The 103,601-nt window shown below is 46.7% G+C and overlaps 1 protein-coding gene across 4 annotated transcripts; it reads right to left on the minus strand.

Annotated features, from left to right (window-relative positions):
* Nucleotides 1-7,865: 7,865 nt before the first annotated feature.
* On the minus strand, nucleotides 7,866-103,391 carry GPN1 (GPN-loop GTPase 1). 4 transcript variants are annotated; one of them, XM_075916264.2, is made up of 14 exons: nucleotides 103,140-103,380; nucleotides 102,916-103,009; nucleotides 95,783-95,822; nucleotides 89,636-89,702; nucleotides 78,325-78,362; nucleotides 77,248-77,326; nucleotides 77,053-77,147; nucleotides 64,958-65,003; nucleotides 57,767-57,913; nucleotides 55,607-55,689; nucleotides 43,553-43,592; nucleotides 27,793-27,883; nucleotides 23,589-23,699; nucleotides 7,866-8,418 (listed from the first exon to the last, which is right to left on the minus strand). In XM_075916264.2, exons 1-14 carry the CDS (start codon nucleotides 103,224-103,226, stop codon nucleotides 8,333-8,335), a joined length of 1,104 nt encoding a protein of 367 aa, XP_075772379.1. In that variant the 5' UTR covers nucleotides 103,227-103,380; the 3' UTR covers nucleotides 7,866-8,332. The 4 variants fall into 4 exon arrangements, 3 of the variants coding, with proteins under 3 accessions (XP_075772379.1, XP_075772380.1, XP_075772381.1); XR_012899290.2 differs by lacking the exon at nucleotides 43,553-43,592 and having other exon boundaries at nucleotides 103,140-103,386; XM_075916265.2 differs by lacking the exon at nucleotides 23,589-23,699 and having other exon boundaries at nucleotides 103,140-103,388.
* Nucleotides 103,392-103,601: the final 210 nt, after the last annotated feature.

A 103,601-nucleotide genomic window follows, 5' to 3' on the forward strand; every position in this document is an offset into this window, starting at 1 on the left:
GGGCCAGCAGGCATGCCAGGAACGAGGAGGAGTACCAGCAGCGGCACCTCCGGTTCATGGAGCAGCTGCTCCGCAACCAGGAGCACTGGGTCCGGGAGGACCTTCGGCTGTGCCAGCGGAGTGTGGATGCGCTGGAGGAGCAGGGCCGTGGCCTCAGAGGCCACCTCCAGACCCTGGTGGACCGGTTCCTGCCTCCTCCTGCTCCGGCTCCTGCGGCTGCCGCAGCTCTCGCTCCTCCTCCCACCCCTGCTGCCCCTGCTCCCTCTCCCGCTTCCTCCGCACCCCCCATCCTTCCTGCCCCACCCTCCACACCCACTCCCCCCCGAGGTTCCCACACCCGCAGTGTTGCAAGACGGGAGAGCCAGCCGGACCGCCAAGCCTGAGCTTTCCCTTCCCTTCCTCCCTTTCCACCCAGTTCCAGCTCTCTCCTCCCAGGTTTCCCCCTCCCCTCTCCCTCCCTCACTCCTCCCTCCCCCCACCCCAGTTATGTAAAATAGAGGTTTTTTTTTCCCAAAACAGGTGTATTTATTTGACATTAAGAAGGGAGGGGAAAGGGAAAGGGGGGGGAGGGTGGAAGAAGGCCCCAGTGGGGCATGCAGGGAGAGTTCAGTCCTCCTCCTCCACCTGGAAGCTCTCCCGCAGGGCTTCCTGGATCTGGACGCCCCCCCGCTGGGCTTCCTGGACGGCGGCGGTGTGGGGCTGAGCGTACTGGCCAGCCATGCGGTCAGCCTCAGCCATCCAGGCTGGCAGGAAAGCCTCCCCCTTCCTCTCACACAAATGGTGCAGCACAGAACATGCTGCCACCACGGGAGGGATGTTGTGCTCGGCCAGGTCGAGGCAGGTGAGGAGGCACCTAAATCGGGCTTTCAGTCACCCGAAGGCCCCCTCAATGATGATGCGGGCCCTGGTCAGCCTCGCATTGAAGGCCTGGCGGGAGGGGTTGAGGTGCCCATTTCCTCCTCCCCCTCTTGCTCCCCCTGCTCCCCCCGCTCCCGCTCCTGCTTCCACTCCTGCTTCCTCCACACCCCCTGTCCCTCCTGCCCCCCCTCCACAACCATTTCCCACCGACACCCCCGGACCCGCAGTGTGGCGAGACAGGAGAGGCAGCCGGACTCCCACCGAGGGAAGCTTTCCTTTCCCTTCCTCCCTTCCCTCCCCTTCCAGCTCCCTCGTCCCAGGTTTCCCCCTCCCCTCTCCCACCCTCATTCCTCCCTTCCCGCACCCAGTTATGTTCAATAAACAGACGTTTTTGTTTCAAAAACAGGTGTCTTTATTGTACAGTAGGTAGGGAGGGGAAAGGGAAGGGGGGTAGGGTGGAAGAAGGCCCCAGTGGGGCATGCAGGGAGAGGTCAGTCCTCCTCCTCCTCCACCAGGAAGCTCTCCCGCAGGGCTTCCCGGATCCGGACAGCCCCCCGCTGGGCTTCCCGGATGGCGGTGGTGCGGGGCTGACCGTAGTGTCCAGCCATGCGGTCAGCCTCAGCCATCCAGGCTGGCAGGAAAGCCTCCCCCTTCCGCTCACACAAATTGTGGAGCACACAACATGCCGCCACCACGGGATGGATGTTGTGCTCGGCCAGGTCTAGACGGGTGAGGAGGCATCGAAAGCGGGCTTTCAGTCGCCCGAAGGCCCCCTCCACCACGATGCAGGCCCTGGTCAGCCTGGCATTGAAGGCCTGGCGGGAGGGATTGAGGTGCCCCGTGCAGGGCTTCATGAGCCAGGGCTGCAGTGGGTAGGCGGCATCCCCCACCAGGCACACGGGCATGTCCATGTCCCCAACCCTGATGTGGCGGTCGGGGAAGAAGGCCCCGTCCTGCAGCCGCTGGCACACAGAGGAGTTGCGGTACACCCGGGCGTCGTGTGCTTTGCCGGACCAGCCCACATTAATGTCCGTGAACTGTCCCCGGTGGTCACACATGGCCTGCAGGATCACGGAGAAGTACCCCTTTCTGTTGACATACCAGGACGCCTGGTGCGTCCCGTCGATGGCCCCCCGCAGTTGGGGAAGCCGAGGGTGCCGAATCCCCGGATGACGGCGTCCGGGTCGGCGAGGCGGACCACCCTGCGGAGCAGCACCCGGTTGATGGCCTTGACCACCTGCGGAGAGAGACACAGCAAAGCGCCAATCAGTGGGGCGCCCGGGTGGCTGGGAGCGTGCGTGCCCTGGCAGTGCCCCGCACCCCACTCCCAGAAGCAACCCCCCTGGCAGCGTGTAGTACGGCCGGGACAGCCCGACCCCTCCGGTGCGGGGTGCTTTCGCCTCCTCCCGCCCCCCCCCTTTGTCCCTGGGGCGGCCCATCCCCTCCTCGCAGCCCCCCTCCCCCCCGGCTCGGTGGCCGACAAGTGCCATACCTGCATGAGCACCGCGCCGACGGTGGATCTCCCCACGCTGAACTGGTTCCCGACGGATCGGTAGCTGTCCGGCGTGGAGAGCTTCCAGAGGGCGTTGGCCACCCGCTTCTGGAGGGGGATGGCGGGTCTCATGCGAGTGTCCCTTCTTTGCAGGGCAGGGGCGAGCCACTCGCAGAGCTCCAGGAAGGTGTCCCTCCTCATCCTGAAGTTCTGGGTCCACTGTCGGTCTCCCCAGCGCTCCAGGACGATGCGGTCCCACCAGTCGCTGCTGGTGTCCAGACGCCAGATGCGGCGGGGCATGGCGGGGCATGCCGGCGCCCGGGCGCTGCCGCAACTGCTCCATGGCCCCCAGGGTGGCCAGGCGGAGAGGCAGCCTCCAGCCATTGCTGGCAGGCTTGCAGCAGCAAGTCCATAAACTGCACCAGAAAGTGCAGGGTGAGCTCTGGCTCCATGTTGCCACCTGCGGCGGCGTCCCCGAAGGGAAGCACCAACACAGACGGGTGCAGAGAAAAACGCTTTGCTGTCCCTTGGCGAGGTAGGCAAGCAAGCGGAAAAACTGAGTACCGGTTGTCCAGGGGGGTCCCTTTAAGCACGAGCCTCAGATAGCCTCAGACAGCAGCCACACAAAGCAACTACTGACCTGATGCCCTGCCAGAACCGGTTTCAGCTGCCCTTAAATGCCCCCCCCGCGTCCAATCAGTGTGGACGCGCTAGTTCGAATTAGCAAAATGCTAATTCGAACTAGTTTTTAGTTCTAGATGTGCTAGTTCAAATTAGCTTAGTTCGAATTAACTAATTCGAAGTAAGTTAGTTCGAATTAGCGCTGTAGTGTAGACATACCCTCAGAAGCCCAGAGGTCCTCTCCCTCTTCCGCACCACGGCTCCAACAGGAGGAACCTGGTAGACCCCTGGGGCACCACTTTGTGTGCAAACAGCAGGTGGGGCAAGTACTTGTTCCAGTCCTACGTGTGCTGGTGCATAAAGGTCTTCAGCATCTGCTTTAGTGTCCCATGGAACCTCCCCAGTGGCCCCATGGATTGGGAGTGATATGCCAAGGCCTAGGAGAGCCAGACCCCGTACTTCTCCCACAAGCACCGGAGCAGGGCGGATATGAATCCCTGGTCCACGAGGGACCTCCTTGGGGAACCCCACCCTGCTGAAAATGGCAAGCACTGCATCTGCCACCGTGTCTGCCTCATGAGAGGGTAGAGCCACAGCCTCGGGGTAGCAAGTAGTGAAATACACCACTACCAGGATGTATTTCTCCTCTGTCTGGGTTGCCCTGCTGAGGGGCCCCACTAGATCCATCGCCACCCTCTGGAAAGGTTCCTCTATGATGGGCTGGGACCCCAAGGCAGCTTTCTTCCTCTCTAGGGCTTTCCCAGCCTCTGGCTGGAGTTACAAGACCAGCAGGACCGCTGCACACCTGCAAAGATCCCTGGCCAGTAAAAATTCTGCAGCGGCCTCAGCGGGGTGCACTAGATCCCGAGAATGGGACATCATGAGCCAGGTACAGCAGCCTATGGCGATACCTTTGGGGAGCCAGCAGCTGCTGGGGCCCCCATGACTCAGCCTTCCCTGGGGATCCCCTCTCCCACATGAACCTTTCCTGTCAGTCTCCCCCCAGGGACTGAGCTGCACCGAGGCCAGATCGGTCGCTCAGCTTCTGCAAGGAGGGATCTGCCTACATCTCGGCCTAGAATTCAGCAGCTGGGGCAGGGATAGGGACCTCTTCCCCAGGCCCCCTCCCCCACTGCCTGCGTCCAGGGTTCCACCTCTGTTGAGCCTGGCCCCCTGGGTCCCCCTGTCTGCTAGGATGGGACCTTGTGTCCCCTGCATGGTGCCCTCAAAGTGTGCTTGTCTGAAGTCCAGGGTCTGTATTTTGCTGCTCTCCTTTCATCCTTTGGACAGGATCCTGAACTCAAGCATCTCATAATCACTGCTGTCCAGGTTTCCACCAGTATTACTTCCTCTACTAATTCCTCCCTTGTTTGTGAGTAGTAGGACAAGTTGAGCATAGCCCCTCATATTTGTACCAATAAGTTGTTCCCAACATTCTCCAAAACTTCCTGGATTGTCTGTCTACCGTTGTATTGATCTTCCAATAGATATCAAGGTGATTTAAGTCCCTTGTGAGAACCAGGGCCTGTGATCTGGAAGCTTCTCTTAGCTGTCTGAAGAAAGCCTCATCTACCTCATCTGGAAGTCTATAGAATGGGCTACCTATGGAGGTGGTGGAATTTCCATCCCTAGAGGTTTTTAAGTCCTGGCTTGACAAAGCGCGGGCTGGGATGATTTAGTTAGGGTTGGTCCTGCTTTGGGCAGGGGGCTAAACTCGATGACCTCCTGAGGTCTCTTCCAGCCATAGGATTTTCTGATTCTATGACATGGCTTTTGACAATAACCTGTAACCTACTAACCTCTTTTTTGTCCTATGACTGCAGAGGTGCAAATTAGTCATGTCACATTGAATTGTTTCCCAGACCTGAAGAATCCTAGAACTGGAAGGGACCTCAAAAGGTCATCGAGCCCAGTCTCCTGCCCTCACAACAGGACCAAGCACTGTCTAGATCATCCCTGACATGTGTCTGTCTAACCTGCTCTTAAATATCTCCAGTGAGGGAGATTCCACAACTTCCCTAGGCAATTTATTCCAGTGTTTAACCATCCTGACAGGTAGAAAGTTTTTCCTAATGTTCAACTAAACCACCCTAGCTGCAGTGTAAGCCCATTGCTTCTTGTCCTATCAGCAGAGGCCAAGGAGAACAATTTTTCCTCCCTCCTCCCTTTTAGCTACTTGAAAACCACTATCATATTCTCTCTGTCATCTCTTTTCTAAACTAAACAAGCCCAATTCTTTCAGTCTTCTCTCAGAGGTCATATTTTCTAGACCTTTCACCATTTTTGTCGCTCTTCTCTGGACGTTCTCTGATTTCTCCATTTTTCTTGAAATGTGGCACCCAGAACTTGACACAATACTCCAGTTGAGACCTAATCAGCACAGGGTAGAGCAGAAGAATAACTTGTGTCTTGCTCACAACACACCTGTTAATGCATCCTAAAATCACGTTTGCGTTTTCCCAACTGTGTCACACTGCTGATTTATGTTTAACTATGACCCCTAGATCCCTTTCTACAGTACTCTTTCCTAGACAGTCACTTCCCATTCTGTATGTGTGAAACTGATTGTTCCTTCCTAAGTGGAGCACTTTGCATGTTTCCTTATTAAAGTTCATCCTGTTTACCTCAGACCATTTCTCTAGTTGTTCTAGATCATTTTGAATTTTGACCCTATCCTCCAAAGCACTTGCAATCTCTCCCAGCTTGGTATCCTCTGCAAACATAACAAGTGTAGTCTCTATGCTGTCATCTGTATCGTTGATGAAAATATTGAACAGAACCGGTCCCAAAACAGACCCTTGTGTAACCCCACTTGTTGTGCCCTGCCAGCATGATTGTGAACCGATAATAACTACTCTGAGACTGGCTGCCCAGCCTGTTATGCACCCATCTTATAGTAGCCCCATCTAGGTTGCATTTCCCTAGTTTATTGATAAGAAGGTCATGCAAGACCATGTCAAATACCTTACTAACATCTAGTTATACTACATCCTCCGCTTCTCCCTTATCCACAAGGCTTGATATCCTATCAAAGAAAGCTATCAGATTAGTCTGACGATTTGTTCTTTACAAATCCATGCTGGCTGTTACCTATCACCTTATTATCTTCCAGATGTTTGCAGATGGATTCCTTAATTATTTGCTCCATTATTTTCCCTGGCACAGAAGAGGCTGTGTAACTCAAAACCTTATCTCTTGTGACAACAGGAGTTGGTCAATAAAAGATATTATTTCAACCACTTTGGCTCTCTAATACCCTGGGACTAGCACAACTGCAATACTTAGAAACGAGGATGACCATTTCAGATGGTGTTTGGTTCTGCCATGAGGGCAGGGGACTGGACTTGATCATCTTTCAAGGTCCCTTCCAGTTCTAGTAAGTGTTCTAGGATTCTAGTAGTCATAACTAATCAATGGAACAACATAACTACGAGCACAGTGGATTCTCTCACTTGAAGTTTTTAAATAAATAAAGACTGGATATCTTTCTAAAATATATGCTATAGATTAACCAGAAGTTACAGGACTGATCTAGTAATTACTAAGTGCAATTCTATGATCTGTGTACATAGGTGGTTGAACTACCTGATATTAATGATCCCTTCTGGCTTTAAAAGCTAAAAAAAAACAAAAAACCGTAAGGGATAACGTATATAGAAAGTAAATATCACAGTAGGTCAGTGGTCTCCAACCTTTTTATACCCAAGATCACTTTTTAAATCTCAGAACAGGTGAAGATCTACCGCCCCACCCCTTCCTTGAAGCCCCACCCTCTCTATTCTCCTCCTGTCCATCACTTGCTATCCCCAGCCCTTATTTACACACTCTGATAAACAGTTTATTTTTAAATTATGCGATATATAAAATTAAAATCACGTGTTTATAGTTATGAAATAAATGGTCTGGTTTTTATTCATCCTCCTCCGGGCCTGACGCCTCTCCTCCCCCCCCCCCCCCCCGCAGCACAGGGAAACCCTGTGCATGCCTGCCCCGGGGCCAAACCCCTGTGGCAACCTGCCCCGGGGGCAATCCCCCCCCCCCCCCACGGCAGGGCCAAACCCCCTCTCCCACAGCACAGCCATCCCCCTCCCTTCCCCTCCTGCAGCACAGCCAACCCCTGTGGGTGCCTACCCCCCCTCCTGCAGCACAGCCAAACCCCGTGGCTGACCCCCGCTCCCGTGGTGCAGGGAAACCCCAGTGCTTGACTCACCCCTCCAGCACCGGCAGCACAGGGAAGCTGCTGCACTCCTCCTCCAGGGCCAACGCCCCCTCCCCCAGCATGCAACAGAACTGTGGGAGGGGAGCAGCCCGCGCACTTCTGGAAGCCCTGGAAGTGACGCGGGCTTCAGACAGGACTTCTGTCCACCCCGCGGGAAGCTGGCACTACACTAGAGGTAGGTAGTGGGGCTTCTCGGAGCTGGGGGGAAAATGGGGGGTAGGAGTGCCCGAATGCCTCGCGATCGACTGGTCGAGGACTCGCGATCGACTCAATGGGTTGGTGACCACGGCAGTAGGTAATGGGAAGACTTCCCTCTCTCCAATTTGGACAGCACCTTCCATTTTTTGCTTGTCTTGAGGATGAAAAGTTTTAGAACTATTTGGAATAAGAATGAAACCTATGCAGTGTATTTGGTTCATTTCTGACTCAGAGAGAAGGAACACCATCTATTGAATCACTAACATCACTTCCTACAGCACCTGCATTTTCAGTGTCTCTGGTCCTAGCCATGTTGAGAATGCATTTAGCTTTACAGCTCAAGATACATAGCTTCAGGAATACAACTCACTTCCAGTGTGTGTGTGTCAGTGCGCCACAAGCATCCAGAGCAAGCTTATTCAATGAACCTCCCACAGAAAAAGAGTCCAACTGTCATTTCCAATCACCATTAAGTCATTTGTCAGTAGCAAAAAATATTTTATAATAAATTACAGAACAAAATAAAATGTCAAACATGGGACTGCAGTGACATTTCAGTTATCTTGTTTGTCATTCAGAGAAAACTTCATTTAGAAAAAAGTTCCTGAAAAAGACCTTTCTAATCTCTAATAAAACTTCAGGAAACAATGCTGTGACACTGGGAATTCAAGTTCACAACCATTTGGAGAAAATGGGAAAGTGCAATCCTTATTTTGCTTTAAAAGTCACAATGGCAAAAGGTTAAACACCTAAAGTCAGAACTCCAGCTCACTGTAACCAACTAATTTTGCAAGCATAGACATTTAAGATAAAGTACTTCTCAGAAGTTAGAATGCATACAGGGCTGCACTGGTGTCTTCATAGCACAGGAGGTGGTGGACTTTTTTCTCTTGTTGTTCTCTCTAGTCAAAGGGGTTGTAGCCTTCTGCATCTAAAAGTCCCTCTTAGTGGCTGCTTCTATTTTGGTACTTCATCCTTGTCTCCTGCATGAAGTTTCTGAAGGCTGGTTCTTCATGGCTTTCCTCAGTGACTAGAGAAAAAAAATCATAAATCAATTCTGCATAAGATTCTGAGTTAAGGCAGGAGTAATGCTACTGGGAACATAGAATAACATGGAACATGTCGGGGGGGGGGGGGTGGAACCAATGGCCCACAGGCTAGATCCAGTCCCTGGCCTACTTAGATTTGGTCCCTGGCAAGGCTCGGAGCTTCCCTCTGCAGTGGGCCAAACCAGCACTCACTTCCAGTCCCACGACATGAGCAGAGCCCTGGAGCAAAATGTGAGTATCTTTATTTATTGCTCCGCACTTGTGTGTTCCCCAATTGATTTCTCCGTGGGTCAATGGCCACTGACCAAAAAAGGTTTTCTACCCCAATCTAGGTCTTCATCTCCTTGGCTCACTCAAGTCCTAGGAACTCACAGGAAAGGAATATGAGAAGCTAGAAAGTCAGAAAGGAAAATAGAAACGGTGCAAGTTGATATGGTCACTCATGCCCTAAGCTGAAGGGAAAAGGTGACAGCTGCCAAAAGCAGAACTTTGTGGGACTGCCAAAGAGGAAAAGACACTGAGCAATTTGACATAGCAGTGAAAGGTATAGCCAGTGACAGCATCGTAATTTCTCTTCTAAAATGTTAACTTTCTAAAATCTTAGCCTCTCCCTCTGACATCTTTTCATGAATATGTAACCATTAGCTCAAGCACTATGCAGTTAAAAACAAAACTTCTCATCTCCCCCTTCCCCCAGCTCAATCCACCACCTCTCAACATCACTATCCTGCCTGGCACTCATCCTTCATCAGATTCGCTCTAGGTTCTCAAATCCAGACATTTGTCTAAATCTTGCTGATTTTTTTCTGTCTCTAAGGCCTTGTCTACACGGCAAAATTTTATTCTCAAAAGGCAGATTTTGACAACAAAACAGGGGAGGTGTACACACTGCAATGACACTTTTTGGTGAAAAAACTCTTCAGTTTCAGTGACAAACACACCTCAATGAGTGTCAGTGTAGAAACTACCATTTACTAGATCACAGAACTGGCCTTCCCTGGTGTCCCACAATCTGCCATGATCATTTTGCTCATTGTTTTGAACTCTGCTGTCCTGCAAGCATGCATGTGTGTGAGAGAGAGAGAGAAACTACTGTGCTGAGCAGAATCAAGGCAGAAGGAAGATGTCAGGCATGTGTCTCTGTCTGGCTGCTGTCTGAACTTAAGGAGACAGCATGCTGACACATTCACTCTTGCCCAGCATACATAGATGAATGTAGGAGATAGCTGTGTAGAGAGTCTCTGGGTTAAGCTAAAAGGGGTAAAAAATGAGGGTGATATCATGCTAGGAGTCTACTACAGGCCACCTAGCCAGGTGGAAGAGGTGGATGAGGCCTTTTTTAAACAATTAACAAAACTATCCAAAGCCCAAAATTTGGTGGTGATGGGGGACTTCAACTATCCAGACATATGTTGGGAAACTAATACAGCGAGGCACAGGCTATCCAATAAGTTTCTGGACTGCATTGGAGACAACTTTCTGTTTCAGAAGGTTGAAAAAGCTACCAGAGGAGAAGCTGTTCTGGATTTGGTTTTAACAAATAGGGAGGAACTAGTTGAGAACTTGAAAGTGGAAGACAGTATAGGGGACAGTGATCACGAAATAATAGAGTTCATGATCTTAAGGAAAGGTAGAAGGGAGACCAGCACAATTGAGGTAATGGATTTCAGGAAGGCAGATTTTGATAAGCTCAGAGAACTTGTAGGTAAGGTCCCATGGGAAGCAAGACTGAAGGGAAAAACAACTGAGGAGAGTTGGAAGTATTTCAAAGGGACGTTGTTAAGGGCCCAAAAGCAAACAATTCCGCTGTGTAGGAAAGATAGAAAATATGGCAAAAGACCAGCTTGGCTTAACAAGGAGATCTTGCACGATCTCAAAATAAAAAAGGAGTCATATAAAAAATGGAAACTAGGACAACTAACAAAGGAGGAATATAGGCAAGCAACACGGGAATGCAGGGGCAAGATTAGAAAGGCAAAGGCACAAAATGAGATCAAACTAGCTACAGGCATAAAGGGAAACAAGAAGACCTTTTATAAATACATTAAAAGCAAGAGGAAGACCAAGGACAGGGTAGGCCCATTGCTTAGTGAGGAGGGAGAAGCAGTAACAGGGAACTTGGAAATGGCGGAGATGCTCAATGACTTCTTTGTTTCGGTCTTCACCGAGAAGTCTGGAGGTGTGCCTAACGTAGTGAATACAAGCAGAGAGAGGGTAAGTTTAGAAGATAGGATACACAAAGAACAAGTTAAAAATCATGTAGGAAAGTTAGATGTCAGCAAGTCACCAGGTCCTGATGAAATGCATCCCAGGATACTCAAGGAGCTGATAGAGGAGGTATCTGAGCCTTTAGCTATGATCTTTGAAAAATCATGGCAGACGGGAGATTCCAGAAGACTGGAAAAGGGCAAATATTGTGCCCATCTATAAAAAGGGGAAGAAGAACAACCCAGGAAACTACAGACCGGTCAGTTTAACGTCTGTCCCAGGGAAGATAATGGAGCAGGTAATTAAGGAAATCATATGCAAACACTTGGAAGGTAATAAAGTGATAGGGAATAGCCAGCATGGGTTTGTGAAGAACAAGTCATGCCAAACTAATCTGATAGCTTTCTTTGATAAGATAACGAGCCTTGTGGATAAGGGAGAAGCGGTGGATGTCATATACCTAGACTTTAGTAAGGCATTTGATACGGTCTCGCATGATATTCTTATTGATAAACTAGGCAAATATAACTTAGATAGGGCCACGATAAGGTGGGTGCATAATTGGCTGAATAACCGTAGTCAGAGAGTTGTTGTTAATGGTTCTAAATCCTGCTGGAAAGGGATAACAAGTGGAGTTCCTCAAGGGTCTGTTTTGGGACCCGTACTGTTCAATATCTTCATCAATGATGTAGATATTGGGATAGAGAGTACGCTTATTAAGTTTGCAGATGATACCAAACTGGGTGGGGTTGCAACTTCTTTGGAGGATAGGGACATAATTCAAAATGACCTTAGCAAGTTAGAGAAATGGTCAGAGGTAAACAGGATGAGGTTTAATAAAGAGAAATGCAAAGTGCTCCACTTAGGAAGGAACAATCAGTTCCATACACACAAGATGGGAAGCGACTGTCTAGGAAGGAGCATGGTGGAAAGGGATCTAGGGGTCATAGTGGACCACAAGTTGAATATGAGCCAACAGTGTGATGCTGTTGCAAAAAAAGCAAATATGATTCTAGGTTGTATCAACAGGTGTGTTGTAAGCAAAACTCGTGAAGTCATTCTGCCGCTCTACTCTGCACTAGTTAGGCCTCAGCTGGAGTACTGTGTCCAGTTCTGGGCGCCACATTTCAAGAAAGATGTGGAGAAATTGGAAAGGGTACAGAGAAGAGCGACAAGAATGATTAAAGGTTTAGAGAACATGACCTATGAAGCCAGGCTTCATGAACTGGGCTTGTTTAGTTTGGAAAAAAGAAGATTAAGGGGGGACATGAGAGCGGTTTTCAAATATCTAAAAGGGTGTCACAAGGAGGAAGGAGAAAATTTGTTCCTCTTGGTTTCTGAGGACAGGACAAGGAGTAATGGGCTGAAAGTGCAGCAGGGGAGGTTTAGATTGGACATTAGGAAAAAATTCCTAACTGTCAGGGTGGTCAAATATTGGAATAAATTGCCAAGGGAGGTGGTGGAATCTCCCTCTCTGGAGATATTTAAGAACAGGTTAGATAGACATCTGTCAGGGATGGTGTAGATGGAGCTTGATCCTGCCTTGAGGGCGGGGGGCTGGACTCGATGACCTCTCGAGGTCCCTTCCAGTCCTATTATTCTATGATTCTATAAATACTCCCCCCAATACACACTGCCATTCTCTTGCTCCCAAACTCCCTGTCACACGTTCCCCCATTCTCCCCCATTGCAGTTTTAAAGTGGCAGGCAATCTAGTAGGATGCCCTTGAAACAAAGGGATTGAGAAACCTGCATCATTTGATGCTGTAGCTAGCCCATGAGGCATTGCAAACCCTCCCCAAAGCACTCTGGGGCCAGTTGCACAATGGGCTAGCTACCCACAGTGTCAATGCTTGTATGTATGCACTCTGCTGGCACAAAGAACATAGCATGGACATGCAAAAGTGGTTTAATTAAAGTGCTTTAATTAAAAAGGCAAAACTTTGTGACAAAACTCCACAGTGTAGACATAGGCTAAGATATAGCCTTTCTTTTCCATCCACGTAGTTTAAACAGCCATCCAAGTCTTACATCTCAATTATTGCAGCATTGTTCTCTCTAGCCTTGAAAAATGCAATCTTGCCCTGCTTATATCCATTCAGAATGCTGGTTGAAAGAATTTTCCAAGCTTCTTTGACCAGGTCATTTGTCTCTTAGAATCATAGAATACTAGGACTGGAAGGGACCTCGAGAGGTCATTGAGTCCAGTCACCTGCCCTCATGGCAGGACCCAGTACTGTCTAGACCATCCCTGATAGACATTTATCTAATCTACTCTTAAGTATCTCCACAGATGGAGATTCCACAACCTCCCTAAGCAATTTATTCCAGTGTTTAGCCTGAGAGTCAGGAACTTTTTCCTAATGTCCAACCTAAACCTCCCTTGTTGAAGTTTAAGCCCATTGCTTCTTGTTCTATCCTCAGAGGCGAGGAAGAACAATTTTTTTCACTCCTCCTTGTGACACCCTTTTAGATACCTGAAAACCGCTATCATGTCCCCTCGCAATCTTCTCTTTTCCATACAGGAAGTCCCCGGGTTACATCAATCCGACTTACGTCGGATCCCTAGTTACAAATGGGGGGGAGGGGGACGCAGCTAGTGTGGGATGCCTCCCCCACTGTCGCCACCTCCGGCGGCACGGGGGGCGCTTCCCCCCAGCAGATCAGGGAGATGCGGAGCTGGCGCCCCCCCACCCCCAGCAGACCAGGGAGACGCAGAGCGGCTTTTCTCTCTGCGGAGGACACGGGCGGCAGGACCACCGAGACGCGCCGTGGTCCCGTCGCCCATGTCCTCTGAGGCGAGAAAAGCCGCTCCGTGTCTCCCTGGTCTGCTGGGGGGAAGCGCCCCCTGCGCTGCCAGAGGCGGCGACAGTGGGGGAGGCACCCCGCACTAGCTGCACCCCGGCGGTGGCATTTCCATTCAGGCGGCGCTGAGGGAGCCCGGCGTGCCCAGTGCATTGTGGGACTGGGCTGGGAGTTCCGTTCACGGGAGGAGGCGGAGAGAGGGCGAGGAGCGAGCTGGTAAGAGGGAGACCGGGGGGGGAGGGGGGCAGGCGGGGAGATTTAAAGGGGAATCTGCCTCCGCCGTTAAACACCCTGCCCTGCACCGGGCTGCAGCCTCCGGGCACTGCAGCGGCCGGTGGGGGTGCACGCTTGGCCCCAGCCCCAGAGCCTGGCCGCGGGAGGGGCGGGGGAAGGGGATGAGAAGCGCTGCCGGGGCCGCTTTAAAAAACTCCCCGCGCTGAGGCCGGCAGACGACAGGTTACATTTTTCACCCGCCGACATTTTTGTTGCTGCTGGGGCCCCACGCCGTAGAGTCCCCTGGTCGGGGAGCCTGGCGCGTGCCGCTCGTGGGGAACTTTCCACCCTCTCCCCGCCCTCCCCAGGGCTGCGGCGGCGGCAATGGGGGGAGGCTGCGGCACTTCGCCTCCAAAGGCTGCCCCGGCACCTCTGCTTGCAGTGAAGGGTTAACTCTGCTCCTGCTGACATTTTACCTGTTCCCCCCTTCCTCCGCGCTTTTCCTGGTAATAATTTCGTGTGTAAGGGAGATCGTCCGTGCCCCCCACCCCCGCTTCTGCACAGCTCTGTGGAGGAGCCTCCAGGGGTGGGGTGGGGTGTTGGAAGGGGACTGCTGTGTGCGCGGCTCTTTCCTGTGCACCGCCAGCCGGGCTCCCACACGGCTGCACAAAGAGCAGCAGTAGAGGCCCTTGCTTGCCTTTAAAGGCAGCAGCTTGAAATTTAAGGTGTCCCAGAGCCATGTCTATCTGGAGCCCTCAGCGCTACACTCAATGGAGAAATGCTCGTTTGCAGTTTTTCACCCTGTAGATATCCCTCACTTGTGTTGCTATTCCCTGTCCTTGGGTTTATTTTGTGTAGGTACCTGGTCCTGTTCCGAGACGCGCCGCCTGACAGGCGGTTCAGCCGCCGCTGCCCCGAGCGCCGCAGGGGAAGCGCCCCCCACGCCGCGGGAGGCGGCGACAGTGGGGGAGGCACCCCGCCCCGCCAGCTTTGGGTCCATTGGCCCTGTGGACGCCCCTGGGCAGCTCCAACACTCCCCGCTGTCGGCTCGAAGGAGGGTCTTGAGAATAAAGCTTGAGAATAAAGGACTGAGAGAAGTGAGGTGTGGGAGAATAAAACTGAGCTCTGGAGAAATGTTTGGCTAGAGTTTCCCCTACAATATGTACCAGTTCCGACTTACATACAAATTCAACTTAAGAACAAACCTACAGTCCCTATCTTGTACGTAACCCGGGGACTGCCTGTACTAAACAAATCCAGCTTTTTCAGTCTTCCTTCATAGGTCATGTTCTCTAGACCTTTAATCATTCTTGCTGCTCTTCTCTGGACCTTCTCCAATTTCTCCACATCTTTCTTGAAATGTGGTGTCCAGAACTGGACACAGTACTCCAACTGAGGCCTAATCAGCACAGAGAAGAGCGGAAGAATGACTTCTCTTGTCTTGCTCATAACACACCTGTTAATGCATCCTAGAATCATGTTTGCTTTTTTTGCAACTGTGTCACACTGTCTCATATTTAGCTTATGGTCCACTATATCCCCTAGAGCCCTTTCTGCCATGCTCCTTTCTAGACAGTTGCTTCCCATTCTGTATGTGTGAAACTGATTGTTCCTTCCTAAATAGAGCACTTTGCATTTGTCCTTATTAAACTTCTTCCTGTTTACCTCACACCATTTCTCCACTTTGTCCAGATCATTTTGAATTATGACCCTATTCTCCAAAGAAGTTGCAACCCCTCCCAGCTTGGTATCATCTGCAAACTTCGTAAATGTACTCTCTATGCCGATATCTAAATCGTTGATGAAGATATTGAACAGAACTGGTCCCAAAACAGACCCCTGCAGAAACCCACTTGTTATACCTTTTCAGCAGGATTATGAATCGTTAATAACTACTCTGAGAATAGTTATCCAGCCAGTTATGCACCCACTTTATAGTAGCCCCATCTAAGTTGTATTTGCCTGGTTTATTTATAAGAATATCATCATGCAAGACCGTTTCAAATGCCTTACTAAAGTCTAGGTATACCACATCCACCGCTTCTCCCTTAACCACAAGACTCGTTATCCTATCAAAGAAAGCTATCAGATTGGTTTGACATGATTTGTTCTTTACAAATCCATCCTGGCTGTTCCCTATCATTTTATTATCTTCCAAGTGTCTGCAGATGGTTTCCTTAATTACTTGCTCCATCATCTTTCCTGGCACAGAAGTTAAACTGACTGGTCTGTAGTTTTCTGGGTTATTTCCCTTTTTTCCTCTTGCATCCTTCTTCTGGCTCTCCCTTATCACATCAAACAAACCTACTTGCATTCCTCTTCCAGAATATTCAACATCAATCCCTACTACATCAATCATCTCATTTGCTATTGAGCTGCTGATACTTGTCTCTGATCCATCCACAAGGGCAGCCTCCACAGCATACCTGTTAGTCCTTGTTTGAAAGTGTTTCTCCATTGCTGCTCTTAACTCATGGGTGGTGCCCCCACAAACTTCCACAAAGGTGTCTCATTTTCACCTTCAAATTCCTTCTCAAAACTCTTTGCCATGATGCCAACAAAAAAGTTGACGATATTTTGACTATCGCTGAGCAAAGACCATTGGCTACATGGCTGACTCCTTGTATTCCTCTGTCCATTTATCTCTTTTGTCCTATATTTAGATTGTAAACTCTGAGGCAGGTAGTGTTTTTCTGCTCTGTTTGTACATCACCTAGGACAACTGAGTGCTGCTCCACGAAAACCAGTTACAAACCCTATGTACCTGTTGTTCTTTGAGATGGAATGAACATGAGCAACACATTCTATCTGTGCACAAATCAAATGCACAGTTGCTGGAAATTTAATGGTATCCACAGGGCCACCCCTAGTGCCCCTTGGAATCCCACACTTACGCACCTGTGAGATCAGCTGTTGTGACACTCTAGATGCAGCTACTATAAAGTGGGTGCATAACTGTCTGGATAACTGTTCTCGGAGAGTAGTTATTAGTGGTTCTATGGAAACAAAAGGTTTCTACAAGCATGTTAGCAATAAGGGTGATCAGAGAGGGTGTGGGGCCCTTACTGGATGAGGGAGGTAACCTAGTGTCAGATGATGTGGGAAAAGCTGAAGTACTCAATGCTTTCTTTGCCTCTGTCTTCACGGACAAGGTCAGCTCCCAGACTACTGCACTAGGCAACACAGTATGGGAAGGAGGTGGACAGCCCTTGGTGGGGAAAGAACAGGTTAGGAATTATTTAGAAAAGCTAAACATACACAAATCCATGGGTCCAGGTTTAATGCAACTGAGGGTTCTGAGGGAGTTGGCAAATGTCACTGCAGAGCCTTTGGCCATGATCTTTGAAAACTCGTGGAGATAGGGAGAGATCCCGAATGATTGGAAGAAGGCAAAGTCAGCCTGACCAATTTGATTAGCTTCTATGATGAGGTACGATTAGCAGGCTCTGTGGATACGGGGAAGTCAGTGGATGTGATGTACCTTGATTTTAGCAAAGCTTTTGATACAGTCTCCCACAATATTCTTGCCAGAAAGTTAAGGGAATATGGATTGGATAAATGAACTGTAAGATGGATAGAAAACTGGCTAGACTGTCGGGCCCAATAGGTAGTGATCAATGGCTTGATGTCAGGTTGGCGGTCGGTTTCTAGTGGAGTGCCCCAGGGATCTGTTCTAGGACTGGTTTTGTTCAACATCTTTATTAATGACCTGGATGAGGGGATGGATTGCACCCTCAGGAAGTTCACAGAGGACACTAAGCTAGGGTGAGAGGTAGATACACTGGAGGGCAGGGATAGGGTCCAGAGTGACCTGGACAGATTAGAGGATTGGGTCAAAAGAAATCTGATGAGGTTCAACAATGACAAGTGAAGAGTCCTGCACTTGGGATGGAAGGATCCCAAACATTGTTACAGGCTGGGGACCAACTGGCCAAGCAGTAGTTCTGCAGAAAAGGACCTAGGGATTACAGTCGATGAGAAGCTGGATATGAGTCAACAGTGTGCCCTTGTAACCAAGAGAGCCAATGGTGTATTAGAGTGCATTAGGAGGAGCATTGCCAGGATATCCAGGGAAGTGATTATTCCCCTTTATTTGGCTCTGGTGAGGCTACATCTGGAGTATTGTGTCCAGTTCTGGGCCCTCCACTATAGAAAGGATGTGGACACATTGGAGAGGGTCTGGCAGATTGGCAACCAAAATGATTAGGGGGCTAGAACGCATGACCTATGAGGAGAGACTGAGAGATTTGGGTTTGTTTAGTCTGCAGAAAAGAAGAGCGAGGGGGGATTTGATAGCAGCCTTCAACTTCCTGAAGTGAGGTTCCAAAGAGGATAGAAAGAGGCTGTTCTCAGTAGTGATGGATGGCAGAAAAAGGAGCAATGGTCTCAAGTTATAGTGGGAGAGGTCTGTGTTGGGTATTAGGAAAAACTTTCACGAGGAGGGTGGTGAAGCACTGGGATGGGTTACCTAGAGAGGTGGTGGAATCTCTATCCCTGGAGGTTTTTAAGTCTCAGCTTGACAAAGCCCTGGCTGGGTTGATTTAGTTGGGATTGGTCCTGATTTGGGCAGGGGCTGGACTTGATGACCTCCTGAGGTCTCTTCCAACTCTATGATTCTATGAGTTTCAGGGTGAGATGACACAGAAGAGTCCTCATCATTCGAGGTTGGGTCATCATCCTCCTGGTAGGCTGACCTATTCAGGGATGGCAAGGAGTGGCTCTTGATGGTGCTGATGGAGTTGGCTAAGGCTGTATCTACTGTGCTCAACATGATGCCTAGAGGTCTAAGTAAGGCCAATTGGCTGGAAGTGGCATACGAGGGGGCAGCCATTGAGGTGGTTGCCATTGCAGTACTGGTTGTTGCTGCTACTCTGCGTGCTTTGGGGTGTGGGTACCGACCAAGGGCTTGTCATCCTCATCACTCAAAAACAGTGGTGCTGACCTTGCAGAAGTGGAAAGCACAAACTTGCTGGATGTGGGTGTGCAGTCGGTGCTCAGTAACGTGGTTTTGGGCACCGAAGTGATCCTGAAGTCCTCCACAGTAGTAAAAGGGAGCGATCCAAGGATCACAAGAGCTGGTGACAGTGTGGAGGGTGTTACCGCTGTAATCTGTGGTGCCACTGGTGCCAGATGAGAGGCCATTGGTGCTGCATGTTTGTGCCCTCTTCTGCACCAGAGATGGTATTGGTGCCAACGATGACAAAGTGAGGCTTGGCTTCCTTCAGTGCTAATGGTGCCTCAGCCAGTTTGGTCTTTGCTTTTGTTAGTGCCAAAGCGGTCTCAGACTGCCAGTGGTGCTGATTTAGACTTTGGCTTTACTGGAGCCTTGGTGCCTGTCTTGGTAAGGTCCTTGGACGCTCGGGAACTGTTGGTACCAGACAGTCCCGGTACTTCCCTGTCCAGTGCCCTGATAGATATGGTGCAGGGGGTATCCTAGGTGCTTGCCCCCATTTCTTTGAGTAAGATCTCTTCCTGGAATGCTTAGATTAGAGGAAGTCTCTGGTGCTCAAGTCCGACAGAGCCACCTTCTTGGACCTGGCTAGCGCACACCACCGGAAAAAGCAGAGTGGCAGCGGGGGATGCGGGAGAGGGATCTTGGGTTGATCGGGCAGAAGCGGGACAAGCAGCTGTTGCTGCTGCTAGGTCCCTTGGTAAAGGCAGCATGTGTGTGTGTGTGGGGGGGGGAAGAGTACTATCAGTGAGTGGAACACCGGAACTCCTACTAACTGTGAGGATCAGAACAAATCCCCATACACACTGTGAGGACACGTGGCTCCTGTGTGTGACTAAGTTTAAGAATTCAATCTAATATCAAAATTCCCCATGGATTGTTGGTTAAAAGAAGGAACTTTAAAGAGAAAAGTGAGTACTTCAAACTCCAGTATTTTTACTGAAACCAGCAAGGAAAATACTGAGGCAGCTCATGTTAATTATGAAAAATTTCAGCTGACTAATAAGAAACGCAGGTATTGTGAGGACTATTTGGCATTTGGATTCACAAGCAATGGAAATGAAGATGCTCCAGGTGCCCAGTGTGTAGTGTGCAACAAAATATTATCTAATAGTTGTTTAGTACCTGCTAAATTGCGAAGACATTTTGAAACAAATCATCCAGAATACAAAGATAAAGACATTCATTTTTTTAAGCAAAAGCTTGAATTGCTTGAAAAAAGTAAACTCTTCATGTCAAAAATTGCCAAATCTGATAATGAAAATGCAACAGAGGCATCTTACAAAGTAAGCTATCGTATATCGCTCGCCGAAGAAACACACACTATTGGGGAATCACTCATAAAACCATGTGCAAAAGATATTGTGATGTGTATGTTGGATCAGGAGTCTAGTAAAAAAGTTGAGGCTGTGCCACTATCAAACAATACTGTCACATGTCGTATTCACGATCTTGCTGCTGACATCGAGAAGGAGCTTATTTTTCAGCTGCATTTATGTGATGCATATGCATTACAATTAGACGAGTCCACTGACGTTGCAGGTCTTGCAGTTCTGCTTGTATTTGTCCGTTATGATTTTAATAGTTCTATTGAAGAAAACTTACTTTTATTTTTATGTGAATTTTTGCAAACCAATACAACTGGTGAGAATATATTCAATTGTATCAATAACTTTATGAAAACACATCAAATAAGCTGGGAAAAATGTGTTGATGTGTGCAGTGATGGTGCCAAAGCAATGGTAGGAACAGTGGCTGGCGCTGTAACACGAATAAAAAATGTAGCACCAAACTGCACCAGCAGTCACTGCATTCTCCACAGACACGCTCTGGTAGTTAAGAATATTTCTCCCTCTCTTAAAAATGTGTTGGACGAAGCAGTACAGATTATTAATTACAGGCAGTCCCCGACTTACGCGGATCCGACTTATGTCGGATCCGCACTTACGAACGGGGCTTTCTCGCCCCAGAGCTCACAGGCAGCGGTCAGCCACCTCGAGCTCCAGGGTGAGAAAAGCTGCTCCCGGTGCCCCTGGTCTGCTGGGGATCGTCTCCAGCAGACCAGGGGCATCAGGAGCAAACCCGCAGCAGCAGCGGGTTCCCGCGCTTCTGAGGCTTTGCCAGAGCAAAGCCCTTCTGGAGACCTTCTCCAGCAGACCAGGGACAGTCTCCAGCAGACCAGGGGCACCGGGAGCAAAGCGGTCCGGCGCCAGAGCAAAGCCTCAGAGGCGAGGCACCCCCCCCCGCCGCCGCTTTGCTCCCTGTGTCCCTGGTCTGCTGGGGGGGGCGCAGCTAGTGTGCCCCCCCCCCCAGCAGACCAGGCTTTTGTTGTGGACCCTGGGGCAGAGCAGCTGGGGCGCTGCCGGTTGGTCCCGCAGCACCGCTCTGGGCACTACTGGAGCAACCCAGCAGCACCCCAGCTGCTCTGCCCCAGACGTCCCCAAGTCAGCCGTTGCTGAAACTGACCAGCGCTGACTACAGGAAGCCCGAGGCACAGTTGCTCTGCCCCGGGCTTCCTGGAATCAGCTGCTGATCAGTTTCAGCAGCAGCTGACTTGGGGTTCTTAAGTTGAATCTGTATGTAAGTCAGAACTGGCGGTCAGTTTCAGCAGTGGCTGAATCTGGACGCCAGTTCCGCCTTACATACAGATTCAACTTAAGAACAAACCTACAGTCCCTATCTTGTACGTAACCCGGGGACTGCCTGTATATAAAAACTCGACCATTACAATCAAGACTGTTCAAAATTATGTGTGAAGATATGGGTAGTCAGCACACAGCCCTGCTTCTACATACAGAAGTCAGGTGGCTATCACGAGGAAAAGTGCTGGTTAGATTATTTGAATTGTGTCATGAGCTCTCCGCAAATCTGATGGATCACAAATTCCAACTGTCTGATCGTTTAACAGACTTTTTGTGGTTATCTAGAGTTGCGTATCTTGCAGACATCTTTACAAAACTAAATGAAGTAAATCTGTCGCTGCAAGGAAAGAATGTAAATATTTGTAATGCGAAAGACAAAATTTTGTCATTGTCACGGAAGCTACAGTTTTGGATCTCATCTGTAGGACGAAATGATTTGGATTGTTTACCAACTCTGAATGATTTCCTTGAAGAAAATGGATACAAACTTGATGAAGATATTCGCAGCGACATTGCAGATCATCTCTGCGATTTATACATGAACATCATTAAGTATTTTCCAAACATCAATGACAACAATAACTGGATTCGAAATCCATTAAGTTTAACAGAAAAGCCAGTCAGTTTTTCTACACAAGATTATGAAAACCTAATTGAAATCGCTTCAGATGGCCAATTAATACAAAAATTTAAAGAAGTTTCTCTGATTACATTTTGGAGTGACTTATGTCAAAGTCAAGAATATTCATCTTTATCAAGACGCGCAATTAGTCAGCTGTTACCCTTTGCCAGTACATACTTGTGCGAAACTGGGTTCTCGAACTATGCAGCAATGAAAACGAAATACAGAAATCGACTGAATGCTGCGCCAGATATGCGAATCCAACTTTCTAGTATTAAACCAAATATAAAAAGAATTTGCCAAGAAAAGAAGAAAAACCATTCTTCGCATTGAAAACTATGAATATAATTAATATTATTTGATAGTTTTATTTTGTTGTACATATTTAATATGATTTTTGTTGAATATAAATGAATGGTGATTTTATGACCGTATTTAGCATCTTATTACTACCAATTGTGGTGTACTGGCAGTCTGTGTGTGTTTGGGTGTGGTTTCTTTTTGCTCGACAAACTTAATCCCTGGCTAGGGGGTTCCTTGAAATTTTTCTGAGTTTGAAAAATTGGTCAAAAAAATTGGGAAACACTGCCTTAGAACATAAGAACAGCCATATTGGGTCAGACCAAAGATCCATGTAGCCCAGTATCCTAGCTTCCAACAGTGGCCAATGCCAGATGCCCCAGAGGGAATGAACAGAAACAGATAAGCATCAAGTTAAGGAAATTAATAAAATCTCATACATTCTAATCAACATATTCATATGAAGTACAAATGTGAATGTTTTGCATGAAACTGACATAAATGGCATCAAAATTTTTTGCAAATTTTTGTAGATTTCATCAAATTGCTTAGGTAAAAAAAACATTAAATGCCAAAACTCTTAAGCCTTTCATTTCAATATTTTCGAAAAGAAATGTTTTGATATTCTGGTGTGATATGACTTTTTATTAACAAACACATTTGAAAATGGCTCCCCTCTGACTCATCAGCCAGTTACTTGCTAACTAACTCGCTCACTCCCTCTGCATATCTCCAGCAACTAATTGTCTCATCTCCCTTTTTACGGGCTCCAGAGCCCCTAAGTTCAAGCAAGCAGCTAGTTCAGTTTAACTGCTTGCTCAGTGAGATGGCCCTCCCCACTGCTAATCAGCTGAGATCTCTGCCTGCACAGGAGCTTTGAACTTCTGAGCAGAGCTCAGAAAATTGCTGCAAGAGTGTGCAGCTTACAGGGAACCTTGCTGGAGAGCTGGAAGCCTGAGAATTACAGGTCTTTGCAGGACCACTGAAGGGAAACAAAGGTGCAGTCGCCCTGAGCAGTCACACATGTTGGGCACAAGTTCTGCTTCTGCACTTGTCCTTTTCAACCTCTCCTTCACCCCATTCTTTTAAAGACAGACTCCATCTCACTCCCCCTTCCTGTTCCAAACTACATTTACCTGCCTCTCCCTGACACTAACCCATTCACCTTCCTTTCCAATTTTGGATTCATAACTCTCACTCTTCCTCGCTTCACAATTTCCCAAACTCACCCTCAGTGTCTTCAATGACTATACTGATGACCTGTCTGATACTTGGCCTACCACCTCATTTGCCTTTCAACCCTGAATCAGCTCTCACTCACCATATTAGCCATGCAATTAACCTCTGATCTCCCTTCTCCAGGGGTGTATTGTGTAATTCCAAGCCACAGGCAGTCTTGTTTTCCCTTACCTTGATGGTCAATATCATCAGTATCACTCTCTCTCTCTTCATCTTCCTCATCTACAGTTCCTCGTGTCATGATCAAGTCAGAGGGGCCCAATGCAGAAGTCTCAGAAGCACCTAATCAGAAATAGAAGCTTCTAAGGACAAAAAGTCTCATACTGACAAGAACCTAATTCACTGATATTTCCCAATGTAAGCACCTGCCACACAGCAACCACAGCTATTGGTACCTACCCTACAAGTACACACCCATGACTCCCATAGATACAAATAGATGCTCTAGAACGTGTGATGCTATAAAGCAACAGGTTCCCTGTAAAAAAGACATTTACCTGTTCTCATAACTGGTGTTCTTCGAGATGTGTTGTTCATATCCATTCCAATCAGGTGTGTATGCATGTCATGTGCACAAGCATCAGAAATTTTTCCCCTAGTAGCTCCCATAGGGTCAGCTATGGAGACCCCAGTGGCACCGCTATATTAGCGCATATATATTACAGCTGACCCTACCCTCCCTTGGATCCTTCTTGCCAGCTCCTCTGACATTGGGGAAGGAGGGTGAGTATTGGAATGGATGTGAACACCCCATCTCGAACAACACCAGTTACAAGAACAGGTAATTGTCTTTTCTTTTTCAAGTGCTTGTTCATGTTGATTCTAATCATAAGAACAATCAAAAGCAATCAGGTGACTCCCAAGCTGCTACCCCATGGAGGTGGAGTCAGAGTTAGGAAACACTGACTGGAGCACTGCCCTACCAACAGCTGCATCCTTCCTGGAAAATGTACTGATAGCATAGTGGGCTGTGAACGTATAAACAGAGAACCATGTAACCGCCCTACAAATGTCCTGTAGCGGAACTTGTGCCACAAAGACAGTCGATGAGGTGTAGTTGAGAGCCTGTGACCGGTGGAGGTGGGGCTCCTGCTAGGTCATAACAGGTGCGTATGCACTGTACTATCCATGACTATGCACTGTCCAGAGAGGTTCACCCTCATTTGCTCCGCTATCACCACAAATAGCTGCATGGACTTTCAGAATGGCTTAGTACCATTCTCTGGAGATATTTAAGAGCAGGTTAGACAGATATCTATCAGGGATGGGTCCTGCCATAAGGGCAGGTGACTGGACTCGATGACCTCTCAAGGTCCCTTCCAGTTCTAGTGTTCTATGAGTCTATGATTTATGTAGAAAGCCAGGGCTCTCCATACATCTAGCATATGCAATGCTCTTTTCTTAGCACTAGAGTGCTGTTTGGGATAAAAGACTGGGAGAAAGATCTCCTGGCCTAGATGGAATTGGGAGACCACCTTTGGTAGGAAGGACAGATGTGGCCTGAGCTGCACTTTATCCCTGTGGGAGATCGCGTATAAGGGTTCTGAGGAGAGAGCTCTCAACTCACTCCCTGCCGCGGTGATGGCCACCAGGAAGGCCACTTTTATGGAAAGATGAAGCAGTGAACACTCAGCCACTGGTTCAAGGGGTGGCCCCATAAGTTTATTAAGCACCAAGTTTATATCCCGAGTAGGTACAGGTGAATGATAAGATGGATAGAATTAACTGTCCACCCCTTCCTAAAGCAAGTCACTATGGAGTGCCTGAACACTAGGAGCAAGTAGGTGAAAGGCAGGCAGATAGCAGGTGTATCTTCACCAAAGAGGGAGCTAGGCCCTGGGTCCATAAGTGGAACGGATAATTAACACCACAGGAACAGGCACCCACCTAGGGGAAACGTTTCACTTCGCACACCAGGTTGAAAACCTATTCCAGCTGGCCAAATATGCCACCCTGGTAGAGAGGTTTCTATTGCCCATGGAACCCTGATAGTGATTCTGGAATGAACAAAAGTCCCTGCACTTTTTGTTCTCTGGAGTGGCAAACAGGTCTAGGTGGGGAGTCCCCCACCTGTGGAAAACTGATCACATCTTCCCTGACAGACCACTCGGGAACCATGAAGATCCTGCTGAGGGCATCCCTCAATATATTCTGTGGCCCCGGCAGGTCCTGGCTTGTTGATTAGCAATCTTCAACTGTAGGCCCCCTGCAGAGTAGACCTTCCTGCTGAACAGGTCGGTCTTCTTGGCCTCCTTGGCTTTGGGGTCTGGGGCCTGCTGACCTTGCCTCTCCTCCTCATTGAGAGCCGAATCCATGAGGTCCTCGGGCTCGCATATCTCTTCTATAGGGAGATTCATGTTCTGGGCAACCCAGTATAATAGTTCCTGATAAGCCTTATAGTTGAACAGAGGGGGACATGGATGTGCGCCCACCACTCCTTCATCTGGGGACGAGGCGGAATATGTGTGAGCAGGCAAAGTATCCCCCAAAGGCTCCAGGGGTTGTTGGGCCCAGGGTCCCTTGTCTGGTCACGTCTGATGCCCTGACCTGGGAGGCTGATCATGGGGTTCAGGCAGTGGGCTGTCACATCTCTGTGGATGGGATTCCATTGCTGATGCTGCCTTCGAATGTTGCCTAACCTGAGGGGATCTGGACCTGAGACTCATCAATGCCATCAACTGAGGCGCACCCTGGAACAGATGTTATGCTCAGGCTGCCCAAAAAGGCCAGTGCTGACAGAGGTGGAGGCCTCTGTTGCTGCCACGGTGCTGGGGGGGGGGGGGTCCCCCATCTACCACAACCAGTGCAGCTCCATCGGGAATGGGTCAACACAACATCAGATTCGGACTCAGACTGCGATGACCACGGAGGTGCCGATGAAGTTGGTGTTGGTGCCACATGTTGAGACCTCCTTGGGGATCTTGAGTGGTACCTGGATAGTCTGGACCCAGAATGATGCCAAGTGCTTCTGGGCCTCGACCTACATCAGATTGATCTCAGCGCCGTTCTCCTTGTGCTAACCTGGAGCTTGGTGCCATGCCCTCAGTCAGCACCAGTGGTGATGGGTGCTGTGCCAGCAGAAGTGATCCCTCAGAGGATGACCTGTTCTGGTGCCATTCTACAGACTGTGGTCAACGCAGCATCGCTCGCTTCCCCCGCGAGCAGTGCAGTATCTCAGCCTCTGGATGGCTCAGCCTCTAAAATTTCAATGAGGTCTTGGGCTGCCTCATAGACATCAGACTTATGTCTCTCAGTAACAGGCCACATGCTGGACTCAAAAGCGTCAGTCCCGGAATCGACAGCACATCTTGGACCTCTTGTGCTGGAAACTCCCAACACATTTGATCCTTTCTCGGCTGGGACTCATGAAGAAATCTACCTGTCTTCCCTCCTGCTGGTGAGGAGGATTTATGCCTCGACACCGCAGTCTTTGGCGCCAGGGGCCAAGCTCAATGTTGGTGCTCTACTGCGCATGGAGGCCAGAGCACTGAGCACCGAGCTGGCTTCAGGTGCCAACTTCTCAGTCTGAGGGGGTTTTAGTGCCGCTTCCTTAAGGAGCTGCTGTACTCCTGGTCCTTTCTGGGGCTTAAAACTCCTGCAGATCTTGTACTTTTCAGTGCGGTATTCATCATCCAAGCAGCAAAGGCACACGTTGCATGGATCGCTGTTGGGCATGTAATGCTTACACGCTGCACACTATTTAAAGTCATGCCCCGGTGCCCTGAGGGCTACAGTTCTTGGGCACTTGCTCGCTGCTGCTAACACTGAAAACCTGTTAGTCGAAGAGATGACAAAGAGAGCTATAGGCTAGGGACTAGACACTTGCCACAGCTACGAAGTTCCAATGCTGTCACAGATGGTAAGAAGAAACTGAGGGAGGGCAGGGAAGGCAGTGGTATATATGCGCTAATATAGCGGCGCCGCTCTAGGGGGTCTCCGTGGCCGACCCTATGGGAGCTGGTAGGGGAAAAGTTTCCAATGCTCATGTACGAGGTGTGCATACACCTGATTGGAATCAAAGTGAAAAAGGACTCTAAGAACCACCCCAGATTACAGCCTCCCTCATATTGCTTAATTCATCCACAATTACCTGCTATGTCACCCTCCCTAGAAAGTTTTATCATCAGCTGAATCTATTTCTAGCATGCCCACTCCCCTATGTTAGGCACCAGAGTTTCATCTTTTCCTCACTATGGCTTAATCATAAAAGATGAGACTCTTGCCCATCCCCACAGGACAATGGTCAGGGCCCTTCTCTGGGACTAAGTTGCTTTTATATTTGTATGGCAGAGAAAAAAAGCTCAAGAGACTTTAAGGCAAACTCTATGAAGACTCTAAGTTTAAATCACTCCAGCATTCAAAGCCCTTTCATTACCTGTAAGCGAGCTGCTCTCCATAGCCACAGAGTCCATGTCTTTCCGCAGACGTTCCAGCTGCTCTTCTTGCTTCTTACTCTGAGCTCTCTCCTGCAAAAGGAAACATTTTAGTGTGGTTAACATAACTCCCACCACAGGATCTAGGGACATAGTTAAAGTAATACAAGATAAACAATTTTCCTTCTCTAGAAGAGGACTACCCAAGCTTTGGGTAAAGGCATGAATCAATAAATGGACTTTATAGCAGAATTTACTGGACCAGAGGACAGAAGTGAATTTCGGAGCTGCAGAACCTCCATTACTGCACTGAGAACAGTGTTTCTTGAACAGCCAGGACTCAAAGCATATAGAGGTACACTGACTTCAGTGAAGAAGAGTACCCAGACATGAACTACTTCTAAGACAGGCCAAGAAGAGAAAACAACAGAATTCCACTTGTCATCACCTACAGCCTACAACTTAAACCCCTCCAACATTTTATCAACAATCTACAACCTATCCAGGAAAATGACCCCTCACCATCACAGGTCTTTGGGGAAAGGCCAATCCTTGCTTACAGACAACCCCCTAACCTCACAGCAAAACTCCATCATAATCATTCAGGAACCCACCCCTGCAATCAGCCCCAGTGCCAACTCTATCCACACATCTATACAAGCAATTTCATCACTGGACCCAACCACATCAGTCACAACAACAGAGACTCGTTTAACTGCACATCCACTAATGTGATCTATGCCATCAAATAGTCACCAGGTCCTGATGAAATGCATCCCAGGATACTCAAGGAGCTGATAGAGGAGGTATCTGAGCCTTTAGCTATGATCTTTGAAAAATCATGGCAGACAGGGGAGATTCCAGAAGACTGGAAAAGGGCAAATATTGTGCCCATCTATAAAAAGGGGAAGAAGAACAACCCAGGAAACTATAGACCGGTCAGTTTAACGACTGTCCCAGGGAAGATAATGGAGCAGGTAATTAAGGAAATCATATGCAAACACTTGGAAGGTAATAAAGTGATAGGGAATAGCCAGCATGGGTTTGTGAAGAACAAGTCATGCCAAACTAATCTGATAGCTTTCTTTGATAAGATAACGAGCCTTGTGGATAAGGGAGAAGTGGTGGATGTCATATACCTAGACTTGAGTAAGGCATTTGATACGGTCTCGCATGATATTCTTATTGATAAACTAGGCAAATATAACTTAGATAGGGCCACGATAAGGTGGGTGCATAATTGGCTGGATAACCGTAGTCAGAGAGTTGTTGTTAACGGTTCTAAATCCTGCTGGAAAGGGATAACAAGTGGAGTTCCTCAAGGGTCTGTTTTGGGACCCGTACTGTTCAATATCTTCATCAATGATGTAGATATTGGGATAGAGAGTACGTTTATTAAGTTTGCAGATGATACCAAACTGGGTGGGGTTGCGACTTCTTTGGAGGATAGGGACATAATTCAAAATGACCTTAGCAAGTTAGAGAAATGGTCAGAGGTAAACAGGATGAGGTTTAATAAAGAGAAATGCAAAGTGCTCCACTTAGGAAGGAACAATCAGTTCCATACATACAAGATGGGAAGCGACTGTCTAGGAAGGAGCATGGCGGAAAGGGATCTAGGGGTCATAGTGGACCACAAGTTGAATGAGTCAACAGTGTGATGCTGTTGCAAAAAAAGCAAATATGATACTAGGTTGTATCAACAGGTGTGTTGTAAACAAAACTCGTGAAGTCGTTCTGCCGCTCTACTCTGCACTAGTTAGGCCTCAGCTGGAGTACTGTGTCCAGTTCTGGGCGCCACATTTCAAGAAAGATGTGGAGAAATTGGAAAGGGTACAGAGAAGAGCGACAAGAATGATTAAAGGTTTAGAGAACATGACCTATGAAGCCAGGCTTCATGAACTGGGCTTGTTTAGTTTGGAAAAAAGAAGATTAAGGGGGGACATGATAGCGGTTTTCAAATATCTAAAAGGGTGTCACAAGGAGGAAGGAGAAAATTTGTTCCTCTTGATTTCTGAGGACAGGACAAGGAGTAATGGGCTGAAAGTGCAGCAGGGGAGGTTTAGATTGGACATCAGGAAAAAATTCCTAACTGTCAGGGAGGTCAAATATTAGAATAAATTGCCAAGGGAGGTGGTGGAATCTCCCTCTCTGGAGATATTTAAGAACAGGTTAGATAGACATCTGTCAGGGATGGTGTAGATGGAGCTTGGTCCTGCCTTGAGGGCGGGGGGCTGGACTCGATGACCTCTCGAGGTCCCTTCCAGTCCTATTATTCTATGATTCTATGAAATGCCAGCAATGCCCCCTGCCATGTATATAGGCCAAACAGCACAGTCTCTACGGGAAAGAATTAATGGACACAAATCAGATATCTGAAAAGGCAACACACAAAAATCTGTTGGAGAACACTTTAACCTGCCTGGGCACTCATTAATGGATCTCAAAGTCACCATGTTGTTTCAGGCCAATTCCACAAGCCAAATACACAGGGAAGCTTTAGACCTTAACTTCATTTACAGGCTAGGGACCCATCACAAAGGTATGAATAAAGACATGTCTAGCACACTTCCTTCCACATCCTATTGACTTTAAAAAAAACAAACAATGGGTACTAAGAACAATTTGCACTTTCTCTACCCGCTTCTTGTAGCACGAACACTCGGAGGGTATGTCTACACTACCCCACTAGTTCGAACTAGCGGGGGTAATGTAGTCATCCGCAGTTGCAAATGAAGCCCGGGATTTGAATTTCCCGGGCTTCATTTGCATGAAGCCGGCCGGCGCCATTTTTAAATGCTGGCTAGTTCGGACCCCGTGCCGCGTGGCTACATGCGGCACGGACTAGCTAGTTCGGAAGCCTAATCTGAACTAGCTAGTCCATGCCGCGTGTAGCCGCGCGGCACGGGGTCTGAACTAGCCGGCATTTAAAAATGGCGCCGGCCGGCTTCAGGCAAATGAAGCCCAGGAAATTCAAATCCCGGGCTTCATTTGCAACTGCGGATGACTACATTACCCCCGCTAGTTCGAACTAGTGGGGTAGTGTAGACATACCCTAATTGACTTCCTCCTCCCCCATCTCCTATTTATTTTGGAACTGGACATTTAATATTCCATTCATCTGAAGAAGTGGGTTATGCCCATGAAAGCTCATACCATCTACATGTTTTGTTGTCTTTAAGGTGCTGCTAAACTGTTCACTGTTTAAGTTTTTCCAATTACAGACTAACATGCCCATCTCTCTGAAGCTTTTGACATCAATGAATTACTCTTGAGCCACTGCAAACAAAATGTGGGCAAGAGGCCTTCAAACACTATTAACACCTAAACATGCATAAGAACAGCCATACTGGGTCAGACCAAAGGACTATCCAGCCCAGTATCCAATGCCATATGCCCCAGAGGGCGCGAACAGAACAGGGAATCATCAAGCAATCACTCTCCTGTCACCTATTCCCAGCCTCTGGCAGAAGCTAGGGACACCATTTCTACCCACCCTGGCCAATAGCCATTGTTGGACCTAACCTCCATGAATTTATCTAGTTCTTTCTTAAACCCTGTTAAAGTCCTGGTCTTAACATCCTCCTCTGGCAAGGAGTTCCACAGGCTGACCATGTGCTGTATGAAGAAAAACTTCCTTTTGTTTGTTTTAAACCTGCTGCCTATTAATTTCATTTGGTGACTCCTAGTTCTTATATTGTGGGAATAAGTAAATAACTTTTCCTTATTCACTTTTTTCCACACCATTCATGATATTATAGACTTCTACCATGTCTCCTCTCCCCCTCCCCCCGGTCTCCTCTTTTCTAAGCCAAAAAGTCCAAGTTGTTTTACTCTCTCTTCATATGGGACCCATTCCAAACCGCTAATCATTTTTGTTGCCCTTTTCCAAAACTTTTCCAATGCCAATATAATCTTTTTTGAGATGAGGTGACCACATCTGCATGCAGTATTCAAGATGGGGGCATACCAGGGTTTTATATAGAGGCAATAAGATGTTTTCTGTCTTATTCTCTATCCCTTTTTTAATGATTCCTAACATTCTATTTGCTTTTTTGACTGCCACTGCGCACTGAGTGGATGTTTTCAGAGAACTATCCACGATGACTCCAAGATCTCTTTCCTGATTTGTCGTAGCCAAATTAGCCCCCACCATAGAATCCTAGAATACTAGAACTGGAAGGGATCTTGAGAGGCCATTGAGTCCAGTCACCTGTCCTCACGGCAGGACTTGGTACTATCTAGACCAATGTTTCTCAACCAATGGTACAAGTTGTCACGTTACTGGATTTTGAGGGGAGCAGCCAGATCACTGATGCACCCATAGGTGGGGGTGTGGGCCCCAAAAATGGTATAAAAGGGGGCCATGTGGGGCATTGAATAGAAGCTTACTGTCTGCTAATCCTATGTACGCTAGTCACGTGATTGTATAATGTCTGTGTGTGTAGTTAGGAGTCTAATCTGTGTAGATACTGAATATTTCTCTGCATGTGGTTGAGCAGTGGGCAGAGCCCGGCCTATGGACATGCTAATCAGTGAGGCCCTGTGGGACAATGGCACTCAATGGGCCAAGGACACACCTAAAGAATGAGTGGTGACTCATACCTAAGGGCTACCAGCAGGAAACACAGAGGAATAAGCCGTGGGCCAGGTAACCTGCTGTAGCCAAGAGGAGACGAGGAAGGAGGGATAAATAGGCCATGTGGTGGACTCCATCTTGGTCTTCAGCTCAGCACTTCATCCCAGAGGCAGCAATGCAGGGATCGAAGAGCCAGAAAGACCCGTGGACCCATCCTGATCCTCGGATGTGCAACAAGGACTTTTAAAACAGCAGCTGTAACATCTCAGCTAGAGCCTGCATCGAGAACTGGGAAATTCGATGCATGTAATGTACTATTCCTTTAACAACCTTACTCTCACGCTTTTCTCTCTCGTGGTAATAAACCTTTAGTTGTTAGATGCTAAAGGATTGGCTCAGTGTGATTTGTGGGTAAGGTCCAGAGGGTAAATTGACCGGGGATCTGTGGCTGGTTTCTTGGAACCGTACAGAACTTGTTCGGGGTAGGTGGGATTGGGTGCTGGGACCCTGTGTAGGAGGCCCGGGGCCATCTGGGGCACGGATATTGCTGGGGTGTCGGAGGGGTTTTGCTTCTGAGGCTTCAGGCAGGCAGCTGAAGTGCTCTGTGCGACTGGTTTGTGGCCTGTTGGAGAGGTCACCAGTCTGGGGGCTGTAAGGAGCCCCAAATTTGAGCAATTCGCCCTGAGCAGACGCCCTCAGCTGTGCCCAGACACGGCCCAGTCCGTCACACAAGTACCCTTAGGGGTACACAAGATAAGTCTGGGGGGTACATCAACAGAACTGAAACTTGGAGAAAACTGAATTGTTTTAAGTTTTACAGTGTTATTATTTTTGTACTTTACACACCCAAAAATTTCGTCGCCTGCTCAGCTACAATTAAGTTGTTGAAACAAATGTATTGCAATGGTAGAAAAAAATGTTGTGTGTCTGAAAACTGTAGGTACCGGGGGTTCTTTTTTTTTTTTTTATAAAAGGAGTACTTTATTAAAAAAAAATAAAAAAAATTGAGAAACACTGGTCTATCTAACCTGCTCTTAAATATCTCCAGAAATGGCAATTCTACAACCTCCCTAGGCAACTTATTCCAGTGTTTAGCCACCCTGACAGTTAGGAAGTTTTTCCTAATGTCCAACCAAAACCTCTTTTGCTGCCATTTAAGCCCACTGCTTCTTGTCCTATCCTCAGAGGCCAAGGAAAACAATTTCCCCCCTCCTCCCTGTGACACTCTTTATTGTATGTATAGTTGGGATTATTTTTTTCCAATATGCATTACCTTATCGACATTAAATTTCATTTGCTATTTTGTTTCCCTATCACTTAGGGTGTGTCTAGACTACAGAGTTTTGTCGACAAAAGTGGACTTTTGTCGACAAAACTATACCTGCGTCTACACTACCGCTGAGTTCTGTCGACATAACGTCGACAGAACTCGGCAGTTTTGTCGACGCTGGTAAACCTCATTTTACGAGGCATAATGCCTTCTGTCCACAGAGTTTCTGTCGACAGAAGGTGTTATTGCATGTAAACTGTCCTTTGCGTCTACACTACCATGTCGACAAAGCAGCTTGTTTTGTCGACAGAACTGAATGTAGTGTAGACGCTCTTTGTTGACAGAAGTTTTGTCGATAGTATCTGTCGACAAAACTTCTGTCGACAAAAGCCTGTAGTCTAGACGTACCCTCAGTGTGGTGAGATCTTTTTGAAGCTTTTCATCATCTGCTTTGGTCTTAACTCTCTTGAGCAGTTTGGTATCATCTGAAAAATTTGACACCTCACTGCTTATCCTTTTCTCTAATTCATTTATAAACTAGCTGGAGTTACCCAGCGTTGCTCAGAAAACCGGAGGAACTAATTGTAGAAAAACACTAGTCCATTATCTTTTTTTGAATGGTAGAAAAGTTGCACTGAGTTCTATAGGGATTAAAATATAAGTCTGCATCATCCCCGGGTGCAGGGGAGGTTACATGCAGGAGGGGTGCCCTAGCTCATGCCCGGGGCTGCAGGTGCCACGGGGGGCAGGGTTGTTGTGTGCGTGGGGGTCGTGGCACTGCGTGCCAGCGCAAGGTAGGGGGGAGAGGAGAGAAGAGGGTCACTTATGTAACCTTGCGGGTGGGAGGGGGCGAATCCCGGATGGCACTGGAGGCTGCAGACAGTGGACACAGGACCTAGGGTGGGCGGGGCAGCCCCTGCAGCGCAGCAGGTTACTTTTTTATCTTTACAGCTTGAGCTTGGGCCTGATAGGGTCCAAAAGTACTGTAAAACCTTCGCCTGGATGAAAAGTTACCCATGCAAAGTTTGGTTGTGGTAGCTCTTATGGTGTCCAAGCTATTAGCACACAAAATCAAAAACATTCTCCTTTATATAGTAGACTAGCCAATTAGCCCATCATAAGACAGGATTTTCAGGTCTTCTCTCCTGAGCTCTTCCCCTCTCTCCCCCACCCCCTCCCTCTCTCTCCTCCTACTGCCTACCCAGCTCTCAGAGCTCTCTTCCGCCTCCCGCCTCTCTCTCCCTCTCTTTCTCTCCCTCCCCCTCCTGCCTCTCGCTCTCCCTTTCTCTTCTCCTCCTCCTCCTGCCTCTCTCCCTGCCTCCCGCCCCCCTTCCCTCCCACCGTGGCGCTTGGCTGAGTGCTGCCGCAAGGGAGGGGGGCAGGGCGGTGATGTACAAGGCCAGGGGGCGGGGCTGTGTACGTCACCGCCCTCCCTTCCGCTCCCACCGCAGGGGAGCCCTAACAGCCCCTTGTGCTGCTGGCTCCCCCAGCGACCCGGTTGAGGGGCGCAGCACTCAGCTGAGTGCCACAGCAGGAGGGGAAGGGGGGCGGTGACGTACACGGCCCCCCCCGCCTCCCCCTTCCCGTCCCACCGGGGCTCAGCTGAGCAGTGCAGCGCCAGTGCCACTCAGTTGGGCCGCAGCAGGGGAGCAAGCGGCCGTTTGAGGTCCACGCTCACCATGCATGGGGAGTGCGGACCCCAAATGGCCGCTTGCTGCCCAGGGCCCAGCTGAGCGGCGCTCCCGCCGGGGTAAGGGATGCCAGGTATCCGGTTTTCTACCAGACAGTCCGGTATTTGCACCATCTGCCCAGTAGAAAAATTCAGAAAATACCAGACATGTGCAATGTCTGGTATTTTGTGAATTTCCGGCTGGAGGCGCCAGAGGGAAGCCTGGCGGGGGCGCGGGAGCGACTGAGAAGCGGAGCATGATTGGTTTTGGGAGCCCTGTGGTCGTGCGCAAAAGCCAGGTGGGCCGGGGGCTCCCCGCCACATACCACCCCCCCCCCATACATACATAACATAAGAACATAAGAACGGCCGTACTGGGTCAGACCAAAGGTCCATCTAGCCCAGTATCCTGTCTGCCGACAGTGGCCAGCACCAGGTGCCCCAGAGAGGGTGGACCGAAGACAATGATCAAGCGATTTGTCTCCTGCCATCCCTCTCCAGCCTCTGACAAACAGAGGCCAAGGACACCATTTTATCCCCTGGCTAATAGCCTTTTATGGACCTAACCTCCATGAATTTATCCAGCTTCTCTTTAAACTCTATTATAGTCCTAGCTTTCACAGCCTCCTCTGGCAAGGAGTTCCACAGGTTGACTACACGCTGTGTGAAGAACTTTATTAGTTTTAAACCTGCTACCCATTAATTTCATTTGGTGTCCTCTAGTTCTTCTATTATGGAAACTAATAAATAACTTTTCTTTATCAGCCCTCTCCACACCACTCATGATTTTATAGACCTCTATCATATCCCCCCTCAGTCTCCTCTTTTCTAAACTGAAAAGTCCCAGTCGCTTTAACCTCTCCTCATATGGGACCCGTTCCAAACCCCTAATCATTTTAGTTGCCCTTTTCTGAACCCTTTCCAAGGCCAAAATATCTTTTTTGAGGTGAGGAGACCACATCTGTACACAGTTTTCAAGATGTGGGTGTACCATAGTTTTATACAGGGGCAGTAAGATGTTCTGGGTCTTATTTTCTATCCCTTTCCTAATAATTCCTCGCATCCTATTTGCCTTTTTGACAGCTGGTGCACACTGTGTGGAAGTTTTCAGAGAACTATCCACGATAACTCCAAGATCTCTTTCCTGATTTGTTGTAGCCAAATTAGCCTCCATCATACTGTATGTATAGTTGGGGTTATTTTTTCCAATGTGCATAACTTTTGCACTTATCCACATTAAATTTCATTTGCCATTTTGTTGCCCAATCACTCAGTTTGGTGAGATCTTCTTGGAGTCCCTCACAGTCTGCTTCTGTCTTGACTATCCTAAACAGTTTTGTATCATCTGCAAACTTTACCACCTCACTGCTTACCCCTTTCTCCAGATCATTTATGAATACGTTGAAAAGGATTGGTCCCAGGACTGACCCTTGAGGTACACCACTAGTTACCCCTCTCCAATCTGAAAATTTACCATTTATTCCTACCCTTTGTTTCCTGTCTTTTAACCAGTTCTCAATCCAAGAAAGGACCTTCCCTCTTATCCCATGGTCATGTAATTTACACAAGAGCCTTTGGTGAGGGACCTTGTCAAAGGCTTTCTGAAAATCCAAGTATACTATGTCTACTGGATCCCCCTTGTCTGCATGTTTGTTAACCCCTTCAAAGAACTCTAACAGATTGGTAAGACAGGATTTCCCTTTACAGAAACCATGTTGACTTTTGTCCAATAAATTATGCTCTTCTACATGCTTCACAATTTTATTCTTTACTATTGTTTCGACTAATTTGCCCGGTACTGAAGTTACACTTACCAGTCTGTAATTGCCAGGATCGCCTCTAGAGCCCTTTTTAAATATTGGTGTCACGTTGGCTACCTTCCAGTCATTAGGTACAGAAGACGATTTAAAGGATAGGTTACAAACTACAGATAATAGCTCAGCAATTTCCCATTTGAGTTCTTTTAGAACCCTTGGATGAATGCCATCCGGTCCCGGAGATTTGTTAACATTAAGTTTTTCTATTTGTTCCAAAACCTCCTCTAATGACACTTCAATCCGGGACAATTCCTCAGATTCATCACCCACAAAGGATGGTGCAGATTGAGGAATCTCCCCAACGTCCTCAGCCGTGAAGACTGAAGCAAAGAAATCATTTAGTTTCTCCGCAATAGCTTTATCGTCCTTGATTGCTCCTTTTATAGCTTGATCATCTAGGGGACCCACAGGTTTTTTAGCAGGCTTCCTGCTTCTAATGTACTTAAAAAACATGTTGTTATTTCTTTTTGAGTTTTTGACTAGCTGTTCCTCAAAATCTTTTTTTGCTTTTCTTATTACATTTTTACACTTGATTTGACAGTGTTTATGTTCCTTTCTATTTATCTCACTAGGACTGGACTTCCACTTCTTAAAAGATACCTTTTTGTCCCTCACTGCTTCTTTTACATGGTGGTTAAGCCACGGTGACTCTTTTTTAGGTCTCTTGCTATGTTTTTTAATTTGGGGTATACATTTAAGTTGGGCCTCTATTATGGTGTCTTTAAAAAGTTTCCATGCAGCTTTCAGGGACTTTGCTCTAGTCACTGTGCCTTTTAGTTTCTGTTTAACTAACCTCCTCATTTTTGTGTAATTCCCCTTTTTGAAATTAAATGCCAGGGTGCTGGACTGCTGAGGTGTTCTTCCCACCAGAGGAATGTTGAATGTTATTAAATTATGGTCACTATTCCCAAGCGGTCCTGTAACAGTTATATCCTGGACCTGATCCTGCACTCCACTCAGGACTAAATCGAGAATTGCCTCTCCCCTTGTGGGTTCCTGCACCAGCTGCTCCAAGAAGCAGTCTTTTAAGCCATTGAGAAATTTTATCTCTGCTTCTCTTCCTGAGGTGACATGTATCCAGTCAATATGGGGGTAATTAAAATCCCCCATTATTATAGAGTTCTTTATTTTGGTAGCCTCTTTAATCTCCCTCAGCATTTCAATGTCAGTATCGCTGTCCTGGTCAGGTGGTCGGTAATATATCCCTACTGCTAATTTCTTATTATTGGAGCATGGAATTATTATCCATAGCGATTCTATGGAACATGTTGATTCACTTAATATTTTTATTTCATTTGATTCTACATTATCTTTCACATACCGTGCCACTCCGCCACCCACCCGGCCTGCTCTATCCTTTCTATACATTTTATATCCCGGTATGATTGTGTCCCACAGATTTTCCTCATTCCACCAGGTTTCAGTGATGCCTATTATGTCAATCTCCTCATTTAATACGAGGTACTCTAGTTCACCCATCTTATTAGTCAGACTCCTAGCATTTGTGTACAAGCACTTTAGAGATTTGCCACTGGTTATTTGTCTGCCCTTCCCTGATGCATTGGATTACTTTGTATGCGGTTGTTTGTATGCTCGGGCCTATGGTTTGCCCTCTCCCCTCCTCTCTTTCTGACTATAGCTTAGAGATTCTCTATCAATGGATTTTCCTCTAAGAGAAGTCTCCCTCCGATTTACGTGCATCTCCGCACCAATCGGCTTTCCCCCATCTCTTAGTTTAAAAACTGCTCTACGGCCTTATTAATGTTTAGTGCCAGCAGTCTCGTTCCACCCTGGTTTAGGTGGAGCCCATCCTTCCTGTATAGGCTCCCCCTCTCCCAAAAGTGTCCCCAGTTCCTAATAAAGCCAAACCCCTCTTCCCTACACCATCGTCTCATACACGCATTGAGACTCTGAAGCTCTGCCTGCCTACCTGGCCCTGCGCGTGGAACTGGAAGCATTTCCGAGAATGCCACCATAGAGGTCCTGGATTTCAGTCTCTTTCCTAGCAGCCTAAATTTGGCCTCCAGGACATCTCTCCTACCCTTCCCTACGTCATTGGTACCTACATGTACCACGGCCACCGGCTCCTCCCCAGCACTACACATAAGTCTATCTAGATGCCTCGAGAGATCCGCAACCTTCGCACCAGGCAGGCAAGTGACCATACGGTTCTCCCGGTCATCACAAACCCAGCTATCTATGTTTCTAACGATCGAATAGGAGCCTCTGGTTGTGAGCAGAAGCCGGGCGGGGGGAGTGGCTCCCAGCCCCACCCCCACCAGGCTTCTGCTGGCAAGTAAAGGGAGTGCCTGCCAGGGGCGTGACTGGAAGGACTCCTGCTGCGGCCAGTGGCTGCACCCTCCCCCCCTCCGGCCAGGTCCGCTTCCCGCCCTCCTTCCTCCGGTACAGCCCCATGGCCCCCAGACATCCCCCCCGAGCGCTGCTTCCCACCTCCTTGCCTCCGGGTCCCCCCTTCCGGCCAGCCCTGCCCCCCTTCCCCTCCCTCCGTGGCACACTCAGCTAGGAGTGCTCAGCTAGGCCCCGGCGAGGGAGCAAGCGGCAGCAAGCAACCGTGCGAGGAGCACAGACCCCAAACGGCCGCTTGCCGCTGCTTGCTCCCCCGCCGGGAGCCAGCTGAGCGGTGCAGCGCGCCACGGAGGGAGGGGAGGGGGGCAGGGCGCTGACGTACACGGCCAGGGGGACGTGGCTGTGTACGGCATTGTTACAGACGCACAGACAATAGGCTACTATATATATGATAAGTTGAATAGGATTGGTCCCAGGACAGACCTTTGGGGGACCTCACTAGTTACCTCTCTCCATTTGGAAAACTTACCATTTATTCCTACCCTTTGTTTCCTGTCTTTTAACCAGTTATTAATCCATTGAAAAGCCTTTCCCTCTTATCCCATGACAACTTACTTTAAGAGCATTTGGGGAGGGACCTTATCAAAGGCTTTCTGGAAATCTAAGTATACTATATCCACTGGATTCCCCTTGTCCACGTTTGTTGTTCCCCTTAAAGAACTCTAAGAGATTAGTTAGGCATGATTTCCCTTTACAGAAACCATGTTGACTTTCCCCCAACAAATTACGTTCATATACAAGTCTAACAATTTTATTCTTTACTATAGTTTCAACTAAATTTGCCTGGTACTGACGTTAGACTTACCGGTCTATAATTGCCAGGATCACCTCTAGTGCCCTTTTTAAATACTTGTGTTACATTAGCTATCTTCCAGTCACTAGGTACGGAAGCTAATTTAAAGGATAGGTTGCAAACTAAAGTCAATAGTTCCGCTATTTCACATTTGAGTTTTCAGAACTCTTGGGTGAATGCCATCTGGTCCGGGTGACTTGTTACTGTTAAGTTTATCAATTTGTTTCAAAACCTCTTCAAATCTCAAAAACACCTCAATCTAGGACAATTCCTCAGATTTGGGCATCTCTCCAATACTCTCAGCCATGAAGACTAGAGCAAAGTATTCATTTAGCTTCTGTGCAATTACTTTATCATCTTTGAGGGCTCCTTTAACATCTTTATCATCCAAGGGCCCTACTGGTTGTTTAGCAGGCTTCCTGGTTCTGATGTACTTAAATATTTTACGATTAATTTTTGCATTTTTGGCTTCAAACTCCTTTTTGGATTTTCTTATTATATTTTTATACTTAATTTGACCACATTCATGCTAATTATTCACAACATTCTCTGGCAAACAGTTCCACAGGTTGATTGTGTTATGTGAAGAAATACTTCTTTTTGTTTTAGACCTGCTACCTATTAATTTCATTTTGTGCCCCCTAGTTCTTATGTTTTGAGGATTAAATAGCACTTATCTACTTTCTCTACACCAGTCATGATTTTATAGACCGCAATCGTAGCGCCCCGCCCCCCACGACACCTCTTTTCCGGTCTTTCTATATAGCCATTCTATTTTATTCATTGGTTTTGGTGGAATCAGAAAAGATTCAGAAAAATGCAATATATCTTTTCTGAGATAGGGCAACCACATCTGCACATCGTGGGCATACCATGGATTTATATACAGGCAATATGATATTTTCTGTCTAATTATCTATCCTTTTCTTAATGATTCCCAACTTTCTGATCACTTTGTGGATGCTTTCATAAAACTATTCACAATGATTCCAAGATTCTTTTTTGAGTTATAAAAGCTATTTTAAATCCCATCATTTTATAAGTACAGTTGGGATTGTGTTTTCCAATATGCATTACCTTACATTACATTTCATCTGTTATTTTGCTGCAGACTCACCCAGCTGAAAGAGATCATTTCATAGCTCTATGCTGTTTGCCTGGGACTTAAACTCTGAGTACATAAGAATATAACATAAGAACGGCCGTACTGGGTCAGACCAAAGGTCCATCTAGCCCAGTATCCTGTCTACCGACAGTGGCCAGCACCAGGTACCCCAGAGAGGGTTGACCGAAGACAATGATCAAGCGATTTGTCTCCTGCCATCCCTCTCCAGCCTCTGACAAACAGAGGCCAAGGACACCATTTTATCCCCTGGCTAATAGCCTTTTATGGACCTAACCTCCATGAATTTATCCAGCTTCTCTTTAAACTCTATTATAGTCCTAGCCTTCACCGCCTCCTCTGGCAAGGAGTTCCACAGGTTGACAACACGCTGTGTGAAGAAGAACTTCCTTTTATAAGTTTTAAACCTGCTACCCATTAATTTCATTTGGTGTCCTCTAGTTCTTCTATTATGGGAACTAATAAATAACTTTTCTTTATCAGCCCTCTCCACACCACTCATGATTTTATAGACCTCTATCATATCCCCCCTCAGTCTCCTCTTTTCTAAACTGAAAAGTCCCAGTCTCTTTAGCCTCTCCTCATATGAGACCCGTTCCAAACCCCTAATCATTTTAGTTGCCCTTTTCTGAACCCTTTCCAAGGCCAAAATATCTTTTTTGAGGTGAGGAGACCACATCTGTACACAGTATTCAAGATGTGGGCGTACCATAGTTTTATACAGGGGCAGTAAGATGTTCTGGGTCTTATTTTCTATCCCTTTCCTAATAATTCCTAGCATCCTATTTGCCTTTTTGACCACCGCTGCACACTGTGTGGAAGTTTTCAGAGAACTGTCCACAATAACTCCAAGATCTCTTTCCTGATTTGTCGTAGCCAAATTAGCCCCCATCATACTGTACGTATAGTTGGGGTTATTTTTCCCGATGTGCATTACTTTACACTTATCCACATTAAATTTCATTTGCCATTTTGTTGCCCAATCACTCAGTTTGGTGAGATCTTCTTGGAGTCCCTCACAGTCTGCTTCTGTCTTGACTATCCTAAACAGTTTGGTATCATCTGCAAGTAGTTTCATATCATCTGCAAACTTTGCTAACTCCAAATTTACCCCTTTTTCCAGATCATTTAGGAATAGTGTTGAAAAGGACTTATCCCAGAACAGACCCCTCAAGTATGCCACTATTCACCTCTCTCTCTCTTTCTCTCTCCTGAAAACTGACTATTTTTATCTACCCTTTGTTTCCTATATTTTACCAATCTACAAGAGGACCTCGCAGTTTACCTTACTAAAAAGCCTTTACTGAGAGACTGTGTCAAAGGCTTTCTGAAAAACTAAGTACATTATATCCACTGGATCACCTTTTGTCCACATGCTTGTTGACCCCCTCAAAGAATTCCAGAAGACTGGTGAATCATGATTTTCCTTTACAAAAACCATGTTGATTCTTTCCCAACAAATTATGTTAACCTACGTATCTGGCCATTCTGTTCCTTACTATAGTTTCAACCAGTTTGCCCAGTACTGAAGTTAGACTTACCAGACTGTCTGGATCACCTCTGGAGCCCTTTTTAAAAATTGGCATCACATTAGCTAATCTCCAGTCATTGAGTACAGAAATGGATTCAAATGATAGGTTATAGACTACTGTTGAGAGTTCTGCAATTTCACATTTGAGTTTTCAGAATTCTTGGGTAAATACTCCTTGAAGCTAAGGGATTTTTACCATTCCCAGGACTCTCAATAGTAGTTTCTCTACAGCTTGTATAGTAGAATTATTCTCTCCTTGCTTTATCATCTATTCCCCACTGTAAACATTCTACACCTTATATGCCTTCCTCATGGCTCTCAGGCACTGTGTTCCAATGTTTTCACATTCATTTACTAGCACTAATGCATTTGAATGGAGTGTGGTTTGTGGAAAAGACTACCTTAAAAATTAAAGCTACAACATTCCAATTCTAGAAACGGAGGATGGGCTTGTCACTAAGTATGATTAAATTAAATAATGGGCCTCTGAAATATTGTGGAAATTTTATTCCAGAAGATTAGTAATCAGAATATACTTTGAGAAGCTGGGGTTCTGCAGGAAAATTGAACAGACAATTCAACCAGAACATGTAAAATATTTGTAAATCTTTACCAATGATTTTTTCAGACGCTCATATTCTGGACGATACTCCCTGAAAAGAGAAACATTTTGAACATTTACTTATAAACAATATCTACCCGTTACTTAAACCTCTGAGCATATTTCCATAACTCCAACAATTAAGACATTTAACATTATAGCTACATCTAGAATGCAGCCTGAATTTTCAATTACCCACAATAAAACCAGAAACTGAGTGTACAATGGCACCTTATTCCAGAAAGATTTTTTTCAAAAAACATAGGACCAATACATGGGCTGTCCCTCTTCACCCAGAAGATGAGAAAATAAGGACAACGACAAAAACTGCAGCTTTCTCTCACAGAGGCAAGCCGGCAGAGATTCAACTCAGAGATGACTGAGATAAGGCTACTATAGTGAGGTAAACTGCCAGAATTAGTGAGGATGACATTGTGCACAGTGTTGGAGTAGCCATGTCGGTTCCAGGATATTAGAGAACAATGTGAGTGAGGAAATACCTTTTATTGGATCAATTCTGATGGTGAGACAGAAGTTTTTGAACAACAGAGCTCTTCTACAAGTCAGGGAAAGTTACTGGGAGCGTCACAGCTAAATACAAAGTCAAATAGATCATTTAGCATAAGCAATTACTGCCTATTATAAGGGAGGGGTGGGTACTAAATTTGGACCCCAGACAGTCCCAGAAGGAGCAGGGCCTCAGGTGGAAGGGGCAAGGCCAGGACACTTCCGTTCTTCCCCACCCACAGACTGACTGGTCTGTGGGCAGGGGAGCATGGGAAGTCTTTGCCCCCACCTCTCCTGGTGGTGGGAGATGACTTTGTGCACACCCCTACTGCCCCCAGAGGGATCAATCAGCACCTGGGGGCGGGGGAAGCATGAGAAGTCTGCCCTGCCCTGCAAGGGAGCACTGTGCTTAGTCACCCACCAGCTGAGCAGCAGCTAGCAGTTGACTAAGTGCAGAACCCCTTCCAGGACAGAAGGAAATTTCATGAGCTCTCCCCCGACCAATCAGGGCCAGGGGGCGAGGGGACTATACAAAGTCTCCTCCCACCCTGCCCCCATCCTGCAAGTAACACATAGCACTTCTAAGCACCGCACACTCGTTGCAGGGCAGGGCAGGGCAGGGCAGGGCAGGGCAGGGCAGGGGACTTCATGTGCTTCTCCCAATGCCCAGGCCCCGACTGGCCTGGGAAGCGGGAGCACCTGAAGTTTTCTCCTGCCCTGCCAGGGGCTCTGCACTTAAGAGTCAACCGCCAACTACTGCTCAGCTGGCAGGTGACTAAGCGTGGTGATCCCTTGCAGGGCAGGGCAGGGCAGGGCAGGGCAGGCCAGACTTTGCATGCTCCCTCCCCACCACCCCCCTCCCCGTAGGCCCTGACTGGCCTGGGTGAAGGGGGAGCACGAAGTCTCTCACTTCCTACCCTCCGGCACGCAATGCTTAGGGTTAACTGCCAAGGTTTACTCTAAGCACTGCACACTCCCCTGTCCCTAGGCCCTGATTGGCCATGGGGTGGGGGAGCAGCATGACCTCCGCAGGCCAGATGAACCCATTTGGCAGGCTTGATCCGATCCGCAGAGGCCCTTTTGCCCACCCCTGTTCTAAGGGCAGGTCTATGCTACCGCTTATGTTGCTATAACTTGAATCACTTCAGGGGGTGGAAGCTTTTTTCACACTCCTGAGTAATGCAAGTTATTGTGACGTAGGTGATGTCCACAACTGGCACTATATTGACAGGAGATGCTCTTCTGTTGACATAGCTTCTGCCTCTCATGGAGCTAGTGTAGACTAGCCTAAAGGGACCAATAACGGTGAAGTGACCCGAGGGGGTTAGTGGATTACACACTGTAATATACCCTGTAATATACACTGTAATATTGTCCTTAAGACAATGATTTTTTTTTTAACTGATGAATTTAAGCTCCCAGATCCATCTTTTGAAAGGCTTGTGCAGGTTTCCTTAGGGTGAACACATTTCACAAAGCAAAGACAGATGATGTGGGTAAAACTGAAGTACTCAATGCTTCCCCCCCCCCCCCCCATCTTCACAGAGGTCAGCTCCCAGACTTCTGCACTAGACAGCATATTATGGGAAGGAGGTGGGCAGCCCTCAGAGGAGAAAGAACAGGTTAACAAGTATTCAGAAAGGCTAGACATACACACATTCACAGGGCAAGATACAATGCATCCGAGAGTGCTGAGGGAGTTGGCTGATGTGACTGCAGAGCCGTTGACCATTATCTTTGAAAACTATCTGGGGAGATTCCAGATAATTGGAAAAAGGCAAATGTAGTGCCCATCTTTTTAAAAGAGCAAAAAGGACAATCTGGGGACCTATCGATCGGTCAGACTCACTTTGGGCCCTTGAAAAATCATGGAGGGAATATCAAGGAATCCATTTTGAAGCACTTGGAAGAGAGGAGAGTGATTGGGAACAGTCTACGTGGATTCAACAAGGGAAAGTCATGTCTGACTAGCCTGACTGCCTTCTATGACAAGGTAACTGGCTCTGTGGACATGGGGAAGGCAGTGGACAGGATATATCTTGATTTTAGCAAGGCTTTTGATATGGTCTCCTACAGTATTCTTGGCACCAAGTTACAGTATGTAGGAACAGGTTTTTAACCCACTGTGGGGATAGCTGGTAGCCCATTAATATATAGGTAGGCTATGGTCTCCGGTTAAGCCTTCAAAGAGGCCTTGCTATACAGTCGAACCAAGACACAAGGCCCTGGTGAGCCAAACAGTAACAGAAAGCTTTGGGAAAACAGAACGAACACAGGAAAGGAGTCCTGTCTGTTTATAAGCTAGGCAGCACAACACCAAATGGAAAGCAATAATTGCGTACCACTATCATGAATTTCACACACACACACTCAAGGTTACGGCCCTGCAAGGTGCCTCACAGTCTGCATGGGAAAGAGACAAGAGCTGCCTTCTCAAGGCCGACCACGAATTGCTGCCAAGGAACTAGAGATAGCACCTCCCCCCTTTAATAAGCCCAATTTGAAAATTTACTAAAGGCATATTATAAACAATTGCTTGCTGCGTACCTCACTCAGTTTTGTTTTTGCTTTATACCCCTACACAAGCACCTATGAACCATACCCCGCACCTGTTGGGAAAAGCACCGTCATCACTTCTCTGGATCCCGACCAGAACGTAGCTATGGATTGCAACTCTTGGTGGGAGGGGTTGGGGCATATACTTCCATTTAGCAGTTGGGTTAACCTGAGACATGGGCAAAACTATTATCTAATCTTTTAGACTATTGGCTCACTGGATCATAATACCTTGCTGCTAGAACCTATCCAGGGGCTCAGGAACTCCCCGCCCCATTGTTTCTCTCTGCCCATCAGTCTATTGTAATTACAATATAGTCTATTGTAATTATTTTCTTGGCAGTGTTTGCTGAGCCCAAGTGGCAAGGTGGCACTACGCCAGCACTGTGTGTAATAAACCCTCTTGCTTGAATCTACACAGTGTCTACATTTTGGTTTCTAGCACAGTAGTATGGATTGTATAATTGGACTGCAAGGTAGATAGAAAGCTAGCTAGATAATCAGGCTCAATGAGTAGTGATCAACAGCTCGATGTCTGGTTGGCAGTCAGTATCAAGTGGAGTGCCCTAAGGGTCGGTTCTGGAGGTGGTTTTGTTCAACATCTTGATTAATTACATGTATGAGGAAATAGACTGCACCCTCATTAAGTTTGCAGATTACGCAAAGCTAGCGGGAGAGGTAGCTACACTGGAAAGTAGGGTTAGGGTCCAGAGTGACCTAGACCAAGGGTGGGCAATAATTTTTACTGGGGGGCAGGGTCATTACAAGATTTTGCAAAATGGTCATGGGCAGTACTGTTCTATGGAGGAATAGAATCATAGAATACTAGCACTGGAACGGACCTTGAAAGGTCATCGAGTCCAGTCCCCTGCCCTCATGGCAGGACCCAGTACTGTCTAGACCATCTCTAATAGACATTTATCTAACCTACTCTTAAATATCTCCAGAGATGGGGATTCCACAACATCCCTGGGCAATTTATTCCAGTGTTTGACTACCCTGACAGTAAGAAACTTTTTCTTAATGTCCAGCCTAAACCTCCCTTGCTGCAGTTTAAGCCCATTGCTTCTTGTTCTAGCCTCAGAAGCCAAGATGAACAAGTTTTCTCCCTCCTTATGACACCCTTTTAGATACCTGAAAACGGCTATCATGTACCCTCTCAATCTTCTCTTTTCTAAACTAAACAAACCCAATTCTTTCAGCCTTCCTTCATAGGGCATGTTCTCTAGACCTTTAATCATTCTTGTGGCTTTTCTCTGGGCCCTCTCCAATTTCTCCACATCCTTCTTGAAATGCAGTGCCCAGAACTGGACACAATACTCCAACTGAGGCCTAACTAGTGCAGAGTAGAGCGGAAGAATGACTTCTCGTGTCTTGCACAGAACACACCTGTTAATGCATCCCAGAATCATGTTTGCTTTTTTTGCAACAGCATCACACTGCTGACTCATATTCAGCTTGTGGTCCACTATAACCCCGAGATCCCTTTCTGCCATACTCCTTCCTAGACAGTCGCTTCCCATTCTGTATGTGTGAAACTGATTGTTCCTTCCTAAGTGGAGCACTTTGCATTTGTCTTTATTAAACTTCATCCTGTTTACCTCAGACCATTTCTCCAATTTGTCCAGATCATTTTGAATTATGACCTTATCCCTCCAGATTAGTCGCAACCCGTCCCAGCTTGGTATCATCTGCAAACTTAATAAGAGTACTTTCTATGCCAATATCTAAATTGTTGATGAAGATATTGAACAGAGCCTGTCCCAAAACAGACCCCTGCGGAACCACACTTGTTATACCTTTCCAGCACGATTGTGAACCATTAATAACTACTCTCTGAATACGGTTATCCAGCCAGTTATGCACCCACCTTATAGTAGCCCCATGTAAGTGGTATTTGCCTAGTTTATTCATAAGAATATCATGCAAGACTGTATCAAATGCCTTACTAAAGTCTAGGTATACCACATCCACCGCTTCTCCCTTATCCACAAGGCTCTCAGATTGGTTTGACATGATTTGTTCTTTACAAATCCATGCTGGCTGTTCCCTAGCACTTTGACACCTTCCAAGTGATTACAGATAATTTCCTTAATTACCTGCTTCATTATCTTCCCTGGCACAGAAGTTAAACTAACTGGTCTGTAGTTTCCTGGGTTGTTCTTGTTTCCCTTTTTATAAATGGACACTATATTTGCCCTTTTCCAGTCTTCTGGAATCTCTCCTGTCTCCCATGATTTTCCAAAGATGATAGCTAGAGGCTCAAATACCTCCTCTATCAGCTCCTTGAGTATTCTAGGATGCATTTCATCAGGCCCTGGTGACTTGCAGGCATCGAACTTTTGTAGGTGATTTTTAACTTGTTCTTTTTTTATTTTATCTTCTAAACCTTCCCCCTTCCCACTAGCATTCACTATGTTACGCATTCCTTCAGACTTCTCAGTGAAGACTGAAACAAAGAAGTCATTAAGCATCTCTGCCATTTCCAAGTTTCCTGTTACTGTTTCTCTCTCCTCACTGACCAGTGGGCCTACTCTGTCCCTGGTCTTCCTCTTGCTTCTAATATATTCATAAAAAGTCTTCTTGTTTCCCTTTAGTCCCATAGCTAGTTTGAGCTCATTTTGTGCCTTGGCCTTTCTAATCATGCCCCTGCATTCCTGTGTTGTTTGCCTATATTCTTCCTTTGTAATTTGTCCTACTTTCCATTTTTTTATAGGACTCCTTTTTTATTTTTAGATCATACAAGATCTCGTGGTTAAGCCAAGATCTCGTGGTCTTTTACCATATTTTCTATTTTACCGACACAGCGGAATAGCTTGCTTTTGGGTCCTTAATGTCCCTTTGAAAAACTGCCTACTCTTCTCAGCTGTTTTTCCCCCCTCAGTCTGGATTCCCATGGAACCTTACCTATCAGCTCTCTGAGCTTACCAAAATCCGCCTTCCCGAAATCCATTGTCTCTATTTTGCTGTTCTCCCTTCTATCCTTCTTTAGAATTATGAGCTCTATGATTTCATGATCACTTTCACCTCAGCTGCCTTTCACTTTCAAATTCTCAACCAGTTCCTCCCTATTTGTTAGGATCAAATCTAGAACAGCTTCCCCCCGGTAGCTTTTTCAACCTTCTGAAATAAAAAGTTGTCTCCAATGCTGTCCAAGAACTTATTGGATAAGCTGTGCCCCACTGTGTTATTTTCCCAACATATATCTGGCTAGTTGAAGTCCCCCATCACCACCAAATCTTGGGCTTTGGATGATATTGTTAGCTGTTTTAAAAAGCCTCATCCACTTCTTCCACCTGGGTAGGTGGCCTGTAGTAGACTCCTAGCATGACATCACACTTGTTTTTAATCCCTTTTATAGTCTAACCCAGAGACTCTCAACACTTCTGTCTCCTATGTCCATCTCCACCTCACTCCAAGTGTGTTCAATTTTAATACATAAGGCAACACCTCCTCCCATTTTCCCATCTATCCTTCTTGAGCAAGCTGTACCCTTCCATACAAACATTCCAATCGTGTGTATTATCCCACCAAGTTTCTGTGATACCAACAATGTCATAATTGTACTTATTTATTAGCACTTCCAGTTCTTCCTGCTTATTACCCATACTTCTCGCATTTGTATATAGGCATCTAAGATACTGGTACGAGGACTAGGATGGAGTTAGCCTGTGTGCCCTTCTGTACCCTAAGGAACTAGAGTGCAGGCGACAGTGTGAGGTCAGAGAGTTTGGGTGAAGGAGGGGGATGGGGTCTGGGTCAGAAGATTGGGGTGTAGGGTCAGGGAGGGGGTATGGTGCAGGAGAGGATTCTGGCCTGGAAGAGAGGTGTAGGAAGGGGAACAGAGTCTGGGAGGGAGTTGTGACCCGGGGCAGGGGGGTGCAGAGTTGTGACCTGGGGAAAGGAGTTGGGGTGCGGGAGGGGTAGGGGTACCAGAGGCAGGCTTGGACTGGGAGGCACTTACGTAACGGTTTCATGGCCAGCAGCCCTACTGCACCCCCAAGGCAGGCTGGGGTCCCTGCCAGATCTCTTAAAACTGCAGGCTGTTCCCTCCATGTGGCGCTCAGCTTCAGGAGAGGGAGAGGCTTGTGCTGACCCCATTTCCCCCAGGCCATTCTCTCAGCTCCTATTGGCTGGTTGTTTCCAGCCAATAGGAGTTGAGGATTGGGCATGGGGGCAGGAAGATCATATGAAGCCTCCCCCTCCTTCCAAAGCAAAGGCACACGGAACAGCCCTCTGCCTAAAACAGTGGCTGCTGTGTGCCTGAGGGTCCCAGCAAGGTGTCCGCAGGCCAGACCCAGTGGCTTGGCAGGCTGGATCTAACCGGCGAAAGGTATCTTGCCCACCCCTCACCTAGATAAATTTGAGGATTAGGCCAAAAGAAATCTGATCAAGTTCAACAAGGACAAGTACAGAGTCCTGCCCTTGGGATGGAAGAATCCCAAGCACTGCCACAGGCTTGGGACCAACTGGCTAAATAGCAGTTCATCAGAAAAAGACCTGAGGATTACCGAGAATGAGATGCTGGATAGGAGTCAACAGTGTGCCCTTGTAGCCAAGAAGACTAACAGCATATTGAGGAGCATTGCAGATTAAGAGAAGTGATTATTCCCCTTTATTCAGCACTGGTGAGGCCACATCTGAAGTAATGCGCCCAATTCTGGAGCCTCCATTACAGAAGGATGTAGTCACAGGGGAAAGTGTCCAGCAGAGGGCAACAAAAATGATTAGGGGGCTGGAGCACATGAGGAGAGAGACTGATGGATTTGGTCTTATTTAGCTTACAGAAGAGAAGAGGGAGGGGGGATTTAATAGCCTTCAACTATCTGAAGGGGGGTTCAAGAGATGATGTTGAGAAGCTGCTCTCAATGGTAACATGACAGAATGAGAAGCAATGGTCTCAAGTTGCAATGGGAAGATCTAGGTTGGATATTAGGAAAAACTATTTCACTAGAGGATGGTGAAGCACTGGGATGGGCTACCTAGGGATGATGGCATCTCCATCCCTAGAAGTTTTTAAGTCCGAGCTTGATAAAGCCCTGTCTGGGATGATTTAGTTGGGAATGGTCCTGTTTTTAACAAGGGGATTGGACTCAGTCTCCTATGATTCTAATAATGCTACATCTAATAATGTTAACATCCGTTAGGTCAGATATAAAGTGATTATTTTGTGAAAAACGTTCACCCACAGGTGATAAGGTGTTGGCTTATGATTTTCCTGTAAAAGTTAATTTAAGAACATAGTGCTTCTCTGGTTTCATCCACATAGCTGTTATTGGGGCATTTAAAATGTATTGGATGAGGTATTCCACACGTTTTAAAAGGTACGTGTAGGACCTCTAGACCCTAAAAGGTGTACTGCAGCAGTGGAGTGTTCTATTGAATATGGGTTGTAGTAGTTTGATAATACTCCATAAAGGTTCCAGTGTGGCATGGTAGGTGACAACCAGGGTTGGAGAAAGACAAGTGTCTCACAGGTTTGGAATTCAGGAGCCTGATTAGAAGGGCTAATTCTTGGCAGTGCTCATTAGCTTAGAACACTTCTTGCATCTTACCCAATAAAGAGAGAGAGATGCAGGACTTAGTTTTCCAAGCTTTTTGGGAGTTGGGATGCAGAAGGGAGTGGGGTGCCAGAGGCAGACTCTCGCTGAGAGATGCTTACCTAGGCATCTCCCAGCCAGTAGCCTATTGGGTCATTCAGGCAGGATCCCTGTCTGCCACAGACCCAGATCGCTCAAAGCATCTGCCCGCTCTGTGTACTTCTCTGCGCTTTGCACCCAAAGGGGTGGGGAGCTTCGTACACTGCCTCTGCTCCCATCATAATCTCCCACTCATTGGCCAATAGGAATGGAGAGATTGTGCTAGGGGTGCAAATACATCCCCCTCCAGGCACGCAGCACAGAGAGGCACAGATGCTTTGAGAGGCTTGGTGCTGCTCCCCGCCTGAGGGTTCCAGCTGGCTAGTCTACTAAAAACATAAGATAAGAATGGCCGTACTGGGTCAGACCAAAGGTCCATCTAGCCCAGTAGTCTGTCTGCCGACAGTGGCCAGCACCAGGTGCCCCAGAGGGGGTGGACCGAAGACAATGATCAAGCAGTTGGTCTTGCGCCATCCAGCTCCAGCCTCTGACAGACAGAGGCCAGGGACACCATTTCTATCCCCTGGCTAATAGCCTTTAATGGACCTAACCACCATGAAATTATCTAGCTTCTCTTTAAACTCTGTTATAGTCCTAACCTTCACAGCCTCCTCTGGCAAGGAGTTCCACAAGTTGACTACGCACTGTGTGAAGAACAACTTTCTTTTATTAGTTTTAAACTTGCTACCCTTTAATTTCATTGGGTGTCCTCTACTTCTTCTATTATAGGAACTAATAAATAACAACTTTTCTTTATTCAATCTCTCCACACCACTCATGATTTTATATACCTCTATCATATCCCCCCTCAGTCTCCTCTTTTCTAACTGAAGAGTCCTAGTCGCTTTAACCTCTCCTCATATGGGACCCATTCCAAACTCCAAATCATTTTAGTTGTCCTTTTGTGAACCCTTTCCAAGGCCAAAATACCTTTTTGAGATGAGGAGACCACATCTGTACACAGTATTCAAGATGTGGGCGTGCCATAGTTTTATACAGGGGCAGTAAGATGTTCTGGGTCTTATTTTCTATCCCTTTCCTAATAATTCCTCGCATCCTATTTGCCTTTTTGACAGCTGGTGCACACTGTGTGGAAGTTTTCAGAGAACTATCCACGATAACTCCAAGATCTCTTTCCTGATTTGTTGTAGCCAAATTAGCCCCCATCATACTGTATGTATAGTTGGGGTTATTTTTTCCAATGTGCATAACTTTTGCATTTATCCACATTAAATTTCATTTGCCATTTTGTTGCCCAATCACTCAGTTTGGTGAGATCTTCTTGGAGTCCCTCACAGTCTGCTTCTGTCTTGACTATCCTAAACAGTTTTGTATCATCTGCAAACTTTACCACCTCACTGCTTACCCCCTTCTCTAGATCATTTATGAATACGTTGAAAAGGATTGGTCCCAGGACTGACCCTTGAGGTACACCACTAGTTACCCCTCTCCAATCTGAAAATTTACCATTTATTCCTACCCTTTGTTTCCTGTCTTTTAACCAGTTCTCAATCCAAGAAAGGACCTTCCCTCTTATCCCATGGCCATGTAATTTACACAAGAGCCTTTGGTGAGGGACCTTGTCAAAGGCTTTCTGAAAATCCAAGTATACTATGTCTACTGGATCCCCCTTGTCTGCATGTTTGTTAACCCCTTCAAAGAACTCTAACAGATTGGTAAGACAGGATTTCCCTTTACAGAAACCATGTTGACTTTTGTCCAATAAATTATGCTCTTCTACATGCTTCACAATTTTATTCTTTACTATTGTTTCGACTAATTTGCCCGGTACTGAAGTTAGACTTACCAGTCTGTAATTGCCAGGATCGCCTCTAGAGCCCTTTTTAAATATTGGTGTCACGTTGGCTACCTTCCAGTCATTAGGTACAGAAGACGATTTAAAGGATAGGTTACAAACTACAGATAATAGCTCAGCAATTTCCCATTTGAGTTCTTTTAGAACCCTTGGATGAATGCCATCCGGTCCCGGAGATTTGTTAACATTAAGTTTTTCTATTTGTTCCAAAACCTCCTCTAATGACACTTCAATCCGGGACAGTTCCTCAGATTCATCACCCACAAAGGACGGTGCAGATTGAGGAATCTCCCCAACGTCCTCAGCCGTGAAGACTGAAGCAAAGAAATCATTTAGTTTCTCCGCAATAGCTTTATCGTCCTTGATTGCTCCTTTTATAGCTCGATCATCTAGGGGACCCACAGGTTTTTTAGCAGGCTTCCTGCTTCTAATGTACTTAAAAAACATGTTGTTATTTCTTTTTGAGTTTTTGACTAGCTGTTCCTCAAAATCTTTTTTTGCTTTTCTTATTACATTTTTACACTTGATTTGACAGTGTTTATCTTCTTTTTTATTTATCTCACTAGGATAGGACTTCCGCTTCTTGAAAGATGCCGTTTTGTCCCTCACTGCTTCTTTTACATGGTGGTGAAGCCACGATGACTCTTTTTAGGACTCTTTTTAGGGAGTTCAATGTGTTGAGCAGGGGTTTCAAACACAAGGCTTGTGAGCCATCTACAGCCTAAGCAGTTCCACGATCTGGCCAGCATGTGGTTGCTGGCATGTGAGGACTGGCACTGAGTCTTAGACCCCTGGTATTGAGTTCAACCTTACAAAGCAACCAGACAGTCTGACAGTATTCCATGAGAGAAGAGGCACAACTTCAATCTCAGCGAGGCTTCAACTGGAACTTCATCAGTCTGAAGAGGAGAGAACTTCTGGCAGGATGTTCCTGTGAAGGGTCCTTGAATTTGCTCAATATCTGAGTCTGCCAGTGCCCTGATGTGTGCTTTCTGGACACAATGCAAACCTAGTCTATTCTGAGGCTTCCAAGAATGAGGTGGCTTGAATGGGTTCTCTATTCTGGAGTTGTTTTTTTCTACTGAGCAATTACCATTTTGAAATTAATGGCTGGACAGTTTGTGCATTTTGAATGTCTTATTTTTGTACTCTAGCACACACACGATAGGTGTTTTATAACAAATAAAACCAGTGGACTGCAAACTTTTTGGTCACACCCTCCCCCTACCCTCTCTGTGGTTAAGAGTCAGGGCCACTGCCATGGTCAGGAGCAGAGCAGCGTTTGGGGCTGGCGGGGGGAGGGACTGTGCAGCACATTCTCACCACCTCCTATGAGGGCTGGCCCAGCCATACCACGCCTTACTCAACATTCTTCTGGACCATACTACGAGGGCTTTCCCCACAGTTCAGGGACCATTGCTCTTGGCCAAATGAGCTGCAAAAGACCAGCACGCATTCAAACAAAGCAACAAGCACACGAACGGGTAGTTGAATAGCATTCTTTAGCTCAAGGACACCTTCTCCTCTCACTGAAAATCACCATCTCACCTCTCATATTCACCTACAGCTTCAGAGACTTGCACAAAAAATTCATCCAGTCCTGTACCCAGTACAGCAGAAACACCAACAACCTGAAAAAGAAACGAGAAACTGTTCATATAAGGGGTTCTAAATAAACTTTATGGGAAAGGAATTCTGGAGATAGTTTTGCATTGCTATGACTGCGGAAATGACCCATCCTTTAAATGACCCAGAACTATCAGGATGGTATACAGCCTACATTCCTGTGTCTGTTACATTCATCATCTCTTCCTTACTCACTCTGTTATGCCCACTTATTGTCGTCTTTAAGTTCTTTGAGGCAAAGACTAGATCCTTTCTATATATGTATGTAGTGCCCTGCACAATATAGCTCCATTTATCCCAGTTCTCATGGGACTCAAGCATTTTCATAGCATAAACATTAAAGATAACGTGACAACATCGTAACTTTAAATTCATAATGTTTAGCTGTATCACAGTAAAAAAAGTGTAATAGAAGATGTGTGCCAAGTTTCTCTTTTCACATCCCACGGAACTCTGGTGGTTGATGTGGCAAATAACGAGGAAAAGCACAACTGAAGTCGATCCCATACGACAAAAACTGAAAAGGCTAGACCTCCTTGGCGGGAAATCATACTCCTCTGCATCCCTGCTAATTAGAATTGTGAATTACTCTGTTCTCCTTGCAAAATATATGTAAAACCATTTTCAGATGACTTTTTTATTGATAAACTATAAGAAGAGGACAAGACCGCCTGTGAGTCTACACGCTGAGGGTATCTTGAACACAGAACTGTACATCTTGCTCATCCTCACTGTCACTAGAGAAGTGAGGTACCGATCTTGCAGGAGTGGCTAATCTGCTATGCCCCACTGATAATGGTGTTGTGTTGGTATTGAAGAGCAGCGTGCCTAGTATTGACATACCACTAAATTTCACTGAGTGGTCAATGGTCTTGGTATCAAGTCTTCACGCGCCTCGGATGTCTATGGTGCCAGGAGGCTCTTGGTACTTTGTAGGAGTTATCAAAGTCGGATGCGGTCACCCCTTCACCATAGGTTGTGATAGCGTCCTGGGTGCCAGCTTCATCAGAACCAAGGCCTTCTGTACCAGAGGGCATGCATCCTTAGATGAGCCTGCCCCTCGGGGCTTGTCCGTGCTGGACTTCCCCGATACCTGCACTTCCCTAGAGGCTTTAGCCCTGGATGAAAAGGGCTTGTGCTGCAGGGATGTCTTCTTTGTAGGTCTGTCAGCAGGAGGTAAAGAATGCTTTCTCTTCACCTTTTTTTGGAGGGCTCGTCCCTCGGTGCCGAACCCTGGTCTGATATTGCCGCTGGATATGTACAAAGGGGCAATGTAGTTGAAGGCGGTTCCAACGCCAGTCTTTGAGTGTTTTCCATAGAAAGAAGCTTATGCTGGAGCTTGCGTCTTGAGTAACCTGGCTAAGAGCTTCTTACAGTGGTAGCAGGATTTTGGTGAATGGTTATTAGTAAGGCATCTAATGCACTAGGCATGCCCATCCAAGATTGGAATGGACATTCTGCCGGCCAGGCATCTCTTGAAGCCCAGTGAACCTAACTATATAAGAACTATAGAATAAAAACGGTGATCCCCCCCCTTTTTTTACACTAATAGGGAAGAGGAGGAGAGAGAAAGAGAACCATGAATAAAACTACATAAACTCTAACAACTTCTATCATGGAGCGCTGTTCTGTACCAACCAAACCAGGAGCAGTTGAGAAGAAACTGAGGCAACGATTGATGGTGCTCACGTGTCAGAATGCTCACTGAGTCACAAGCAGTGCCAGTACCCGGGGGAAATACTGCTGCCGAAGACTTCCGATTAGAAGCACAGGGGTGTCAAAACACCTACAGTGGAGCACCCACAGGGACACTCCAAAAAGCACCTCTACTTCATTCTTTGCTTTCTCTGGTGATTTATTTGCAATTTAATTTTATATTACCCCTCTGCCAGCTTGTAGACTCCTCTTCCTCGGAGGCAGAATAAAGTAATCCAAAGTATTTGGTCCTTATTCTTTGAAGAATGATGCAGAGAAATAGTGCCCTCTATACCCCATGGTGCAGGACTCAACAAGGGACCCACAGCCCAGAGCAGTGAAGAGAGATTCCTGCATAGGCAGCAGGAAACAGGTCAGGAAGCTTACCTTGAGTGAGCTGTAAAACTCATCCAATACCAGGCTCATGGAACGGGTAAGGTTACTAACATATGTTGTCTCTTGATTCAAGGCATCTTGAAAGATCTCAAAATCCTGCATCCACTCTACTGCAAAACTGTGATCAATGATATCTGTCTGGAATGTATAAGGAAAGGAAAAGGCAGTTTTCAGAGATAATGGTGGTTGGTTGGTTCTGTGTTAGCAAGGACAAGTGACAGTACTGGAGAGTAAAGGTTAGTAAACACATTTATTTCCATCTCCATTTTCAAATGCTCATAACTTTCCAAAACATTCTCTGGTCGGAAATATTCCATGCTTTCTTGTGTCGGTTCAGGTGTTTCAATTTGAAAAGCGCACAAATCCCAATAGTATTCCAATTTTAAAAGGTCAGATTTATAGTTTAAGGCAGTGCTACTGCAATTTGATCAACATGGGAGGATTTATACAGTTCCACTGAAGTCAATGAGGCCCTGACAGTGTGTATGAAATTGATGTATTGGGGGTACAGGCAGTTCCCGAGTTACGCGGATCCGACTTACGTCGGATCTGCAGTTACGAACGGGGATTTTTCTCACCCCGGAGGACTGGAGCGGCGGGACGCCTGGTCCTGCCGCCCACCTCCTCCGGGGCGAGAAAAGCTGCTCCCCGTCTCCCTGGTCTGCTGGGGTGGCCAGCAGACCAGGGAGATAGGGAGCAAGCGGCGGAGGACTCGGGGCCGGACACCACTAGTTACCCCTCTCCATTCTGAAAATTTACCATTTATTCCTACCCTTTGTTTCCTGTCTTTTAATCAGTTCTCAATCCAAGAAAGGACCTTCCCTCTTATCCCATGGCCATGTAATTTACACAAGAGCCTTTGGTGAGGGACCTTGGTCAAAGGCTTTCTGAAAATCTAAGTATACTATATCTACTGGATCCCCCTTGTCTGCATGTTTGTTAACCCCTTCAAAGAACTCTAGTAGATTAAACAAAAAAACAGGACTATGTAGCACTTTAAAGACTAACAAGATGGTTTATTAGGTGATGAGCTTTCGTGGGCCAGACCCACTTCCTCAGATCAAATAGTGGAAGAATAGTTGTCAGCTTTGTCCACATATTCACTCTGCTGATACCATTATTGGACCTAACCAAGTGAGTTATAAGATCAAGAACACATATTCCTGCGCATCCAGAAATATAATTTATGCTATCATGTGCCGAAAGTGTCCATCTGCTATGTACACTGGACAAATGTCTCAGACACTTCGCCAAAGGATCAATGCTCACAAAACAGATATTAGACAGGATCACAAAAAAAAACAGTTTCTTGCCATTTCAACCAGAAAGGACATTGTCTCAACGACTTGATTACTTGCATCCTGCTTCAAAGGCCTTTTAAGACTACACTTGAAAGAGAATCCTCTGAACTGTCATTCATGCTTAAATTCGACACTTTACGCCTAAGTCTGAATAAAGACTCTAATTATCTTACTCATTACAAAGATAGCTTCCCCAATTATCACCTCTAATATCATTAGCTCACAGACATTTACTCCCCCCCCCCAATCTCCCTTCTGTTCTAAAATTTGATTTGTCCTTTTCATATGTGTTCATTTTTTTTTAATTGTATCCTTTGGTATATATGGTTGTGACAATTTTCTTCCACTATTTGATCTGAGGAAGTGGGTCTGGCCCACGAAAGCTCATCACCTAATAAACCATATTGTTAGTCTTTAAAGTGCTACATAGTCCTGTTTTTTGTTTCAGCTACACCAGACTAACACGGCTACATTTCTATCACTAGTAGATTAGTAAGACATGATTTACCTTTACAGAAACCATGTTGGCTTTTGTCCAACAAATTATGTTCTTGTACATGCTTCACAATTGTATTCTTTACTATTGTTTTGACTAATTTGCCCGGTACTGAAGTTAGGCTTACCGATCTGTAATTGCCAGGATCGCCTCTAGAGCCCTTTTTAAATATTGGTATCATGTTGGCTACCTTCCTGTCATTGGGTACGGAAGCCGATTTAAAGGATAGGTTACAAACCACAGATAATAGTTCAGCAATTTCCCATTTGAGTTCTTTTAGAACCCTTGGATGAATGCCAGCTGGTCCTGGAGATTTGTTAACATTAAGTTTTTCTATTTGTTCCAAAACCTCCTCTAATGACACTTCAATCCAGGACAGCTCCTCAGATTCATCACCCACAAAGGACGGTGCAGATTTGGGAATCTCCCCAATGTCCTCAGCCGTGAAGACTGAAGCAAAGAAATCATTTAGTTTCTCCGCAATGGCTTTATCATCCTTGATTGCTCCTTTTATATCTCAATCGTCTAGGGGACCCACAGGTTTAGCAGCAGGCTTCCTGCTTCTAATGTACTTAAACATTTTGTTATTTCTTTTTGAGTTTTTGGCTAGTTGTTCCTCAAAATCTTTTTTTACTTTTCTTATTACATTTTTACACTTGATTTGACAGTGTTTATGTTCCTTTCTATTTATCTCACTAGGAATGGACTTTTACTTCTTAAAAGTTACCTTTTTGTCCCTCACTGCTTCTTTTACATGGTGGTTAAGCCACGGTGACTCTTTTTTAGGTCTCTTGCTATGTTTAATTTGGGGTATATATTTAAGTTGGGCATCTATTATGGTGTCTTTAAAAAGTTTCCATGCGGCTTGCAGGGATTTGGCTCTAGCCATTGTGCCTTTTAATTTCTGTTTAACTAACCTCCTCATTTTTGTGTAAATCCCCCTTTTTAAATTAAATGCCAGGGTGCTGGACTGCTGAGGTGTTCTTCCCACCACAGGAATGTTAAATGTTATTATATTATGGTCACTATTCCCAACCGGTCCTGTAATGGTTATCTCCTGGACCTGATCCTACGCTCCACTCAGGACTAAATCGAGAATTGCCTCTCCCCCCTTGCGGGTTCCTGCACCAGCAGCTCTAAGAAGCAGTCATTTAAGCCATTGAGAAATTTTCTCTCTGCTTCTCTTTCTGAGGTGACATGTATCCAGTCAATATAGGGATAATTAAAATCCCCCATTATTATAGAGTTCTTTATTTTGGTAGCCTCTCTAATCTCCCTCAGTATTTCTAGGTCAGTATCGCTGTCCTGGTAAGTAATATATCCCTACTGCTAATTTCTTATTATTGGAGCATGGAATTACTATCCATAGCGATTCTATGGAACATGTTGATTCATTTAATATTTTTATTTCATTTGATTCTATAAGGTGGTTTGGGAACAGATTGATACAAACAATAATGAGTCACTAGGACCACATGGTATTTATCAAAGTATTCTGAAGTTCTTACAAAACTGAAGAACTACTGTGGTGTAGAACCTAACCCTTAAATCAGCCTCGGTGTCAGATGACTGGAAGGCAGCTAATGAAATGCTGAATTAAAACAAACAAAAAAGATCCAGAGGCAGTCCTGACATTTACAAGTAGGTAATACATAGTGGTGGCCTCCATAGCAGGGGTGAATGTAGTGTGAGCATTCAGGACAATGGCTTGTTGATCAGGGAGGAAGTGAGGCTGGCATTCAAGGCAGAGATACACCAAGGCAACAGAGAGAGAGAAGTAAGAGTAACACCTGGAAATACACAGCACCTGAAATAACTTTCATGTTTGTAAAAGTGGACTAGACTTCAAGCTAACAACATCCCTTTTAAGAGTATACATTGGTATATACAACAGGCATGGAAACACATCCTTAGGCTGACTGGTGTCTGCCAAGTGCACAATTTAGTAGTGCCAATGAACAGAACCAACAGGCTTTGCCACAGGATGTGCATTACAGCATAGGAGACTCATAAATGAAAGGATTTAGGCAAGAGAAAGGCATTTGTTTACAAGATTCCATTTGTACTTTTTCTGTTGGGCAAGGAAACTCAGCCCATTATTGAGAAGTGGTAGGTTTAGAAAAGTCTCTCTAATTCATCAGGATAGAGCAGGACTATGGGGGTAGATATGGAATTGAACTACATGTCTAGCTGAAAGGATACGTTCTGTCTGGCAGGTCCAGCGCAGTGAGAAGGAGCAGTAGAGGCAAATAATCTCAGTACTTCAAAAGCTCTGATTTTTTTTTTTTTAAAAAGGAAAAGCTGTCTTCTGGGAGATGGCACACTGTAAACTCTGGAAAGGGCACTGGGAGAACAGAAATGGGGGTGATCACTTATGTGTAGGGACACACAAGTATGTTCGTAACAAAAAAGCAGCAACAGACAGTTTTAAAGGGTATTTTTAAAGGCAGAACTGAATTAAAAAAAATCATGTTGTGCACTAGCTACCTCTGTAGCTGAAGAGTCTTAGCAGTGTTACCCTGGCCCTGAATTCCCTTCTCCCTATTATTGCCTGTCAAACTTTTACCTATTGTGCCTCATCTTATATTTAGATTCAAACCTCTGTGAGAATTTTTTTTTTAAAAGATCCTTAAGTGATTTAGGAGTATAGTGTTCTAAGTTGCATACATGCTTTTACAAAACTTAGCATCCGGAAAGGACCCCACAAAATAACATCTCTAGACTGAGGCATCACAGAAAGTTTAACACTTTGGTATGAGAAAGAGGAAAAGGAAGGAATCTAGCAATTTATCCAGTTTCGAGAGAATTTCCTGGAGAGCAAAACTCTTCTATTCCACTCAGTTCAACTCCTGTGTTGAGATACCAGATAGGATGACATAACTAGCATCCTTCAAAAATATTTAATGGATTACCAACTTGAAATGCTGTCACTTACCTAGATTTAATCATATCTATCAGTTACCTTACAGCCAAGCTTAACTGACTTTCTTTTCTACATCAGCAATAAGCCTCCTATTCAAAGAGGGTTTTTTCCTTCATAGAATCATAGAATAATAGGACTGGAAGGGACCTCGAGAGGTCATCGAGTCCAGCCCCCCGCCCTCAAGGCAGGACCAAGCTCCGTCTACACCATCCCTGACAGATGTCTATCTAACCTGTTCTTAAATATCTCCAGAGAGGGAGATTCCACCACCTCCCTTGGCAATTTATTCCAATATTTGACCACCCTGACAGTTAGGAATTTTTTCCTAATGTCCAATCTAAACCTCCCCTGCTGCACTTTAAGCCCATTACTCCTTGTCCTGTCCTCAGAAACCAAGAGGAACAAATTTTCGCCTTCCTCCTTGTGACACCCTTTTAGATATTTGAAAACCGCTATCATGTCCCCCCTTAATCTTCTTTTTTCCAAACTAAACAAGCCCAGTTCATGAAGCCTGGCTTCATAGGTCATGTTCTCTAAACCTTTAATCATTCTTGTCGCTCTTCTCTGTACCCTTTCCAATTTCTCCACATCTTTCTTGAAATGTGGCGCCCAGAACTGGACACAGTACTCCAGCTGAGGCCTAACTAGTGCAGAATAGAGCGGCAGAATGACTTCACGAGTTTTGCTTACAACACACCTGTTGATACAACCTAGAATCATATTTGCTTTTTTTGCAACAGCATCACACTGTTGACTCATATTCAACTTGTGGTCCACTATGACCCCTAGATCCCTTTCCGCCATGCTCCTTCCTAGACAGTCGCTTCCCATCTTGTATGTATGGAACTGATTGCTCCTTCCTAAGTGGAGCACTCTGCATTTCTCCTTATTAAACCTCATCCTGTTTACCTCTGACCATTTCTCTAACTTGCTAAGGTCATTTTGAATTATGTCCCTATCCTCCAAAGAAGTTGCAACCCCACCCAGTTTGGTATCATCTGCAAACTTAATAAGAGTACTCTCTATCCCAATATCTACATCATTGATGAAGATATTGAATAGTACGGGTCCCAAAACAGACCCTTGAGGAACTCCACTTGTTATCCCTTTCCAGCAGGATTTAGAACCGTTAACAACAACTCTCTGACTACGGTTATCCAGCCAATTATGCACCCACCTTATCGTGGCCCTATCTAAGTTATATTTGCCTAGTTTATCAATAAGAATATCATGCGAGACCGTATCAAATGCCTTACTAAAGTCTAGGTATATGACATCCACCGCTTCTCCCTTATCCACAAGGCTCGTTATCTTTTCAAAGAAAGCTATCAGATTAGTTTGGCATGACTTGTTCTTCACAAACCCATGCTGGCTATTCCCTATCACATTATTACTTTCCAAGTGTTTGCATACGATTTCCTTAATTACCTGCTCCATTATCTTCCCTGGGACAGACGTTAAACTGACCGGTCTATAATTTCCTGGGTTGTTCTTATTCCCCTTTTTATAGATGGGCACAATATTTGCCCTTTTCCAGTCTTCTGGAATCTCCCCTGTCTGCCATGATTTTTCAAAGATCATAGCTAAAGGCTCAGATACCTCCTCTATCAGCTCCTTGAGTATCCTGGGATGCATTTCATCAGGACCTGGTGACTTGCTGACATCTAACTTTCCTAAGTGATTTTTAACTTGTTCTTTGTGTATCCTATCTTCTAAACTTACCCTCTCTCTGCTTGTATTCACTACGTTAGGCACACCTCCAGACTTCTCGGTGAAGACCGAAACAAAGAAGTCATTGAGCATCTCCGCCATTTCCAAGTTCCCTGTTACTGCTTCTCCCTCCTCGCTAAGCAGTGGGCCTACCCTGTCCTTGGTCTTCCTCTTGCTTTTAATGTATTTATAAAAGGTCTTCTTGTTTCCCTTTATGCCTGTAGCTAGTTTGATCTCATTTTGTGCCTTTGCCTTTCTAATCTTGCCCCTGCATTCCCGTGTTGCTTGCCTATATTCCTCCTTTGTTAGTTGTCCTAGTTTCCATTTTTTATATGACTCCTTTTTTATTTTGAGATCATGCAAGATCTCCTTGTTAAGCCAAGCTGGTCTTTTGCCATATTTTCTATCTTTCCTACACAGCGGAATTGTTTGCTTTTGGGCCCTTAACAACGTCCCTTTGAAATACTTCCAACTCTCCTCAGTTGTTTTTCCCTTCAGTCTTGCTTCCCATGGGACCTTACCTACAAGTTCTCTGAGCTTATCAAAATCTGCCTTCCTGAAATCCATAACCTCAATTGTGGTGGTCTCCCTTCAGAACAGAAACAACCATTATCTACTCTGACTTTCTGTATAACACAGGCCACAGAGGTTCACCCAATTACCCCTGTATTGAACGCAAATAATTCGTGTTTAGATAAAATGTATAAAAAGGTAACTTAGTCACTTGGACATTGACACTAGATTCCACTTACCTTATTCATGGCCAGAATGAAAGGTAGTTTCGTTTTGTACAGGATACTGAAAGGAGAGAAGGAGAAGCAGTCAGAAAAAAGACAGATTAATATCTTTTTAACAAAGCATGAAGCAGATAGACTTGAATCATAGAACACTAGAACTTGAAGGGACCTTGATAGGTCATTGAGTCCAGTCCCCTGCCCTCACAGCAGGACCCAGTAGCATCTAGACCACTCCTGATAAACATTTATCTAATCTACTCTTAAAAATCTCCAGAGATGGAGATCCCACAACCTCCCTAAGTAACTTATTCCAGTGTTTAACTATCCTGACACAGTTAAGAAGCTTTTCCCTAATGTCCAACCTAAACCTCCCTTGCTGCAGTTTAAGCACATTGCTTCTTGTCTTATCCTAAGAGGCCAAGGAGAACGATTTTTTCCCTCCTCTTTGTTACCTTTTAGATACCTGAAAATAGATAACATGCCCCCTCTCAGTCTCTCTACTTTCCATACTAAACAAGCCCAATTCTTTCAGTCTTCCTTCATAGCTCATGTTTTCTAGACCTTTAATCATTTTTTGTTGCTCTTCTCTGGACCTTCTCCAATTTCTCCACACCTTTCTTGAAATGTGGTGCCCAGAACTGGACACAATACTCCAACTGAGGTCTACTCAGCACAGAACAGAGCGGAAGAATGATTTCTCGTGTCTTGCTCACAACACTCCTGTTAATGCATCCCAGAATCATGTTTGATGTTTTTGCAACAGTGTCACACTGACTCATTTAGCTTGTGGTCCACTGTAACCCCTTGATCCCTTTCTGCAGTACTCCTTCCTAGACAGTTACTTCCCATTCTGTAAGGAAGGAACAATCAGTTTCACACAAAGTGGAGTACTTTGCATTTGTCCTTATTAAACTGCATCCTATTTACCTCAGACCATTTCTTCAGTTTGTCCTGATCATTTTGAATTATGACCCTTGTCTGGGGGCAGCCCCCCCCACCCCTCCTCGGGGGGGTGCCGCCCAAGTCCAGGGCAGGTGCCGCCCAAGTCTGGGGCATAGTTTAGACCACTCGGGCCTAGTCTCAAAGTACGATGCCCCTTTATTAGGGGAAATACGGCCCACTGGCCTAGTCTCACAGTATGCTGCCCCTGTATTAGGGGAAATACGACCTCCCGGCCTAGTCCTTTGTACACAGGCTCTAAGGCCTAGTCCTTCAGCCGACCCCCACTCGCCGGGGTCCAGGGCAGGAGGGATAGGGGGCCCCAGGCCCTCTCTCTCCACTGGGCCCCAACCCAGGGCCCTATCAGTGGCACGCGGCTCCCACCACTGGCTTGGCGGGGGGTCCTCCCCGCAATGCGCCGAGCCCTCGGGGGCTTTTCCAGCTCCCTGCCCTGGGTCGCTTCCTACCCCCTTCCCCCGGCCCGTCGTGGTCCCACCTGTTGGCACGAGTCAGGTGGCGGTAACGGTACTTCCCAAGTCAGCGTCAGGGTTTGCAGTGGCCAGTCCAGTGCCTGGGTCACGGGGGGTTGGCTGGCGGCTCTGTCGTTGGGGTCGAGCCCGGCTTGGGCCTGGCAGCGGCGCATTCAGTGGGCCTGGCGACTCCCTCTCTGGCAGTCCGGTCTGCGACTTGGGAGGTTGGGCACTAGGTCTGCCCTTTCTGAGCAGGCCTGCAGCCTTTTATACCTTGGCTCCCCTGGAAGCGTACCCAGTAGGGCTGCGTGGGTGGGGCTCTCTCCGCCCCCTGTGCCAGGTGGTTTCCCTGGGCTTGAGTGTGGGGCGGGACCTCCCTGTCATAACCCTATCCTCCAAAATACAATAAAACCTGCGCTATCCGGAACTTAAGCATCCGGAAAACTGTAGAAACAGGAAAATTTGAGATGCCGGGAAAAGCAAAAAGGAAACTGGCCCTTTAAGTGTTCCTCAGACGAGCATGCAAGGGCGAACAGCAGCCAGAAAATGAAGTTACTCACCTCGGTGCAGTAACTGTCATTCTTTGAGATGTGTGTTCCCATGAGTGCTCCACTGTAGGTGCTGGGCTTGCCCCGGCACCGCAGAACAGAGATATTCAAAGCTGTACCTGACCAGAACGCGCATGCGTGGCAGGGTGTCTCATGGCATTCGCAGTTTGACACGCTGCGCGAGCCAGTCCCAACCGGTTCCTCTGACCCGCCTCAGGATCTGCAATAAAGAGAAAGACTGAAGCGGGGAGGCAGGTGGGTAGTGGAGCACCCACGGGGACACACATCTCAAAGAACGAGTTACTGCACCGAGGTGAGTAACTTTGCTTTCTTCCTCGAGTGATGTCCCCTTGGGTATTCCACTGTAGGTGACTGAGTAGCAGTACCCACCCGTGGAAAGGAAAGGTGGGGGGGGGGGGAGGAGAATCTGAGGCTACTATTTATTAATGGAAGAAAGGACAGCAGATGCCACGGAAGTATCCAGAAGCCACCTGCACTGAATGGCATAGTATTTGACAAACATGCCGTGAGAAGCCCAAGTGGTTGTCCTAAAAATATCAGAAAGACACCCTTTAAGAAAGCGGTGGAGGTAGCTACTGCCCTTGTAGAGTGGGCTCTAGGGCACTGTGGGAGTGGCACACTTAGTGCAGCATAGCACTGGGTGATGCAGGAAACAATAATGATGGAAATATGCTATGAAGGTAAGGGCTCCCCTTTAGAGCGTTCAGCAAGGAAGATTATTAATCTATCCATTTTCCTAAGGGTCTTTGTGCGTTCTATGTAAAAGGCTAGGTCCCTACGGATGTCAAGCATGTGGAAGAGTCTCACATGACGATGCATGAGGTTTCGGGAAGAAAGCGGATAGCACCACTGGTTCATCAAGGTAGAATTCTGAGGACACCTTAGGGATGAACGCTGGCTGATGTCTGAGCATCACACTGTCTCTGTTGAAGATGGTATATGGAGGTACTGTCATCAGAGCTGAACTCTTATCGCGCAGAGATGATGGCTATGAGGAAGACCAACTTCATCGTGAGAGTCTGAAGAGAAATCGTAGCTAGAGGCTCAAAGGGTGGTGCTGTAAGAGCCCAAAGGACCAAGTCTAGATTCCACAAAGGAGGGGGAGCCCGTGTGGGTGGATCTATGTTCATTAGGCCCTTCAGGAATCTTAGTGAAAGGGTGGGCACACACTAACACGCCATCAATCGAGTGCCAAAAGGCTATGAGTGCTGTGAGATGAACTCTAAGAGATGCTAAGGCAAGTCCACTCTGTTTCAGGTGCATTATATAGTCCAGGATAACATGGATAAGAGCTGTCTGAGGATCCATACGTCGCTGAGAGCACCAAGAAGTAAATTGTGTCCACTTTGCAAGGTAAGTAAATTGCGTGTTGTGCTTTCTGCTGTGAACGAGAACGTTCATTACTTGGTCAGAGCAAAAGGTTTCAGGAGAGTTTAGCCAACTAGGTACTATTCTGTAAGGTGTAGGGAGTGTAACTGTGGATGCAGAAGAGAGCCTTGCTCCTGAGTGAGGAGGTTTGGAATTAACAGGAGATGGTATGGAGGATATTGCACTAGTCGTAGGAGAAGTGGATATCAATGTTAGCATGCCCATGTGGGTGCTATTAATATCACGGTAGCTTTGTCTATTTTGATCCTTTGAAGGACTTTGGAGATAAGAAGCATAGGCGGAAAAGCGTGCATGAAGGGACCCCCCCCAGTCATGTAGGAAGGTGTCCCCCAGAGAATTGGGGCCGAGACCAGCTCTGGAGCCATAGCAACGACACTTTTTGTTGGTATTGGTGGCGAACCAGTCTACTTGAGGAGTGCACTATCACTGAAATATGGAATGAAGGACTCCTTGGAGAATCTCCTATTCGTGGTCTGTTGCAAAATTCCTGCTGAGGGAATCCGCTATTGTGTTGGTGATGCCAGGTAAGTAGGATGCCACAAGGGCTATGCCATTGGCAATGCACCAATTCCATAATCGAGTTGACTCTGTGCAGAGCGAGTGGGATCGCGCACTGCTTTGATGATTTATGTAGTACATAGTCGCTATGTTGTCTGTGAAGACAGTGACCGTAGAATTGCGGAGGTGTGCATAAAAATGTCTGCAGGTGTTGGCGACGGTTCTGAGCTCTAGGAGATTTATGTGCAGCAGACTCCTGCGGAGACCAGAGGCCTTGAATGGAAAGATTGCCCATATGGACCCCCAGCCGATAAGAGACACATCTGTAGTTATGTGGTAATGAGGTTGGGGCTGGCAAAACGGGGTACCAGAGAGCAAGCTGTTGTCTCTGGTCCACCAGGGGAGAGAAGCTTTGACTGTATCGGGCATAGTCACTGTTCTGTGCACACTGTGCCTTATCAGATTGTAGACCTTTAGAAACCAATGCTGTAGTGGCCAAAAGTATAATCTGGCATGGGGTACAATGTATGTCATAGAGGCCATATGGCTCATCAGCTTGAGCACTGTTATAACCTGAACGGATCACTTGAAGAGGAGCTCATCCAGCAGTGTCTGTATTGCTTGAAATCTGTCGGTAGGCAGGTAAGCTCTTGATGAAATGGAGTCCAGACAAGCTCCTATGAATTCTCTATTTTGGGTTGAATGAAGAATGAATTTGTCATTGTTGATAAGGAAGCCTAAGAGAAGGAAGGTTTTGATTGTAACTTGCAGCATTTCTGATGCTTCCGTCGACGAGCCTGCTTTCAGAAGGCAATTGCCTGGGTAAGGGTTTATTATCACCCCCTTGCGTCGAAGATGTGCAGCAACCATTGCTAATGTCTTTGTGAAGACCCTGGGCGCTGATGCAAGGCTGAAGGGCAAGACTTGGTACTGAAAGTGATCTGTACCAACTGTGAATCCTAGAAATTTCCTGTAGGTGGGATGAATTGTTACGTGAAAATAAGCATCCTTGAGGTCGACAGCAGCAAACCAATCGCCCTGCTCCAGGAGTGGGAAGTATGGAAGCCAAGGTCACTATCTTGAAGTATTGCTTGTGGAGGTATTTGTTTAGTTGTCGGAGGTCCAATATAGGTCTCCATCCACCAGTTTTCTTTTGAACCAGAAAGTAGCGGGCGTAGAACCCTCTCCCTTGGAACTGAGGAGGAACCCTTTCGGTGGCACCAATACGCAGTAGGTGAGTAATCTCGGTGTGTAATAAGTCCTTGTGAAATGGGTCCCTGAAAAGGGACGGGATGGTGGATTTGTGGGAGGGAGAGATAGGAATGGGATGGCGTATCCTGACTGGATTATTTCCAGAACCCATCTGTTAGTGGTAATGTTGAGCCATTTATGGTAGAAAGGCCTCAGCCGGTGGTGAAACATATGGAAGTTTTGTGGGGTTGTCTGCCTGCTCTCGACCAACATGTCAAACGTGCTGCTTGTTACCTGATTTGAGTTTGCGCACGGTTGGCCGGATTCCTGTGTCTCAGAGGTCTCTGATGTTGGGGGTGTCGAGGTTGATCAAATTGTCGTGGCTGATGCTGCCACTGCTGTCTGGTGTGAAAGTAATCATAACTTCTTTGAAATGGAGTAAGTCTTCTTCTGAATGGTGGGGTGTACATTCTTAGTAATCTCAGTGTTGTTCTAGAGACCTTACTGGAATGTAGCACAGAATCTGTCTGTTCACCAAATAATTTGTCTTTATCAAAGGGAAGTCCTCTACTTTTGTTTGTAACTCTCTAGGAACTCCAGCTGACTTCAGGAAAGAGGCCCTTCTCATAACCACAGCAGTAGCGGTGGTTCAAGCTGCAGCGTCAGCAACATCCATCACTGTTTGCAGACTTGCCCGCGTAGATGCGTAACCCTCCTGGACGATGGATTTAAGTAGTGGCCTTTTGGACTCTGGCAATGCTTCCATTAATGGAGTCAATTTAGTACAATTATCAAAATTATGGTTGGATAGGTGAGCAAGGTAATTAGCTATCCTTAGGAGTATAGAGTCGAAGAAGTGTAGACCCTTCTACCAAATAAATCAAGTCTTTTCACCTCCTTGTCAGATGCATTAGTTTTATATTGAGGTGCCTTTGCCCTCTGATGGGCCACATCAACCACAAGGGAGTTGGGTTGGGGGTGAGAAAACAAGAACTTAGAGCTCCGGGGGAGGGGACAAAGTACTTCTTATTGGTGCGCTTGTTAGTTGGGAGGGCCAAAGCAGGTGTCTGCCATAATTCATTGGCCATCTCTAATACTGCCTTATCCAGAGGTATAGCTAGTATGGCGCTCTGGGTTGTTTGTAAATTTTTTTTAACAGGCGAAGCTGTTTTTCTTTAATTTCTTATAATTGTATTTGTTGTGATGCCACAACTCTTTTAAAAAGGCCTTGAAATTGCCTCATCATCTGGTGGAGAAACATCACCAGGTATAACAGCCTTATCCGGTGAGGAAGACTGATCCGTTGGGGATACCTCTGGTGGCTGTGCATCCGCCGTATTCGATTGCATCTCACCCTGGTCAGAAGGGGGAGGATAGGCAGGAGATGGGTTTTGTTCTGAGAATGCAGGAGCCGAGAGTGGAGAGTACCTGGAGGATGAATATCTGGTCATGGATCTTGGTGGGGATATGGGCGAATAGCGGGAACGATGGTAACAAGGTGAGTAGTCCCTGCAATGTCGATAATCGTCATAGCAGTCCCAATGACAGTATGAGGACCGTGACGGAGAGCGCCTATAGGGGTGGTAGCTGGGCTAATCATGTCTGGAATAGGATCTCCAAGAATGAAGTGATGGAGAATAAGATTGTATGGGAAGAGGTGATGGAGACGCAGAGAATCAATGAGTCTCTCTTCTGGCAGCCCTTGGAGGAGTTGGGCTACCATCACCATTCCTATCTGGTGCTGCATATCTCCGGGAAAGCCATGGAGATCTCCTGCTAGATTGTGATGGTGGAGAGAGAGAGATGGAGCTGGCGAGAATGCTAAAGGCAGTGATGAGCTAGGAAGGTGATGAGTCTTCGCCTGCGCATTAGCTGGTGCTGATGTTGCCGGTGCTGAGGGTGCCGGGCATGCCGAAGCCGGTGCTGTATTTTCTGGCACCGAGGGGGGGCCGTGTGGTAATGAGGTCAAGACGGTGCATCTCGTCTCCGTTCCGCATCACAGCCACATGCGGACGGTGCCGTGGAGGACTTAGCAGTTCATGGTTCCGTGCTGTAGATTGTACCGTGTGGTCTCATGCTGGGGCTGGTTCCGTGAGCTCCCATGCCCAAGTCGGTGCTGAGTCCAGCTCTGGTGCCAGAAGGGCACTGGTCAGTGCCGACTGTTTGCGGTTCCATCGCTGCGGACGGTGCTGATGGCTGTGGTGCCGAAACTATCAGTGCCGCCGTTGTGGAAGCAGCAGCTAAGTGGCCCAATGTTCTAGCCAATTCTGCCTTTTTGGGAACTTTAGAGGAAGGTCAAGCACTGGTGGACGAAGCAGCTGACTTCATTCCTGAGCTAGGCTTGCCCTGAGAGGTCAAGGGAAGCGATCTGGCTGGGGATGGCTTGGACTTCTTTGGAGGTGGCCGCGTTGGTGAGGAGGCACTCCTCTTTTGTGGCTGTTGACTTGTGCTTGGCGGCAATGATGATCCCCTGGGGCTGAAGAGCTCTGTCAAATAAAATCATCCTTAGCCATATTTCAGAGTCGCGGCAAGCCCTTGCCGTTAGCTTAGAGCAATACATGCATTTCTGCGGCACATGGCTTTCTCCCAGACAGCGGATACACGCCGGCATGGTGTCACACCATAGGGAGCATTTTTTGAAACCCGGGGACCCAGGCATTTTAGCCGACAATGAAAAACTTCTTTTCTCCAAGGGTTTTTTTTTTTTTTTTTTAAGTATATACAACAACAGGTAACTGGGTAAGGGGAAAACAGAAACTTAGCTGTAGAAGAGTTCGAACAAGCTATTATGAAGAGAATTTTTTTTTTTAAAAGGAAAAGAAAACGTAACGGGAACAGGTATTAACTAAGGGTCAGTTGAAAAATTTAACAGTTTTGTCTTACAAACAGTGGATAACGAAGAGAGAAGATGTGCTCCATCTGCAGCCTGAGGCGGTTGAAGAGGAACAAGTTGGGACCGGACCGCACAGCACGGAAGACTACCAACACCACAAGACGCCCTGCCACGCATGCATGGTCTAGTCAGGTACAGCTCTGAACATCTCCATCCTGCGGTGCTGGGGCAAGCCCAGCACCTACAGCGGAGCACCCACAGGGACATCACTCAGAAGACAAACAAAGCATCTACGCTCCCCCCACGGCTCCTAGCACCCCCAGCAGGCCAGGTTTCTCCTCTCCCCCCCAACGGCTCCTGGTACCCCAGGCAGGCCAGCTCCCCCGCCATCTCTGCCTTCCAGCTTCCACCCCCCTCACCAGGCCGCATCCTCCCCTTCCTTCCACCCGCAGCTCGTGGCCCCCCTTAAGCAGACCACATCCCAGCCTCCGCATGGCTCCTGTACCCCCCTCCCCTCCGCCATAGGCCCCACATGGTTCCCGCCCTCCTCCATCCCTCAGATAACCAGAATTTTTAGGTTACTGGCACGCCCTAATCCTCAGGCATGTCGGATAACACAAGTTTTACTGTAGTTGCAACCCCTCCCACCTTGGTATCATCTTCAAACTTCATAAGTGTACTCTCTATACCGATATCTAAATCGTTGATAAGTTATTGAACAGAACCGGTCCCAAAACAGACCCCTGTGGAACCCCACTTGTTATGCCCTTCCAGTAAGATTGTGAACAGTTAATAACTACTCTCCCAGAATGGTTATCCAGCCAGTTACGCACTCACCTTACAGTAGCCCTATCTAAGTTGTATTTGCCTAGTTTACTGATAAGAAGATCAGGCGAGACCGTATCAAATGCCTTACTAAAGTCTAGATATTCCACATCCACCACTTCTCTCCTATCCACAAGATTCGTTATCTTATCAAGAAAGCTATCAGATTGGTTTGACAAGATTTGTTCCTTACAAAGCCATGCTGGCTGTTACCTATCACTTTATTATCTTCCAAGTGTTTGCAGATGAATTCCTTAATTACTTGCTCCATTATCTTTCCTGGCACAGAAGTTAAACTGACTGGTCTGTAGCTTCCTGGGTTGGTCTTATTTCCCTTTTAATAGATGAGCACTATATTTGCCCTTTTCCCGTCTTCTGGAATCTGTCCTGTCTTCCATGATTTTTCATAGATGATAGCTAAAGGCTCATATACCTCCTCTATCAGCTCATTGAGTATTCTAGGATGCATTTCATCAGGTCCTGGTGACTTGGAGACATCTAACTGTCCAATTTGGCCGATGTATAAAGCAGAGGGGCATTGCTAGCACATGGTGGCATATATTACATTAGTAGATGTGCAGGTGAATGAATCAGTGATGGTGTGGCTGATCTGGTTAGGTCCTGTGATGGTGTCGCTGGTGTAGATATGTGGGCAGAGCTGGCACTGAAGTTTGTTGCATGGATTGGTTCCTGAGTTAGAGTTACTGTGGTGCAGTGTATAGTTGCTGGTGAGAATTTGCTTCAGGTTGGCAGGTTGTCTGTGGGTGAGGACTGGCCTGCCTCCGAAGGCCTGTGAAAGTGAGGGATCATTGTTCAGGATGGGTTGTAGATCACTGATGATGCGCTGAAGAGGTTTTAGCTGAAGGCTGTAGGTGATGGCCAGTGGTGTTTTGTTGGTTTCTCTCTCAGGCTTGTCTTGTAGTAGGAAGCTTCTGGGTACATGTCTGGCTCTGTTAATCTGTTTTCTCACTTCCTCGTGCGGGTATTGTAGTTTTAAGAATGCTTGGTAAAGATCTTGTAGGTGTTGGTCTCTGTCTGAGGGGTTGGAGCAAATGTGGTTGTACCTTAGTGCTTGGCTGTAGACAATGGATCGGGTGGTGTGTCCGGGATGGAAGCTGGAGGCATGAAGGCGGGCATAAGTCGGTAGGTTTTTGGTACAGAGTGCTGTTTATGTGACCGTAACTTATCTGCACCATGGTGTCCAGGAAGTGGATCTCTTGCGTAGACTGGTCCAGGCTGAGGTCGATGGTGGGGTGGAAGCTGTTGAAATCGTGGTGGTTTAACCGGTCAGTTTAACGTCTGTCCCAGGGAAGATAATGGAGCAGGTAATTAAGGAAATCATATGCAAACACTTGGAAGGTAATAAAGTGATAGGGAATAGCCAGCATGGGTTTGTGAAGAACAAGTCATGCCAAACTAATCTGATAGCTTTCTTTGATAAGATAACGAGCCTTGTGGATAAGGGAGAAGCGGTGGATGTCATATACCTAGACTTTAGTAAGGCATTTGATACGGTCTCGCATGATATTCTTATTGATAAACTAGGCAAATATAACTTAGATAGGTTCACGATAAGGTGGGTGCATAATTGGCTGGATAACAGTAGTCAGAGAGTTGTTGTTAATGGTTCTAAATCCTGCCGGAAAGGGATAGCAAGTGGAGTTCCTCAAGGGTCTGTTTTGGGACCCGTACTGTTCAATATCTTCATCAATGATGTAGATATTGGGATAGAGAGTACGCTTATTAAGTTTGCAGTTGATACCAAACTGGGTGGGGTTGCAACTTCTTTGGAGGATAGGGACATAATTCAAAATGACCGTAGCAAGTTAGAGAAATGGTCAGAGGTAAACAGGATGAGGTTTAATAAAGAGAAATGCAAAGTGCTCCACTTAGGAAGGAACAATCAGTTCCATACATACAAGATGGGAAGCGACTGTCTAGGAAGGAGCATGGCGGAAAGGGATCTAGGGGTCATAGTGGACCACAAGTTGAATATGAGTCAACAGTGTGATGCTGTTGCAAAAAAAGCAAATATGATTTTAGGTTGTATCAACAGGTGTGTTGTAAGCAAAACTCGTGAAGTCATTCTGCCGCTCTACTCTGCACTAGTTAGGCCTCAGCTGGAGTACTGTGTCCAGTTCTGGGCGCCACATTTCAAGAAAGATGTGGAGAAATTGGAAAGGGTACAGAGAAGAGCGACAAGAATGATTAAAGGTCTAGAGAACATGACCTATGAAGCCAGGCTTCATGAACTGGGCTTGTTTAGTTTGGAAAAAAGAAGATTAAGGGGGGGACATGATAGCGGTTTTCAAATATCTAAAAGGGTGTCACAAGGAGGAAGGAGAAAATTTGTTCCTCTTGGTTTCTGAGGACAGGACAAGGAGTAATGGGTTTAAAGTGCAGCAGGGGAGGTTTAGATTGGACATTAGGAAAAAATTCCTAACTGTCAGGGTGGTCAAATATTGGAATAAATTGCCAAGGGAGGTGGTGGAATCTCCCTCTCTGGAGATATTTAAGAACAGGTTAGATAGACATCTGTCAGGGATGGTGTAGACGGAGCTTGGTCCTGCCTTGAAGGCGGGGGACTGGACTCGATGACCTCTTGAGGTCCCTTCCAGTCCTATTATTCTATGATTCTATTCTATGATATTGTTTTTGTTGATCCCCTTTTCCACTTACAGAGCTAGGTTATTGTTTTTCTTTGAAATAAATATTCATGTAATTTTATTGGTATCTATCTTCATTTTTTACATTTACCAGTAGCTGCCTCATTTCCTACCCTAGGCTTATACTCGAGTCAATATTTTTTCCCAGTTCTTTGTGGTAAAATTAGGTGCCTCGGCTTATATTCGGGTCGGCTTATACTCGAGTATATACGGTAATCAAATAACTTCTTAACCTTCTCTTGGTTAAATAAATTGAGCTCTTTAAGTCTGTCACTATAAAGGGCTAGAAAACATCCCTTAATCATTCTCATGACTATTCCAAGTCTGTGCAATTCAGGCCCAAGGAGTCCTAAGAGCCAATTGTAGACCTCAGAACTACCCAATAATCCTCTCATATCCCTCCCTCCCAGCACTTCTGGTGCACCACAAATTGCCTGATTTATGCTCCTTATGTGCTAATCCCCTCTTCCCAGAGTGGGGAGGAACAGCTGCTTGTCAGAGTTTTCAGAGATCTTGGTTGAGAAGAATAATTGAATGTCAGTGTTGCACTGTTTTCTTTGGGAAAGAATATTGTGAGTGAGACAAGAATGGTCAAAGCCAGTAACTTTGTTCCAATTTTGATATCTTTTCAAGATGATGTGGGTTCCCTCATTTCTCTGAGAGGATAAGAAAAGTATGTACATTTTTGAAAGTATATGTAGATTTGATTTCTGAACCCAAAGTTTCTTACCTGCAAGCATACAACATGTTAGACATAAAGGTGATAGGGCTGGTGCTGCGAGATGTATCCATCACATAAACAACAATTGAAGGAAAAGTAGAAGCCTGAAATAGATTAAAACAAGTTTTAGCTGAATAAAACATGCCATTCTGCAACCACTTACCTCAGTCACTCTCACTTGCATGTTGTGCAAAAAACACTTACCAGTGCCTCGGTGATAATAGTGCCTGATGCTGACCAGGTGAACACCTCAATCTGTCCTGGTGTATCAATAAGAACATATCTGTGAAATAAGCAACCCCCACAAACAAAGGAACAATTAGTCAAAAGCACAATGTCCTGGTGATTAGCCTAAGATGAGAACAGGCAGACCTTGTGAATTTATGTTACAGCTCAATTTTCTCCAAAAGTGTTCCAAGACTTAAGAAAGAACCTGAAGATCTCCTTCACTGAAGGTGCTAGCAAAAGGTCATCATTACTGTTCTTTGCACATTACTTTTAAGCTCTTTAGAACAAAAACTGATTCCCTGGGTTTACACATCACATATTACAATGGTGCTTTACAAAGTTATATTAATACAATTCATAAAATCAGCAGACTCATTCTGTAACAACTTCAAACTGTTATTAATGAGGCTGTATCACAAAAGACTATGCTTTAAGTACAGCACATCCCTGCTATAAGTCGCCCCAATATACTTAAAAAAAAAATTGCTGATGCTTGTAGGAACTCATGTGTTTATAGAAATCCTCCCATTCCCCACTCTTAAGTTGCACACACACAAAAATCCAATTTGCGCATATGGAAGTCAGCTATAGGAAAAAAGATTCCCTGCTTTAAGTTGTTTCGCTAGAAGTCCAACTTTTTTGGAATGTATCTTGGACTTATAGCGAGGACAGCCTGTATCCATCAAATTCCAAGTCTTTTGTTTAGATATTATCAATATTGAGGCTACAGGAAAATCAACAAGCAGGCGGCACTGAACTTTTTCCTTCCTTTCTTGGCAACCTTGGGGAGGAGGGGATAAAATTACCAGTCTTGTTTTAGAAATGTGTTTCTGCACTCTGGTTACTGGAAGGTTGTGGTTCTGCTTCAAGCTGTAGCTCTTCTCAAGCACCATCACCTAAGTGGCAAATAATTCTTTTCCATGGATAGGAGATTCTTTCCCAGCACAAGACTAGTAATTTCAGACAGCTTTGCTCAAGTAAAGACCCTGTATTGCAGCTTCCCCAAGTAGCTTTCCTACAGAGAAATAGTGTATTATTTTGGAATTTACTCACTGGGATGTGTTCTGTCGTTTTTCAATAAACTTCATCACCTGATTGGAAAGAAATCCGTAATAGGCCTTTTATTCAGATCCATTACAAAGCAAAGATTATATTATTTATTAAGAGATATGCTTTAACATCATATTAAGTTTACTATGTACGTACACCAAGTAATGTGTACATTAAAAAAGCTACAGAAATTAACTGTTGAGAAAATGGATAAGTACTCAGTCATTGCATATACAAGTTGGAATCTGACCGGTCCCAGGCAAGGGAGATTTCTGGACTAGGGAAGGTTCTGGGGGGGGAGGGGGAAGAGGGACAGCACCAGCCTCTCCACTAAACTCCTCTACCCAGCTACCTGGCATTGCTGCAGCAGCCCCACAAGCTCCAGTAGCAGCCCTGCAAATGCTCACAGGCACACCAGCTGTGGGATCTGCAGCCTCCCCACCAACACCAGTGCTCCCTCTAAGATTTTCCACCCATGAGCAGAGTGAGTTTTTTCTTGTGCACCAGTATTGAGTTCACCTGAGCTTCTTTGGATGTGCCACTGTGGCACCCAAGTTATTAATGAATTTCTTATAAACCTCTCCCTTTTCCCTCTACTGACATACCTCTTCCCCTCTCCTCATCTGCTCCCCTGGTAACTGCTGCTCCCCACTCCTCAACCTCTTCTGCTGTCCTGGCTCCTGCCCTTCTCACTCCCCTCAGTCCTTTAGGGACCTGCCCCCCCGCCCCATCGTCCTTGACCCCTGCACATGCCCTTCTCTTCCCCCTGTGTCCCTCTAGTCAAGCAGGGGCTAGTCAAGCAGGACTTAAAAACCTCTAGGGATGGAGATTCCACCACCTCACTAGGGAACCCATTGCCAGTGCTTCACCACCCTCCTAGGGAACATTTCCCCCCTAATATCTAACCGAGACCTCCCACACCGCAACTTGAGCCCTTTACTCCTCATTCTGCCATCTGTCACCACTGAGAACAGCCTCTCTCCATCCTCTTGAGATCACTCTTCAGGTAGCTGAAGGCTGCTATCAAATCCCCCCTCACTCTTCTCTTCTGTAGACGAAGCCCAAATGTATCAACCTCTCCTCACAAGCCATGTGCTCTATACCTCTAGTATTTTTGTTGCCTTCCGAAGGACTCCCTCCAATGCGACCACATCCTTTCCGTAATAAGGTGCCCAGAATTGGACGCAATCCAGATGTGGCCTCACCAGTGCCTAATAAAGGAGAACAACCACCTCCCTAGATCTGCTGACAATACTCCTACTAATGCACCCCAATATATCAAACCAGGCAATCTTTCTTGCTAAACAATAAAGCTAATCTGTATTTTATTAGCCTTTGTTCCAGATCGTGTTTAACAGTAATTATTGTAAACCTTCAAAATATCAGGAAATAAGCACAAAAATACATTTATCAGGGAAAGTTACAAAAGAAGAGAATACAAGACTTTTTGGCTGTGTCTAGATTGCAAATACTTTTAACGGAAAAACTTTTCCATTAAAAGTATTTGTGCAAAAGCGCATCTAGATTGGCACGGATGTTTTTGCAAAAGCATCCGTGCCAATCTAGACGCGGTTTTGCGCAAAAAAGCCCCAATCGCCATTTTCGCCATCGGGGCTTTTTTGCGCAAAACAATACCGCGTTGTCTACACTGGCCCTCTTGTGCAAAAGCATTTGCGCAAGAGGGCTTTTGCCCGAATGGAAGAGTCATTGTATTTGCGCAAGAACACTGATGATCATACATTAGATCGTCAGTGTTCTTGCGCAAATTCAAACGGCCAGTGTAGACAGCTGGCAAGTTTTTGCGCAAAAACTTGCCAGTCTAGATAGCCATACTGTCTGCTGCTCTGTGATTGTACAGTGCTTAGGATTATGAGGTACTTGGGCACTACTATAACCAACATCATCATGGGCCATGACCACAAACTCAACTATCATCTCTCCACAATGTTTTCCCTCCCACATTAAGTCAGGTATCAAAAGTTAGGGAGCAACACATGGAAGGCAGCACCATGTGCCATGTGGAGCGGGCAGGGTCACCAGTTGTTTACACTCTTCACCTAGATCTAGACTACTGTGCCCAGAGATTGATCCGCTGGCACTTGATTTAGAAGACCTGCCAAATCAGCCACAAACATTTAAATTAATGGAGATTGCCTATCTCCTAGAACTGGAAGGGACCTTGAAAGGTCATTGAGTCCAGTCCCCTGCCTTCACAGCAGGACCAAGTACCATCCCTGATGAATTTTTGCCCCAAATCCCTAAACAGCCTCCACAAGGACTGAACTCACAACCCTGGGTTTAGCAGGCCAATGCTCAAACCACTGAGCTATTCCTCCCCACCCCACTGCTCCCTGGTAGACCTTGTTATTCTACCCAGAAAAAGAAAAAAAAAAATCTATCAACCCCTTTCCCCCATGGTGTAGATCAGAGTGGTTAAACACTGAAATAAGTTGCCTAGGAAGGTTGTGGAATCTCCACCACTGGAGATATTTAAGAGCAAGTTGGATAGACAACTATCAAGGATGATCTAGACCAGAGCTACTCAACGTTGTGGTCCCCGGGGCTTCACTCTCAGCACAGGCCGAGGGCCGCAACTTAAGTGTGGTGGCATATATATGCAAATAGTTTCGTTCACACCATTGGGCATGAATCCAAGATTAAGGTAAGACTACACAACATGCCGACCCCATTTAAGTCAGTTCTGCTAATATTAATAAAATGAAATATTTACATGATTTCCACCCATAATGACAGCACTTGTAATGAGCAACAACAGTCCAGGAATTTAACTACTAAAGCAGTGGTCTCCAACCTTTTTACACCCAAGATCACTTTTTAAATGACAGAACAAGCCAAGATCTACCACCCTGCCCCTTCCTTGAAGCCACACCCTCTCTATTCTCCTCCTCTGCATCACTTCCTATCCCCAACCCTTATATTGCTGCTTCCCTCTCCCCCCTCCCCCCATCAATTCTTCTGTAGGAAGAGATTTTTCCAAAATTTGGCCTGTCTAGACTGGACCAAATGTCAGAAAAACCCCTTCTTTTGGAAGCTCCCTTATTCTTCATGGAAAGAGGAATATAGGGGTGATCGAAAGATAGATTGTTTGCTCTTTCACTAAAAGAAGCGGAAAAACACACATCCCTGGATGCAGAAGAGCTTTTCCAGGATATCTGTGGAATCCTGAAAAACTCCTGCAGTCTAGCTGTACCCTTGCTGGGTTGAGACAGGATGTGTAGACTCTGGGGTGGGAATGAGGGATTGGGGTGTGGGAAGGAGTGAGAGGTGCAAACTTTGGGAGGAAATCTGGATGCAGGAGGAGGTCGATAAGGGGAGGCTGGCTCGGGGAGGAGGCTCCAGGCTGGGCAGTGTTGGGGATCAGATGTAGTGTTAGGGTATTAAGCAAGGTACAGACTTCTGGATGTGAGGGTTCAGGAATTTGGGTTGGGGGTATGTGAGGGGCTCAGGGCAGGGGGTTCCAGTGTATGATAGGCTCAGATGTAGGATTTGGTGGAAAAGGGAGTGCAGGAGTGTTATGATGCTGTGGCCAGATGGGGGCTTGTTGGCCATTTTTAAATAAAATATTATGTCAAACACAAAAAGTTTCTGCATTGTCTTTATTTCTGAGAAGGGCAGGGAACCTGTCAGGGGTCATTGACCCACAGAAAAAAGTCAGTTGGGGCCACACAAGTGAAATGCAAAAAAAATCCTCCTCCAACCCCCTCCCCTCCACCACCACCCCAAGCTTCACTAATGTGACCCCAACTGTGTTGGTGGGAGCAGGGGACATAGCACTGGGGAAGGGTGCTGGTGGGTCTTTCGGCAGGGGACAGGGTGGAGACAAGGTTCTGCGAGTGGGGATGGGGTGCCGGGAGGAGTGGGGACAGGGCAGAGAATCCCCTGCACCCGCCTCCCTCCCAGAATTCTCCCCCCACCCCAACCCTCCCGAGGGAACCTGGCACGTGCCTCTGCCAGGGCCAACTCCCACGGCACAGGGGAAACCCCGCGCTCCTCCCCCGGGGCCCGACTCCCCCCTCCCACAGAGCAGGGAACTCCTGTCACACGCCTCCCCCGGGGCCAACTGCCCCCTCCCGTGGTGCAGGGGACACCCCGTGCTCCTCCTCCGGGGCCGACTCACTCCTCCCACAGCACGCCCAGCACACCACAGACCTGAGGGAGGATAACAGCCAGTGCACTTCCAGAACCTCAGGAAGCGGCACCACGCTGCAGGACTTTTGTTCACCTGCGGGAAGCTGGCACTACCTCCATTGTTGCTGGAGGTAGGTAGTAGGGCTTCTAGGGAATGGGGGGAAAATGTAGGGGGCCCCCGAATGCCTCGTGATTGACTGGTCGAGGTTTCACAATCGACCAATTGATGACCATGCTACTAAAGCATATATCAACAGAAGACTATTGTATTGACTACTTTTTTTGGTTTGGCTTCACAATTTTAATGAAAATTGCCAAAGCAGTACAGGCAGTCCCCGACTTACGCGGATCCGACTTATGTCGGATCCGCACTTACGAACGGGGCTGTCTCGCCCCGGAAGTCGGGGCGAGAAAGCTCCATTGGTAAGCTGCTCCGGTGCCCCTGGTCTGCTGGAGACAGTCTCCAGCAGACCAGGGGCACCGGGCGGGTTCCCGCGCTTCTGAGGCTTTGCCAGAGCAAAGCCTCAGAGGCGCGGGGAACCGCCGCTGCTGCCGCTTCAATCTGGGTGCCTGTGGTCTGCTGGGGACCGTCCCCAGCAGACCACAGGCTCCCGGACTGAAGCCGCAGCCACGGGGGGGTCCCTCGCCTCTGAGGCTTTGCCAGAGCAAAGCCTCAGAGGCTCTGCTCCCCGTGTCCCTGGTCTGCTGTGGGGGGGGGGGCAGCTAGTGTGCTCCCCCCCCCCTCAGCAGACCAGGCTTTTGTTTTGGACTCTGGGGCAGAGCAGCTGGGGCGCTGCCGATTGGTCCTGCAGCGCCCGCTCTGGGCACTACTGGACCAACCTGGCAGCACCCCAGCTGCTCTGCCCCAGGTCCTGATTCAGCCGCTGCTGGTCAGTTTCAGCAGCGGCTGAATCAGGACGCCTGGGGCAGAGCAGATGGGGTGCTGCTAGGTTGGTCCAGTAGCACCCAGGAGCGGCGCTACTGGAGCAACCCAGCAGCACCCCAGCTGCTCTGCCCCAGGCGTCCTCAAGTCAGCTTCTGCTGAAACTGACCAGCGCTGACTACAGGAAGCCCCAGGCAGAGTTGCTCTGCTCCGGGCTTCCTGGAATCAGCTGCTGATCAGTTTCAGCAGCAGCTGACTTGGGGACGCCTGGGGTTCTTAAGTTGATTCTGTATGTAAGTCAGAACTGGCGGTCAGTTTCAGCAGTGTCTGAATCTGGACGCCAGTTCCGACTTACATACAGATTCAACTTAAGAACAAACCTACAGTCCCTATCTTGTACGTAACCCGGGGACTGCCTGCACTGGAATTTACTGGAGTAAAAGTACAATCAATGTGAAGAGTGTGTTTGCAAACTTTTCACCATCTATTTCACATCAGACTTTTATTCCATTGTAGCAGTACAACTGACAGTCGGTCAGATGTCTGTCAGTAAGAGAGGTGCAGTTTTGACTAGATTCCTATGACTTTCACAGACATATGTAGACTCAAAGCAAGTCAGCACTTTTTTGGCACATTTCAGTAATGCAGGATACACGTTTTCCTATACATAGATCATTCAAAATGTTTCAGTATCCTCTTCCTTATGCCTAGCTTTTAGAATACTATTGGTTTTGCAACTCTACCATCTCTTCAAATGTGACCCTCTCAACACCAGATTTCACTGCTGAAGGTGGGGCTGCCTGTACCTCAACTGAAAATGGATTTTCAGTATATTCAAGAACTGTTGTCAGTGATTTGGCATCTAGAAAAGAAGAAAATTTAGTTTTCTGCTCTGAGATGTACTCCGTTTAAAAACAGGCAAAAGAGATGCATGTTCACTCAGCTGTGTCACTTGCGAGTTGAGGATAGGAAAGTGAGTTAAGTCTCTCACAAAGCTGATCTGCAAAAAGGGTCAGTTTTGTTACAAATGTAGAAACACTGCACATTAGAGGGGGCAGATTTTTTCTCTTTGCCTTGAAGTTTAAGATCGAGTGCATTTAAGAGGTGTCTCATATCAGTGAGAAAAGCCATGTTTAGCAGGAATGTCTTTTCATCTAAAGACGACAGTAAATCCTGGCGATCCTTTGCCTCCAAAAAACACTCGTACAGCAGGCAGTAGATCCATAAACCGATCTAACACTTTGCCTCAACTCAGCCATCTAACTTCTGCAAGCATTGCCAAAGTCATACTGTGTTTCATACTTCTCAACTAAAGCTTGAAATTGTCTGCTTTTCAAGGCATTTGCAACAATGAAGTTGACTATTTTTGTGACACTATCCATTGTGCTCTTGAGAAATCCTCTCTTCAGTTTGCTGCATAACTGTTCTTGGTGCAGAATGAAATGGGATGAAAAGAAATTTGGATACTGGATTTTACTTCAGCAGAGAAACTAGCTCCTTCTCTTTTCCAACCACGGACAGAATGTCATCAGTGGTTACCAAAGCATTGATTCGAAGCAACTTACATTTTCCTGGTCCTTCAAAGAAACGCTATCAGCGCAGAATAAACGTCCTCTCCCCTACTTTGACCCATAAAAGGCAGCAGAGTAAGCATTTCTTCTATATACTTTTAGCCATTGAAAAAATGCACCCATATTATGAGCTGAGATATGTCTGACTGATCAGTATATTTGTCCATTGCCAGATTGAAACACAAAGTGCTGTCAATGCCTTTTAGCAATTTAGAAAACATGGCCAAAAATGCTTTCAATTAGTCTTACTACAGTTGAATCAGTCACTTGCTGTATTGATGTTTAACTATATCATCCATCTTTTTAAATTCTGCACACAAAAAAAAAACATTCACTGCAGCCCAAGAAGCACTGCTTCATCAATTCACATTCAGTAAGAGGTCTTTTTGATTCTGCTATGTGCCAAGCCATTTTGAAGAAAGCTTCTGTAATGGCAACATTGTCTTTCACTTGCAAACAGAACATATCTTGTGAGTACAGTAACCTTCTAGTAAGGAACATATTTTACTTTATTAAATTGCTATCAGGTGGATAGAAGTCTTTGAACTCAGGGTGACAAGATTCATGGTGCCATTGCAGGTTTGTTTTATTTAACACAGCAATAAGTCTTTTGACAAAGAATCATAGAATACTAGGACCGGAAGGGACCTCGAGAGGTCATCGAGTCTACTCCCCTGCCCTCATGGCAGGACCAAATACGGTCTAGATCATCCCTGATAGACATTTATCTAATCTACTCTTAAATATCCCCAGAGATGGGGATTCTACAACCTCCCTGGGCAATTTATTCCAGTGTTTGACTACCCTGACAGTTAGGAACTTTTCCTAATGTCCAACCTAAACCTCCCTTGCTGCAGTTTAAGCCCACTGCTTCTTGTTCTATCCTGAGAGGCCAAGATGAACAAGTTTTCTCCCTCCTCCTTATAACACCCGTTTAGATACCTGAAAACTGCTATCATGTCCCCCCTCAATCTTCTCTTTTCCAGACTAAACAAACCCAATTCTTTCAGCCTTCCTTCACAGGTCATGTTCTCTAGACCTTTAATCATTCTTGTTGCTCTTCCCTGGACCCTCTCCAATTTCTCCACATATTTCTTGAAATGCGGTGCCTAGAACTGGACACAATACTCCAACTGAGGCCTAATCAGCACAGAGTAGAGCGGAAGAATGACTTCTCGTGTCTTGCTCACAACACACCTGTTAATACATCCCAGAATCATGCTGCTGATTCATATTCAGCTTGTGGTCCACTATGACCCCTAGATCCTTTTCCGCCATGCTCCTTCCTAGACACTCGCTTCCCATCTTGTATGTATGGAACTGATTGTTCCTTCCTAAGTGGAGCACTTTGCATTTGACTTTATTAAACTTCATCCTGTTTACCTCAGACCATTTCTCCAATTTGTCCAGATTATTTTGAATTATGATCCTATCCTCCAGAGCAGTCGCAACCCCTCCCAGCTTGGTATCTGCAAACTTAATAAGCGTACTTTCTATGCCAATATCTAAATTGTTGATGAAGATATTGAACCGAGCCGGTCCCAAAACAGACCCCTGTGGAACCCCACTTGTTATACCTTTCCAGCAGGATTGTGAACCATTAATAACTACTCTGAGTGTGGTTATCCAGCCAGTTATGCACCCACCTTATAGTAGCCCCATCTAAGTTGTATTTGCCTAGTTTACCGATAAGAATATAATGCGAGACCGTATCAAATGCCTTACTAAAGTCTAGGTATGCCACATCCACCACTTCTCCCTTATCCACAAGGCTCGTTATCCTATCAGAGAAAACTATCAGATTGGTTTGACATGATTTGTTCTTTACAAATCCATGCTGGCTGTTCCCTTTCACCTTGCCACCTTCCAAGTGTTTACAGATGGTTTCCTTAATTACTTGCTCCATTATCTTCTAACTGGCCTGTAGTTTCCTGGGTTGTTCTTGTTTCCCTTTTTATAAATGGACACTATATTTGCCCTTTTCCAGTCTTCTGGAATCTCTCCTGTCTCCCATGATTTTCCAAAGATGATAGCTAGAGGCTCAAATACCTCCTCTATCAGCTCCTTGAGTATTCTAGGATGCATTTCATCAGGCCCTGGCGACTTGCAGGCATCTAACTTTTCTAGGTAATTTTTAACTTGTTCCTTTTTTATTTTACCTTCTAAACCTACCCCCTTCCCCACTAGCATTCACTATGTTAGGCATTCCTTCAGACTTCTCAGTGAAGACCGAAACAAAGAAGTCATTAAGCATCTCTGCCATTTCCAAGTTTCCTGTTACAGGCAGTCCCCGAGTTACACGGATCCAACTTACATCGGATCCGCAGTTACAAACGGGGCCCGTCTCCCTGGTCTCCAGCAGACCAGGGAGAGGAAGCAAAGTGGCGGAGCACGCGGGCAGCGGACAGCCCAGACGCGTCTGGGCTGTCTGCTGTCCGCGTGCTCCTTGGCTTTGCTCTGCTTTGCTCCCTGTCTCCCTGGTCTGCAGACCAGGGAGACGGGGAGCAAAGCAGAGCAAAGCCAAGGAGCCCGAGGGCAGCAGGACAGCCACGGCGCGTCTGGGCTGTCCCGCTGCCCCCGTGCTCCGCGGCTTTGCTCCGGACGCCTGTGGTACAGCAGCTGGGGTGCTGCTGGTTGGTCCCGTAGTGCCGCTCTGGGCGCTACTGGACCACCCGGCAGCACCCCAGCTGCTCTGCTCCAGGCGTCCTGATTCAGCCACTGCTGGTCAGTTTCAGCAGCGGCTGAATCAGGACGCCTAGGGCAGAGCAGCTTGGGTGCTGCCGGGTTGGTCCAGTAGCGTCGAGGAGTGGCAGCGCTACTAGACCAACCCAGCAGCACCCCGGCTGCTCTGCCCCAGGCGTCCCCAAGTCAGCCGCTGCTGAAACTGACCAGTGGCTGACTACAGGAAGCCCCTGCCCCGGGTTTCCTGGAATCAGCCGCTGATCAGTTTCAGCAGCGACTGAATCTGGACGCCAGTTCCAACTTACATACAGATTCAACTTAAGAATAAACCTATAGTCCCTATCTTGTACGTAACCTGGGGACTGCCTGTACTGTTTCTCCCTCCTCACTGACCAGTGGGCCTACCCTCTCCTTGGTCTTCCTCTTGCTTCTAATGTATTTATAAAAAGTCTTCTTGTTTCCCTTTATTCCCATAGCTAGTTTGAGCTCATTTTGTGCCTTTGCCTTTCTAATCTTGTCCCTGCATTCCTGAATTGTTTGCCTATATTCATCCTTTGTAATTTGTCCTATTTTCCATTTTTTACAGGACTCCTTTTTTATTTTTAGATCATGCAAGATCTTGTGGTTAAGCCAAGGCGGTCTTTTGCCATATTTTCTATCTTTTCGACACAGCAGAAAAGCATGCTTTTGGGCACTTAATAATGTCCCTTTGAAAAACTGCCAACTCTCCTCAGTTGTTTTTCCCCTCAGTCTTGATTCCCATGGGACCTTACCTATCAGCTCTCTGAGCTTACCAATATCCGCCTTCCCGAAATCCATTGTTGCTATTTTGCTGTTCCCCTTTCTACCCTCCCTTAGAATTGTGAACTTTGAGATACATTGGTTTTTCATTTCTCTGCAAAAGCAAATTCCATCTCCCAAACAGGGTTCAAAACCTTGTGTTCATCCAACAAGAGTCTGTTGTCATTTTTAATGCTTATTTAAAAAAAATTGTAGACTAGTGTTTTAGGTGTTTAGCTTGAAGCTTCAGGTTATGAGTTTCTTAGAGTGATTTTACCCTAAAAAGAAAAGTTTCCAAGTCAGAGCACTCCAACCTGCAGGCGGCAGACCTAGGGGAGTCAAACTAAACACAAGAGACAAAAAAGGACGGGTGCCCAGGATCCCTGTCCTGAATTCCCAGCAGGGCTGATGTCTCCATGCGGGAGTCCATCACTCCATGTGGGATAGAGGCAGGGCTGCCCAGCCACAACAACGGACTAAAACATGGTCAGCGAGAGCCAGTCAGCGCACCTCAGGTTCTGCTCACAAGGCTAAGCAGCCAGAACTTCCCACAATGCCCTGGTGCTCCTGGCACCTCCTCTCTAGGAGCTAGAAATGCCAACACCCTGTACCCATCTGTTCCAGCCAGCCCATCCACTGGCATCTTTCAATGCTCACCCCGCCTGGGAGATGCCTTGCCGTTGTGGAGCATGTTCCCAGTGGAGGCCATGTTCAAAGGATCCCACCTGCGGGCTGCATGTTGATCCCCACAAACCCAAACCACACCTGATCTAGGTGGTGCTTGGTCCTACCAGGAGGGCAGGGGCCTGGACTTGATCATCTCAAGTTCCCCTCCAGTTCTAGCATACTATGATCCTGTGGTAACTCGACATAAGATACATAGACTCCAGCTACATTATTCACATAGCCAGAGTTGCATATTTTAAAGTCAACTTTCTGCTGCAGTGTAGATGTAGTCTTCCAGTGTGTATCCCTAGAATATTTTATTTTCACAGCAACAAATAATTGGATCAAACTCAATTTAACATTTTAGTCAATTAACTAGATATATGATTTAAATGCCACAAACCGCACTTACCCTGCCTCAAAGCAACTACTTTTTATTGCAGCTTCTAACTTCTCTTCTCAGTGAAGCTATGCCCTGTGGAACTGCAGAGGCGGAAGACTTTGAAACTGGCTTATAAGCAATGTGCTGCCTCTTACTACCATACAACACAGCCTCATATAATAAGCACAAAGAAATTGTTACCTGGTCAAATCTTGTGGCAAAGAGATTGAGAGATGTCACTATTCCACCATTAGGGCCCAAACCATATCTGGACACACAGCTCAGGAAAGCAGGTTATAGAAATGTACTAGTTAGTGACAAGTAAAAGACAAAGCCTCTGCCCTGGAGAGTTTATAATCTAGTTTCCTAGATGATGCAACCAAATAAATAATAGGAAAGGACAGAGTTTCCCCTCAGATTGCAAAGAATTTTACATGGTAATCCCCATAATGAGAAACAGAGAGGTGAAGTGACTTGCCCAAATCCATCCAGCAGGCCAGAGGTAGGAATAGTCCCAGTCCAGTGCTCTCTTCACTGGGTTATGTTTCCTAACCATTCTTCTGTCCACTTTGTTACAATGGAGCAGGGATAATGACCACGCTTAGAAATGTTTTAAGTATGTAGCTGCTAACAGTGGCAGAGAAATTTTGTATTTGGTCTATGTCCCAATATCTTGACAGATTTGTTACATGACTGTTACAACATGCATCTGACAAAGTGGGTCTTTGCCCATGAAAGCTTATGCTCCAATAAATCTGTTAGTCTATAAGGTGCCACAGGACTCCTTGTTGCTTTTGCAGATTTGACATGATTTATAGACCTCAAATTATATCCCCTTAGTTGCATCTTTCCCAGGCTGAGAAGTTCAGGTCTTATATTAAGCTCATCTCATATGGAAGCTGTTCCCTGCCACTAATCGTTTTGTTGACCTTTTCTAATTGCCAGGGCTCGACAAATCACGTAATCTACTCACCCATGGTGAGTAGACTACAAGCTGGCACAGCTGGCGCCACGCAATCTGCACATACGCAGCTTGCAGAACTGCGCAGCTGGCGAGTGGGGCTCGCCGCCGCTTGGCAAGCCCTGTTAATTGAAATATGATAATTTCTGGCTTATCAGTCATTCCTAATGGTTTCTTGGATTCTGTTAGCTTTGACTACCACTGCATAATGAGTGTTTTCAGAGAACAATCCACAATGCCTCCAAGATCTTTGAGTGGTAAAAACTAATTTAAATTCCATCATTTTATATGTATAGTTGGGATGTTTTCCAATGTACGTTACTTTGTATTTATCAACATGAATTTTATCTATCATTTGGTTGCCCAGTCACCAGTTTTCCCTCTGTAGCTCTTTGCAGCCTGCTTTGGACTTAGCTCTCGAGTAGTTTTGTATCATTTTGATCTTTTGTTCCCTTGATTACTTTTGATCAGCCTCCCGCTGTGTGGCTAACAAGGGAGTAGGCCTGACCTAGGTCAGTGGGCTTTAGAAGCCAGAGGCAGAGCGACCAGGACAGCAAAGTGGACAGCAGACTACAGACAGGGGAGTTTGAGAGGGAATCCTAATATGGTTAGGAAGACCTGCAAAACCTGTGCCAGCGCTGTTTGTCTCCTCCACCTGAGTCTGTAGCAAGACAGACCACGTGACCATGGTATGGTTTTTTCAGGGACTGTGGCTTGCAATTCCCACTTACTGGGAATTGCAAGCTGGGGAGACCATCCAATGTGAAAGATGCTGGCTTGTGGAATCTCTCAGGAAGCAGGTGGGACAGCTACAGAAGGAGGTAGCTAGGCTGAAGTGCATTTGACTGAGGAATTCCAGGATAGTATTCATGTAGAGACTGCTGAGGAAGCTATCCCATCACAAAAGGCTGCTTACACACCACTGGTGGAGGAGCAGATGGCTTAGTTGTGGGGGCACTACAGGCAGCTGTCATTTCTGGCAGTGGGCAGTGCTACACCACTGCTCCCAACCCTCCCTCCGTAGTTCTGTAGGCCCATTATGCTGTTCTGGATACAGGAGATAAGGAATTACCCCCTAAAGCAGAAGAGAAGCCTTGTACCCCCAAGGCTGGAAGGTCTGCAGCCACCACTGCAAGGAGGAAACGTAGGGTAGTGGTAGTCAGAGATTCTCTTCTGAGGAGGACAGAGACATGCATCTGCCACCTTAACGTGTCATCTCGGGAAGTATGGTGCCTGCCAGGGGTCCATATCCAAAACATTACGGAGGCATTGTTGAGAATTATCCAGCCTTCTACCCCATGCTACTCATCCATGTGGCACAAGTGATACTGCAAGGTATGACCTTGAACAGAACAAGAGTGACAACAGGGCTCTAGGTGTACAGCTGATAAGAGTTTGGAGAGTAGGTGGTTCTCTCTTCAATCCTTCTTGTCAAAGGTTGGGTCCCAGGCAGAGATAAGTGCATCCTGGAGGTGAACGCCTGGCTGCAAAGATGGTGTTGCCAAGAGAGTTTTGGTTTCCTTGACCATGGGATGCTGTTCCAAGAAGGACTGCCAAACAGAGATGGGGTTCACCTTTTAAGGAAGAGGAAGACAGTATTTGGACACAGACTGGATAACCTAGTGAGGAGGGCTTTAAACTAGGTTCAATGGGGGCAGGTGACCAAAGCCCACAAGTAAGTGAAAAACATGGAGACCTGGGAGATGGGTCAGAAATAGGAGGGACCATGGGCTATAATAGCCGAGATAAAGGAGGGACAAGGCAGAACTTGGAAGGAAAAAAAAAAAAATCAAATCAGTATCTTAGATGCCTTTATACAAATGCAAGAAGTATAGGTAATAAGCAGGAAGAACACTATGTCCTAATAAATAAACACAACTATGACATAGTTGATATCACAGAGACTTGGTGGGATAATACACACGACTGGAATATTGGTATACCAGAGTACAGCTTGCATAGGGAAGAGGCAGGGAAAAAAGATGGTGTTGCCTCGTATATTAAAAGTGTACACACTTGGACTGAGGTGGAAATGGACATAAAAGACAGATGTGGAAAGTCTCTGGGTTAGGTTAAAAAGGAGTAAAAAATAAGGGTGATGTCATGCTAAGGATCCACTACAGCCCACCTACCCAGGCAGAAGAGGTAGATGAGGCTTTTTTTAAACAACTCACAAAAGCATCCAAAGCACAGGACTTGGTAGTGATAGGTGACTTAACTATCCAGATACATATTGGGAAACTAACACAGCAGAGCACAGATGATGCACTAACAAAAGCATTGGAGGCAAGAAATGAGAAGTCATTCTTCCGCACTACTCTGCTGAATAGGCCTTCATTAGAGTATTCTGCCCTGTTCTGGACACCACATTTCAAGAAAGATGTGGAAAAATTGGAGAAAGTGCAGAGAAGAGTAATCAAAATGATTAAGGTATAGAAAACATGAGCTATGAGGGAAGACTGAAAGAATTGGGCTTGTTTAGTTTAGAAAAAAGATGACAGAGGGCACATGATAAGAGTTTAAGTACAGGCAGTCCCCGGGTTACGTACAAGATAGGGACTGTAGGTTTGTTCTTAAGTTGAATCTGTATGTAAGTAGGAACTGGCGTCCAGATTCAGCCGCTGCTGAAACTGACCGCCAGTTCTGACTTACATACAGAATCAACTTAAGAACCCCAGGCATCCCCAAGTCAGCTGCTGCTGAAACTGATCAGCAGCTGATTCCAGGAAGCCCGGGGCAGAGCAACTCTGCCTCAGGCTTCCTGTAGTCAGCGCTGGTCAGTTTCAGCAGAAGCTGACTTGGGGACGCCTGGGGCAGAGCAGCTGGGGTGCTGCTGGGTTGCTCCAGTAGCGCCGCTCCTGGGTGCTACTGGACCAACCCAGCAGCACCCCATCTGCTCTGCCCCAGGCGTCCTGATTCAGCCGCTGCTGAAACTGACCAGCAGCGGCTGAATCAGGACGCCTGGAGCAGAGCAGCTGGGGTGCTGCCGGGTTGGTCCAGTAGTGCCCAGAGCGGCGCTGCAGGACCAACCAGCAGCGCCCCAGCTGCTCTGCCACAGGCGTCTGGAGAAAAGCCTAGTCTGCTGGGAGGGGGGGGCGTACTAGCTGCGCCCCCCCTCACCCCAGCAGACCAGGAAGACGCGGGCGGCAGACCGAGACGCACCACGATCCCGCCACCTGGGTCCTCCACGGCTTTGCTTCCCGTCTCTCTGGTCTGCCAGGGAGACGGGGAGCAAAGCCTCTGAGGACGCCAGCAGCAGGACAGCCGCGGGGCGTGTGGACTGCCTCAGCCCCCCCGCGGCTTTGCAAAGCCTCGGGGAAGCCGGCAGCGAGGCAGCCCAGGCATGCCTGGGCTGCCTCGCTGCCCGAGCCCCCCTGCGGCTTTGCTCCGCATCTTCCTGGTCTGCAGACCAGGGAGACGCGGAGAAAGCCCCGGAGTGCACGGGCGGCAGGACCGCGAGGTCCTGCAGTCCGTGTCCTCCAGGGCAGCCCCGTTCGTAACTGTGGATCCGACATAAGTCGGATCCGCATAAGTCAGGGACTGCCTGTATCTAAAAGGGTGTTACAAGGAAGAGGGAGAAAAATTGTTCTCCTTGGCCTCTGAGGTTAGGACAAGAAGTGATGCAATTTAAGCTCATTAAGGGAGATTTAGGTTGGACATTAGGAAAAGCTTCCTGTCAGGTGGTAAAACACTGAAATAAATTGTGTAGGAAGATTGTGAAATCTCCCGCAAAGGAGGTATTTAAGAGCAGATTAGACAGACACCTGTCAGGACTGATCTAGAAAGTGCTTGGTCCTGCTGTGAGGGCAGGGGACTGGACTCAATTACCTCGAGGACCCTTCCAGTTCTATGATTTGCAAATTTTGCGCACACACTTTTTATTCTCCCCCGCCCCGCCCCCTCCCCCCAAATCCCAGAACTGACCCTTGAGACCACCACTATTTTCCCCTCTCCACTCCTAAAACTGACCATTTATTCCTACCCTTTGTTTCCTATCTTTTAAGCAATTATGAATTCATGAGAGGACCTCTTATAGCACGACAGATTACATTTACTTAAGCGTCTTTGGTGAGGGACCTTGTCAAAGGCTTTCTGAAAATGTAAGTACACAATATTTTCTGCATCATCCTTTTCCACATGCTTGATGAAAGAATAGTAGATTGGTGTTAAATGATTTCCCCTTATATGAACCATACAGAACTGGCCCCAACAACTTTTGTTGATCTCTGTCTGACAATTGTGTTCTTTACTATAGTTTCAGCCTGTTTGCCCAGAAATGAAGTCATGCTTACCAGCCCTTTTTTAAAAAAAATCTGGTATCATAGAGTTAACCTCCAATCAACTGGTACAGAAGCTAATTTAATTAAATATGTTACAAACTACAGCTAGTAGCTCTGCAATTTCACATTTGAGTTTCTTCAGAACTCAAAGTGAACACCTAATGCTTACATTCTGCAAAAACTGCTTTGTCTCCCTCACTATGAACAATTAGGAGGGTTTTGGGGAAAAGGGGGGAATTACAAAAACAGAATTGGATTTGCAGATATATCTGAGAAAGTTGATGGGTGACATACCAAAGAAGCAAATCTATACCCTCTCAAAAGCAATGGGACAGAAGCAATTAACTGGACACAAAAATCACTGGCACAAAGAGCAACTCTTCATTCTCCAAAACTGCAACTGTAGATCAAAGGGCACATTACTACAGGAAGGAAACATATGTCCTACATGGAATGCAGGCCTTTTTACATAGACTCATTCTAATGTCAAATCCCAGAAGCAGCCAACAAGCAGATCAAGGCCCTTGCTTCCCAACCAACCCCAGTCCACCATATCCTGGCTTAAATTCTAACTCTCTGGCTACATTTAGGGTGCATTTAGACTGGCATGATTTTACGCAAAAGCGACTGCTTTTGCGCAAAATCTTGCTGCGAGTATTTGCGCAAGAACACTGACTTTGTAATGTACAAAATCAGTAGTTCTTATGCAAATACTCTGACGCTCCCGCTCAGGGATAAGCCCTCTTGCACAAGAGGGCCAGTGTAGACAGCAATGTTAATTTCTTGCGCAAGAAAGCCCGATGGCTAAAATGGCCACTGGAGCTTTCTTGCGCAAGACAGCATCTACACTGGCACGGATGCTTTTGAGCAAAATCAGATCTTTTGCTCAAAGGCACATGCCAGTATAGATGCTCTCTTGGGCAAATACTTTTAACGGAAAAACTTTTCCGTTAAAAGTATTTGTGCAAAATCATGCCAGTCTAGACGCAGCCTTGAAGTATGCACAACCCCAATCCACAGCTCTGTTTTCTTCAGTGTACAGAGATGACAGTTCATGTCTGTAGGAGTTGAGTATGCACAGGTAATATTAAGCCATGGAAAGGATACTGTTTCATAACTTCTTTGTACTTCACGGTGTCTCTGATATCTAGAAAAGAAAAAAGGAATAAACTGAATAAGTTATAGTTTTAGAATTAGAAGAGGAACACAGTTCCTCAGGTCTAAGCATTCACCCTCCCTGCCTCAAAATGAAGGAAGCCAGTATACGTGAGACTAGTTTCACAGTGGACTTTAATGCTTCAGCAACACTAGCCGTATGTTCCAACTGCACCACATTTGAAAAGCAACAAATCAATACGAGACCACCAAAAGTTTACATGTTTGCCAGTCACCATTTGGACTACATGTGTTGTCAGAAGAGCTACATCCAGATACAATGGTGAACAAAATATGTGCATTTACCTGAACAGTGAGGCGATCCACCATAATGCATATTTCTCTACTGTACTGTTTGCTTGTAATCCTGTGAACTCACCTTTCATCTTGCACTGCAGACCTTTCACTACAATCACTCCCTGGCTGTGTCTAGACTGCATCCCTTTTTCGTAAAAGGGATGCAAATTAGACATATCGTAATTGCAAATGAAGCGGGGATTTAAATCCCCCCCATAAAAATGGCTGCCGCTTTTTTCGATTCGGAGCTTTGCCGGAAAAAAGTGCCAATCTAGACGCAGATCTTTCAGAAAATAAAACCTTTTCCGAAAGATCCCTTATCCCTCATTTTAAGGGATCAAGAGGGCCATTTCAAGATGGATAAGGGATCTTTCAGAAAAGGCTTTATTTTCCCGAAAGATCCATGTCTAGACTGGCGCTTTTTCCAGCAAAACTCTGTGCCGGAAAAAAGCGGCAGCCATTTTTATGCTAATGAAGCGGGCAGGGTTTAAATCCCTGCTTCATTTGCAGTTGCGATATGTCTAATTTGCATCCCTTTTACGAAAAAGGGATGCAGTCTAGACACAGCCCCTTTGTCCACTGTGTTCACTCATTTTCTAAACTTCCTTTTCATTTTTCAACCACCCCTCAGCTCCCTCCCCCCAGGTCCTCTCATGTTCACATTCTTTTCATACCGCAAGATCATTCCTTTCTCCCCATCATTAGTTTCCCCCACTTAACTGGACTGGACACGACCTCCTGAGGTCTCTTCCAGCCCTATGATTCTAACTAGACTAAAATGAAAATTCCTATATTTCTGTCATCCATACCTGCCGGTGGTCAATGCCAAATACATTACAGAAAGCTTCATGAAACCCTATAGATGACACTTATGGAATATACACCTGGGGAAGTTTCTTCCCTATTCTTCCCCTCCCCTCTGCCTTCCAGTTTGCAAGGCTGGAGTCTGCTGTGATCAGGCCCCAGAAGTCCCTGCAGCCTGGGCTCCAGACCATGTGCCGGACCTGGAGCTGGGCCGCTCAGTGTTCATAGCCCCGGCCCATCACAAAACGACCGCCCCACCAGGTGCGCTCACCGCCGTCCCTCCTCTAGCCAGGCTCTGCTCCCCCACGTCCCACTCGGCACATCTCCTTCCTCCTCCTTCCCCGATCCATAGCTGGCAGTTTTAAAAAATGGTGCCGCAACGCCACACCGACGTGACTTCACCCCCGGTGCAGCCCTGGCTCCACCTGGGTTGACGGCGCATGCTCGCGCCTCTTGCAGCCATGCCCGCTTTCCCTTCCCCCGGCCTGGTACCTTCCCCAGTCGGGGTCAGCTTGCCGGCCTCCTTGTCAGAGTCCCTCAGCCCGGTGGGGTCTTCTGGCGGGGCTGTGCCAGCAGCGCCCCTACCGGCTCTTGTGCAGGAATGTGGAGCCCTGTGGCTCTGTCCCGCCAGGCCAGTCCACCCCTGCATTAGGGTGTGCCTAATGCAGACTAGGCGGGCGCATATAAATGCCCCGGCGGGTGCCATGGCATCCCCGTGGTCCCCAACGTGGTGCCCGTGTCTAGACAGTAGCAGCCTGGAGCCTCCAGGCCAGGGTGGAGGAACTGAGGCACAACCCTCCGGGGCCATAACCACCAGCCCTGCAGCGGAGTTCCAGATGGAGCTGCCCAGGGATCCCTCTTTAGAGAAGCTGAGTGCCCTGGCCGGCCAGGGCGGTGCCGGGTCCCTGTGGGAGAAGGGATTCCTTTACTGGGAATGGACCAACCTAGGACAAACTGAATCCTGCGAGGTGAGGAGGTAGCTGGTGGTGCCTCAGAGGTACCATCGCAGACTCCTCACCTGCACCAGGGTGGTTTTCCCGGAGCCCGGTGGCTCTGTCCCACCGGGCCAGTCCACCCCTGCATTAGGGTGTGCCTAATGCAGACTAGGCGGGCGCACATAAATGCCCCTGCAGGCACCATGGCGCCCGCGGGCACCGCATTAGGGACACCAGAGCTAGGTAGATTCATGGAGGTTAGGTACATCAACAGCTATTAGCCAGTATGGGTAGGAATCGTGTCCCTAGCCTCTGTTTGTCCAGGAATGGGGGACAGAAGAGGGATCACCTGTTGTGTTCCCTCCCTCTGGGGCATCTGGTATTGGCCACTGTTGGCAGACAGGATACTGGGATAGATGTATCTTTGGTCTGACCCAGTATGGCCATTCTTATGTTAATGTCTATACTATATTTATCTCTCTTTGAACTGTACAGCAAATCTGCAAATGACAGGCAATTGTTTATGTTAATAGTTGTAGATAATTACCAATGATGCTTACAAAGTACATCTTCAGGACTTCTTGTTGTTCACCTAAAGACTCTGAACTGTGAAAAGAAGCCTGCGACTGCATAACAAACACTGGGTCTTGATCCTTTTTATTACAGATCTGCTTGATGCTTCATCAGGGAAAACTACTGAGATCTCCAGTCCCATTTGGATCACACTGAATAAGGACTTTGGACTATAACCTATGGGCTGACTATAAGAACATTTTCCAACTACAAAGCTCACCATCTCTACTATGCATCTGATCTCAAAACTGTAATCATGTCTGTATGTATGGTGATCTCTTAACCATTACTTATTTAAAAGAATAGAGAGAGTATTAGTTTAATAAGAACTAGAGGATTTACCTGGCATTGCTTGGGTCCTTAACTCAATTTGGTTTTTTGAAAAATAAAATGAAAATGTAGACGTTTCATTTAAATTAATGCTCTGGGGTAGGGCCAGGGATGAGTGGTTCAGTATGCAGGATGGTTCTGGGAGAGAGGACTGCCTCCTGCAGCTTAGGGCCAGGTGAGAAGCACCGCTCCATGGACACTGCAGTTGCACCAGGCACAGCTAGGGGAGGGGTGCATATCCCCTGGCTGGGGCAGGTCTAGGTTTATCTGCCCCCTGGATACCCCAACCAGACTGAAGAAATCAGAAACTGTGCACTTTCCCCTTAATCTCTGATGAAGGATGGGAACAGTCAGAAGTGTCCCCAGATGATTCTAGTGGAGATGGGGGGAGAGCTTCAGACATGACAACCAAACCCTTACCTTGCTTTCAGTTATAAGAGGAAGCGATGCACCAAATTTGGTGGCCCTAGCTCTTATTGTTAAAAAGTTCTTGGACAGACAGACAAACTTTGAAATATGATAGAAATGTAGCCGTGTTAGTCTGGGGTAGTTGAAGCAAAATGCAGGACAATGTAGCACTTTAAAGACTAACAAGATGGTTTATTAGATGATGAGCTTTCGTGGGCCAGACCCACTTTCTCAGATCAAATAGTGGAAGAAAGTAGTCACAACCATATATACACCAAAGGATACAATTAAAAAAAAGTGAACAAAACGTGATTTGTCCTTTTCATATTTGTTCACTTTTTTTTAATTGTATCCTTTGGTATATATGGTCGTGACTACTTTCTTCCACTATTTGATCTGAGGAAGTGGGTCTGGCCCACGAAAGCTCATCATCTAATAAACCATCTTGTTAGTCTTTAAAGTGCTACATTGTCCTGCATTTTGCTTAAACTTTGAAATATATAATAGATAAGCTGTAAGCACGTATCTGGATAAGATCTGAATTACTCATTGACCTGGCAGGTAATGTGCCCCATCTTATAGGGCTGGCAAAACTTTATTTGACTTGGGTGTCTAGATTGATGCCAAAAGCTAAGTTAAAGGAGTTGTGTTTCATCTTTGGGGTAAGCAGTAAGGAATTATAGAAGCTCTTTTGTGCTGGCTTGGTGAATCTAAGTACTGAAATAAGTGCTAGTTTTGGGGAGTGGTTCTGCATTCTTTATAGTCCACTCTGAGACACCTCAGTTAGCTTCTCTGACCTCTGGTCAGTTATATCATTTCTCAAATTAGACTGCAAGCTTTTCAGGAGCTCTTTACCTGAGCATTTGCACCATGACCAGAAAAATGGGCTCCAACCCTAATTAAAGTTTCTGGTTGCTAATGCAATGCAATAAATAAATAAAATCAATTTCTCCCTAATTATACCCCCTTAATCTATCCTAAATAAACCCTCACATTAGCATTCAGACTCCTCAAATATGAGAACACCCCAACCATGGCTATCCTTACCATTTGTGGGGCTCTACGCAGCCAGAGCACCCACTGGGGAAGGGGGGGAGGGTGGCGCCCTCTGCAGTGGGGTGACTATGCTCAGGGCTGTGGTGGGGAGGAGGAAGAAGAGGAGTTGTGGGGGACAGGAACAAGGGAGAGGTTAGTGGGGGAACAGGAAGGGGGACAGGTGGAGCCATCCCAGCAACTACTCTGTGCTAGGCCCCAAACATCATAGAGATGCAGAAACACAGGCCCCAGGGCAACCCAGAGGATAAGGGGGGGGGGCGCGGAAGAGAGACGGGCTGGTGCTGACAATAGGGGTCAGGCCTACTCCCACACTCACTGATGGAAAGCAGTGGTGCAACAGGGCCTCACCTCATTCTATTTTGCAGGCTCCCACTGCAGCACTGCACTCAAGAGTATGGGGGAGGGGCACTGGGGAAAGGAATAGGGGGATGGAGGGTGCAAGCAGGGTGCAAGAGCCTGGAACTTGGGGGAGGGGTATTGTCCCAACATCCCAGGAATGGCCCTGTAAAGCTGTGAGCTAGCTGAAAGATACGAGGGGGGGGGGGGGGCGGGGGAGCTGACCAGAAGGAAACAGTGAGCAGTGCCAGTGGCTGGGCACATAAGAACAGCCGTACTGGGTCAGACCAAAGGTCCATCTAGCCCAGCATCCTGTCTGCCGACAGTGGCCAGCGCCAGGTGCCCCAGAGAGGGTGGACTGAAGACATTTATCAAGCGATTTGTCTCCTGCCATCCCTCTCCAGCCTCTGACAAACACAGGCCAACAACACCATTTTATCCCCTGGCTAATAGCCTTTTATGGACCTAACCTCCATGAAATTATCTAGCTTCTCTTTAAACTCTATTATAGTCCTAGCCTTCACCGCCTCCTCTGGCAAGGAGCTGCACAGGCTGACTACACGCTGTGTGAAGAAGAACTTTCTTTTATTAGTTTTAAACCTGCTACCCATTTAATTTCATTTGGTGTCCTCTAGTTCTTCTATTTAGGGAACTAATAAATAACTTTTCTTTATTGGCCCTCTCCATACCACTCATGATTTTATATACTTCTATCATATCCCTCCCTCAGTCTCCTCTTTTCTAAACTGAAAAGTCCCAGTCGCTTTAACCTCTCCTCATATGGGACCTGTTCCAAACCCCTAATCATTTTAGTTGCCCTTTTGTGAACCCTTTCCAAGGCCAAAATATCTTTTCTGAGGTGAGGAGACCACATCTGTACACAGTATTAAAGATGTGGGAGTACCATAGTTTTATACAGGGGCAGTAAGATATTCTGGGTCTTATTTTCTATCCCTTTCCTAATAATTCCTAGCATCCTATTTGCCTTTTTGACCGCCACTGCACACTGTGTGGAAGTTTTCAGAGAACTGTCCACGATAACTCCAAGATCTCTTTCCTGATTTGTCGTAGCCAAATTAGCCCCCATCATACTGTACATATAGTTGGGGTTATTTTTCCCCAATGTGCATTACTTTACACTTATCCACATTGAATTTCTTTTGCCATTTTGTTGCCCAATCACTCAGTTTGGTGAGATCTTCTTGGAGTCCCTCACAGTCTGCTTCTGTCGTGACTATCCTAAACAGTTTTGTATCATCCGCAAACTTTACTACCTCACTGCTTACCCCTTTCTCCAGATCATTTATGAATAAGTTGAAGAGGATTGGTCCCAGGACTGATCCTTGGGAGACACCACTAGTTACCCCTTTCCAATCTGAAAATTTACCATTTATTCCTACCCTTTGTTTCCTGTCTTTTAACCAGTTCTCAATCCAAGAAAGGACCTTCCCTCTTATCCCATGGCCATGTAATTTACACAAGAGCCTTTGGTGAGGGACCTTGTCAAAGGCTTTCTGAAAATCCAAGTATACTATATCTACTGGATCACCCTTGTCTGCATGTTTGTTAACCCCTTCAAAGAACTCTAACAGATTAGTAAGACAGGATTTCCCTTTACAGAAACCATGTTGACTTTTGTCCAACAAATTATGTTCTTCTACATGCTTCACAATTTTATTCTTCACTATTGTTTCGACTAATTTGCCCGGTACTGAAGTTAGACTTACCGGTCTGTAATTGCCAGGATGGCCTCTAGAGCCCTTTTTAAATATTGGTGTCACGTTGGCTACCTTCCAGTCATTAGGTACGGAAGACGGTTTAAAGGATAGGTTACAAACGACAGATAAATGGGAAATTGCTGAGCTATTGAGTTCTTTTAGGACCCTTGAATGAATGCCGTCCGGTCCCGGAGATTTGTTAACAAAGTTTTTCTATCTGTTCCAAAACCTCCTCTAACAACACTTCAATCCGGGACAGCTCCTCAGATTCATTACCCACAAAGGACGGTGCAGATTCGGGACTCTCCCCAACCTCAGCCATGAAGACTGAAGCAAAGAAATCATTTAGTTTCTCCACAATGGCTTTACTTTACAACCTGTGGTGGGCCAAAAGATGGGCCACCAGAGCTAGTGCTGCCTGTAGCTGCCTAACGTCCCATCCCTATGCATAACACAGTGCACCACTAAACTTAGGGCATCCCTATGGTGCCCTGCACAGCTGTGCACGCCTGGGCGCGGCGTCCGGCTCTGAACGAAGACGCACAGACACCGCAGAGCGCTGAGAAGACAGCGAACTGCACGTGAGGAAAAGCGCGAGACCCGCCCGAGGGCGGAGCGAGCGACTCACCGATGTTGGCAGGAAACGGAAGCTCGTGCACCGCAGGGTCCAGGTTGATGACGTAGGGCGGGCGCCCCTGGCTGTGCAGATGGGCGGTGAGCCTCTGCGGAGGAGAGGGCGATGTGACGTGAGTGACGTGACGTGAGTGACCCCCACACACACACACACTTTTCCCGTCCCCCCACCCCCGGAAAGCGGAGCCCCCGCCTCACGCGGAGCGCGAATCTCCTCACCTGCACCAGGGTGGTTTTCCCGGAGCCCGCCATGCCCAGCACCAGCACGCAGACCGGTGGGGCCGCCTCCTCCGCTGCAGCCGCCATCTCGCTACTGTCCCTTCCGCTTCCGGCACACAGAAAGGTGCTTGGGACCGGAAGCGGAAACGGCTCGCTCCAGGCTACTCTTCGGCCCGGATGTTCAGCGCTCCTACCCCGCGACAGCAGTTCCCCCAGGCGGCCTAGCGCCCCGCCCTCTAGCGCTGCCTGGCCACGCCCCTCCGCCCCCCCAGCACCTCCCCTCGCAGCCTGTACTGCCCAGCACCCCGCCCTCTAGCGCTGCCTGGCCACGCCCCTCCAGCACCTCTCCTCGCAGCCTGTACTGCCCAGCCCCCTGCCCGGCCACACCCTCTTATCCCCCAGCACCTCCCCTCGCAGCCTGTACTGCCCAGCCTTGCCCGGCCACACCCCCTTATCGCCCAG

Source organism: Pelodiscus sinensis, chromosome 3 (genome assembly GCF_052426305.1).
Source record: "Pelodiscus sinensis isolate ZL-2025 chromosome 3, ASM5242630v1, whole genome shotgun sequence".
NCBI classification, from domain to species: Eukaryota; Metazoa; Chordata; order Testudines; family Trionychidae; genus Pelodiscus; species Pelodiscus sinensis.

Coding starts and splice junctions, on each gene's coding strand:
- GPN1 (XM_075916264.2), bottom strand. CDS start 103,226: ATGGCGGCTGCAGCGGAGGAGGCGGCCCCACCGGTCTGCGTGCTGGTG. Junction 65,004..77,052: donor AACATGTTGTATGCTTGCAG/GTAAGAAACTTT, acceptor CTCTCCTTTCAG/TATCCTGTACAAAACGAAAC. Junction 8,419..23,588: donor TGATGATATTGACCATCAAG/GTAAGGGAAAAC, acceptor TTTTTTCTCTAG/TCACTGAGGAAAGCCATGAA.